At 46.4% G+C, this 144,179-nt stretch overlaps 2 protein-coding genes across 4 annotated transcripts; one reads left to right on the top strand and one right to left on the bottom strand.

The window, feature by feature from the left end:
- Positions 1–48,864: 48,864 nt before the first annotated feature.
- On the bottom strand, positions 48,865–73,032 carry DCUN1D4 (defective in cullin neddylation 1 domain containing 4). Of its 3 annotated transcripts, XM_061552224.1 has the most exons (12): positions 72,759–72,849; positions 70,833–70,892; positions 70,059–70,129; positions 68,906–68,948; positions 66,667–66,784; positions 62,464–62,552; positions 60,985–61,055; positions 56,346–56,437; positions 53,022–53,130; positions 52,048–52,152; positions 50,992–51,094; positions 48,865–50,039 (listed from the first exon to the last, which is right to left on the bottom strand). In XM_061552224.1, exons 5-12 carry the CDS (start codon positions 66,735–66,737, stop codon positions 49,984–49,986), a joined length of 696 nt encoding a protein of 231 aa, XP_061408208.1. In that variant the 5' UTR covers positions 66,738–66,784; positions 68,906–68,948; positions 70,059–70,129; positions 70,833–70,892; positions 72,759–72,849; the 3' UTR covers positions 48,865–49,983. The 3 variants fall into 3 exon arrangements, with proteins under 3 accessions (XP_061408208.1, XP_061408209.1, XP_061408210.1); XM_061552225.1 differs by lacking the exon at positions 70,833–70,892 and having other exon boundaries at positions 66,667–66,787; positions 72,759–73,032; XM_061552226.1 differs by lacking the exon at positions 70,833–70,892 and having other exon boundaries at positions 72,759–73,031.
- A 6,674-nt stretch (positions 73,033–79,706) lies between these two features.
- B3GLCT (beta 3-glucosyltransferase) lies at positions 79,707–131,811 on the top strand. The gene is given in 16 exon segments (XM_061552223.1): positions 79,707–80,019; positions 88,803–88,831; positions 90,028–90,070; positions 93,638–93,747; positions 94,666–94,742; positions 98,279–98,390; positions 99,184–99,320; positions 100,067–100,130; positions 101,192–101,323; positions 102,848–102,865; positions 102,867–102,918; positions 111,706–111,819; positions 113,925–114,027; positions 122,875–122,997; positions 127,756–127,900; positions 129,169–131,811. Coding segments are annotated over 16 exon segments (1,536 nt in total). The 5' UTR covers positions 79,707–79,904; the 3' UTR covers positions 129,331–131,811.
- Positions 131,812–144,179: the final 12,368 nt, after the last annotated feature.

Here is a 144,179-nt window from a genome sequence, read left to right as displayed (position 1 = left end):
CGCACGCACAGCCACAAGGTTCGTGAGTGGTCGCCGATTCGCCGGATTATCACCAGACGCTCCGGACAAGAAGACGCACCCCAAACAACCCGAGCCTGCCGTGTAGCCTTAACAGACTGTTGGGGCAAGTGCTGTTAGCGGGCACATGTGAAGGCCGGGACGGGCGTGGGTGGGTGGCAAGCACCACGCCCGAACGCCTTTGTCTCCCCAGTGACGATGTTTTTACACACTGCACCAGGTAAACATTTGAGGCTGAGTCGACCTAGGCGAGGGCCCAGGACCGGTGCAGATAATCGGCAGATGTTCGCGCTTGGACTCGGCATGCATCCATGATGTTGTGTGGATGCGCCGATGCCGGAACAGCGTGTTGGTAATTACAAGCCCATGGACTGCATAAAAATCTAGCAGCTGATTTGGCCCATGCCTTCCAATCACTCCAGACCAGGTGCTAGCATCATGACCAACTCGGGCATTGAAGTCACCCAACAAGATGACTCTATCCCGAGGGGCCACTTTAGCCAGCACCTGTGACAGGAGGTCGTAGAAGGCATCTGACTCATCAGCCTTGCCTGCATCCCTCCACGGATGTTCATCTTCGGTGGGGGCATAAGTAACCACGACCACCACTCCTCGCCTCTGGTTGATGGGAAGGCGAGCCCAAAGTAGTCTGGGGCTTACAGCTTCCCACACCTCACCGCCACACTCCCACGCCCCCTTCATTATTTTGTTCAGAAGAAGAGCCACTCCCTGTTATTTGGCAGTCTCCTGTCCCGAGTAGAGGACTCTCCACCCCTCATGGTGGCAGGAGCCAGAGCCGGTCCACCGGACCTCATAAATACCACGGAGATCCAGGCGGTACCGGTCCAGCTCCCGACAGAGGAGTGGTAGCCTCTACTCTGCAGGGAGCGTTCGAACATTCCACGTGGCCATCCGTAGTGGCCTTTTGTTGCTTCTGGAGGAGCCCCGGGGGTAAGGATTTAGTCTACTGGCTCCGCCAAATGGGGTTTGGCCAGGAGACGTCATAGCTGCCTGTCCCCCCGGGGCCTCCGGCACAAACTTAATATTTTTTTAAATCATAGATTGACGTAGTTAATTGAAGGTGGAGGGGTTACCAGCCTCTCGCACCCATCCAGAGCCCCCATTTGGCCGCTGTGGTGGTTACAAAGGCCATGGAGGGAAAGGCCAATCTAAATTGACACTCCCCCCACGACACTGCCCACCACAGCATTGCCGTCCGGCACCACGAGGAGGTAGGGGGTTGTTTTTGCACACACGCACACACACAGACACACGCACACACCTACCGGATTATAAGACGCACCTCCAATCTTCGCTTTAAAATCCAGGTGGACAAACTGCATTGTTTAATCCGGAGAATACGGTATGTGTGTGATTAGACAGAGGTAAGTTGGTCTCTGCGCAAAAATGACAGCGGATACGTTTTGTTAATTGCGATCCGTCAGCCGTGACCATTCTCGGGCTAATGTTTTACCGGCAGTTCAGGTGTGTGTTTGTATATTATTATTATTAATTCATGATGTAGACGTTATTCATTAAAACTCTGTCCAAGTCACGAGTGTGACCCCTGGTTTGTTGTGAATGCGATGGTTGCGGAATGAACTCTGCGGCGAGCATCTGGTGAATGCAGCTGCACGGCCAACCGATTGCAACCAAGATGTGAAAGAAGTTTTAATGAGCTCCCCCGATCTCTGGAATCTTCCACACTTGGAGTGTCTCTCTGTCTCTGTCTCTCTCTGTGTGTGTCTCTCTCTCTGTGTCTCTCTGTGTCTCTCTCTGTCTCTCTCTGTGTGTCTCTGTGTGTGTGTCTCTCTCTGTGTGTTTCTCTCTGTGTGTGTCTTTCTCTGTCTCTTTCTCTGTGTGTCTCTCTGTGTGTCTCTCTCTGTGTGTCTCTCTATCTGTCTGTCTCTCTCTGTGTGTGTCTCTCTCTGTGTCTCTCTATGTGTCTCTCTCTCTGTGTCTCTCTGTGTGTGTGTCTCTCTCTGTGTCTCTCTCTGTCTCTCTCTCTCTGTGTGTCTCTCTCTCTCTGTCTCTCTCTCTGTGTCTCTGTCTCTCTCTCTCTGTCTTTGTCTGCGAAGAGGAATTTTCCGCCCGATGCTGTGTGATTTCCGTTTGCTTTGGGCCGACAACACGGGAAGAAGACGTTTAACATTCTATCTTTAAAGGAAACAGTAAGTAGATATCCTTACGGAATAATTTTAGCCTTTAATATAAAATACGGTGGGTTTTTTTGTTGCTGTTGTTGTTAAAGGCTAGTTCACTCAAAAGTAAACATTGTCAGTCCAGCAAAACCAACACTCCGTGTCTGTTAGTCAAGCTAGAGACAGAAATCTCTTTATGCGAGGCAATGTTAGGTCAGCTGCTCTGTCTATTATCAATGCCCAGAACCTCGCGGTGTTGTATAGCGAGCGCTGTGGTCGTCTGCCATTGTGTTGTGTTTCAGACCACGTTGATTGCCATCTCAAACATGAAGGTTGTCAGAATGGGGCGGCTCGCCTGCTTAATAGTCAAACCCGCACGCGCCCAATCTGATCGTGTTGCCACTCGTCAAATGCGCCTCTGGTGTAGGAAATGAATCAAATGAGCGCACAAAGCCGCTGCATTAACATTCGCTCGTGCGTTCCCTGCTCGTGGGATGGTTCTTGGATCAGGGTTCTCCCTTCATCGAACAAAGGCGGCGGTCGCCGCGTCGCGCGGCGCTTTCAGACGCGCTCCTGCGGGCCGTCTGGAACGCTCTTCCTTCCGATACCAGGAAGCCACCGGAGCTGTCCAACTTTTAAATCTCAACTGAAAACTCAGCTCTCTAGAACTTATTTTTGTGTTTAGTTTGCTGGCCCTTCCCCCGCACCTCGTACGGCGCGAACGAAGTTCAACATGCATACATGCTGCCGGAGGTCAGGCAGTCCCTTCACTTTTCTCCCTTTTGTCTTTTCCCCGACATTCTACGAGAACTACTTCCTTCAGCTCTCCTCTTCCCCTCTGACAATTACTCTCGCTCCAGATATTCCCCACCACCCCCCTCTCTGAATTGTTCCGATTAGACTCCTTTCCCTTAAGGATGTCAATTACTCTGTGATGTTGTGCACCGGGGGAAAGAAGGACATTGCATTCCAGTGACTCGGCCAAATGTGTCTGGAATTGTGCCTTCGGTCGTTCAATTTGTCCGGTAAATAACTTGACCTCTACGCAATGCGTGCTGCATGATGCCGAACACGTGTGTCCTCGTAGGAAGAGATGAAAGTTTTCAGCAAGTCAAACTTTTAAATTTCGATTTAAAGCTTTCGTGACTGCATGGATTCATATTCTGGGTTCTTTCGGTAAAGTCACGTAGAAGGGAAATAATAAAATAATAAAAATAAAACGTAATAATAACATTCTCACGACGTTTCGGCCACAACGCAAGCAGCCGTCCTCAGGTGAAGAACAGGGCTGTCGGAAAGACAGCGTTCCTAATGAACACTGCTAAGCTGGGTCGGAGGAGCTTAAAATACGATGTCCAAGCTTAGCTGGTGTTCATTAGGACGCTGTCTCTCCGACAGACCTGTTCTTCACCTGAGGACGGCTGCTTGCGTTGTGGCCGAAACGGCGTGAGAATTTGATCTTATTATGTTGTATTTTTATTATTTTATTATTTCCCTTCTACGTGACTTTACCTAAAAAAACAAGAATAAGTCAAACGATATCATATTGCATTCATGTTTGATTGTGGCCCATTGACTTTGCGGGGAAATACTGTTGGCCACGAAATCTAATAACGGTGGTGTGCAGCTTTTATCTTTTAGAATTCTCTGAGATTTTTTGGTTTAATAAAAACTCTGCTTTCGGCATCGCACGAGTGAAGCAACGACTTCAGGCCAAGAAAAAAACTCCGTCCGACAGCCACGTGTGCGGCTGTAGAATAATTCACGAGTGACTCCGCATGCCTTCATCTGTTATTCCTCAATGGTCTATCTTGTGTAAAGTAGTAACTCGGCGGGAGACGTCTTCACGGGTAGCACACTCTTTATTTTCACCAACTTGTAGTTACACGGATGACTAACACCCACTTCGTTACACGGGTGACTAACACCCACTTAGCTACTCGGGTGACTCACACCCACTCAGCTACACGGGTGACTAACACCCACTTCGTTGCACAGGTGACTGACACCCACTTAGCTACTCGGGTGACTCACACCCACTCAGCTACACGGGTGACTAACACCCACTCAGCTACACGGGTGACAAACACCCACTCAGCTATACTAACACGGGCTCTTACGCCCCGTAGCCTTCCGGGACACACCCAGCCGGGGGTGCCCGTCTCGGCTCTGGGTACCACCGTCCCGACCCACACGGGCGTCGGACTACGGGTCCCCCAGTCTCGGCTCCGAGCCACACAGGGCCCCGGTCCTCACAAGGACGGCGGGACTAGGGGTCTCGGGCCACTACCTCCTCCACCCCGTCTTCGGTCTTCAACTGGTTAACACTGACCACGAGTGCTCTCGCGCGTCTCCCTTTATACCCCTCCTGCGGACGTCGCTGAGAGCACCCACTTATCTGACCAATCACTGCGCACTCGCTACGATCCTCTTTTCCCAGCTTGTGTGAGCGCGCCTTACCACCGGCGCGCGCGTCCATGCCACGCCCACATCGCGTGCCCAACCCCGCGCCCCGTGATCCATCACTGTCGGCGCACGTCAATACCACCACTACATCACCCCCTACCACATAGCTCGCAGCCGACCCGGCTGCTAATAAAATATACAACACCCCTTCACCCCTATGTGTGCCCCGTAACATAACAACAAAACCCTAACAACACAACATGAACACCGCAATCCGCAAAACCCAGCAACCGCCCCACCCACAACAAGAACAATATGCACAATCCGGCGAGTGGCAACGATACTGTGTATGCGGAAAGAATAACAATAAAAAAAATTTCTTTATTCATTTTCTCTTCTTTTCTCTCCGACTCATGCAGCGTCCCAATGTGTCCGAGCGTCCCTTGAACGGGACATTACCCCGGCAGAGGGGAAAGCCGGCAACGAGGTCGGGCTTTAACAAAAAAAGAATTTTTTTTTTTTTCATGAAAAGTGTTGCGTCCTTGCCCGAGTCCGCCTTGCCGGACCGTCGTACGGCACAGGACGCAGTTGGCCATCCGGCGGCGCCGGCAGTTCAGGAAGGCATGGGCCAGGCATCGGGGCTCCGCGTGAGCCGCGGGGTTCCGGTTCCCGACGGTCAACAGCCGTCAGGTCCGAGACAACTGGGGGTGGGTCAAGTGGAGACACGTGAGGATCAGCCTGCGACACATCCCTCCCCGAGTCGACGGTCACATCACACGCTCGGTCGTCACGGCACAGCCCGGGGTCACGCGGCGCCGCGTAGGGTTTCAGTCGGGAGGGGTGCACGTACCAACGGCGTTTTCCCCATTTAATCTGTATACTCTGGGGTCGTGCAACCCGCACAATTTCCACCGGTCCCCTCCATGGTCTCAACAGTTTGGGGGACGTAGCCAACGGTGCGTGTGGACAATGCAGCCAGGCCTTATCGCCCGGTTCCCAATTGTGCGTATGCACCTTCCGTTCATGCAATCGCTCGTTCGCGATCTGCCGAGAGCGTGAATTCAATCTCGCCGCCTCACGCGCCTCAGCCAATTTGGCGATGTTAAACTTAATATGGTCTGCCAATTTAGATTTTGCACGTGGCTGTGAAATCCCCAGTTGGACGTCCATGGCCGGATCAGCCTCCCGGCCATACATCAGAAAAAATGGAGAAAACCCTGTCGCCGCATGGGGTGCCATCCGATAGGCCGCTAGTACCCCCGGTACCTGTAAGTCCCAATCCACCTGGTCGTCGCATACCTGTTGGCACAGCATAGACGTAATCGTCCTGTTCAGACGTTCAACCATACCGTCAGTCTGCGGGTGGTACGGGGAGGTACGTACTTTCTTTGTACCCAACAGGTCGCACACCTCGCGCAACAAAACACTCAAAAAGTTTTTCCCCTGATCCGTCAGCAAGCGTTCGGGGGCGCCTTTGTCCAAAACGTAACCTTGGACAAAGGCGTCCGCCACTGCCGCAGCCGACTGGTTGGCGAGTGGCCACGCCATGGGCCAGCGGGTGAAGTACTCTACGCCAACCAGCAGGAACTTATTTCCCCGAGGTGTAGTGGGAAAGGGCCCCAAGATGTCTAGCGCGACCAATTCGTTCGTGCGCGAAACTTGAATGGATTGCAGCGGTGGATTAGCCGCTATTGGTGGCGGTTTTCTTTTAGCGCACCCTACACACCCCTTAAGAATGTTCGCCACGTCGTTGCCCATCCCCGGCCAATAGTAGTCTCGCTGAATGAGGGCGAGCGTTTTGTGAAACCCCAGATGCATGAGTCGTTCATGGGCAGCCAGGACGACCTTACCCCGTACAGCAACCGGCACCACAAGCATGTGACGCCGGGACATGGAGTCCCACTTCATCAAGAGGCCCTGTCTGCACACCCAGGAACCGACCCGCGTTTCCCCGCCCTCGGGAACGTCAACCTTCCGACGTAGCGCGAGTAGGGAGCTGTCGGCCATTTGCAGACGGCCCCACTCGATGAGAGGCAATGCTAACAGCGAGTCCCTCCCCGTGGGGGCGTCGACCCCCGTAGTATCCGTGGCGGCTAGCACCACTTCCGCGGGGACAGCGACAGAGGGTTTACATCGCGCCGATCCTAACTGACATGCGCATTCCGTACGCGTCGGCAACCGTGACAATGCATCCGCATTCGAGTGGCGCAACCCCTTGCGGTAAATCGTCGTGAATTGGTAGTCCTGAAGCACCTCCAACCATCGGGACAATTGGCCGGATGGCTGCGCCACCCGCATAGCGTATTGGAGAGCCGCATGGTCCGTGCGAACCGTAAAGTGACGGCCATACAGATACGGCCTGAATTGCTGTATAAAAAACACAATCGCCAGCAATTCACGCCGTGTCACGCAGTAGCGTTGTTCCGCGGGGGACAGAACCCTGCTACCGTAGGCGACCACCCGTTCGACCCCCCCGACCACCTGTGAGAGCACTCCCCCGATACCCGTGTTACTGGCATCCGTGTCGAGCACAAACGGTTGCGTGAAATCGGGGTAACACAAGGGGGGAGCCTGCACCAAGGCGTCACGAAGGGAGCAGAACGCGGCCTCCTCCTCCGGCCCCCAGTGAAACCGCACCCCTTTAGCCGTCAAAGCGTGCAGGGGCCTGGCTATGGTGGGAAACTGCTTGACAAAACGACGGTAATAGGAGGCAAATCCTATGAAGCTGCGGACTTCAGTAACAGAGGTCGGTGTTGGCCATGAGCCGACGCATTGCGTCTTAGCAGGGTCCGTCGAGATCCCCGAACGGCTAACGATATGGCCCAAATACCTGACCGATTCCCGAAGCAGAAAACATTTAGCCGGTTTAAACTTTAGCTTCGCGGAACGCATCCTGAGAAACACTGCTCTCAGTCGCTGGAGGTGCTCCTCAAAAGTTCGGCTGAAAACGATGATATCATCGAGGTAAATCAAACAGGTGTCCCATTGGAGGCCTGACAAAACCAATTCCATGAGCCTCTGGAACGTGGCAGGAGCGGAATGTAAACCCATGGGCAATCGGTTGAACTCAAATAGGCCTCCCGGTGTCCGGAAAGCGGTTTTTGGTTTTGATTCGTCATCGAGGGGCAATTGCCAAAATCCCGAAAGCAAATCGAGCGTCAAAAAAAACTGTGCTCCTGCCAAGGCATCCAGCGACTCATCCATCCTGGGGAGCGGATACGCATCGGCCATTGATATTTTGTTTAGGCGGCGGAAATCGACACAGAACCGCAGGGATCCATCCTGTTTTTTAACCAAGACGATAGGAGCACCCCACGGACTGGAAGAGGGCGCAATGATGTCGGCCGCCAACATGTCATTTACTGCCGACTGCACATGCTCCTTCTCGGCTGGACTGAGCCGGAAGGGATTCTGTCGAATAGGGGCCGCGTCCCCAGTCTCTATGTGGTGGCGCAACAGGTCTGTGCAGCCAATGTCGTACTTGTGCCTGCTAAACACGTCAGCGAACTCGAGCAGCAAGCCCCTCAATGCACCCAACTGCACACTGGACAAGGTACTGGACCCGGCACACAACGAGTCCAACCACTCCGTCCCCTCCTCACTTTGGGGATGCGTATCGACATTTGAATCGGCGTGAGCAACGAGCTGTTCCTCGACGGGTAGCGGCGCGGCGTGAGCCAGCACCGTTCCCTGCGTAATCACGGCCGGCCGCGACCCCGTATTCAGGACCACAACGAACGGCTCACTGTCCCCCCTCACCATGGTCTGGGCCACTGTTGTATATGTTGGGTTAAGAAAATTTGTTATGTTGTATGCGTGCGTGGGTGAAATTATTATGTTGTATATGTGGGTTATGAATATTCAGTGAAAATAATAATAATTAAATGAAATTTGGCCAAATGTGTAATTATCCGGAAATATGTTAATTTATGTAATTACGCACATTTTAATTATGCCAATTCGAGAGGTAATCGTATTAATTATGCGAGTGGGTGTAATTATGATAATGCAAGTCGTTATGATAACCAGACCCCGCCTCGGTGACGAGGGTGGGTTATCGATCGGAATAAGGCAATTAATCGTATGCAGTTATGCAGGTGTGGTGTAAGTATGCAAGATTAACTTAGATTAACTCGGCATCGTTGTCTAGGTTCGTCTCATTCTCGCTTTAACATTCCCAGAGTTTTTATTCGTGGTTATATTTTTAGGTCCCCGGTTCACCCCGTTATCGCTTTAACATTTACTGAGTATGTGTTAGTGTGTTTATTAAGGTCACCAAGTTCAAATCTCAACGCAGAAGCAGATCTTATGCATAGATTTCAGGAAAGAATCACACAACCACTTCTGTATTAATCAATTTATTACTAATTCAACCTTAACTATGATATAATATGCGAACTCTCAATCCCGGAACGTCAACACGGCATCAATACAGTATCATCAACGATTGTCTGATTTCACTTTGACAACTGCACATGGATCCCGCATAACGCGATGGTTGTTAGTGAGAGAGAGTCGTTAAAACACGCAAATACTATGCTAAGAAAACCTTAATGTTAATGAATGATTATACTCAATACTTGTTCATAACGCGATGGTTGTTAGTGAGAGAGAGAGTCGTTGAAATATGCAAATACTATGCTAAGAAAACCTTAATGTTAATGAATGATTATACTCAATATTGTTCATAACGCGATGGTTGTTAGTGAGAGAGAGAGTCGTTGAAATATGCAAATACTATGCTAAGAAAACCTTAACGCTAATGAATGATTATACTCAATATTGTTCACGCAGTACCACACTCCTTATTGACCATACGCAACCCTTATCACGTTGTTAACACCTTGGGTCACGGAACAGTTGAATATTCTGTAGAGGATGCGAGTACGTGCGGCGATTATGACTGAAAGATACTTGAAAGATTATACGGCGATAAAAAAAAAATACAATCAAAAACAGTTATTATTCTTAAAGGCACCAATCTCAACAGATACATCGGCAGGTTATCTGACAACAGAACGGCTCGGAGTAAGGGCCTGCGACGGTGCTCCTTTTCCGAAGCTCGTTATCTTATACCAAGTTTACTAATTGGGGACCAGATCACCTGATAAGGATCCGGTGGGCCACCACTCCCCACGTGAGCGTGGCTCGGCGGAAGGAGGTGCCAAGAATCAGTTCGTATTGATGGATCTGTTGGGAATTTATGCGATTAAGAGTACAGCCCACTAAATATTAAAGATAAAAATTAAGAATACTCTTATAAACGACGGAGGGCCATCCCTCGGTCTCGTTGTGATGCTTTCCAGCCACGGATGGCTTATGGGTTCGAGTGTTTTGAGTGGTAAGAGTTGTCTTGAATAGTCAGTGTTCGGAGTCGATTCTTTAGGTCAAACAGACGCCTGGTGGTCGTGTGGTGAGGGGGCGGTGCGCGTCATACGTATCAGTCGATCCCGTGGCGAATTGGTTCGGATGGCTGTTGATACGCTGTCGCAGTTCGGAACCCGGTCGGTAGGTGGCGCCCACAACTCGCTCGTAGCGTGCAGCTCTGGGTTGTCGCCGATCCGCGATGCTCACCACTCCGGTGGCAGCAGAGACCCCCGATTCGGCAGAGGTTGACGAGCTGAAGATGAGTCGAGCCGACCCGCTGGTCGCAGCTCGCTCCTGAGTCGACCCTCCCGGTCGAGCTCGCTCCTGGGTCGACCCGCTGGTCGCCCTCGCTCCTGAGTCGACCCTCTGGTCGCACTCCTGAGTGGACCCGCTGGTCGCACTCCTGAGTGGACCCACTCTGGTCGCACTCGTTCCTGAGTCGACCCTCCCGTCGCACTCCTGAGTGGACCCGCTGGTCGCACTCCTGAGTGGACCCACTCTGGTCGCACTCGTTCCTGAGTCGACCCTCCCGTCGCACTGGTTTCCAATGCTCAGGATCCTTTACTTTATGCCGAAAAATCCCCCTGGATCCCGCCCACAAGGCGGGACTTCTTTCGATTTTTTTTGTGTCAGGATCTGTCCGTAGGCAGGTGTGTCCATGTGTGTGTCCGTACGTCCGTGTGTCCTTGTGTGCATCACTGACGGTATATTCCGTTGTCACACTCCCTCCATAAAACCCACGAGCAAACAATCAGATGTTACAAATTGCCTCGAGGTCGTCTCTCTGTCTGGGCGCAACATTATCTCCTGTCTGGCCTTCCCCATGAACCCAAAACACAGACGTCACAAATGTCTCATAGGCGTCTTTGTTCGCACCACCTGGAGGGAGGGGCAACGCTCTCTCCGACCCGGCGCACAAAGAAATGGCCAAAAGTTTTAAGTTAACATTTGTCCCTTACTATTTCACAGCCATGATTCCGCATGTAACCCAAGGTCTGTCGTTTCCCATCGTGGTGCCCGACCCAAGTGGAGGCGTCTCCCCGAGCGTACACACACTCCCATCCCGCGCTGCGGGGATACAAAGACGGCCGGGATCTCCCTTTCTCTCCGACCCTGGGTTTAACATCGTTTTTTTATTATGTATTTATATCGACCTGGTGGTGATTCATCCCGTTATCCTGGCTTTTCATAAGTTTTACTTTTGTCTTTTCATGCATATGCTTCGGGTCGAGTTGTATAGAAAGCATTAAAGTATGGAAATAACATTTCATATTGACTTAATGATGGTGATGGTTCAGTAGGCGTACTTGTGACCTGGTTTAATTGGAGTGGGTGTGAATATCAAACTTTAGCCTACCCTGTTGTTAAATTCCGACTTTAACGTTACTTTAATAGCAATACAGAATAATTGAGCTTTTTGTCTTAACTAGGCGAACGCGAACTTCTGGTGACCCCCGCAGCCGTGTTATTTAGCTGGGTCTGCCCGCCTTGAGAGATATACAACACTTTTTTTAAATCAGCTCTCCCCTGTCCCTCCAACCTTCTGCTCTGGGAATGTTATTCTTAATTTCAGGTCCAAGGCCTCTTTGGGTTTATCTTTGTTTCCTCAGCTGCAGGAGAACAAGGCGTGCTTCTACCTCCCTTTCTGTGTGCACGTGTTCTAATTAGCTCGGAATCCCTAACACACAATCAGTGATGATTCCTGGCTTTCTGTGGTTATGACTTAGACAAAGGCGCCTCTGCTTCCTTTCACTGCCTTTGCCTTGAAGCAAGGTTGCAATTCTGTCATCCTAGCCCTCCTCTCGTTCATTACTTAACAACACCTGGTGTTTTGCAGTTTGGTGCGCTTTGGTGTGTTTCACTCATTAAAAAAACAAGTAAAAAGATAATATATAAAAATCATCAAATATTATTAATCTCAATTATGGAAGAAGGGTTAGGATACAACATTCCGCCCTTTTAAAAATGACCAGTGGTCAAATGGCCACGGGTTATTTTAAAAAAAATGTATACCCTTCTTCCATCATGAACCATCGATTGTCCTCAAGTTTTGCTGCTATTCCTTACAACGCGCGCGTACGTGTCACAACTTAACAGGTTATATGTGACAAGAGAGAGGAAAAAAAGAAAAAGAAAAACAATTCTAAAGGAAGGTAAAACGATAAGGGAGGGAAAAATTATTCTATTGACTACGTGTTATAGGAGATATCATTAAAAAGATAGTTTCTACGGTTACTCTTGGGTGGCATCATCAGGCCTTGGCTCCCTTCTAGCTTGGCAAGGTACGTTAGCAGGAGCGTGAGCAGGAGGGCTGCCATTCCCTGGAAAACATGTTACCTATTATTGTAGTGTGATAAGCCCATTAGTTTAGTTCCCCCCCCCCCTTTTTCCACCTTTATTCCTCATCTCGCTCCACCAGCACAGGGTATGGTTTGATTTGGTTGATGTGCACCCACTTGTATTGCTGCTCTCTTCCTGTCTTTGTGATTTTTAGCTGATATACGACTGGGGACATTTTGTCAACAACCTCGTGTGGTCCTGTCCAGGAAGGCAGGAATTTCCTGCACTTCTGTTTCCTTTTCTCGTAATTGAGGTACCACACCTGGTCTCCTAGCTGGTATTCTGCGTGGCTGGCTTTTTGGTCATAGTATGCTTTGCTCCCCTGAGCCTCTACTTGCAACTGGTCCCTGACCATAGCGAATGTGCTCTGTAGGTGACTATTGAGTCCCGTCAGGTATTCAGTTGGCGTCATTGCCGTCGGGGTCTCGTCCTCCGCTGGGACATATAACAGGTGTACTGGGAGGGTCATTAGCCTCCCTGTCATGATCTCGAAGGGTGTCCTGCCTGTAGCCCGGTTGGGTGTGGCTCGCATGGCCATCAAGACTAGGGGTAGTTTCGTATCCCAGTCGCGGCCCGTGGTAGACACATATTTCTTTAGGAGGCTCACGATGGTCCTGTTGGCTCTTTCCACCTGTCCTGAGGATTGTGGATGGTATGCGACATGTAATTGTCTTTTTACTCCCAACATCTTCCACACTTCTGTGATGACCTCGGCTGTGAAGTGGCTTCCTTTGTCTGAATCGATCGTTGACGGTAGGCCCCATCTACTGAATATTTGGTTAATCAGTAGTATAGCGGTTGTTTCCGCGGTGTTGTTGGGTGCTGGTAAACACTCTGTCCATTTAGAGAATGCACAGGTCACAGTTAGCATGTACTTGTTCCCTTTGGTTGATCGGTTGACAGGTCCTATCCAGTCGATTTGTAGGTTGGACCAAGGATAATCTGCTCCCCTCCTCTGTAGGGGTGCCCTATGCTGTGAGGTCGTTGGCTGGTACTTACAACACACGAGACAGTTGGACACATGTTTGTGTATGTCTTCCCCCATTTTTGGCCAGTAGGCCACCTGTCGCAGCATCTGTCCCGTATTCACCTCGCATCGGTGGCCGCTGCACGGTTCATTGTGGGCGTGTTGTAACATTATTTCTCGATATTGAGAGGGGACTACCCATCTAGGTCGACCGTCTTTTTCGTTTGTGTATACCAGTAGCCCTTTTCGCATTGAGAACCTTTTGATTTGGCTATGCATGATCTCGAGCTCTTTGTTGTCATTCAAGTTGTCAGTAGTGATTGGTTTTCCTGCTGGATCTTGGATATGATCGGCGAGTGTCTTTAGTGTTTCGTCCTCTTGTTGCATTCTGATCAGGTCTTCGGAAGGCTGGGCACTGTTCAATTGGGCTCTGGTTCCAGCTTCTGCCGGGTTCTTCCCACTTCTTGTGACCAGTCTTATCACGGCGATGTCTTGGTTCGTCGACTCTTGTTGTCCGTCTCTGTCGGTTTGGTCTTCTAGCTTCCACGGGGTGCCTTCCAGGCTTCCCACTTTTGCTATAGCATCTGCTTGGTCGTTCCCAGTTTTCTCTTGACCAGGTATCTTGGAGTGTCCTTTGACTTTCTTCCAAAATATCTTCATATCCTTGTTCTGAACCATCTTATCTATGGCCTCGAATAGTTCTCGATGGCGAATTGGTTTATTCCTATGGTTCTTCATCTCGTTTTTTTTCCATATGGGTAGGTGGTGCAGGAAGCTGTGCTGTACGTAGTTGGAATCAGTGCACACCACCATGGTCCGTATTTGGTTATCGGATGCCATCTGGACAGCGATGTGTACCCCGACCAACTCTGCATACTGGTTTGACTTTGGTCCCAGCTGAAATCCCTCTTGAATCCCTGCGAGTGGGCCAGTTTCCCAAATGACTCCTGACCCAGCGTGAAGCTTGTTCTCCTTCATCTTGGAGCATCCATCGATGTATACCACTGGTAGGTCGGCACATGTCTCCTTCCTGAAGGGCAGGTACCTGTTGTCCTCCGGAGGTATCTTTCCGTCCTCTGCTTCCTATGCTGTCAAAGGTACAATCATGTAAATCGGCAAGACCTTGGGCCATTGGACTTTTCTTGTTCTTTGCGTATTTCACTGTGATTGGTAGGCCTTGGAGTGTCAGTGCCCAGCTGGCTATTCGGCTGCTGGTTACGCGGCCCTCTCGAATCTTCTTACTGTTGAGGTATGCCAAGGATTCATGATTCGTTTCCAGGATGATCTTCTCTCCGTTCAACAAGTTCCGAAAATGTTGTATGGCCCAGATGTTTCCAAATATCGCCTTCTCACACTCGGAGAACTTCATCTCCACTCCCCGGAGGGCTTTGCTGGCATAGGCAATAACTCGTTTCTCTGCTTCCTGTCTCTGGTACAGTACCGAGCTGATACTATGATCTGAGTATGCGGTCTCCAGGTAGTATTCTTTCCCTTTCTCTGGGTATGCTAGGCAGGATGCCTCTGTGATCTGTCGTTTTAATTCTTTTTCTGCGGCTTCCTGTTCCTGTCCCCACTCCCATGGTTCGTCTTTTTGCAGTAGTTTGACTAAGGGTCGAACGATTCCTGCGTAGTCGTCCACGAACTGTCGAAGGTAGTTGCAAATCCCTAAGAAGCTCCGAAGGGTCGTGACTGTGGTGGGCGATTTGAGTGCGAGGAGGGCTTCAAGTCTTTTGGTTTGGGGTAACATTCCCTCAGTGCCGACCTGGAGCCCGAGGTAGTCCACCCTTTTGCGTGCCCACTGTCCTTTTTGTATTGAAATCTTTGCGCCTGCTTCCTTTAACTGCTCGAGGGTAGTGCTGGAGGCTCTCGAGGTGTTCTTCCCATGAGGAGTCCTTGACTAGTATGTCGTCGACGTAGACGATGGTGCCTCGCTCTTTTGCGTCGCCCATCGCCTTGTGGAGGAATATGTTGAAGTCTGCAGGGTGAGTTCGAGTATCCGAACGGGCAGCGATTCCAAGTATACTGTATTCCGTCGAAGGTGAAGGCCAACTTGTATTGATCGGTTTCTTTTACTGGCATGGTCCAGAAGCCATTTGCTAGGTCCATTGTGGTGAGTACCTTTGCGCCTTTTATTTGGTTGAGACCGTGGTCGATTTCTGCCATTGGCCATCGAGATAGGGGAACTGTTTTATTGAGTTGTCGGTAGTCAATCGTGAGTCTCCATTTTCCCGTGGGTTTTAGTACTGGCCAAATGGGTGAGTTGTAGGTCGAGTTGCATTCCCGGATTATGTTCTTCTTGAGTAGGTTCTCTAGGGTTTCTTGGATCGATTCATAGGCGGCCAGTGGAATCTTGTATTGTTTCACGTATACCGCTGGTGCTCCCTCCAGTGTGGGAATGGATACCACATGTAGGTCGGTTTTGCCACAATCATAGGAGTCTTTGGAGAACAGGGAGTTGTATTTTTGGAGCAGTTGTCGTAGCTCGTCTCGTTGAGTGTCGCTCTCTAGGGCGTCTGCTGCTTCAATTTGTTGTTCTATTTGTTCTTCTATTGTAAGGACTTTTTTCTCTTGGTTTGGATCTAGGGCCTTCGTGGTTTCGGGCGGCTCAGTTGAAAGTTCCTTTTGCGTTACTATCGGTTGAGTTGCCTTGGCTTCATCCGAGGGTAATACGCTCTTGCCCTTGTGTTCTCCTTCATCAGTTTGCAGTTCGTCGGTTTGGCCTCCAGGGGGCGGTATATACTCCATGAGGGGACGGTCATTTGGTGATACTGACTCTAAGTCGGCTTCCTTTCGGTCTTCTCTCAGTCTGTTAGTCATTAGCTGAGTGATTCGAATTCCTGCGGGGAGCTCGTCTTCGTTCCTGATTGTCGTTGATAGGTCGTCGAGCTCTTGTGTTATCACTTGGATTCCCGTGGAGTCTCTCATAACGTCTTCATCTTCTGAGTCCCTTTGTTGCTCCGGCATTGACTGTGCCCAAATTTGTCGGGATTCAAGGTTCATAATGGGTTTCAGGCGATTCAGTAGTTCGATCCCAATAATCAGTTCTTTTCCTGGGTATTGTACGACATATAGGGGATGGTTCATGTTGATTTTGTTGAACGTCAACTTCGTCATAACTTTGCCCAATGGTCGCATGTGGGTCCCTTCACATCCTGAGTAGGTAAGTTTACTTGGCATCACTTGTAGTGTTTCATTCTTCCTCTGGAGGGCAGTCTGGAGTTCGTCAAATAATTCTCTGGATATCATGGATATTTCTGCTCCAGTATCACAAAGGCCTTGGCTGGTCAGGGTGTCTTGCAGTATTACTTCCACGTGGACTCGTCCGACTGGTCCTACGGGAATCAATTCCCCCAGATGGTACCCTTTTCCCTCTGGTACCACTTCGGTGATTGCTTCGAGGCTTCTTGTCTTCTCTACGTTCACTTGGGCTACCTTTGCTCTGGGTGTGTCCTCCTCCTGTGTGGGTATAGTTGGTATTCTTCCCTTCGCTACTTGCATGGAAGTCTTCATACTCCCTAGGAGCTCTTTTTCCATCCTAATGTGGTGAGCATATCGATTCCTGTTAGCTAACGGTGGTCTATGCTCTATTGCTGGTGGAGGCGGCAGTAGGGGACGATATGGTGACTGGTTTGGTGGGCGTCGGCCTCCGCGGGGTAGGTGTGGCCCGTCACTCTCTCTTCCTCCTCCATAATTCCAGCCTCCGCCCTCTTCTGAATTCCATGGTGGTGGCGGCTGTGGGTGCCAAGTTCCTCTGGCCTCGTTCCTCCCCCCACGTGGAACGTTATTCAGCGTGTTGTGGACGGGTGTCGATTCTATTGGGTTAGGCGCCCTCTCCTGGGGGAATTCATGTCCACCCCGTGTGGCGCTAATATTATTCCTTGGAGATTCGCTTCCCTCCAGATCGAGGCATTCTTTATCTCTGGTGACGATGTGGGTTTTGGCTATGCCAGTGGTTTTCCGTCCGTTCACCCAGGCCGTGTGGGCCTTGCTTTCAATCTGGCGTAGGGAGGCAGTCTCGGGGTCCAACATCATTCCTACTATTCTCACTATTTCAGGTCTCAATGATTGGAAGAACATCACTTTTAAGACTGTCTTATCTCCCTGGGCATTGTCCACGTCCCCTGCGTAATATGCTTTCTTAAGGCGTAGGAGATAATCTCGTGGGTCTTCGTCTACACGCTGGGTCATCAACTTTGCCGCGTTCAATCCTTCAGATAGTGTGGAGTATTCCCCAAATCTCTTAACTACTGCTCGGCTCAATTGTTTAAAGTCACTCTTCACCCTGTTTGGCAGGGAGGCTACCCATGGTCTGGCGGGTTCATGTAGGCTCCTTGATAATAAACATGCCTTTTCTGATGATTTACCCAGACCCCGGATCTTAGCCTCCTGTTCTACTGTAGCTATGTGAGTGTGTATATCCCTGTTCCTGTTATGTGGATCGAAATAGGGAATTCTCACAAGTGCTTTGTCCATTAGTTTTAGTGTCTTACTGTTAAAAGTGTGTTGTTCGTCATCAGTGGTGTCGGTTCCTGAGGAGTGCTCCCTTGAGCTACCCTTGTCTCCACTATCACTGTTGTCATGTGTCCCGTGTCTGTGTCGTGATCTCCCTCTGTCCGAGGATTCGTATCTGTCCCGTTGCTTGTGTCTCTTGTTTTCCTTATGTGGGTCTTGTGATTCGTGCTTGTGGGTTGGTGTGCGTGATCTCCTTGAGCGGTGTCTATGTGGTGAGTGTTTTTGTCCTCGACCTTCATGCTGCCTACTACGTGAGTGGTGCCTGCTAGGTGAGGTGTTGAATTTATGTTTGTCTCGTGCTTCATGGTTATCGGGATTCCTGTCTCTGTGATTTTTGGTGCGGGTGGTTTTGCGTGGGTGATTTTTACATGTCATGCGTCCCTCTGGTGAGCTCTCTCTGGTACCCATGTCGTGTTGGTCATTGTCAGAGGAGTCAGTGTCAGATGAGCCGTCACCATCACGGTGGCTCTGCTTAACATAACTTTTGTAGTGCCTTTTGCACCTGTTACGTGGGTCAACTTGGCTCGGTGATTTCTGCTTATCCCATGGCTCATGCTTGTGTGATGTGCGTCTCTCTGGTGAGCTCTCTGTTACCCGTGTCGTGTTGGTCATTGTCAGAGGAGTCAGTGTCAGATGAGCCGTCACCATCACGGTGGCTCTGCTTAACATCACTTTTGTAGTGCCTTTTGCACCTGTTACGTGGGTCAACTTGGCTCGGTGATTTCTGCTTATCCCATGGCTCATGCTTGTGTGATGTGCGTCTCTCTGGTGAGCTCTGTTACCGTGTCGTGTTGGTCGTGTTTGTGCGAGGTGCGTTCTCTGGTGAGCTGTCTCTGTCATCTGCATCATGTCGGTCATACTTGCGTAGCGTGCGTCTGCCTGGTGTGCTGTTTATGTCATGTTTCCCGTCTTGCACCAGCTCCGCCCTTTCCCGCTCTATCATTACAGTGTATCCTGATGACTTAGGGTTAATTATTTGTCTCTCTCTAACGTTGGGGTGGTCGGCCTCATGTTTTCCCGTTTGTATTATTATTTCCTCTTCTCTCTCCTCGATTTGCGAGGGTGTTACTTTATCAAAATTGCTTTGCATAGTAGCCATACTCATTGTGGGATCTGGCCCTGGGCTACGTCCACGTGGCTCGGAGTGTGGTAAATTGTTACTCCCGTATGTGTTCTGTGTATCAACGTCTGGGTGTTTCACTGGTGCATTTAGTGCGGATTCTTTCTCTCTCACGAGGGCGTGCAGACGCTCTACCTGCACCATTAAGGACAGTTTCTCTTGTCTCTCCCTTTCAAATTTTTCCTCATTCCATAATCTTTCTCTGTCTGTCTGTGCGAGGAGATACGAGTCTACCCTCGCTATTTCTGCAATTTTTACGTCACGTTTGGCTTTGCCACATTTCATCACGTCCTTAAGTAGTTTCCTTCTATGGGCCTTAACATCTTCTGTATGGCTCCCCTCCCATATATCTCTCTGCTCCGTCTGCTGGCTAGCAGTCCGTCCAGTACGTTTTAACACAAATTCCCGATATTGTTTTTCCATAGATTCCATCTCCTCCTCAGAGGTCCACTCTGTATCAGTGTTATGCGTTGGTGTGTCAAACTCAGAATGTTGTGGATCCTGTGCCATCTCTATTATGTAGTGTGGTTAATAGACTTAAGAGTGTATCTTAATTCTAACATCTCATGTGCGTCGTGAGTTACTCTAGAATTCCCCTTCAGAGCACATATAAACAATTGTATCACAGGATGCGTCAGTTCAACTCGAGCAAATAATCTCAGCCCAGCTGTCTTTGTTATACTCTGCTACTCTGGTACCTCCCTTCAGAGCGCGTTTTGTTTGTATACCCCCGTTTACAATCACAAGGCAACGTTAGTTCACAACACTTTGATTAACACATCAGTGATTCGTTCCTGAATTCATGCATAACTGTCTGCGAGAGATCCCGGAAGACGAGCCCCCATTATGTTGTATATGTTGGGTTATGAAAATTTGTTATGTTGTATGCGTGCGTGGGTGAAATTATTATGTTGTATATGTGGGTTATGAATATTCAGTGAAAATAATAATAATTAAATGAAATTTGGCCAAATGTGTAATTATCCGGAAATATGTTAATTTATGTAATTACGCACATTTTAATTATGCCAATTCGAGAGGTAATCGTATTAATTATGCGAGTGGGTGTAATTATGATAATGCAAGTCGTTATGATAACCAGACCCCGCCTCGGTGACGAGGGTGGGTTATCGATCGGAATAAGGCAATTAATCGTATGCAGTTATGCAGGTGTGGTGTAAGTATGCAAGATTAACTTAGATTAACTCGGCATCGTTGTCTAGGTTCGTCTCATTCTCGCTTTAACATTCCCAGAGTTTTTATTCGTGGTTATATTTTTAGGTCCCCGGTTCACCCCGTTATCGCTTTAACATTTACTGAGTATGTGTTAGTGTGTTTATTAAGGTCACCAAGTTCAAATCTCAACGCAGAAGCAGATCTTATGCATAGATTTCAGGAAAGAATCACACAACCACTTCTGTATTAATCAATTTATTACTAATTCAACCTTAACTATGATATAATATGCGAACTCTCAATCCCGGAACGTCAACACGGCATCAATACAGTATCATCAACGATTGTCTGATTTCACTTTGACAACTGCACATGGATCCCGCATAACGCGATGGTTGTTAGTGAGAGAGAGTCGTTAAAACACGCAAATACTATGCTAAGAAAACCTTAATGTTAATGAATGATTATACTCAATACTGTTCATAACGCGATGGTTGTTAGTGAGAGAGAGAGTCGTTGAAATATGCAAATACTATGCTAAGAAAACCTTAATGTTAATGAATGATTATACTCAATATTGTTCATAACGCGATGGTTGTTAGTGAGAGAGAGAGTCGTTGAAATATGCAAATACTATGCTAAGAAAACCTTAACGCTAATGAATGATTATACTCAATATTGTTCACGCAGTACCACACTCCTTATTGACCATACGCAACCCTTATCACGTTGTTAACACCTTGGGTCACGGAACAGTTGAATATTCTGTAGAGGATGCGAGTACGTGCGGCGATTATGACTGAAAGATACTTGAAAGATTATACGGCGATAAAAAAAAAATACAATCAAAAACAGTTATTATTCTTAAAGGCACCAATCTCAACAGATACATCGGCAGGTTATCTGACAACAGAACGGCTCGGAGTAGGGGCCTGCGACGGTGCTCCTTTTCCGAAGCTCGTTATCTTATACCAAGTTTACTAATTGGGGACCAGATCACCTGATAAGGGTCCGGTGGGCCACCACTCCCCACGTGAACGTGGCTCGGCGGAAGGAGGTGCCAAGAATCAGTTCGTATTGATGGATCTGTTGGGAATTTATGCGATTAAGAGTACAGCCCACTAAATATTAAAGATAAAAATTAAGAATACTCTTATAAACGACGGAGGGCCATCCCTCGGTCTCGTTGTGATGCTTTCCAGCCACGGATGGCTTATGGGTTCGAGTGTTTTGAGTGGTAAGAGTTGTCTTGAATAGTCAGTGTTCGGAGTCGATTCTTTAGGTCAACAGACGCCTGGTGGTCGTGTGGTGAGGGGGCGGTGCGCGTCATACGTATCAGTTGATCCCCTGTCACCGTGGCGAACTTGGTTCGGATGCCTGTTGATACGCTGTCGCAGTTCGGAACCCGGTCGGTAGGTGGCGCCCACAACTCGCTCGTAGCGTGCAGCTCTGGGTTGTCGCCGAATCCGCGATGCTCACCACTCCGGTGGCAGCAGAGACCCCCGATTCGGCAGAGGTTGACGAGCTGAAGATGAGTCGAGCCGACCCGCTGGTCGCAGCTCGCTCCTGAGTCGACCCTCCCGGTCAAGCTCGCTCCTGGGTCGACCCGCTGGTCGCCCTCGCTCCTGAGTCGACTCTCTGGTCGCACTCCTGAGTGGACCCACTGGTCGCACTCCTCCTGAGCCGACTCCCCCGGTCGCGCTCCTGAGTGGACCCTCTCGTCACACTCGTTCCTGAGTCGACCCTCCCGGTCGAGCTTCTGAGTGGACCCTCCCGTCGCACTCCTGAGTGGACCCTCCCGTCGCACTCCTGAGTGGACCCTCCCGTCGCACTGGTTTCCAATGCTCAGGATCCTTTACTTTATGCCGAAAATTCCCCCTGGATCCCGCCCACAAGGCGGGACTTCTTTCGATTTTTGCTGTGTCAGGATCTGTCCGTAGGCAGGTGTGTCCATGTGTGTGTCCGTACGTCCGTATGTCCTTGTGTGCATTACTCACGGTATTCCGTTGTCACACTCCCTCCATAAACCCACGAGCAAACAATCAGATGTTACAAATTGCCTCGAGGTCGTCTCTGTCTGGGCGCAACATTATCTCCTGTCTGGCCTTCCCCATGAACCCAAAACACAGACGTCACAAATGTCTCATAGGCGTCTTTGTTCGCACCACCTGGAGGGAGGGGCAACGCTCTCTCCGACCCGGCGCACAAAGAAATGGCCAAAAGTTTTAAGTTAACATTTGTCCCTTACTATTTCACAGCCATGATTCTGTATGTAACCTAAGGTCCGTCGCCTCCCATCGTGGTGCTTGACCCAAGTGGAGGTGTCTCCCCGAGCGTACACACACTCCCCTCCCGCGCTGCGGGGATACAAAGACGGCCGGGATCTCCCTTTCTCTCCGACCCTGGGTTTAACATCGTTTTTTTTTTATGTATTTATATTCGACCTGGTGGTGATTCATCCCGTTATCCTGGCTTTTCATAAGTTTTACTTTTGTCTTTTCATGCATATGCTTCGGGTCGAGTTGCACAGAAAGCATTAAAGTATGGAAATAACATTTCATATTGACTTAATGATGGTGATGGTTCAGTAGGCGTACTTGTGACCTGGTTTAATTGGAGTGGGTGTGAATATCAAACTTTAGCCTACCCTGTTGTTAAATTCCGACTTTAACGTTACTTTAATAGCAATACAGAATAATTGAGCTTTTTGTCTTAACTAGGCGAACGCGAACTTCTGGTGACCCCCGCAGCCGTGTTATTTAGCTGGGTCTGCCCGCCTTGAGAGATATACAACACTTTTTTTAAATCAGCTCTCCCCTGTCCCTCCAACCTTCTGCTCTGGGAATGTTATTCTTAATTTCAGGTCCAAGGCCTCTTTGGGTTTATCTTTGTTTCCTCAGCTGCAGGAGAACAAGGCGTGCTTCTACCTCCCTTTCTGTGTGCACGTGTTCTAATTAGCTCGGAATCCCTAAACACACAATCAGTGATGATTCCTGGCTTTCTGTGGTTGTGACTTAGACAAAGGCGCCTCTGCTTCCTTTCACTGCCTTTGCCTTGAAGCAAGGTTGCAAATTCTGTCATCCTAGCCCTCCTCTCGTTCATTACTTAACAACACCTGGTGTTTTGCAGTTTGGTGCGCTTTGGTGTGTTTCACTCATTAAAAAAAACAAGTAAAAAGATAATATATAAAAATCATCAAATATTATTAATCTCAATTATGGAAGAAGGGTTAGGATACAACACCACCGCTAAGTCGAGGTCCCCTTTAGCCCTGTTAGACGGCCCCAATAGAACTCCCTGTGCCCCCGCATCCGCCCCAAGGGGTTTTCTCAACCGAAGGGGTACCAACATTTGCGATCCCGGGGGCACCTGTACAGTCCGGGTTGCCAGCGCCTGCACCGTCGCACAAGCCGTGCGTATCTTATTTGGACTCCCGCCGACCCGACGGGAGCTCAATGCAGGCCTGGTCTATGAGAATTTTGATGGGCATTTTAGACAGAAAGTCCGTGCCTAGTAAACAAGGAACGGCCAACGATGATGATACAAAAATAGGACCCGCCAATTTAATGTCGCCAATACAAATATTCGCCCGAATCTGGCCGATGATTCCCAAAGATCCCCCGTTCGCCGCGTAAAATGGTACGTCCACCGGCAGAAGGGGTCGACATTGGACGGGAAGAATATTATAAATAAGGTCCGAAATAATAGTGGCCGACGCACCCGTGTCCACGAGCACCCGGACCTCAACCGCGTCAATGTACCCCGTTACCACGGACGACCCGGCCGACGCAGCCACAATCCTGTGGGCCAATTCGGACCACTCGACTGCCTTCGGGCCGTACGCGGACCCCTCTCGCCGAACCGAACCCCCGGTGCCCATACACGGTCCCCCCACCGCTAAGCGGCGACCCGACTGTGCCGTGCGTGTGGACCGAACGTGTGAGGTGCCGCGACTTGCCGGGTTCAGCTGGGATGTCTTGAGGCCCTGGTCGTCGTCCGGACGTGGTCCCGCGGTGCGTTGACGTGGGGCCCGGCACCCGGACGCGACGTGGCCCCGAAGGCCGCAGTTGTAGCAGACGACGAGGGACGTCGTAGGTTTCGGTTGCTCCAGCTTGCGGGAGGAGCGTGTGGGCGAACGACCTCCCGTTCTCCACTCCCCCGGCCTTGAACCAGCGAAGGCCTCCTCCCGAGGCACAGCAGGCTGAGGGCCGACGATCGTGGCGGCCGGTGCCCCGTTCCCCACCGATGCGCAGACGACCGTCGGCTTTCGCTTTAGGACTTCGTAAGCGTGAATACTTGTGGCAATCCCCAGAGAGCAAATGTCCATCTCGTCCGCCGTATTAATGGGAACTCCCAATCCGTGAGCCAACGCCAACAGCTGCTCCGTCACCATGGCGTCCTTCCCCTCCTTGTCCATGCGGGGAAAAGCTGAGTCTGCCAGGGCGAGCAGCGCCGTGCGATAGGCGAGCGTTGTTTCTCCAACCACCTTCCGCCGATCGTAGAACTGGTGGCGACAGGTCGAGGGTGGCCCGAACACCTTGGCCATCAGGTGTAGCGCGGCCTGGAGCGTTGAGCGGGACGACCTCGGGGCCGATGTGAAGGCTGCAAGCGCGTCGTCGTCGAGCATCGCTGGCAGCGCGCGCAGGGCAGTGGTGTCGGACCACCCCGACATTTCTTGATGCGCGACGAACCGTCGCTGGAAGGCTCCCCAGTCGCCCCCGTCCGCCTTGAACACCGACAGCGCGGGCAATCGTTGCTGGAGGACTCGATCGCCGTCGTCGTCGTTGGAACGATTTTCCCGCGCGCCGCTGTGGTTGTAGAAGATGTCGGCTCCGTCTGCAGGCGCATAATGGAGATCTCCGGCGCGCGCCGATGACGCGGGCTGCGCTGTGTGGAGATCTCTGGCCACGTGGTGTCCGCGCTTCCCGCCAAGCGGTGGCGGGCCCTCAAAAATGGCGCCAACTCCAAAACTTTTGGCGCGAAACGCCGTCTGGCGGGATCCCTCCAGCCGCGCCGCCTCCTCCAACCCCGCAGCCGTCCCTCCGCCCGCTGGAACGGAGATTTCCGCCAAAATCGCAGCGGCGGCGAGCAGCAACTCCGCCAGGCAGGAGTGTGCGTCCTGCAGGCTGGTGTCGGAGGCAAGCGGAGCATCGGCCATTTCCGCGAAGTCCTGTATTGGCGGCAACTCCTCGTCCTCTCCTCCCGAGGTTGGTGTCTCCGGTACGCCGTCGTCTCCCCGATCTTGCACGTGGGTACGCGAAGTCTTCCTTGTGTCCATTTTTCTTGAAGACAGGTTTACTTCTGACGCCAGTTGTAAAGTAGTAACTCGGCGGGAGACGTCTTCACGGGTAGCACACTCTTTATTTTCACCAACTTGTAGTTACACGGATGACTAACACCCACTTCGTTACACGGGTGACTAACACCCACTTCGTTGCACGGGTGACTGACACCCACTTAGCTACTCGGGTGACTCACACCCACTCAGCTACACGGGTGACTAACACCCACTCAGCTACACGGGTGACAAACACCCACTCAGCTATACTAACACGGGCTCTTACGCCCCGTAGCCTTCCGGGACACACCCAGCCGGGGGTGCCCGTCTCGGCTCTGGGTACCACCGTCCCGACCCACACGGGCGTCGGACTACGGGTCCCCCAGTCTCGGCTCCGAGCCACACAGGGCCCCGGTCCTCACAAGGACGGCGGGACTAGGGGTCTCGGGCCACTACCTCCTCCACCCCGTCTTCGGTCTTCAACTGGTTAACACTGACCACGAGTGCTCTCGCGCGTCTCCCTTTATACCCCTCCTGCGGACGTCGCTGAGAGCACCCACTTATCTGACCAATCACTGCGCACTCGCTACGATCCTCTTTTCCCAGCTTGTGTGAGCGCGCCTTACCACCGGCGCGCGCGTCCATGCCACGCCCACATCGCGTGCCCAACCCCGCGCCCCGTGATCCATCACTGTCGGCGCACGTCAATACCACCACTACACTTGCATTATCACTCGGCTACGCTCTCTTGAGCAGTACACAAGTAAAGTGATTTATCTGTGTCCAAAGAGCCCTGACATATGAATTGACCAAACTGGCTATGAAGTTAAATTGTATTCAACAAGATTATATTTTGGAGTGATGCTGTGGTGCATTGCTTGAAGCACAAACCTCGTTGTGAATAAACTCGGCTGATCGTTATTAAGCTCAATAAACAAGACAAGGCCCACTTTGTTGTAATCACCTGCAGTTGCAGGATTCAAAGACAAGCTCCTGTCATTGAAACGTGGATTTTTGTTTTTGTTTTTACCATCTGCTCACGGCCACCCACAGAGATGGGCACTGCCCCACTACTCGTCTGAGCAAGGAAACGCTCAAGCTTCATATGATTGTGACCCACGGGATCGTGATGGAATCAAGCTCTCGGCGATGCTGCCTCAGTGTTTCAAAACTGGCAACGTTAAGTCCCTGAGCCACCCGGCAAACCCCTCCGTGAGGGCACCGATTTCAAGGGCCAATATTTGGTTTCCCTCCGGTGACCTCTGACCTGGCAAGGTGTGCGCGGGATACATCCTGGCTTAGTCCTTCCGCCGACATGAATATGGGCCACTGTTGTTGGCGACGTCACACCTCCGCGAGCCAAAACCACGGGCATCCACCTAGGCGTGTTTGCTCTGGCTCCACTGGGAGCCTCCCTTTCATTTTGGGGGGCACAACCGCGGGTCAGAGGGCATGTGCCACAATGCACCTCTGTGGCCCCCACCTGCTGTGAGCTGGGCAGGCGACTTCAAAAGAAAACGCGAGTTGCTCGATGGACTGCCCGCTGATAGCGATCGCCCCCTGTTCAAGCAGAGCAAATGTGGCTGACTTTACCGACACGAGGTGTGGTGGGTGGGTGGTTGGGTGGAGAATAACTATAAACTAAACTATCAAACAATTTTTTATTTTTTCCATGTATGTTGAATTTCTTTCGCGCCGTACGTAGCCAACCGTGCGCTACGTAGTTGGAGGTGCGGGGGAAGGACAACAAACTAAACACAAAAAGCAGTTCTAAATAAACGAGTTTCAATCTAGAATTAAAAGTGCATAGCTTCAGTGGCTTCCCAATATCGGAAGGAAGATCGTTCCAGACGGCCGCAGAAGCGCGTCAGCAAGCACGTGATGTGGTGACCGTCTTTGTTAGTTGGTGAGCCAAAAGCTGCTGCTGCGAGGATGACCGGAGTTCGCTTGACGAGATCAGAAAGGTGTTGTGGTGGTTCATTTGTGGTAAGTAATTTGTGTGTATTTTCATCTCTTTTCAGAAACGACCTGGCGATTTGCAACACAAGCAATCGTCATCAGGTGGGACAACCACAGCAAGAAAAAACTGCTGAAGTAGGCGGGTTTTTTGCTGTGGTTGTCCCACCTGATAACGGTTGCTCGTGTTGCGATCGAAACGTCGTGATCTATTGTTTTTCTACCTATGTGACTTCACCGAAAGAACCAAAGAGGATGGATTCCTGCGGTTACGAAAGCTTCAAATCTAGATTCCAGCCAATATATTCGTACAAAGGCGTCCTTCCGATGGGATCCAATTACGTGACCCATACAATGAGACATCCTCACACCCAAGAGATGGCACACACACACAAGGCAATTTGAGCACAGCGCTTCCATGAGCGACCAGCCAGCCCACCGCACGCGCTTTGCAGCGTGGACATCACCTCCATGCGGTCAACCACTTCTCGACAAACCTCACCAATTGCGCTCCAAAAACAGTGCACCGTCAAAAAATGATCGCTCCAAGTGTCTCTCCGTCTCTCTGCCCCACCGAGACTCACTCTGGTTAATGCTTTCCACATGCCGCATTCGGCACAATACTGTGGATTCAGCTCTCACTTGCACTGCTCGGCAATGTTTTCCCGGGGGGGGGGGGGGCACGACTGAAATTTGAACTGTGACCCCCCCCCCTCCTTAATGCATAAAAGTGTCACGTGTTCTCCACACACGCAGCTCTCCTTTTCTCGCACTGAGAATCTCTCCCCAGCCTCCCCCGCCAGCATTCATTCTGTCGACACCGCCAGTCAACTTCCCAACAGGAGGTTGCTCCTTCTCTTCTGCTGACCCCCACGGTCTGCAACTTCCTTCCCCTGGACGTCAACGCCGCTGACTCCATCCCCCCCCCTGTTCGGAACGGGCACGAACTCCCAACAAACACCTGATCAGCAAACCCACCACCACCACCACGCTGCTCAGCTTCCGCAACACGCAGCTCATCAGCGAACCCACCACCACCACACTGCCCGGATTCCACAACACACAGCTAATCAGCGAACCCACCACCACCACACTGCTCAGCTTCCACACCACGAAGCTCATCAGCGAACCCACCACCACCACACTGCCCGGATTCCACAACACGCAGCTAATCAGTGAAACTACCACCACCACACTGCTCAGCTTCCGTAACACGCAGCTCATCAGCGAACCCACCACCACCACACTGCTCAGCTTCCACGCCACGAAGCTCATCAGCGAACCCACCACCACACTGCTCAGCTTCCGTAACACACAGCTCATCAGCAAACCCACCACCACCACACTGCCAGGATTCCACAACACAGCCCATCAGCGAACCCATTCACCACAACCACACTTATCAGCAGCCAAAGTAAAGTAAAGTGCCCTGCGTACTGCCCCCAATTATACATGTGAAGGCCGGGTCGGTGTACCTGCAAATCGCCGGTCTCAGATCAAGCGACTGAATGGTGAATCACTTAGAATCACTGAGAATTGAATGTCGAAGCGTTGCTCTTCATTGGCCATGCAGAATCATCATCATCGTCACTCCATCTCCCCTGTTCAAGATCCGTGGATGGTCCCGTAAAATACGTCCCTTCGTCATTACAGACACAATCCATTAAAGACAATAGCCATTGAATACAATAGACAAGTCATTAAAGCAAGGCCGTAGCCATGGAGTCAACATTGGGGGGGGGGACCAAATCTTCCAGGGGGTCTGGAGGTCTCCCCTCATAAAAAATAAAATCTAAATTTGAAAAAAAAATTCCTGCCATTTCCTGCCTAAAATATAAAAAAATTCACTAACACATAGGATGGACTTTTTTTGTTTTACAATAATGTCTAATAGTGTATTGTATTACACTGCTCTGTTTTTGTCTTTTTTACCTTTTCTTGTTTCATTGTATGTAATGGCAGAGATTAGGGATTAATAAAGTACAACCATAGCCACAGTCATATAAACAGCAATCTATTTTATAGCAATATATTGGGGGGGGACATTTTGAGCATATTTGAATATCACGGCCTTGCATTAAAGACAATCGTCAATAAAAACAATAGTCATTAAAGACAATAGTCATTAAAGACAATAGACATAACGAAGAAAAGTTCACCCAACTTCTTAAACGATCTTTCGTCTCTCACACCGCTGACTTCCCTTCTTGTTAGAATCTCATTTCCTGGCGAACTTCGTTGTGGTGTTGTTTGAACCCCTTTGCCGCTACCACCAAACGATGGGCAAAGCCTCAGAAACTCACGAGTCAACCGACCTACGAAGGCTGACAATGCTGCCCTTGTCTCCCCACCGCACTCATTTGCGGCTGAGCCGACCTAGGGGAGACCCAGGACCGGTTCAGATAGATCATCGTCACCGGCGCTGGCCGTGAGCACGAATCGAACTCGGCTCCCCAAGTGCCACTGCCGCTCGACACAGTCTTTGATGCTAATAAGTAATATTTAAAATACTTTTTTTAAACACGCTTTAATGAAATGTACCGTACGAGTAATGGCAGAACTCCACGACTCCAGGAAGTGGCCCCGAGGCTTGCCATAAAGTAAAGGGGCCTTGGTCATTTACAGCCAACGTGAGTTGAGCGTGGACAATTAGACCCAAGCCGAAACATAACAGAAAAAAAATAATGTTTAAAAATATATATTTTTAAATTTTAATGATAGAATATAGTATTGTCATCAGTATGACATAAGTATACCAAGTTTGCAGTCGATAGCACATTTGGAAGTGGCTTTAAATTGAGTTGCAAGATTTGAAGACACGATAACAGAGTTGAGGACACGACAACAGACAGAGTGAGTTAAATCAAAGCGTGTAAATAGTAAAAATAAAATTAAATGGGAGATCTTTGCCACTCGCAAATGTTCCCCGAGACTGTCGCTTCAACGGACTGCTGGGGAAAGTTGCTGGCCACGAACCCGCTTCGTGTGCCATGCACGACTTCATCGGTGCTACTCGCTAACAAACATCATTCACACTCACACACACAGACAAAGATCCCCCGTGTAGCCTCAACAGACTGTTGAGGCAAGTTGCTGTTAGCGAGCACCTATGAAGGCCGGAGAGGTACACGAGGGGGTGGGTGGCCAGCACCACGCCCGGCCGCCTTTGTCTTCCCAGTGGCGATGTTTACACACCGCACCACGTACTCATTTGTTAGGCTGAGTCGATCTAGGGGAGACCCAGGACCGGTTCAAATAATCGTCACCGGTGTTGGCCGTGAGCGGGAATCGAACCCCGGGTCGCCGGGTTCGTAGCGCAGCGCGCTAACCGCTGCACCACCACTCCTCGCGTACACTCACTCGCACACACGCACACACCACGCGCACACACACACGCACACACACACACGCACACACACGCACACACGCACACACACGCGCACACACACACACTCACACACACGCACACACACACACGCACACACTCACGCACACACACGCACACACGCACACACGCACACACACGCACACACGCACATACACACACACTCACACACACGCACACACACACACCCACGCACACACGCACACACACGCACACACACACACTCACACACACGCACACACGCACACACACGCGCACACACACGCACGCACACGCACACACACACGCACACACACACCCACGCACACACGCACACACACGCACACACACACACGCACACACACACCCACGCACACACGCACACACACGCACACACGCGCACACACACGCACACACACGCACACACACGCGCACACAAACGCACGAACACAATCGCACCCTCCAAACTGGCTTCTCGCACAGTGAACTCCGTCCACAGCCATCGCCCCAACCACGCGGCACCATCTGGTCGGGCGAAGTTCAATGTCCCACTTTGGGGCCGTCCATAAATGACGTCACGCAACCAGGGGGGGTGGGGGGGTCAGACATTTGTGACGATGTGTGACGAGGGGGGGGGGGTTAGAAAAGTGACGTCACATCCAAATGTGCAACTTTAAATAAATATAGACAACACGTTCTACTGAATTTAATAGACTTTTTAATAAATGTTTTCTCCTACAAAATCAGAGTGCAGCGCCACATTAAATAGGCACTACAATGACAATAGTTTAAAGCGATTTGAAGCATGTTTTGTATTTTTTTGAGGGGGGGGGGCAGAGCTTTGTGACGTCATATTTGAGGGGGGGTCTGACTTTTTGTGACGCCGTGTGACGAAGGGGGGGGGGGTCAAAAATCGTCCAAAATCGCGTGACGTCATTTATGGACGGCCCCCTTAGGGTACCGACTCCACCCCGGTATCCCTGTGGGGAATCTACAAGAGGAGACGCCACTGTGAGAGGTCTACGGCGATCATCCTCGGGCCAGACTCGGCCCCCGCCATGGGAATGTGGAATGTTTTCACCGCATGGCTCGCTTGATCACGGAGAGAGCGAAATAAAAAATGTTGCAAAAAAATAAATGGCAACTTCTAAAATCCCTATTACGTGACTTTACCGAAAAAACCAAAGAGTATGGATTCTTGCAGTCACGAAAGCTTCAAATCAAGATTTTCCCTATTAATAAATAATTTATAAAGAATTAAACGGCCGTCAATGGAAGCTGGACTTGATGGACGATTCTGCGGCTGGGTGGAACCTGTGGGCACAGCCGATGAGTCTCATTCGGAAGGTTGCGAGCTAAACTCCCGGTCGGCGGTCAAAGAATGTGATGCATAGCGTGGGATATTTAAACAGCAATGCGCAAAAATAACACATCCCCCATATAACCTTAACAAACTTTTGGGGCAAGTGCTGTTACCTAGCACCTATGAAGGCCGGCACGGTACACACGAGGGGGTGGGTGGCCAGCACCACGCCCGACCGCCTTTGTCTCCCCAGTGGCGATGTTTACTACACACCGCACCAGGTACTCATTTGAGCTCGAGTCAACCAAGGGGAGGCCCAGGACCGGTTCAGATAATCGTCACTGTGGTGTTGGCCGTGAGCGGGAATCGAACTCGGGTGGTCGGGTTCGTAGCGCAGCGTAGCGCTGACCACTGCGCCACCGCTCCCCTGCTACGAAGACCAACATCCCCCACATCGCCTTTACCATAATATTCGGGCAAGTGCTGTTAGCGAGCACCGATGACACACGCACACGAAGGCAGCAAGCCAGTATGTCAGCGTGAGTGGTGAATGTTGTTTCACGAGGGGGGGGGGGTAGCCTATCAAGCGATATTTTAAAACGTTGGAGGGGAAAAAAAGTGCACGGTCAAGGCAGGCTTCCTCTCCACGCCCGGCACGTGTTTATAGATCGCGTGGGCGCGCTTTGAAGGCAGAGCGGGGCAAGGCGGGAGGGGGGGGTCCCTCCGCTGCAAGTTGAGCTTCTTTCGCGCCTCCGATCAGGACGGTCGGCTACGTACGGTGCACAAGAAGTTCACCACAGTGCACGTGCGGAGCTAGCCGTGCTAATCGGAGGTGCGGGGGGAGCATGACACACGGGACACAACGAGGAGTTCTAAAGAAATCGGTCTTTCATCGAGATGTAAACGTGGTTCGCTCTCAGTGGCTTCCAGGAATATCAGAAGAGCGTTCCAGACGGCCGCAGAAGCGCGTCTGAGAGTGCGCGCGACGCGGTGACCAGCGTTTTCGTTCGACGGTCAGCCAAAAGCCGCCGCCGCCGATGCGATGATGATGACGACGATGACGAGCCGAGTTCGCGTGATGATGGTTCATTCTCCGAGACGGGATCAGCAAAAGGTGTCGTGGTTCATTTGTGGCAAGCGCGCTGCGTGTGCGGTGAGTGCGACCGCTCTACGGTTCCACGGGTGACTTCCAGCACCCGCTGTGGGTGGGTGGGTGGGCGGTGGGGGTGGATCTCTCTTCAGGGGCTGGTGATCCGTGCAATCGGTCGAGTGACACGGAGTTGGATTTCATTCTCAGACTCCCACAGTTCCAATTCATTTAATTACCTCCTCAACCGACTGCGGTCTCCCATGCAAAGGCGACTTCACCCGAAATGGCGATGATCACAATGCGTGCGTGTGTGCGTATCGAGTGCGTGGGGAGCGGTGGTGTAGGGGTTAGCGCGCCGCGCGCTACAAACCCGGCCACCCAGCCACCCGGCCACACGAGTTCGATTCCCGCTCGCGGTCAACACCGGTGACGATTATCTGACCCGGTCCTGGGCCCTCGCCTAGGTCGGCTCAGCCTCAGGTGAGTACCTGGTGCGGTGTCTAAAAACATCGCCACTTGGGACCCAAAAGCGGTCGGGTGTGGTGCTGTGACCACCCACCCCCCTCGTGCGCCGTGCCGGCATTCACAGCTGCTACTCGCTAGCAGCACTTGCCCCTAAGTCTGTTAGGTCTATGCGGGGGATCTTTGGTGCTGTACACGCGGCAATCACCAGTGGCTGCTTCCTCTGAGCAAAGGAGAATTCCCTCAGCAGTATTCACAGCACACGGAGAGCGGTAAAATGCTGGCACATTCATATTTTTTTCTTGGACTCGCAAGCAATGTATGGCCATGGCGAGGTGTGTGTGTGTGAATTCACGTGCCTTCACTTCCTTAAAGTGCATTCATGCAGCATCGAGCATGCTTGTCACATGTGTCAATTCTTATCGGATTATGCGCGATGAAATCAGCTCGTCTGCCGCAGCGAGATGGATTGTTGCATTGCGAGGCTGTGAGAGATGGTGACCTCTTTGAGTTCACTTCATCCAGCCGTGGCTTTCAGATGCGCTTCTGCAGCCGTCTGGAACGCTCTTCCTTCCGATATTAGGAAAGCAACAGGAGCTATGATGCACTTTTAAATCTAGATTGAAAACACATTAACTAAGAACTGCTTTTTGCGTTTCGTTTCTTGTCCTTCCACCCCCGCCCGCACCTCCGATAAGCAGGGTTGACTACGTACAACATCCATACATCACGGCTGATGACGATCGAGGTGATTGGTGGACAAGTGGCGAGAGAGCTTTGCCCGCTCAACATGCACGACGCCGACGGGGTCTGCAGAGCCAACGATTATAACCCCAAGTAGCGTCTGCCGGGAATGACCTTCAGCTCTGCCGTGAGTTCACCACCGTGGGAAATCGTCGTAAGTGCAAAGTCCAGTTCGAGAATGAGGTCGAAACCTTAACTCTAGAAAAAAACACATTCCTGCGGAGGGAGCTGGTAGGAACTTTGGGTTGCTCGGTCAATGGCCAGAGTCAACGGCGGCGTGGTGTATTCCGCAAATATGGCCGACTGTGAGGGCGGGCACAAGCCGGCGTGAGAAGGTTAAACGTTGAGTTTTATAAGGGCACCACGGGGTGACCAGCCCCTCCCCACCCTCCCCACCCAGCGCCTCCCCACCCTCCCCTCTCCACCCAGCCCCACCCCTCCCATTTTTGGATGTACGACGGACGGACACAATAATCCCCTGTGGGCTGGTGGATCCAGGTGGTTCCTACCAGTAATAAAATGTTTTACGTTATGAAAGTCCGGCATGGTCATGAACGGTGACGGAGCGTGGTTGGTGTGGGCCCTCGTAAGCTGAATTAAATTAAATGCCCCCCCCCACCACCCACCACCCATCCTCAGTGTCTCCCCTCTTTGTGTTGCCCAGTGAGAGGACCCCTCCAGTTGGGGAGATGTTAACTACCTCGCCTGATATACAGGAGGTCGTACGTTCGATCCCAACCCTGACGCCTGCTGTATATTGGTAGTTTTTCGTGTCTCTCTCTCCATGACTTTTTTTTTTCGGACCCTCCGGTTTTTTTTCCTCCACATTTAGAAACGCGCGTTTAGAGTATTTGGCCGCTGTACATTTTCACACGATGAGCTGTTTGGTTGAGCCATTATTTGTGATGGGCAGGGCGCTTTTGAAAAAATAGCTATAGAGCTCAGTGGGCCTTACGTGGTGGAATAATAAAAAAAAAGTTTAAATCGTTCATAGACCCTTGGGGCCCAGTGTAGTTACACTGCCTGCACACCGGATAGCCACACCACTGGTCATTCAGGAAAGAGATCATTGATCCTCAGCGACGGGCAACATCCTGATGAAATTTCGTCGAAATGTGTCAGAGATTACACCGCACAATTTGTGTTTAATGAGCCCCAAAACGAGGAGAGAACCTCACACGCGGTCGGCCAGCAGCGATGACTTATTTGGCCCGCGTGTGGGAGCATTGAATTGTATCGCTTCCCAGACAAAAGACAAACATCCCCCGTATAGCCTGTAACAGACTGTTGGGGGAAGTGTTGTCAGCGAGCACCTATGAAGACCGACACGGCACACGAGGAGATGGGTGGCCAGCACCACGCCAGACCGCCTTTGTCTCCCGAGTGGCGATGTTTACACACCGCACCAAATACTCATTTGAGGCTGAGTCGGCCTAGGGGAGGCCCTAAACCGATTCAGCGCGCTAACCACTACACAACCGCTCCCCACTTCGCTTCCCAGACTCACAACAAACAAGACAAAGGTCCCCCGTGTAGCCTTAGCAGCCTGTGGTAGGCAAGTGCTGTTAGCGAGCACGTACACACACCACGCCTCGTTGAACCTCATCTTCAACCAACACACAGATGGCGACCCTAACACTCCTAAGCCCTTTTTTAATATCCCCAAGCCCACATCTCAGCTTTCCAAAGAAAACCTAATTGTACTCCACCAAGTCCCCAGTTGATTGTATCTGCAAAAATTTTGCTGAGGTTTGTGGAGTGATGGTGGTGGGGGCGGTGGTGCCGTACGTGCAATCTGGACACACGGGGGCTGCACATGAACATTCCCAGCCCAAGGTTTATTTAAGCGGCTGCCGGAAATCGCTGATAAATACAGAAAATCCTCGCGAGCCGCCGCTGACCTGCGCCGAACGGCAATAAAACTCGCTCGTCATGTTGCGGAGACAAAGGCTCGACATAGCACCACCAGTGCATGGGTTAACACAGAAATAACACGATCAGTCCACGAGTTAACACAGGAATAACACCACCAGTCTATGGGTTAACACAGAATAACACGATCAGTCCACGAGTTAACACAAAAATAACACCACCAGTCTATGAGTTAACACAGAAATAACACCACCAGTCTATGAGTTAACACAGAAATAACACGACCAGTCCACGAGTTAACACAGAATAACACCACCAGTCTATGAGTTAACACATAAATAACACCACCAGTCCATGAGTTAACACAGGAATAACACCACCAGTCCATGAGTTAACACAGGAATAACACCACCAGTCTGTGAGTTAATACAACAGAAATAACACCACCAGTCTATGAGTTAACACAGAAATAACACCACCAGTCTATGAGTTAACACAGGAATAACACCACCAGTCCATGAGTTAACACAGGAATAACACCACCAGTCCACGAGTTAACACAGGAATAACACCACCAGTCCATGAGTTAACACAGGAATAACACCACCAGTCTATGAGTTAACACAGAAATAACACCACCAGTCTATGAGTTAACACAGGAATAACACCACCAGTCTATGAGTTAACACAGAAATAACACCACCAGTCTATGAGTTAACACAGGAATAACACCACCAGTCCATGAGTTAACACAGGAATAACACCACCAGTCTATGAGTTAACACAGGAATAACACCACCAGTCCACGAGTTAACACAGAAATAACACCACCAGTCTGTGAGTTAACACAGAAATAACACCACCAGTACATGAGTTAACACAGAACTAACACCACCAGTCTATGAGTTAACACAGAAATAACACCACCAGTCTACGAGTTAACACAGAAATAACACCACCAGTCTATGAGTTAACACATAAATAACACCACCAGTCCATTAGTTAACACAGAAATAACCCAATCAGTCCACGAGTTAACACAGAAATAACACCACCAGTCCATGAGTTAACACAGAAATAACACGATCAGTCCACGGGTTAACACAGAAATAACACCACCAGTCTATGAGTTAACACAGAAATAACACCACCAGTCTATGAGTTAACACAGAAATAACACCACCAGTCCAAGAGTTAACACAAAAATAACACCACCAGTCCATGAGTTAACACAGAAATAACACCACCTGTCCACGGGTTAACACAGAAATAACACGACCAGTCCATGGGTTCCATAGTAATGCCTCAACGAGTCTCAAGGCTCATTTGCAGAATATTTTTGTTCTTGGAAAGTACGAACCGATTTAGAGTTTTTTTTGGTGAATGAAAACAGCGCTGCAATTTTACCCAGTTATCGGCAGCACGGTATAACGCTGGTTCACGATCATCCATGCGGTGGCTGTTGTGAAAGTGTTCCGCTTGTGATGACACGGGTGGTATCGACGCCTTCCCACACGAGCGTGCGCGGGCTGAGGATTTGGCCAAACAGAAAGCACAGGACCCTCCTGGAAAGGGGTCTTGAGTCTCGGTGAGGCTTTTTTTTGGGTGGGGGATAATACTTATTTGGGTACGTGAGTCAACAAAATAGTGTCTATTTTTGAGTTTTCCCAATTAGCATTGGGCTGTTACTTCACACGCACCGCACAAGGCTTGAGAACTGCACATTCAAACAACCTATAAATCAGGGGCGGTTTCTTCATTAGGGCGATTGGGCGACGCACCACCAATGTCATTGAACCACAGAGTCACGCTAGCCGTCACTGTGCCTCTGGATATAGTCCAATCAGCGTCATGGTACGTTCTGTGGAGTACTGCCTCTTTTTGGGCGATTTCCCTCCAGCTGAGAATCGCCCCGAGTGGCCCCATAGACTTACATTCAAAGATGTTTTTTTTAGAACGGGGGGCGCTGCAATGCATTCTCTATGGCTTCCGGGAGGGCTCGCCCTAACGTGCTTACGTCATCATACGTGCTTACGTCATCATACGTAAGCACGTTTCATCCAACAATATAATTTGTGGCCACCTAGTGGAATCTTTAAAAGAAACTTGAGTGGTTTGTTTTAATAGTGAGTATAGAAACAAACAAGATGTATTGTAAGAGTCACTTTATTTTTCATTAATATTAAAAAAGTGAAGTTGCCTTTACATGCTTAAGCTGTTAATTTATCCATTGCATGGGTGGACCTTATTCTTATCAATCATCCAGACATTTGCCCCCCCTGAGAGATTTTGCAGGAGCCGCCACTGCTATAAATATAGTACTGCATAATTGGCATTCTGTACCCATTTGTCCCCTCAAGGTCAACAAGATCTGGGGATGCAGATCTTCTCTGCATTCCCAGGTTGATGTTTCTGTCTATGGGTGACCGAGATTTTCCCGTGTAGCCCCCGGGCTATGGAACGCTCTTCCACGATATATCAAAGTATCTCTGAGTGTGTGGACATTTAAATTGCGCTTTATAACGTATTTATACTTTGTCCGTTTGTTAAACTTTTAGTTAATTTTTTTAATGATTCTTGAAATGTATTTATAATTTTATTTTTATGCTGAGTGTCTGCTGCAGCCGTGTCCGGTACAGCGCTATATCAATCTTGATTTAAAGGATAGTAACATCTCATCCTGTGTTCTTGGAATCTAAACTTGATTTAAAAGCTTTCGCGATTTCAGGAATTCATACTCTTTGGTTCTTTAGGTAAAAGTCACGTAGGTGGAAAAAATAATAGATCACGACGTTTCTATCGCCACACAAGTAATCGTCTCCCACCCGAAGACGATTGCGACTTTACCGAAAGAACCAAAGAGTATGTAGAAGTAAAATTGTCATGTGGAAATTAGCAATAAAGCAGTGCTCATCTCTACAGGGAAGTGCAATTCCGATAGGGAATTGCACTTCTGTATAGGATGGGAGTGGAGCGGTGGCGCTGTGGACAGCGAATCGCGTGATCAACCGGACGATGAAATAGGTTCGACTCCCGACCAGGGCGAGCAAACGTCAGTGGCGAGCGACACCTGAACCGGTCCTGGGCACCGGCTTCACCAACCCACGCTGACCAGCGTGGTGAAGTATGTTGAAGCAACTCACGTGATCAACACGGCGTGGGGAGGCCCTCATCCAGCAGTGGATTTGCAAAAGACTCTTAAGTAAAAAGATCGATTCCCTGAAGGGTAATCTCAAATCATCAACTTGCCTTCATACACCAATGATAGGGCTTACACGCGCTTCGGGTGCCATCAGCTTCACACAATAAAACAAAAACCAAGATCTTCTCAAAGGTAAGAACGGGACGACGCTGCCATCACGTGGAGGAGTTGGTGAATGTCATGCGACCGCGCACAAATGTTGCAGCAAACGCAATGGAATGCACCGAGTTGACCCGTGGCCATCACCTTACACCAGCGGTCGGGAACCTATGGCTCGCGAGCCATATATGGCTCTTCAGTGACGGCATATGGCTCCCAGACAATTTTGAGTTGAAAAAAATAAATCAGTTTGGAACTGATTTTAAAATACTTGTGATATTGTTTAATAATACTGTGTCATTTTAAAGTAAACAGAAATTAGTTTTGAAGATAAATTTCACGGGTCACGCCTGCATGAAGCTCAACCTCACCACGTATGAACCAGACTACAAGGCCATCAGCAAAACCATATAGCACCAGAAGTCGCATTAAAAGTGATACATATTTAATTTATTATACGTTAAAAATACTATATGGCTCTCAATGAAATATATTTAGACATATTTGGCTTTTATGGCTCTCCCAGTCAAAAAGGTTCCCGACCCCTGCCTTACACCAACAGGGGAGTTCAAGGCTCCCAGCCCTTCCTTTGTAGGCTCCGACTCCGTTATGCCCCACCCCATGACTTAGCCCCCAACCCTTTCCGGTTTAGGCCCCACCCTTTCCGGTTTACGCCCCTTTTCTTTATGCCACGCCCCTTCGTCTTTAGGCCCCGCCCATTTCTGTTTAGGCCCCGCCCCTCCTGATCACAGGACTGCTGGTCGGGGTGGCCAGGGAATGTAATGGTGGGACACATTCACAACCACCATAGTCGCTGTCTGAGCCATAGCATGAGAGGTATAACCCACACATACACCGCATTGTAGATGTGTCTCAGACGCACAGCATTCAGCCACCGGTTCCCAATTCGTGAAGTACTGCATTGAACGCCTAAATAATGGCGCTATGATTGGGAAAGTTGCAACATATGCTTTTGAGACCAGCTCCGGGACATTGTCTCAGCACGTGTTCCTTGACCTGGGTCTCGTGTAGCCCTGGTCCGGGGACTTTTAAGGACTTGGCTCGTATTCGAAACTTGGTCAAGTATAATTTCTCGTGATAATAATTTTCATAAAATGTGTAGATATTGACCGATTGCTCAGGTGAATGTAAAACGTATTTATTTTCAAGATGGTGAGGTTAATTAGAGCTCACTTCATAGTTTGTTTAATTTTGTTTGGTAGTTTCCGTTCTGTAACGTGAACTCTGCTAGCTCGCGCTAGTCGCAGTAGTTCTTCACCTGTGTCCGGACTACTGGTGGTGCGCAAAGCTGCAGGCAGTTGTAGTACGATACAAGCGGACACTGGTGGTATGGCGCCACACGTGGTGAGATGTTAACTACCTCGTCTGGTATACAGGAGGTCGTGGGTTCGATCCCGACCCTCAACGCCTGCTGTATATTTAGAGTTTGCGTGTCTCTCGCCCTGTGGTCGCGTGGATTTTTCTCCAGGTCCTCTGGTTTTTCCCTCCACATTTAGAAACGTGCGTTGAAAGCAATTTGGCAACTGTCAATTACCACGTGAAAAGCCACTTTGTTGAACTATCATTTGTGGCCAGGCCGCTTCTGAAAAAATAGCTATATAGCTATATAGCTCAGCAGGCCTGATGTGGTAAAATAAAACATAGTTTATAGAAGTGGTCCACAGAACTCTTGCGGGTACAACAATTTAAAATAATTTAAATGTTGAAACAAATTATTGGTGCATAGTGGTGGTGCGTGATCAATGTTGGGAGGGTTGAGTGTCACCTGGGTCCAGAAATATCGGGGATCCTTGGCCTTGTGGCTCTGGCATCAACCTTACTCTTAACCTTGAGGGTCCCAGCCTTGAACCCAAGAATGGAGAGTTCAGAGCTCACTTGCTTCATAAACGCACCTTGCCTTTGGACATCCGCCAGTAAAACGCTACAAAGGCGACAATGACACAACCCAAGGTTATGTCAAACACACGAATGATTAAGCTTACGATTTTCTTTGCGTGCAATTTTGTTTTGATTTCTATGCACCCTGTTGTCTCTATGGGCCCATTCCGAGTTGGACAAGTTCCAACTGAGGTCCTTCTGTCGATGCATTCATCCCCACACCGCCTTGGCAAAGCCACACGTGCACAAGCCCTGACTAAATCCCCAGCCACCTGGTATAATAACTGCACCGTGGGAACTGCTGATGGCCACAAAAACGTTTATTTTTATTTTTGCACACACGGTCTTGCCAAGCAAGGGATTCCAAGACATTATTACAACTGCACACTTTGCCAGCTGCATGGAGGTAACATTGTAAGCGACTGGAACGCCATGTATTGGTGTACACCATTGGTAACGTCTCCCAAGCAGGACTTCAGAAAATGATGTTCGAGACCCCGTTGAGAATACTTTCTTGGGTTCTATCGGAAGTCAGAGACGTGAACCAGACTCCCCACGTCGACGAATATTCCTCATCTTTTTTTGTTAGGGCTTTCAAATTTACAAGTGTCGATGCCTCCTCCGTTACCAATAAATGGATCAACGTTACTGAAATGGGGCGTCTCGGCCTTCCCATCGTGGTCTCCTCCGTGTGTCACGCCTGCGGTGTGGAATGTTTGCAACTGTTGGCAGGGGGGGGGGAGCAGGCTCTGAGCCGGTGGTGGCAATTCCATCGCAGAGGACTCACTCACTTCGTTAACCCTGAAGGGATGACGAGCTGAGCAAGTTTGAGCCAAGACAAGGCTTAGAAGGGTTGACCCCCCCCCCCCACACAGGCTTGTCATAAGGCTGCGGGGTCACATCATTGGCAGCCGAGGGCAGTGCGGGCATGAGCCGTTGTTGTATTGTACTTATATGCTCTCCGTGACCAACTCGCACTGACCAGCCGGCGTGGTCAACTAACACCTATGGAACTCGTCATCAGTAGGTTGACCCAAGGCCGTAGCCATGGAGTCAACATTGGGGGGGACCACATCTTCTAGGGTGTCTGGGGGTCCCAACCCAGAAACATATTTAAATTTAAAAACTCATTTCCTGCCTAAGATATAAAAACAAAAATCACCAACACATTGGATGGACTTTTTAAATTTTTTTTACAATAATGTCTTATAGTGTATTGTATTAGATTGCTCTGTTTTTACTTTTTTTTACCATTTATTGTTTCATTGTATGTAATGGCAGAGATTATGGATTAATAAAGTACAACCATAACCACAATCATATAAACAGAAATCTATGCATTGATTTATATGAAGACAAGTCCAGTACTTTGTGGCAAAGGTTTAGCAAATTTTTTATTTTATTTACATAGAATAGATCTTTTTTTAATATCAATATATTGGGGGGGTCAATTTGAGCATATTTGAATATTGTGGGGGGGGGGGGGATGTGTGTGTCCCCCAATATATGTTATGATTACGGCCTTGGGTTGACCGAAGGGCGGAACATGTACACAAGAGACGATGGGCTGAGCTGAATGACCACCGTGTTTAGGACATCTTCTCGAGTACAAGTCAAAGTCTGCAACCACAGCGCCACCTAGCCAGACCTGAGTTAACAAAGCACTATTATTGCTTACATTGACGCTTCAATATCAACTTCCCTTTCAAAAAATGATGTAAACACATTTTATTAGCTGTGCAAAAGTACAGTGAACACAGAATGTGACAGGCTCAAGTATTTGTTGTGTATAAATACATCGCACACATACATCGTATTGTGTACTCAAGTGTTACCTAATGTGGAATATGGTGGACTATTGTGTTAAGGGGAATGCGTAATCATCAGGCACATAACTGGCTTGAATGGTCAAAGGATTACTGAAATTGCACAGCTATCAGCAATGTACAACACTAGGACATGTGAAAATAAGCTTCATAGCTCATCGGATTCCTTAAGTCTAAATATTCTGACAAAACCTTCAAGTACCACATATAAAGATTTGCAACAATTTAGTACAGGGGTCCTCAAACTTTTTAAACAGGGGGCCAGTTCACTGTCCCTCAGACCGTTGGAGGGCCGGACTATAGTTAAAAAAACTATGAACAAATTCCTATGCACACTGCATATATCTTATTTTGAAGTGAAGAAACAAAACGGGAACAAATACAATATTTAAAATGAAGAACAAGTAAAGTTAAATCAACAAACTTTCCAGTATTTCAATGGGAACTATGGGCCTGCTTTTGGCTAATGAGATGGTCAATGTCCGGTTCCATATTTGTCACTGCTAGTCGTAACAAGTGATGCAAGTGTGTATCCGTTAGTCTAGATCTGGTTGGAGATTTCAAATGTTTCATTCTGGTACAAGTCTGTTCACAGACATAAGTGCTGCCAAAGATGGTTGCCATTTTGAGTGCATGGTTCCTGAGATGAGGATATGTCTCAGAGGGGAGAGATGCATAGAAATTATGAAGGCTGCTTGACTTGAATGCGTCTTTCAGAGAGTCACAATTCTGCAGTTCAGCCAGTTCCATTTGGTAAATTGTATCCACATTTTCAATGTCAATAGAAAATGGGTTACAGAAAAGCTATATGTCCTGTTCATGGAGATGAAGCTCTTTAAATCTAAATTGGAACTCCTTTTGCAATTTTTCCAATGAATCCACACATGTTTTGTTTGGGAATGCAACCAATGGTTTTTCTGCTAACAGATTTTGAGTTGTGGGGAGATGGCAGAAGTTTTCCTCCTTCACTTGTTTGATGAGGAGGCCTAATTTTACTTCAAATGCTTTGACATGTGATTGCATATCACAGATGAGCTTCCCCTTTTCTTGAAGTTGCACATTGAAACTGTTGAGTAGCTCTGTTACATCTGTCATAAAGGCAAGGTGCCATTTCCATTCTGCATCATTGAGCTCTGGTACTTCTTTGTTTTTTGAAAGCAGAAAAGCTGTAATCTGTGGAAGTAAGTCATAGAAAGGTTTCAAAACTCTCCCTCGACTCAGCCAACGGACTTCTGTGTGGTACAGAACATCTTCATAGTCAACATTTAGCTCAGACAGAAATTCCTGAAATTGTCTGTGGTTTAGTGCATGAGCTCTAATGAAGTTAACACAAGATACCACAATTTTCATAACAGAGTCCCACTTCAGTGATTTACTACACAGCGCTTGTTGGTGGATGAGGCAGTGTATGGCTATTGGATGAGAATGGTTATGTTTGTCCATCTCTTGGTTAATGCGAGCAATTACTCCTTTCTTAGACCCCACCATGCTAGGAGCACCATCAGTTGTCACACTGGCTAGTTTAGCCCAGTTCAGCTCCAAACCATTCACAGTTTGGCAAACCTTTTCATAGATATCCTCTCCTGTAGTTGTTCCTTTGATGCTTTGCAGTGCAGCAAGCTCTTCTGTGACTTCGAAATAGTCATTCGTCCCACGAATAAAAATTAAAAGTTGTGCAGAATCACGAACATCATTGCTTTCGTCGAGTGCCAACGAAAAATAGGAAAGTTTTTTTGTGGAGTTTTGCAAATGCTGATGCAAATTGTCTCCCATTTCTTCAATCCTCCGTGTAATTGTAGGTCCTGAAAGACTCACTGTACTAAATAAATCGGCCTTCTCTGGACACATCTCTTTGGCAACAGAAAGAAGGCATTCTTTAACAAATTCTCCCTCCACGAATGGTCTGCCAGTGCACGCTATTAGCTTGGCAACTTGAAAACTTGCTCGCAGTGATGAAATATTTAGCTGCTTCTGCTTCACAAAAGTATTTTGCTGAGTTGTTAATGTATTTTATCTTTTCTCACTTCTCCGACCAAACAATCATATTTATCTTTATGTTGAGTTTCATAGTGTCGACGTAAATTGTATTCTTTGAACACAGACACTATATTCTGGCATATCAGACACACAGCTCTTTCCTTGTACTGCATGAAAAAGTAATCATAAGTCCACTGTTCTTTGAATATCCTACACTCCGAGTGCATTTTTCTCTTTCTTGACATCATTGTTTCCTAGGGAGTCAAAATTGATATTAGTAAAATACCAATATATATACAGCGCTACAAAAACAATATACCAGCAATAACTTTGCCCGCACAGAGACATACTGTACAGACTGTACTGCCCATCAATGCAGTCTGATTGGGGGGAACTCCGCCCCCTCTCACTCTTCCACCAATGACCGTCCTTCTCATGCAGAAAAAAAGTAACAGACAGGCAGCGGCGGCAAAAACACCCGGCGGGCCGGATAAATGTCCTCGGCGGGCCGCATGTGGCCCGCGGGCCGTAGTTTGAGGACCCCTGATTTAGTAGCTTACAGTAACACACTGCACTTTTTAACCCTGTCCAATTCTGACCAGACTTTGGTTAATTCGGCAATGGAGTGAGCCTTTGCTTTGTGCAAGTGTGCAGGGGAAGCTGCTCTTTGTTGCACGGCCAATTTGGCAAGCACCATCCATATGCTAACAAGTGCATACTAACGATGCCGAGACCCGTTTGGATGTTAAGTGGAGGTCTAATTTAGGAAGAATAATTTTAAATCTTAAGCAATGCCGGCTTGCACGCAGATTTCCCAAAAAATGTGTTGACATTTTAATGCTAAACAAAATGTGGAGCAGAACTGTATTCACACACACACACACCAGTAATTTAACATTTTACAGATTTGCACAAAATGTTGAATGAAAAAGAGAAAAGAAAAAAAAAACATGCAAACGTACAAATCACGCCCGGGCAAACGTTCGCTGAATGTTGTCCGTTTTTATTGTTTAAAAAAAGAAAAGAAAATTTTTAACAAAAATAGTAACTTTCCACAGATAAATGACAAGTGCTAAGCTTCCGAAAAACCACAACCGTCAGCATTGTATGGACGTCGACGTGAATTTTGTGTTTGTACGACCTTCATTCATAACTTCTTTCAGCTGTCATCGCTCGCTCGCGTTCCGAATTGTCTCGACGACGCCAGGCGCCTTGAACCCTTCAGCCGTTCGCCTACAAGGTCACGGCCAAACGGTGGGGGGGCCCACACGCTGGGGTCGATAAAACGCTTACCACTTTGTGGAAAATTAAGTGGTTGCCCGATGGAGATAGCTGCCCCCCCGAACCCACCATGGGAATATGGAGTTTACACAACTGGCTCAGGGCAGCAAGCGGTAGATGCACTGTCCCGTATTCATTTGAGCAAAGGGCCACTCGTCACAACAAATTGGGCGAGTCAATGGGTAGATGCTGCCACTGGTGGTGCGTCGCACCGACTATAAAACCAATGCAGTAATATGGGGAATATCGCAGCGGACAAGGGTACGGATGAAAGAAGCAATATCTGGGAAAGCCTAGTGAATTAATGAATTGAGTCAATAAATCGAGTCAATTAATTGAGACTTTTTTGTTTGTACATCAGAACAGAAAATTGGATGCGATTTGACGAATCGTCACAATTCAGGATCAGATTCAGAATGTTTTTCCTTTTGGGTGCAAAGTAGCATCTGGATTGATATAGCGATCGATAAACTATGAACATACCGCATGAATAAAACTATTATTTTTACACACAATACCAGATTTGAGTACGACGTTAAATCTAGTTTTCAAAAGTGGTCACCGACACGGTCCGAACGTGGGCATTAGAACACCATTCCAGTTGCCAGGGAACTCGGCTAATGCATGTTTTATTTACCTGTATTTGCATTAATTTAGAATACACATCGATGCCCCACTCGCTCTGGCAAAAGTCCACTGGACTGGGTGGTTCAGAATCAAAATCTTTAATCCTGGAGGAATCTGATGAGCTATGAAAACTTTTTTTTGCATTTACGGAGGGTTTCGAGCTCATGTCTCTGCATGCGAGGGCTGCCCTTCTGGTCCTCCTGATCGGTCTCCGTCCACTGCAGACGTCTCTCACCCCTCATGGGTTGTTGCCCCCCCCCTCCCCCACTGTGTGGGGTGTTTATCACATGGGCACATCTCACCGGTCTCACTTGACGGCTCTGGTCCGTCTTTATCTCTCCCATGATTCAGCAGTTCAGCGTCTCGTCACCACCAGGGCCAACTGGGTCAACCCCAGGTTTTTTTTTGGTGTAATTTACCTTTCCAATAACTTTGCACTCCTATCGTGTTTTTTGTTGCAACTTACTGACCCGCCCCTACTGGACATGTGAAAAAGAGCTTCATAGCTCATCGGATTCCTCCAGTCTAGATACAAGATTTCGATTTTCACCCGCACTGCGGTGCGCCGCTCACACCGGGGTGTCCATCCAAGTACAAGGGCCAAGAGCTCATCCCGGGGACCTCCATTGGAGAGCCCCCTTTTTAGACTCGGGGGGGACTACTTGAAGTGCCATGGATCCCTTCGGAACCGTACGTCGAGTCCCCAACTGACCATCACATCCTGCAGCCTCTTTCAACCGCCATACATCCACTCTGTGCGCTCTCTCTTCTCGGTCAGCAGTGACCAAGGCGCTGCGGCGACCACACGCCCCTCCACCCTATGATAGTGGGCTACCACACTCCCCTCCGCCCTATGATAGTGGCCTAAGCAGTGGAAGCCAAAACGCCTTAAGACCACAATATGCAGCTTGCGATTCACACTTTGCGAACCTCCGCGCACTCGCCGTCATTACCCACGTCACTGTTAGTGAAATCTTTGTCATGCCCCTCAAAACTTTTACGAACAAAATGCATCCGCTGAGCGCAAAAACGACATAGCTACCTTCCCAACGTACTTTCACACCACCCGCTCGATTTGAATGTTTGAACTTCTGTCGCACCGTACGTAGCCAACCGTGCTAATCGGAGGTGCGGGGGAAGGACAACAAACGAAAACACAAGCAGCCAAGAGCTGGATCGCGAAAAACTCGCGGGCTAGAGCCACCAACTTCGCTGACTCGACTCAAAAGAAATTGTCACATCGAGCAGGGAACTTGAAAACACTTTGGAAATCGGCCACGTGGAGGCCATGTGGGTTGGGGGTGGAAGGGAGCCCCCCTACGCCTAAATGTACATTTTGTATTAATGCATATGCAACACAAATCATGAGCAGAGTTCCGAGCGCCGGGCACTGGAGTGGTGTTCTAACGTCCACGTTCTGAGCGTGTCGGTGACCACTGCATGAAAAATCAGTGCGTGTATTGTAAGTGTAAGAATCAAATTTTAATCAATGATTAGTTACATCCTTGGTATATACTCTGTTACACGTTGGCAATTTTTTTTTTAGAAAGCAGAATATGTAACGTGGAAAAAGCAACACAGAGTCCTTGCAGGTAAAAGAGGGCTTGGATAGAGTTAACATGCAAACACATCCTTTACAAAAACTTTCCATCAGTGTTTTCACGAAAGATTATGGTGGGGTTTTTATTTACACCACTCTTTAATAGTATTTTTAAAAAAAGTATTAACACTGTTGTTAATGTTTTGTTGCTCATGAACAAATATACAACACGACTTTAGAGAATGGCTCATATCTAGAGTTCAGTACCGGTGAACATAAACACATCCAATAACAGAGCACATTTTATACAATTTATTTATTTCTTGATGTTAGAGATTGCCAACGTTGTGGTTTACAAAGCCTTGGCAACTTTGCCATCGAGCCTATGAACACGAAACTGTCTAAAGTATTGAAGAAAAGTGTCACATTCTCCCACATTTGCACTTTTAAACATTTTTTTGGCTAAACATATATAAACAAGAGGAACACTGCAGACTTGAGGAACTTGTCAAAGAATAAAAATGTTATTTTGCGTCAACAGTCGACAAACGGCCACAAGTAAATCCGTGGACATAATCTGTACAAGACGTTTTAAGCATGGCTCCAAACACCAACGTAACCCACCCCCCCTCCCAAAATCACTAATAAACACGAATTTCAAAAAAATGCGATGAAAAATGATTTTTTTCTTGCAATGCCATTTTCTTAAAAAAAAAGAGGCATTTATTTTTTCTCTTCTTCAAGTTCTGATGAAGTATTTAACACGTAGCTTTAATAATAATCCACAAACCTAAAATCCTCAAGTTTTGTGTGCTCCTCTCAACAATTAGTCATTGCATTAATTCATAATTGTCCATACAGCACTAAAGTGTGTTCAATGTCAATACTGTACTGCTAAATAATGGTTCAGGATGAATGAAAAACAAATACGCTGCAAAAAGCATGTTGCCAGTCATTAATTACTACTGTTTTATTATCATTTCGAAAATGTTTTCTTTTGTCACAGGTATACAGCCGTTTTGTGAGTTGCTTGCAAATGATAAAACATTTGCCAGACTCCAGTACAAAACAAACCGGTCATATATACAAGCAATGCTCAGGGTCTGTTGAAATGCATACAATGCTGAAATACAATACAATGTGTACTGCACAAGGCGATCACAACAGTGTGTGCGTACGCGAGTGGGTGGGTCAGCAGGAGGCGGATGTAAGGACTAAATAGCGATCACTCACGTTGAATTTTCAAGTCTCTGAGCTCTGTATAACTTGTGTGTGTGCTCCGCATGCGTTAAACAAACTGCTGAGGTGTATGGCTGAAGTATTTCCATTTAAGTGACGCGTTTGGCTCCTGGAGGTGGGGGACGCCGATGTTGGGAGAAGGAGCTGGGGACGAGGCTGCGATTGGCTTCACGCTGCCTACGAAGGCTGCTTTCGCTTCTGCCAATCTACAAACTCGTCCAGGAGAACTGGCCCTGATCATCACAGCAGAGAGGCAGCGTCGTAAACGCGGTCAGGTCACAGTCCACGCGTCGCTCTCTCCGGTTCAAGCAAAGCAGAACTCATTTAAATTGGCCGTGCAGCTGAACCCTGACCCTAGATTTAGGTCTGCAACCTTCTGATATTTGAGACAGATGCTCTAACCTCAGTGTCAATCAATTTAAAAATAAAACAGTCAAATGCCCAATTTGATACTAGTACAAAAGTACACAGCACCATGTCTGGATGCCTTTGTATCCCTGTTGCTAATATTGACCACATCAAACAAGGTATTAATCTAGGCCGAGTGAACCTGGCGGAAACCCAGGCCAGGTCCGGGTCAGGTGAATCCTGACTAGGTATTAAGTATGAGTGGCTAGGATCAGTAATGACACGCACATATACATTGTATCGTACTTATGTTGATCACAATACACAAGGCACTTTTACAATATATCTGCTAAGATCAGTGATTACATAGACATATAGTACTTAAACTGCATACATTCAATGCAATCTTTTGACACTCCCGGCTCTGAATGAGTCTGTGGCTTCAGCTCATCTCCTGTGTGGCCATCCAAATCCAAATGATGAAAATCCCATCATTCTATACTGGGGGGGGGGGGGGGGGGGGGAGCGGTTTCTACATCGTGACCACTGTTGAGTTAGAACAAAGGTGTACTAATTTAATTGTGCCCAGAGGGTTGACGGGCTGAGCCGACCACTAATAATTCTCAATTGGGCTTCACCAGTTAAATTAGAGGCCAAGTTAGTAAACTACTACCATGCATAGGAGAAAACATGGTTTAGTTCCTTTAACTCCCAATTCTTTTGAAATAATCCCAAGGAAAAATAATGTCATCTGGCTATATGCTGAATGGAACAAGACTGTGTTTGGCTCTAATCTTTCTCTTGTAAGGTTTGTGTATGAATGGCAGGAACACTCACATGCGCCGTCTTCATCATAGTTTCCGAGGTCTGCATTAATAGTCCGGCTGAACTCCAGGACATTGCACCATTGATCCTTGTTGATCACTTTGTATTTGGATTGCTGGAAACAAAAACAAATTTAAACTTCATGTAACGAGGCCATGTACTGTGTAAAGAAAAAAAGTGATTCCTTGTTTAAACGATTGTGTGGTACTGCTTGTGTGTTTACAGTCCTAACAAAGTGGTGGACATTTCCGAGGATGGAGGGCCAGTCTTTGCCCATGACGACCAAAGGATACATCCCACGGTGATACTAATTTTATTGACTCCAGAGAGATGAGGGGCAGAATCAACCTCTGACCAGGACTTAAATGACAACATTCTCTTTCGTATGTTCAAACCAGAGCTTCATTGCTAGCGATTAGCACGGCTGGCTCTGCACAGTTCGAAAGAACATGTCACGTAACATGCCATGTGTATATACCATGGGGTTGTGATGTTTAATCTGCATCGCTTGTCCCCAGTTCTCTCATTTCTGTTGTTTATCTCACTTTAGTCTTGCTAATCTGTATCGATGTCACAGAGAGCCCTCTCTTGGTGGGCCAAAGCTCGGCAGGCCACTCCAATACTCTTGGTAGGTCAGATGTGGCTCATGGGGCTGAAAGTTTAACAAACCTGGTAGCATATATCAAACTTCAAGTGTGCCCATGCTTCCCCAAGCTAGAGGTGAGAATTCCACATTTACATGCAAGATCCCCATTTGTCCATAACACAATTTCTGTTGCCTTCTTACCAAGTATAGCAGCCTCTCCACTTGATGGTCACGTACGGTGCGAAAGAAGTTCAACACGCATACATTTGACCAACCCCAGAGGAATTATGGCAATGGGCCGAGTTATCCCTAGCCAGAATTCAAATTACGATAGGCCTTCTGCTTTACCAACCGAACTATAAATTGCAATGCCTGGTAACCAACACTTGAAGAAAAACCATTCACGATGAAGCCACCAATCGTCCTTTAATCGAAGAGGCCCAACTTCCCCCTATGGGATGTGCCACCAGGGAGATGATCACCTCCAGGAACTGATGGAAAGAGGAGAAGAGAGGCCAAATTCTGCCCAGCAGCAGGGCCAACATGGACTTGGCTGTGTCAATGTCCAAACTTCGCTGATCTTTGTCCTGTAGGAAACATCACAATAAATGACTTCAAGTATTATACAATCACAGGACTATTTATTTGCAAAGTTGTTGTGGGAGAAGAGGCAGAATGTACTGATGTTATATCCTTCTGGAAATCCCTACAGAAGTTATAACCTCATGTAATGTTGGGGAAAGCCCCCGGATGAGCCATCAAACTAATTCCAGTGTCAAAGACCTTCTTTTAAGCTAAGAATGGTGGCACTTTACCATGTCACAGAGTGGTTTGCCACGTGCCTCGTCTTTTGATGCATTTAATAAATGTATCCCTCAAAGAATGGCTGGGCCAAATCATGAAAGGACATTATTACATATTTAAAATAACTAAATATATATTGATTGGACCATAATCATCATCTCACTATTCTGGAGGATTTATTTTTATTTTGTCCAGTTGAATGGAATTTGAAACCAAGGTCTTATAAACATTAGCTCAATACTCTAACAGGAGCATAACCCAAATCAAATCCCTTGGGACGACGCAGCCAAATTTACCACTGGGAGGTACCTTCGTATGTGCCTCAGTGTAAACCCACAGGAACCTTAATTCAATATTTAATTTCCAATTGCCCTTATTTTCATAGGTCATGACTACCTTGCTCAATGATACAAGTGATAATCAACTCTCTAATCTCTCCTTAATATTGGTCATGCTTTCCGAAATAAAATACAGGCAACACGGAAACTTCGAAAGACTAATTATCGTTTTTCGCATGCGAAAGATTCCAATGGCTGAAATAATTCAACAACAGGGTCGTCTCCCTTTTGACAATATTCCTTTCAAAGGGGCTGCCATCATCAGTGCCTCCGCTACACTATCACGACGAGGGAGCGCATGGGACAAGACAAACCCTAGCGAAGTCGAAGGCATATCTGTAGATCTGCTTGAAGGACACGGGATCATTGAGAAGTGAGCGCAGGTACTCAAACTTTCCCTGCAGCTTTTCTGAGCTGTCACACCTAAGGGAAGGCAAAGGCACATTGCGGCAACAACCAATGACCACCAATAACGTGAACAAACAAGTGAGTTTCACAACCAAATAATTAACTGAAATTATACGTTTTCCACAAGCGTGTGTTTCAGCAGGCAAACCCAAAGCCAGTTTTTATTTTTTTGTCTCATTAACAGGGTGTACAAAGACCAGAGATGTAATTATATATATATATTTTACCTCGGTACCATTGTGGAATTACAATATTTGTGAATGCATAGAGTTAACAAACTTGTAGGAATATAAACAAGGCCTTTCCACCTCAGCGTCTAATTTCAGGTACAATCATCGTAACATTATGCAATAAATGTATAACGACACATAACTGGGCTCTCACTCAACACCTACTGGCCATTATCGCCACGTTTTTCTCCATCAAGACTGTGTATAGTTACCAGTATATCAAGGGGTAGAGTACAAGACTTGTCAAAGTATTTTTTTTGCTCAAAACAATGAATGAATGGTCTTTCTACAATGCCGCTGTACCCAGAAGGAAACTCTTGTGTTGCCGATACACAATGGAACACTTAAAGTCCTTCGATTTGGACACACACACGAGCCAAAACTAAAGACGCAAATGCATTAAAAGCCTCTGATAGCAGACAAAGCGCGATAGACCTAACGCCACACAATGAGTCTAGCGTACTGTCACTATTGAGCACAAGTCACATCTTCTCATGCATCGCATGTCAACAGTGTTTGTAGCCACGATAGATTTTTTTCCTTCCCATCTGCCATCGGAACGTAAACAACTGTACGAGTTGGATGACAACAAGCAAAACACAAACCAACTGGTTGTTCTTGGAAAGCGCTCGGCTTTGTCTGACTTATGACCTGCACCAAACGGAAACTAAATCCCTGCACATTCAGCAAATTATCATTCATTTCCACTGTTCCTGACATGCAATAGGATGTCTACAGCAGACAGAAAGAGGGCTTTGCAGCATCAATTTGCATTGTATCTTCCTATTATGGCTGTGGAAATGTTTTTAAGCTGGTATTGCTTATACAAAAATGGAAGCATGTGCTCCACTTAGAGCTGTGATCTTCACATTTAATAATTTGAATATTCTAGATGTACTTACAAATTATAAATGACTCAAACCCAATTCCTGACCATGATGTACAACACCCAACATTATTTGCACCTGTACTGGTTTCTTCGAGGTTGTCCTTAAGCTCGTGATGTCACCAACATCAATGGGGATACAACATGTGCCCAGATGTAGCAGTCCTAGCCCTACAACTTCTCTTCATTTACCATGCTGGCCCTAATAGCTGTTTGCTAAGAGCACTTGCCCGCTAGTCCATGTGTAAATGTGGGGTCGAGCGGAAGACGTGTATTGCCAGCGGTGGCCAACTGGCGTCTCCCCGAGCCGCATGCGGTTCTTTAATCCACCACATGCGGCTCTAAAGCGGCATAATGTAGAACACGCCATCACAGGAGCAAAGAAAAATGAATGTGTCCCGTGCTGCGCAGAAAACTATAAAAAAATATATAAACATTTATATATATATACCCTTGGCTCTTTGCAGAACTCACGGGAACGTGTTGGCTGTTAGTTACACAGGTTGGCCATCCCTGATGTATGCACTCACGCATAAATGCTCGCCTACAATTTGAACACCCTTAGAAGTGCCTCCACAGCAGTTAACTTATTTCGGTAGATAAACATAGTAGTTGTATGGGACGTAGCCAACGTGACTGTGCATCGCGACGGTGCTCATGCCACAAAAGCAGGCAGTGTTCCCGACGTGTGTGTAATACAATCCACTCACGCTGTAACATTTTGTGTTCCCAGCCATGAGTAGATACCATTTATCATGTCTTGACCACTTAACTTTACTCCCTTACCCACCAGGTTCAACCTCGCACTGTCGGCCATTTATTACTATTATTAAGGAATCTTAAGCAATGCCTTATTCAGACGTATTGGTAAGAGGACTTCCATTACAAAACATCCAAGCATTTACAAAGAGGCCAAATTGTTGCAATTACTATCATTATAATATTGTCTTACAAAGAGAGCTTGTTCCAGATGTTAGGCACATACATTCAATTGTGTGTCATGTCTATACTCTACTCTTGGTAACTGTAGCCATAAAGGGGAGCCTAATAATTTTTTTAAATAATTTGGTTATGGTTAAATTTCAACTTCACAATTTATGCATAACTCAAACACAACTGCCTACACTTGCACGTTTTGACATGTGGTCTTTAAGGTCAACTTACAAAACGACCTTACTGACTCACTGGTGAAACACCTTAACAGACTGCTGGGGCAAGTGCTGTTAGCGAGCCCCTATGAAGGCCGGCACGGCACATGAGGGGATGGGTGGCGAGCACCATGCCCGACCGCCTTTATCTCCTCAGTTGTGATGTTTACACACCACACCATGTATTCATTTGAGGCGGAGTCGACCTAGGGGAGGCACATCACTGATTCAGATAATCGTCACTGGTATTGGCCGTGAGCGGGATTCAAACCAGGGTCGCCAGGTTCGTAGCGCAGCGTAGCGCTAACCGCTACACTACCGGGTCACCAGATTCGTAGCGCAGTGCGCGGACCACTACACTACCGCTCCTCACAGAACAGAGGTGGCCAGGCCACCTGGGCTGTATGCTACAGTGTTGGGAGAGGTATTGCTGGGGTTATTGTATTATATTACAATTTGAGCAACGTGGATTTGATTATTGCGCGTCAACATAAATGTCCGTTAGTATCTGAAGCACTAAGAATGGTGTATCAATATCAAAGTTGCAAAGGCATATGTGACAAGGTTAAACATGACGATGTCCACACAACAGCAAATTGTACGATGCGCTAACCTTAACAGCCGCCCACTAAAACCACTCGTGTATGCCACCACATAGTGGGATGTTAACATTAGCGCCATTTAAGAGATTTCCCCCTGCCATGTGAATGTGGAATTTCCACCACCCGGGCTGAGTGCCGCCAAATGAGATGAGCACCACCCCAGGAGAGACACTCTCCCTTTTCCTAAACGGCAATTGCTCTAAAAGTTAATGAAGGATCTCTGCATGTGCGTTGAATTTATTTCGCGCCGTACGTAGCCAACCGTGCTAATCGGAGGTGCGGGGGGGGGTAAGGACAACAAACTAAACACAAAAAGCAGTTCTAAAGAAATGTGTGCGATTAGTCCATTGTGCATATAACTCACTGCAGGGCGGTCATGCCTTTCAGCCACTCCTGCCGGGTGAAGAAACCCATGTTCTGAGCCTCCAGCTTCCATGCCAACACAAGCATGATTATCTGCACGAACGGAAGTAGCAATTAGTACAGCGAACCCTTAATATTCACGCGGGGGGGGGGGGGGGGGGGGGGGGGGATAGGGTCCTGGAGAGCTGCGCGAATATTAAATCCGCGAGTACTTATACTTAAATCTCATTAGGAAAATCAGGTTAGGGGGCATAACCGTATATTAAGTTTAAACATATCCTCTGTATGTACATAGTAACTTATACATATATAGTACAGCATTGTGAAATTAAACGTACCTTTACTAATGACCATAATTATATTTAAATGTGCAAATGTCAACGGATAAATAGGTGGGCGTTGCATGGGGTGCAATTCCAAAAAAAATAGTAAAACCTTGGATTGCGAGCATAATTCGTTCCGGAAACGTGTTTGGAATCCAAAGCACTCGTATATCAGTTGTGATCACGTGACGCTCGGCAGACAAAGCGTATACACGTACAACTCGTATTGCAAGACCTCGTTCGTTTATCAAATTAATATTTACTTAAAATTTTTGCTCGTCTTGCTAAACACTCGCAGACCAAGTTACTCGCAATCCAAGGTTTTACTGTAGTACAAGGAAAGCTCCTCGCGTATAAATAGGCGTGGCGGACAGATGCGGATTGAGAGGGGGAGCGGCGTCGCGTGGGGGGCAACTCTCTCGAACCACACCACCCCCCCCCCCCCGGCCTCACCACCTCTTGTCGCGTAGGCAGTAGCGTGGTATGGCCACAAGTATTTAAAATACAACCCAGCAAATTTGAAATGGGCGAGACAATAAATTCGATGCGAATACGCACAAGCGCGATGAAAAAACCCACAGATATTAAGGGTTGACTGTATATGCAATGCAAACATTGTGTATCCATCTGTACATGAATGTATAGGTATACAGATGGCTATGAAGTATCCTCTGTCATAGAGATGTAATCTCAATTAGCTCTAAATTGTTTAATTAAGTTACAAAGCATGCATTTGAAAGCAATGGTAGAAAGCGCATAGTATTGCCCAAGGGTTACAAATGTTATAGAGAGTTTTTGATGTCATGAACTAAGGGCTGAAGGCCATGCTGCACCACTGAATTAATATTTTCGTGTCTTAAAGTATGTGGAACGTGTACGTAGCCAACCGTACTAATCGGAGGCATATGAAGGCTAAATAGTCAAGACAGTGATGAACAACATACAATCTCACGTTTTGTTATGGAAAGAAACATTTGGTCAAGTCAGCTGTCATATTGCAAAAGTATAAAACCAAGGCCCAGTATTTACAAGTTTGCTATTTTGTCAATTTACTCATGTGGTGTAGTTTAAGACAACGAGCAAATCGCACGTAATTTGGAAGTGACCGTCCATCCCAGCCAGCCAGCAAACTTCTAATCTTATACAGAGTCCTGTTTCTCTCCACCTTTATGTTGCCTTCTGTGTTGTATATCCATTTTTGTCGATTTCCCACTGTCTGCTTCTGTCTGTTTCTCTATTTCTCTGTCCACCCTCCTCCACCTCTCCCTCCCTCTACATTACTCTTCTCCAACAGTCGCCATTTACCACTAAGTGGCGGTGACATCACCAGTGCTTGTGCCAAGCTACGTGCACTTCGAGGCCAGGTTAAATGTCAAAGGCTCGCTGACTGGAGGTCAGTTCACGGGACACACCGACATGTCAGATGACTGACAGATGCACCACCTGTGCTTCCTACTGTGCCAACTTGCTGGATTTTATCCACCCGGTGCTCCTTTCATTGTTGTGAGCATCGCTCCTCTGCTCTCCATTGTGTGTTGTTGGAGGACGATTTCCTCCAACTTCCCAGCAGTGTCCTTCACGAGTCTCCTCCACAGAGGCCGATCTTGACACCACTGGTATCAGTCATCGGCAAGTCCACTCAGCTCCACATCCTCCTGTACCACAGCAGCCTATCTCTTCTCTAGCCTGGGCTATGCCTGTTTAGTCCTCTCTATCTACTCAAACAGAGGTTGCTTGGGCATGCAAGATACATAACCCAACCAACGTAGCCTCACCTGCCAGGGAAGCTCACCGATGGGACAGTGTCCAGATCTTTCAAGGATCTGCGAGTTCCTCATACAATCTAAACTGATTAAACCCAGGATCGATCGTAGGCAGGGCAGGCCGAATGTTTAAAACTAGCACAGATGTTGACTGGCAAAACCCTCACCTCCTCGGTGGTTGCCAGTTGTTTACACTGTGTGCTGTGAGCAATGCCATTGGGGGAGAGGCTGATAGCAATCAGCTGTGCCCCTCATGCCCTGCTAGCAGCTGCCACAATGGCTAACGGGGGCTCTGGATGGGTGCAAGGGGCTGATGACCCCTCCAACTTCAATAAAAATAGAAAAAGCTCTCCCTCCCTTCACTGTATCTTACCCAAACTAGATTCGAAGCTTTCGTGACTACAGGAATTACTCTTTGGTTCTTTCGGTCAAGTCACGTAGAATAAAATAAAATAATAATAGAATACGACGTTTCGATTGCAACACAAGCAACCATCATCAGGTACAAATGAATGAGAAAACAAACATAGTAAACTTGGAAATAAATTGCAATACAACACAGAGAGTCGGCCAACACAACAGTCAACACCCCCCACCTGGTTGATTACGTTCTTCCAAAGATTGCTAAATTTGAGAGACAAAACATAGACACGGAGACACAGACAGACACACAAGCAGAGACTCACACAGAGAGACACACATAGGCACACAGAAAGACAACGTCTCTGTGTCGAGGCCTTTGTCTATCTGTGAGTCTCTCTGCTTGTGTGTCTGTCTGTGTGTCTCCGTGTATAGGTTTTGTCTCTCTCTAAAATTTAGCAATCTTTGGAAGAACGTAATCAACCAGGTGGGGTGTTGACTGTTGTGTTGGCAGACTCTGTTGTATTGCATTATATTTCCAAATTTACTGTTTGTTTTCTCATTCATTTGTACACGATGGTGGTTGCTTGTGTTGCAATCTAAACGTCATATTCAATTATTATGTATCTTACCCACTTGTTTTTCTCACCTCTCATCCTCACTCTGCTTATTCCCACGTCTCCCTTTCCTCATCTCAATCTCTCTTGCCTCTCCCTGATCCTCCCTCTCGCTGCTCGTCACTTTCCTTTGCGCTCTTTCCATTTTGCTCTCTTCGTTTCACGCCCTTTCCACTCTCTCCCCGCCCCTCCTCTTCATCTCTTCCTGCCTCTCATCCCTCCTATTGATCATATCTGGTTTCAAATTAATGACGTCCATTTCACCGATACGACCATATTAGCTGTGTTTAAGATAACACGAAAATAGCTAACAGACGGGCAGCGAGAAGGCAGCGGTAAAAGATAGTGGAACGCGGACGTCCAGAACAAACATATCCTTTGAGACCCAAACATCGCACCTCCTTACTTTGCCATTCCTCCTTGAACGCACTGGTCATCAGTGTCAGAACATCAACAGGTCGCTGCTCACATCTACTTCATAAATGAAAAATGTAAGACGAGCCAGTGCTACTGTGGCCAAAAACCACTGTAGTCTGCGCTTGTTCAAAGGTAAATGGATAAATTTATACAAACTCTCTTCTGAAGCCCTCTCGTGTTAAGCATGCCTCGACATTGGCATTTAGCTCCTGAACATATTGCCATTGTATGCAAAAATAGAATAGAACCTCCCGCCTTGATCTCCTCTATAGTATCTTCTTGGTTCTTTCGGTAAAGTCACGTAGAAGGGAAGTAATAAAATAATAAAAATAAAACATAATAAAATAATTCTCACGGCGTTTCGGCCACAACGCAAGCAGCCGTCCTCAGGTGAAAACCAGGTCTGTCGAGGCGACAGCGGACGGCTGCTTGCGTTGTGGCCGAAACGTCGTGAGAATTATTTTATTATGTTTTATTTTTATTATTTTATTACTTCCCTTCTACGTGACTTTACCGAAAGAACCAAGAAGATGAATCCCTGCAGTCACGAAAGCTTTAAATCGAAACTCCTCTATAGTAGTTGCACGGGATACATGGCTGGGGTAGAGGGTGGGTGAAAGGGGCGGGCATGCCATTAGTGCCGCACACGAACCCACAAACTCTGCTCAAAGCTGTGGGATGCGGGTGACGTCACCACGCAGATATGCGAGGTGACGTCACCACATCGCACTTGGACATACGCCAGGCAGGCAGACATAAGTCCAATTAAGATTCCAGCCAGTAAACTTTTTTCTAAAAGTAGTACAAATGAACAGTAATAAATGTATATGTGCTGCCTACAGCAGAGTATATACATAAAGACAAGCCTAAAACATTCGTGAAAATCTCATTATAAATCATTGACAGGCAGAACTGCTTATGAAATGTACTGGTCAAATTATAAATAGATTATATGTCCAAATAATGTTGGTTAAGTGCCAACCATTGAAAGACAGAATTATATGTTTTGGAAATATAGCAACGTGCCCTGAAATCGGTAGAATTATTACCAAATGTGCACTAAATCCTTCAATGAATGTGCACAGCTACGTATAAATAAACATTCGTAATGATTTATAATATATTTTGATAAATAATGAAAATTTATATGACTGGCATACATTTTCAGGTTCCACGCCAATGTCTTCACAGAACTTCTCCATTCCTTCTGGACCAATAACATCATCATTTCCTGCAAAACAGAAATCACAGGCCATCGCTTACCTCCATTCATATTCACACCCGTACAAAATGTAACACATATGGCTCTAAAAAAATATATAAAAAAAACCTCAAGCTAGATAATCCACAGCACATGCCAATACAAAGTAAAATAAATGAAAACGTAACAATATTACGTTGACAAGAATATGGCGATGATGTCAACTATGTCATGAAGTTCTGCAGACATTTTACAGTGGGGGAAGCCAAAAGACAGCAGGGCTGATGCCTAATGAATGCCATTCACGGCCAATAGTACATTATGGATGATTGATGGTTTAAAACTAGATGAAACGCCAAAAAGTAAATGCATCATATCTTGGAGACAGATCTGGGCTGACTACCATGTGTGTGAAAATGTACTCGTGAGAAATAAGACTAAAATCATGGTCAGGGTGCATCTTTGTGGCACTATAGTAATGTTAGGATGCAGTCACTCCAATATGTTACATGTCATTGCAGTAACGTCATTAGAGCACACTATGGCAGCATGCATGACCATAATTTAAAAGTCGGTTCTCAGAAATGAGGCTTCAACCTTGTGTTGGGACAACCATAGCTAAATACCCCTGGGTACTTTATTACAAGAGTTATTTATATTTTAGAGCTCCCCTTCTTTTAAAAGACAGTGTTCGTTCTAGTGAGGCATGGCTGTCGCTGCTTGCTACAATCACTGTACACGCTCAAACCATTGATCCTCGTGATACATGGTAGGAAATTCCATCTAAGGTGCACACCATTTTATCCACAAGATGGCCACTACTGACTGTCCACAAAGCATTATTCATCGAATTGTCTTAAGAGGCAACTTGCAACTCTTCCAAATCTAAGACGGGTACTGTAACCACCGCACACAACCTGGCCCTGGGTGTTAAGATAAAAAAAATATTTTAAAAACATGAAATACATCTTCTTGGTTGTTTCGGTAAAGTCACGTAGAAGTGAAATAATAAAATAATACAAAAAATAAACGTAATAAAATACAATTCTCACGACGTTTCGGCCACAACGCAAGCAGCCGTCCTCAGGTGAAGAACAGGTCTGTCGGAAAGACAGACCTGTTCTTCACCTGAGGACGGAAAGACAGACCTGTTCTTCACCTGAGGACGGCTGCTTGCGTTGTGGCCGAAACGTCGTGAGAATTGTATTTTATTATGTTTTATTTTTATTATTTTATTATTTCCCTTCTACGTGGCTTTACCGAAAGAACCATGAAGATGAATCCCTGCAGTCACAAAAGCTTTAAATCGAAACATTAAATACATATCAAACCTAACACCATTAACAACATCTGAAGGAAGTTTCCAGTGACCAGTGTTGTATATTTTCACACATTTTCCCACCATCAGTTGCTAAAATGTATTCCCATGAGCACTCACCTGTGTATTCACTAAACCAGGTTAAACACCTTTTGTTGGTGAAGGAGTCTTCGTTTTTCATAGTACTGCAAGGCTGTACCCTCACGGAGCTGGAGTGCAAACACACAGGCACAATCGATGCTAAATGGCACGCAAATATCACTTTTTCACAACATGGCTTGTTATCCCAACGCATGCTAGCTTTAGCCGATGATGTGCGCAATAGCTGATGTAACGAGAGACCGCTGAACACCGAGCCAAAGGAACCAGCTAGCATACACTTGGATTGCCTATTCATGGGAGTACGCGAGTATATATAGCGCAGGAGAGAGAGTACTATGCTTGAACCATGTCCCTTGGATTGCACCTGGCTCCTATCCATCAGGCCATAATTTGGAACGGGCACTTGAAATTCCTGCTTCTGTGTTCTTGTCTTCATTCCTAAAAGCGAGCGGTGAGCGTCCTCTCTGTTTATAAGCCTCAAAGAAAGCACGATTGGTAACTCCATGTGCAATTCGTGTGGCGTAATAAAAATTATGTTGACAGTTGTCAAGGGTTAAATTCTTCAGTCTGAGGAATACTAAGTAAGGCTGGTGCTGTTAATATGATTGCTTTCAATAGGCGGCTTCTTATCTCATTTGGTTAAGTGCCAGGCCAAAGGACAAGAATACTTTAAAGATTGTTTTAGGCTTGGATTAAGCGCCAGATACTGTTACATTAGAGATAAATCCTTTAAGATTTAGCATACGACTTATGACGAGGTCTCGGTTTCATTCAGGTTAAGGAAAATGTGCCAGCTATAATAATGTTAACTTCATAGTCGAGGCATTGAGGGAACACATTTGGATCATGTTTAACTTTAATGAAGGTGTACTGTTAATTTAAATTTAGTTCACAATGTTAACAGACTAATAATACACAGTATTTATGCTAAGGATAGGTTAGAGTACATTTTACACTTCACAGTTTCAGCCTAGATGGATTGAATGATTCAGACCAGACCAAGATTTCTGACTCAATTCATGTAGTAACTTTTGATCTCATTCATCCACTTTAAGGCAGAACAATGTCTTTTTAAAAATGTTTTGTGCAAAACTAGGGAAAGTTGTTCAAACTTAGAACATTTTTGCAATTCAAGTGCAGCTGATTCCACGTGACGAAAAATGCACCCAAACCTGTGGAATGGCCAAAAGTGGGCGCAGCCCAATGACAGCGAAAAGTTTCCACAACGATGCAAAATGAAATCGCGTTAAACACCATTCGGAGGCGTGGATTGTGTGGGAAAGTGAAGGTACGGCGCCATTCCTCAAAAATGTACGCGCCTGTTTGGTGCCTCAATTCTACAAATCATTTGTATATTTGTACATTTTTCCAATCGTGCGGTAAAGATAAATCTGACAGGCACGTGAAGATTAACCGAGATAAAAAATATGATTGACGATAATAAAGTCAATGACGAAAATCAATACTGACAATTTCAACTATAAAAACTATTTTTTTTATTTTACCAGGTAAGGCCCAATGAGCTATATAGTTATATTTCAGAAACCTAGCCACAAATGATAGTTTAAAAAAGTGGCTTATCACGTGGAAGTTTATCGCAGCCAAATACTCTGAACGCATGATGTTGATTCCAAATGTGGAGGGTAAAACCAGAGGACCCGGACAAAAATCCACACGGCCATGGGGAGATCATGCAAACTCCAAACAAATGTAGAAAATTAAGGCAATGATGTTGCTTTGACCATTACAGTACTGCTGAGTTTGCTTCTGCTGCTGATAACGACTATGACCAATATGAAGAGGATGCAAAGGCAGTGTTCCCGGGAAGTGACAATAACTGTGAAGACTCACTGTCAACAATAATTGTCATGTGGGAGAAAACTGGAGTGATCATCATCAAGATCCATGGGCAGAAAGCCCGTAGGTGTCCACTGGATATTTCATAATTTGTTTCCGCTTTCATGTTTTGTGCCAATATGCTCAATTAGTGCACGTCTTTCTGGCACCATACACATATGTCGTCAACCCATTCTCTGTTAGGTCTTCATTTGTTTCCAATTCTTTCCATTTTTCTGAACAACACACTTTTAATTTTCCTGTTATCCATCCCTAATGTGTCCGAATAATGCCAGTTTCCTTCTCATCACTGCCTGTATCAGGTCTTATTGTGTGCAACCGTTTTCATGCTTCTACATTGGTCACTCTTTGAGTCCAGCTAAGATACAGTATCCTTTTGTAGCAATACATTTCTAGTGCCAATGTCTTATCTCTGTCAGTCTTTTTCAATGTCCAAATCGAGAAGGCACACAAAGCTGTACTGAACACGCATGTTTGGTCTTGTAGCCGATTTGCCTGCTTCTCCAGATGTGATCGAATCCTACCATTACTCACTTTGCTTTTGCGATCCTCGCTACTTATATCTTTCGTGTAGTCGTTGTCCCATGTCAGTAGACTTTCCAAGTATGCAAATTCCTTTAAATTCACAATGTTGCTTTCTATTATTACTTCTCTCTCAATGTCATCCCTTTCGAACACCGTCTTTGTCTTGTCCACATTCATCCTCAGTCCTGCATCCATTTCTGACTTATTCAGCGTATGAACACTTCCCTGCAGTACTACGCAACTTGCTTCCATTAGATCTATGTCGTACGTGAATCTCAGGTTATTTATTCTTTCTCCTTGCACAGATATTCCTGTGCCGTTGTCCTGAATGGCATCCATCACTCTTTCCAAGTATGTGACAAAGTTGCTTGGTGATAGTGAATCTCTGGTCTCATACCGATATGTTAAAGGGAGCCACTTCTCTTTCCTGTCAAAACTTTACTGCTGACTTTGACCTTTCACCTATATCCTGCAGAATATGTGTCAATCTTATTCCTACTCCATATGATCTTAATATTGGCAAATTTATATATTGCTTAGTCGAATCAAATGCTTTCTGGAAATCTATTAAACAGTTGTAAACCAGCCAATGATTTCGCTTTGCTTTCTCTGCTATAAACCTTAAAATCAAGACATGCTGTTCTGTGTTCCTATCTTTCCTAAAGCCTACCTGTTCATGTGGCAAATAATCCTCAGTCTGCGCTTTTCATAGATTTAATAGTATTAGCATTAGTATCTTCCCCATGTGCCTCATGAGTGCAATGGTTCTGTAATGTTTACTATTGGTCAGATTTCTGCAAACTGGAGTACCCAGATTAAACAGATATTACAATGGGATACCACCCAAATGACTAAACAGGTTGATTCAATAATCCATTTCTGTACTACATTTTCCTAGAAATAGTCAGGTTTGGTAACTTAATAAATCTCAACATAAACCACCAACCCATGCCTCCAGAGTGAAATATTGCAGGTGTCATGCGAAACTCCCATTAAGCCTAGGAGACACTCAAAACAGGTTCCAAATCCGATCGCCACTGATGTTACGTCATGGTTGGTAATCAAACTTAAGTTGCTGGGTGGTTCGGAGCGCAGCGCATAAATGACTGCTCCTCTATTATCACCATCAACATCACTATCGCCTTCCACGTCATCATCATTGCTCCTTTGTAGCGATACGCTATGCCTTAAAGCTACATTCAGAGCGTTTGTGTGTATTCATGCTTGTGATAGACGGTTCCTGATTGGTCATCTTGGTCCATCAGTGGGCTAAGTGTGCTGATGTCAGCATGAAACAAAGCTGCTTCCCATTGGCACTCCCCTGGCTACTCGATCGCTATGGATTTTTTGTGGAATGGGGTTTGTATGTTGAACATCTTTGGCACCGTACTTAGCCAACCATGCTAATTTGAGGTGCGGGGAAGGACATCTAAACACGAAAAGCAGTTATAATGAAATTAGTTTTCAATCTAGATTTAAAAGTGCATAGCTCCAGTGGCTTCCTAATATTGGAAGGAAGAGCGTTCCAGACGGCCACAGAAGCGCATCTGAAAGCGCGCGATGCAGTGACCGTCTTTGTTCGATGGCAAGCCAAAAGCCGCTGCGAAGATGACCGGAGTTCGCATGATGGCTTATGCTCCTTGGAAAATCTAATTAAAAAAACTGCTTGATGAAAGAGGGAGAAATCCCTTTACTGGAACTTTCAGCTCACGGCAGAATTTTTGAAAAATGTGAAAACTCTACAAGGAATTGGGCTCATGAAGATATCATTGCAGGTATGCCTACGGCTAGGGTTAATAACTTCGAGGCAAGTTACATTGCTAAAAACTTTGCACGCACCCGTCTCTCTTAGAGCGCTTGATTGTGACCTCCTCAGAGCAAGGGGACCTCCTCTTCTTCTTGACGGGCATGTTGTGAGTACAGTGGCAGGACGCACAGCCGCAGGACACCTCCGCAACTGCGTTCCACACGGGTGCCAACAGAACTTCACAGGGAATTCAGACAAACCTGGAGGCATAACCCTATCATTGTTAACTAGACAGAACGTCACGGGGAATACAGATGAAAGGGTAAAAACCTATTACTATATTTTGCTACTGGTAAAGGAGGTATCAGTGTAAATGCTTACCCCGAGCTCTCAATACTCTGATAGTGCGCTGTTTTTGAGTTGTACGCCTTTTGGCGTCATCTGGTCCAACACCAATGGAGACTAGGCTCTAAGAAAAGCTGTCTCCAGGTGTGGACCAATCAACTTCAAGGACAGTGCATATCATTATCAGAGTTGTTTCTTTTTGTTTGCATTTTGACTGCTTGTGTTGTGGTTATTGCAAACATGACCCCTTGTATAAAGGTGTCAGTTTTTGTACCAGATGAAAGGGTAAAAACCTATTACTACAAAGGTCATTCTATTAACTTGCGAACCAAAATTTTATCTTGCCAAGTCAAATGCCTCCCGACTAAAATCAGAGCAATGCTCAAATCAAAGGGGTAATGTTCCTTTGATGATTCTAAATCTGTGGTGGAGATTCCACATTCTCCATGCCAGGTGAGTTTGCATGGCTTAAGGATGAGCTGTTGACTTCCCAAAAAGTTTATCTATAGTTATTAACCGCAGAGAGATTATGGGCTAAGTTAACCATTGCTGGGGATTTAAACTCATAACTTTAAAATTGTGTTTTAGTGCCCTAACCAGTGTCACCTTGCTAGATAATTTTTTTTAAATACGTAATACACTTATGAAAGTACGCAGTCGTTTTAATACGAGACGCTTACCTATATTGTATCCAAGGCCTTTACAGTGATGTGGCATGACACTGGTACTTTGTGCAATATTTTTTTCTCTCCAGATTTTGATAGATGAATCGTGTAAACCAAGATGGTGGTGGCCTTATACAACTGCAGATTAGAACAGCAGCATGCTGTCATTTGTATATGACCTGAAAGAATAAGCGAAATGTAGCAAAAAATAATGGCACCATTTACATATGGGTTGCGAGTGTGACTGTAGGGTGGCAACAATGTTAAAATCATACCCATACCTGTCAACCCCTTATCAGTGCCTACCTTATTACAGACCAATTCAGACCTTATTGGTCACCTCGTGCCCTTATATATATCAACGTTCATCCTACAAAGTCCCATCACAAGGGCGTAACACAAACAATAGACAAAACATGTTTTATCCCGTATTGAATTGCTGTATGCCATATGGACCTGAAAACTCAATTTCCCTGTACAAAAATACGGGTAAACCGTATGGGTTGACAGGTATGCATACCATGAAATAAAGGATTCACATTTGTTGTGCTTTATTGGCCATTTTTCTAATGTAAGGCCAAACATGTCTCAATGTGCAGCCATAACACCATTTGCAAACGATGCCACGATTCGTGCAGCCGTCGCACCATGTTGCAGCTTCATTCTTCAATACATTTGAAACGTCTTTACACGCTCAACAGACAAAAAAAAGGAAAAAAAGGAAAAAAAGATTGTTGTCCTTCCAATGTGCAGTCGCGCAAGGGCACCACTAGCTATCTGCCATCTAGTGGCAAAAAAACGGAGAGAAAAAAAAAGCTCTTGCACGTGATTACCATCGTCATTCTCCATTTAGTGTCATTTTTTAAAAATAATAAATGAATGTTACAGAATGCCTCGTTTTTTTCCTGTTTGTAACACTCGCAAAAAAAAACACATGGGTAGTAACGCGAGGCAGAAACAAGTGGCTTACAATAGGGTGGAGAGATCAAATCCTGGTCAAGGGTCAACTCAGCCCCCAATCTCTCTGAGATGAACAAAACGAGTAATACGTTGTGGGAAGTCAGTAATGGAGAGGACCTTATAGACTGCTCCCTGTCACTGTGACACTTGATTTCCACCAATGGCTGAGGAATGCCAACAGGGTCAGTGAGTAAATAACTTAACAATTCTACAGTATTACCAAAGGATCCACGACTTTATAATTGCTTTTATAGCCGTGAAATGTTTAAGTGTGTGGACCTAATAAAGGCACGTTTTTGAAATCCCATTAATACGAATATTCATAACTATGAATTCATGATAAGAAGATGGAAAAACTTACTTATGGAACTATCGCTTTGCCCATCAAGGTCTTCACGTAAATTCTGTTAAGGAATCCAAAAGGTTAATTCGTTACAAATATCCTGCAGACACATGTCATTGACATTATTCAATGTTCCTACTCACGGTTAAGGTCTGTGACACAATAACTTACTTTATTATTTGCAATAAAATACCTACTAACTCGTGCACCTGTCATTGACAACACACCAAAAGTTCAATGTTTAACATGGAAACATCATAAACGGTGCATTTTAGATTACAGTTTTATTTACCCTTTGGTAAGATGCTTAAATAATGATGGTAATTCCTCTCAAGGTTCAACTGGTAAAGGTACAAATGCAACATTTTCTGTTCTAATACACTGCATCCTTAATTATTTACACGTACATTATTGGTTAAATTATGCTATGTTGTTTGTCTTAAACATTTTAGATTTGCCTGTTCCGTGTTCCCACTGTGTGTACACCGGTTTCAGTGTCATTTATGGGGACATTTACATTCGTACAAGTTTTATGCCCTTTACTTCACCATTTCCATTTTCCAAGTTATGTTTCTTTTCCTTGAAAAAACAATGGCTATATGATTCACATCGTGGTCAATTAGGTTTTATGCACGACGATGTGAAATGTGCAATTTGTGCAATTATAAATGAATGTCAAAGTTTGTAATGTCCAGTTTATAGCAGACTCTTGGCTCTGGTAATGTCCCAAATAATGCATTAGGCATCTGCCTCTGTACAAGCTGACAAAGGTGAACATACTGACCACTCTGGTATTCAGACGAACAACTACATTTATATTGTTGTGATTTATAGTAAGAAATATTCCCCTAAACTCAAAAGCACTTTTTCGATTAGTAAAATGTGGGAGAAATAGTATCATTGCTATTATAAGAGGTCAATGATTTATCTTAATATTGATGTTTATTTTCGGGTACTGACAGCAGCTGCAGTATGCATTTTCAGTGACCTGATACACTTGTATGTTGAACTTGTCTCGCACCGCACGTAGCCAACCATGCTAATCGAATTCAAGAAACTGCTTGGTTTCGTTAAATGCTTATGGGTATAACAATGACACTGAACATGAACTGCAGTGCCAAGTTCTTCACACAACACTAAGTGAATGTGTGCGCGCGCACGGAATGGTCACCAGTCGATTGAAGGTCCTGTATATTCTATGAATATTCTCCAGAATGACCAAGGCAAGGACCCACCAGTGGCCTAGAAAAAAAGACACACAGCATCCAAGAGATTAACCAACGGCATATTATTGTAAAAGACAGTCACGTGTATGCATTATGATTAAAGAGAAGACAAGCAAGGCTTGTAAACAATATTTACAGTGTGTTTAGGCACATTCATTCCTCACTGCTTTTAATAGCAACAGAAAATGATGCAAAGGCTTTATATCAACCCAGGGCCACATTACATAATGCATAACCTCATTACAAACCGTAAAGCTCACATTTCGACTGCAATTAAATGACCACTCAAACAAACACGCGGACATTTGCACCTCAACAGAGCGTCCGTCAATAACATGCAATTGCCACACCATTAACAACCTCCATCACGATCACCACCACAATACAAAGGGTCAACAACGCTTCATGTGACGCAGGTAGATCATCTCCATCGGCAGCTGCATAACACGCCAAGTGGCACGGCTGAAAAAGTAGCCACACGTCACCCCGACCTCTTCGGCTCTTGCTTGGTCCTTTTTGGACGCTTGCCCCTTTGTTTGAGAAAACCGTGAAAACCCAAACGTCAGCACCAGTATCACCACAGATCTTATGCCACCCCCAACCCCTTATGTGGCAAAGTAAGAGTGACAGTGGACGTGTTTAACTGAAACGGTCTTGGGCATAGCCGTAGCGTGGCAAGTACTGTGAATTAGTCAAGTGGCGCTGTGGTTAGAACTCACAATTCGGAAGGTTGTCAAGTTCAAATCCCCATCTGGGGATTGACCGAGCCCATCATCCCCCTGGTTAAAAACAAAACATGCGTAACCGCGTTGTCAGAGGGGTCAATAGTAGCCTTCCAAATGACCCGCTGGCTCCCGCCATGGGAACGTGGAGTTTCCACCGATGGACGGTGGAAACGATGGACCATGGAGAAAAGCACCGTCCCAAGCTCACTTTAGCAGGAAGGCGTTTTAGGTTCCATACACACAGTACTGTAAGCATGTGTGCAGCAATGCTGCGTGATAAACATTCTTTTAAATGCGCTCCCCCCCTCCAGCGTCTTGTATGCCTCCAATTTTAAAACATTACCAAAATATACTATTGTTCAGTCACCTTACGTTAGGTTGGGTCCTTGGCAGTACACACACACATTTACAAACGTCAACGCAGAGGCTGTGTGCCAGGCTAGGTGCACTCTGGCGCCGCCACGCAGAGGGCCGAAGGCTCGGAGGCAAATCACAGAAAAGGCCATCGGGGCAGACAGATACAGCACAAAGATCTCCCGTGTAGCCTTAACATACTGTAGGAGCAAGTGCTGTTTGCGAATAGCACCTATGAAGGCCAGCAGGGCACACAAGGTGGGTGGGGTGGCCACGCCCGACCGCCTTTGTCTCTCCCAGTGACGATGTTTTACACACCGCACTCATTGAAGGCTAAGTCGACCTAGGGGAGGGCCCAGGACCGGTGCAGATAATCGTCATTGGGTGATGGTGGCCGTGAGCGTGAATCGAAGTGCGCTGACCGCTGCACCACCGCTCCTTGGCAGTATAAAGACAAAGATCCCCCGTACAGCCTAACAGACTGTAGGGGCAAGTGCTGTTAGCAAGCACCTATGAAGGCCGGCACGGTACACGAGGGGGTGGGTGGCCAACACCACGCCCGACCGCCTTTGTCTCCCTAGTGGCGATGTTAACATACCTCACCAGGTACTCATCTAAGGCTGAGTCGACCTAGGGAGGAGGCCCATAATCGTCACTGGATGTTTGACCGTGAACGGGAATCGAACCAGGTTCGTAGCGCTGACCACTACACTACCGCTGCTTGGCAGTACACACACGTGTACACAGGCGGCGGTGATGTCAACGTGGAGACTGTGCCAGGCTAGGTGCACTCCGGCGCCATCTGTAAGCCATCGGGGCTTATAGACACACGCAGATACAAGCATACGGCAACATGCGTACAGTATAAAACATACACACCAACATACGCACGCATACCTACCTACACCCAAGCTGTAAATACACGACAAAAACCACACTGTACACACGTTAAAATACACTGTTACGAGATCTTTGTTAATTCTATTGAAAGGAAGGAAGGGGGGGGGGTCGTTTGACCATACTTCACCACGCCGTGTCGCTCATGACGGGGACACATTTCACTCGCGCGTCAACCCAAATAAATCCGTACAACACACATCATCATTATACAACAGCTATGACACACAATGAACACATACGGTACACTGTACAAAGACAAAGATCCCCCGTATAGCCTTAACAGACTGTAGAGGCAAGTGCTGTTAGCGAGCACCTATGAAGGTACACGAGGGGGGTGGGTGGCCAGCACCACGCCCGACCGCCTTTGTCTCCCCCAGTGGTCGATGTTTACTACACACCGCACCAGGTACTCATTTAAGGCTGAGTCGACCTACAAGGCTGAGTCGACCTACAAAGAAACACACGCCGATTTGTAACAGCACACGGGAGGGCGCGCGTGTTGTCAAGCTCGGCTGTGGTTCTGCCTTTGCTAGTTCCGCGGGCCCTGCTCTGCTGGGGCCTCAGGGGGGGCTGCACTGCGTCACCATTTCAAAGCGGCGTTCAGTTCGGCCTCTCGAATCTCAACAGCGGGCCCCCCCCCCCCCCGTTTTCCTCGGCGATACTCACTCAAAAAACACCCCCACGCTACTCGGGCAGGACGCGGGCCCCCCTTTGCGATATAACGACGGCGACAATCGTCTCTGTTGCTGCTGCTGCGATGTTTCACAACGAAGGTGCTGGTGGTGGTGGTGGGGGGTGAGGGAGGCCTTTTTTTCCTCTTCGGCGGCGGCGGCCGCGGCTTCTTCCCCGCTGCTGCTGCTGCGCCTCCTCTCACTGCTGCTGCGACTCCCCCCAGCGACACACGAAGCCTCGTATCCACCCACCCCCCCCTACGCCACCACCCCCCACACCGCACATTTCCCAGCGCGGATACGCAATTCCAGCCACGCGATTGGACGGTCGCGCCGCGTGCTCGGGGGGACTGGTGGGGGGGGGGGGCGGCGGCGGTTGCGAGGCTGTTCGTGATTGGATGGCTGAGGGGGGGAGGGCGGGGCTAGTCGCGATGGGCACCAATGAGCTGCGTTAAAAGCGCTGACGCCACGCCCCCTCGATTGCGGCTTATCCGGTGTGGGAAATGTAATCGCCTGAAAACCCCGCCCCCTAGCACGCCTATGACTCCGCCCCCCGGATAGCGGCTTATCCCATGTAGAAAATACAATCGCTTTTAAAGCCCCGCCTTCTCCGTCGCGGCTTATCCGATGTGGGAAATTCAAACGCGTACAAACCCCGCCCCCCTCCGCCGCCACCGTTGCTAGCTCTGCCGGCGGCGTCAGGCGCGCTCTGATTGGCTGTTTGCGACGGGACGACGGGTCCAATCGGCGCTGCGGTTGTTGCCGCGCTGCCGCGCAATCGTCGCGCGCGCGGCGCGAGGCGGGACGACGTCATCACCGCGCGCCGTGGGGGAAGCGCGCGGGGTTTAAACTCAGACCGCGAGGTCTGGCCCCCCTCACCGCGGGGTCCGGGCCCCCCCCCCCCTCACCGCATGGCTAGGCCCCCCCCCCTCACCGCATGGCTAGGCCCCCCCCCTCACCGCATGGCTAGGCCCCCCCCTCAGCGCGTGGTCCAGACCCCCCCCCCTCACCGCATGGCTAGGCCCCCCCCCTCACCGCGTGGTCCAGACCCCCCCCCCCCCTCACCGCGTAGCCAGGCCCCTCCCCCCTCACCGCGTGGCCAGGCCCCCCCCCCCTCACCGCGTGGCCAGGGCCCCCCCCTCACCGCGTGGCCAGGGCCCCCCCTCACCGCACGGCCAGTGCCCCCCCCCCTCACCGCGTGGTCAGGGCCCCCCCCCTCACCGCACGGCCAGTGCCCCCCCTCTCACCGCGTGGCCAGGGCCCCCCCCCCTCACCGCGTGGCCAGGGCCCCCCCTCACCGCACGGCCAGTGCCCCCCCCCCCTCACCGCGTGGTCAGGGCCCCCCCTCACCGCACGGCCAGTGCCCCCCCCCTCACTGCGTGGCCAGGGCCCCCCCTCACCGCACGGCCAGTGCCCCCCCCCTCACCACAATGCCAGGCTCCCCCCCCCCCATTACCGCACGGCCAGGGCCCCCCCCCTCACCGCGTGGCCAGGGCCCCCCCTCACCGCACGGCCAGTGCCCCCCCCCTCACCGCGTGGTCAGGGCCCCCCCCCCTCACCGCGTGGCCAGGGCCCCCCCCCATTACCGCACGGCCAGGGCCCCCCCCCCCTCACCGCGTGGTCAGGCCCCCCCCCCATCACTGCACGGCCAAGCCCCCCCCCCCCTCACCGCACGGCCAGTGCCCCCCCTCACCACAATGCCAGGCCCCCCCCCCCCATTACCGCACGGCCAGGGCCCCCCCCCTCACCGTGTGGTCAGGGCCCCCCCCATCAACGCATGGCCAGTGCCCCCCCTCACAACAATGCCAGGCTCCCCCCCCCTCACCGCACGGCCAGGGCCCCCCCCTCACCGCATGGCCAGGCCCCCCCCCTCACCGCATGGCCAGCCCCCCCCCCTCAACGCATGGCCAGGCCCCCCCCCTCACCGCACGGTAAGGGCCCCCCCCCTCACCGCGTGGTCCGGGCCCCCCTCAACGCGTGGTCAGGCCCCCCCCCCCGCACTGCCAATACACGATGGGCTCCCTCACGGTTCGAAACGAATGTGAATGTTTGATGACTGAAAATATAAAATAACTGCCCCAAATCTATCTTATTGGACTGATGTTCCACAGAGACACGGGATAGATTTATTTTAAAAGGCAATTGAGATCAATAAAAATAATACTCTTGGTACATGAGCCTGCTGAATCTATGTTTTTCACGTACAATACATTGTGAGAAACAGCAGACGGGTCCAATTGGTGATCTAAAATGGTCATTTGGGGCTCCTGAGCCAAAGTCTTCCACGTGCAATGCTAATTAAGACGCATACTTCTTGACGTAAGATAAAATGTTGGTCCATCAGTCGAAAGCCATCATCTGGACCAACATTCCCAGTAGAATCCAGAAACATGCGTTTAGAGTATTTGGCTGATGTAAATATCCACACGACGAGGCTCTTCTTTGAGCTTTCATTTGTGGCCAGGTCGATTCTGAAAAAATTAACCAGTAAAAAAAAGTTTTTCACTATAAATCCTTTATATGCGTGGCGGCTAGAGTCCGCTCGTCCTCTGGCTTGAGATGGCTGCCACCTATGGGTCAGATGATTGCCACCATTAAGCAATTGGTAATTAAATATTTAAAAAATATTCCCTAAAAAGTGTAAAATTTTGAAAAAAATTTTCACGAAAATTAATTGTCACGCACAACGAGTCTGTGTGGAAAACGTCAGCTCGATTGGATCACGGGAAGTGGGTTAAAAAACGACCGAGAGATTTGCACGGTCGCAAGCGCGCAAGCAAGCACGCAAGCGAACTTAAAATAAAGGATAAAATAAAAAAAGAGCTATAAGCTCAGCGGGCTTTTACCTGGGGGCCGTCCATAAATGACGTCACGCAACTAGGGGAGGGGGGGGTCACACATTTGTGACGATGTGTAACGAGGGGGGGGGGTTTGAGAAATGTGACGTCACATCAAAATGGGCAACTTTAAATAAATATAGACGCCACGTTCTACTTAATTAAATAGACTTTTTAATAAATGTTTTCTCCGACAACATCAGAGTGCAGCGGCACATTAAATACGCACAACAATGTCAATAGTTTAAAGCGATTTGAAGCATGTTTTATTTTGGGGGCGGGGGCAGAGCTTTGTGACGTCATATTTGAGGGGGGGGGTCAAAAATCGTCCAAAATCGCGTGACGTCATTTATGGACGGCCCTCTGGTTTAAACATTTACATTCGGGACCAGTTTCAGGTTTATGAGCCTCGTCAAGCAGGGATTGGCCTGGGCGGCAGGCCTAAGTGTAATTCCCTTTCTCTGTGTAGTTTCTTATGCATGGGTTTCCCATTAAAAAAACCCATACAATTTAACCAAATATTCCAATGCAAATAAACCCCTGCGAATTACTCAATTGTGTTTTCGCATAGCATCATCGCCTCCTGCTGCATACACCTTAAAATAGTCGAGCCTCAGTGAGGGACTAGTAAAAACATCACAATGTAGAACTCTCCTGAAAAAAGAGAGTTGTGTCGTATGAAGACACTCCTGGATAAACTAAATTATTTCACTATTAAACCAGAGCTTACGAGTTGGCAGATGCCCTTTATGAGACTGGCCGGCAGGGGGCGTGAGGTTGGCCATTCTTTGCAAGAGGGATTATCATTTATTAAACACATTCCTGCGGAGGGAGCTGGTAGGAACGTCGGGTTGCTCGGTCAATGGCCAGGGTCAACGGCGGCGTGGTGTATTCCGCAAATATGTCCGACTGTGAGGGCGGGCACAAGCCGGCGTGAGTAGGTTAAACGTTGAGTTTTATAAGGGCACCACGGGGTGACCAGCCCCTCCCCACCCAACCCCACCCCACCCAGCCCCTCCCCACCCTCCCCACCCAGCCCCTCCCTTCACGACGGACGGACACAATAATCCCCTGTGGGCTGGTGTAACCAGGAGGTTCCTACCAGTAACAGAAGCCAGCTGGAATAGGCGAGTGCTCCATCATTTGAGCAAACGTCAGCCAGTGTCGACTGGTGTCATCACTGAAGTTCAAAAATGCTCAAATATATGCAGTTTTATTGAATGGGTTTAATTACATATTATGTAATTTATCAGGACAAATGCAATGAAAGGTTCCTATATAGTTCTAAGCAAATACAACATTCATAAAATGAGACGTTAAATTGTGTGCTCTGGTAGCCAGAAATATATGTAAGATTGGCTGGAAGTAAGTCATGTTTTATATGAGGTGGCTGGGTGGTTCATATGGTTCATAATACCGCACACATTGATTTGAAGCTTTTATTACTACAGGAATCCATAGTCTTTGGTTCTTTCGGTAAAGTCACGGAGGTAGAAATAAAATAAAACAAATCACGACGTTTCGAACGCTACACAAGAGTCTGTCTTCAGGTGAAAATCGCGACAGCTGCGATGTCAGCAGCAGACATCAGCGATTTTCACCTGAATTCTGGCGCTTGTGACTTTACCGAAAGAACCAAAGAGTATACAGTACACATGTTGGGACACTGAACCAGATCCCAAACCATCCTGGGTCAGAATCCAAACATCCACATCTGATTAAACTGGGTTAGCCAGTGTAGCTAATTGCTGAATTTATTAGGATTGTTTGTCAACTTAGCAGTGAGCTGAAACAGTCATAATTAGCTCGTTAAACGTTTGTAAACGTGACATTTTTGTATGGATGTGTCGGATGTTGGAGGGTGCTGGACGAAACAGATTTATTCAAATAATTTCAAGGCCTCACCCAAAAATATATTATTAATCCTAATATTGGCTGTGAAAACTTGCGTAATAAGTGAAAATTATTATCTATAGGGCCTTAAATGGATTAATGAAATTGTTGTGTGGTGACACTTTACAGAGCACGATGGAGCCACTTAAACTGCAGAAGAAACTTGCATAATTATAACTGACACGTACTGACTGACATGCAATGATTTGTACACGTGACTTTCACACAGAGCACCAGATACAAATACATAAATATATATCCCGTATATGACAATATAAGTGACACCAATAGAAGCAGTGCATTGGCATAATCTTCCTGGGCCATTCTTTGAGATGTCTTTACTACAAGTTTGTGTTTTTTTATTTAATTTTTTTTATATCCAATGACAACACTCATTGTTATTGACAGTGCTTGGTACTTTGTGATTCAGGTGCTAATGCAAGTATTTCAAATGTGTTGTGCAGTAGGTAGTTGAATTCGAGGTAATAATCAACATCATCATCAGACTTTGTCAATCCACTGTTGAAGACCTCTCCAATCTGCTGCCACCTCTGCTGATTCTGCTGTTTCATCACTTATATATAAACAAACATTATCGTTCGTTATTCTCTGGGTCTTCTGAATCAGTGTTTTTCATTTGCATTTGTCTACTGTATTAGGCACACCCTGGACTGGATAATATTGTTTTGGGTCTCATCAGCAGAGTACGGCCTAAATTTCGATTTAAAGCTTTCGTGACTGCAGGGATTCATCTTCTTGGCTCTTTCCCTTCTACATGATTTTACCGAAAGAACCAAGAAGAAGAGTACGGCCTGTTGAACAAATCATGGTTTTCAGAAAGAGCTCTCACTGAACACAATGGGATCCGTTCACGGCAGGACAATATTAAATTCCAGATATCTATGGGACCCTTTTTGGCAGTATCAATATGATGACAAAAAGAAAAGGCTTTTCATTTTCCTGCAAGAATACAGGTGTTAAGATGACCAATCACCAAATAGACACCTATAATAAGGCATTAACCACACATGATTGTGGCAAAACATGCAAACAGACATGCTTTGGTAATGTGTGCATTGTCCTTGAAAGCTATTGGCTTACACCAGAGACAGCCTCTTTCATTACCTTGTCGCAACAATTTTAGACCAAAGAATGGCACCGTTTAAGTCACCACATTAAGCTCCATTCGCTCCTCCGTCACCCTGCTGCTGGAGAGGGGGAGGGTATTGTAATTATATAATAGATTGGTAATCATTAAATTGTTATTAATTAGTATTTGTTTCCCCTATAAGGAATTGTAATTGTAATATATATTATTTAATAATACGCTTCCAGGCCGCACTAAGCCTGTAGCTGTCAGATCGATTAAAGTTATTTGTATTTCTCTCAATTTCTCCCTTGAGATGGAACTTTGTATTGATGAACTTTGAGATTTACAAGGGCACGGGGTGACCAATAAGGTATGAATTGGTCTGTAATAAGGTAGGGCACTGACACACACGGGGTTGACAGGCTTTAGTACAGACAAAAAACTACATATGCATTACAAAAACTATTTTGTGTGTATTTGTGTTTCTCCCTTGTGATGATGGAACTTTGTAGGATGAACGTTGAGATTTTCAAGGGGGCACGGGGTGACCAGCAAGGTCTGAATTTCTCTGTAATAAGGCAGAGAGCACTGACACACAAGGCATTTCCAGGCTTTAGTACAGACAAAAAACTACATATGCATTACAAAAATTGTTTGTGTTTCTCCCTTGTGATGATGGGACTTTAAAGGATGAACATTGGGATGTACAAGGGGGCACGGGGTGACCAGCAAGGTCTGAATTTCTCTGTAACAAGGCAGAGAGCACTGACAAATGGGGTTGACAGGCTTTAGTACAGACAAAAAAACTACATATGCATTACAAAAATTGTTTGTGTTTCTCCCTTGTGATGATGGGACTTTGCAGGATGAACATTGGGATGTACAAGGGGCCACGGGGTGACCAGCAAAGTCTGAATTTCTCTGTAACAAGACAGAGAGCACTGACACAATGAATTGCCAGGCTTTAGTACAGAAAAAAACTACATATTCATTACAAATTTTTTTTTTGTGTTTCTCCCTTGTGATGATGTGACTTTGCAGGATGAACATTGGGATGTACAAGTGGCACGGGTTGACCAGCAAGGTCTGAATTACTCTGTAACAAGGCAGAGAGAGAGCCCTGCCTGACTGACACAAGGGGCTGTGGGTTTGGGGTGGCCCACGATGGCTGTGAGCGAGCCAGGAAGGTGCCACCTCGACCCGGCCACGCCGCGGCGCAGGATTTAAGCGGGCGGCTTCCTCCGCTCTGAGCGTTCACTGTGTGATCCCCCCCACACACACACAAGGCACTGATAGGCACTATTGTTATTAATAACAACAGATGCGTTCTTCTTGGTGTGGTGAGAGCGAGCGTGACGCTTGCGGCCAACACGATCCGGTGATGTCGGCTTCTGCTCGGGCCGCGCTCAGCTGCGCGTTGGTGGCGATCGCTCTGGGTGAGTATCACACACACACACGTGTAGTACTACTGTAAGTACCACACACACACGTGTACTACTGCGAGTACCACACACACACACACACGTGTAGTACTACTGTATCACACACACACACGTTTACTACTGCGAGTACCACACACACACATGTGCACTACTGCGAGTACCACACACACACACGTGTAGTACTACTGTATCACACACACACGTGTAGTACTACTGTGAGTACCACACACACACACGTGTAGTACTACTGTATCACACACACACGTGTAGTACTACTGCGAGTATCACATACACGTGTAGTACTACTGTGAGTATCACACACGTGTAGTACTACTGTGAGTATCACACACACACGTGTAGTACTACTGTAAGTACCACACACACACGTGTACTACTGCGAGTACCACACACACACACGTGCACTACTGCGAGTACCACACACACGTGTAGTACTACTGTGAGTATCACACACGTGTAGTACTACTGTGAGTACCACACACACACGTGTAGTGCTACTGTGAGTACCACACACACACACGTGTAGTACTACTGTGAGTACCACACACACACACGTGTAGTGCTACTGTGAGTACCACACACACACACGTGGAGTGCTACTGTGAGTACCACACACACACACGTGTAGTACTACTGTGAGTACCACACACACACACACGTGTAGTACTACTGTGAGTATTACACACACACACGTGTAGTACTACTGTGAGTACCACACACGTGTAGCACTACTGTGAGTACCACACACACGTGTAGTACTACTGTGAGTACCACACGTGTAGCACTACTGTGAGTATCACACACACACACACGTGTAGTACTACTGCGAGTATCACACACACACACGTGTAGTACTACTGCGAGTATCACACACACGTGTAGTACTACTGTGAGTATCACACACACACGTGTAGTACTACTGCGAGTATCACACACACACACGTGTAGTACTACTGTATCACACACACACGTGTAGTACTACTGTGAGTATCACACACACACGTGTAGTACTACTGCGAGTATCACACACACACACACGTGTAGTACTACTGTATCACACACACACGTGTAGTACTACTGTGAGTATCACACACACACACACACACGTGTAGTACTACTGTATCACACACACACGTGTAGTACTACTGTATCACACACACACGTGTAGTACTACTGTATCACACACACACGTGTAGTACTACTGTGAGTACCACACACACACGTGTAGTACTACTGTGAGTACCACACACACACACACGTGTAGTACTACTGTGAGTATCACACACACACGTGTAGTGCTACTGTGAGTATCACACACACACACGTGTAGTACTACTGTGAGTATCACACACACGTGTAGTGCTACTGTGAGTATCACACACACACACGTGTAGTACTACTGTGAGTATCACACACACACGTGTAGTACTACTGTGAGTACCACACACACACACACGTGTAGTACTACTGTGAGTACCACATACACACACACGTGTAGTACTACTGTGAGTATCACACACACACACACGTGTAGTACTACTGTATCACACACACACGTGTAGTACTACTGTGAGTATCACACACACACACGTGTAGTACTACTGCGAGTATCACACACACACACACGTGTAGTACTACTGTGAGTATCACACACACACACACACGTGTAATACTACTGTGAGTATCACACACACACACACACGTGTAGTACTACTGTGAGTATCACACACACACACGTGTAGTACTACTGTGAGTATCACACACACACACGTGTAATACTACTGTATCACACACACACGTGTAATACTACTGTATCACACACACACGTGTAGTGCTACTGCGAGTATCACACACACACACGTGTAGTACTACTGTGAGTATCACACACACACACACACGTGTAGTACTACTGCGAGTACCACACACACACACGTGTAGGACTACTGCGAGTATCACACACACACACACGTGTAGTACTACTGTATCACACACACACACACGTGTAGTACTACTGCGAGTACCACACACACACACGTGTAGTGCTACTGTGAGTATCACACACACCAGTACTACTGTGAGTACCACACACACACGTGTAGTACTACTGTGAGTACCACACACACACACGTGTAGTGCTACTGTGAGTACCACACACACACACACACGTGTAGTGCTACTGTGAGTACCACACACACACACACGTGTAGTGCTAGTGTGAGTATCACACACACACACGTGTAGTACTACTGTGAGTATCACACACACACACGTGTAGTACTACTGCGAGTATCACACACACACACGTGTAGTACTACTGTGAGTATCACACACACACACACGTGTAGTGCTACTGTGAGTACCACACACACACACACACGTGGAGTACTACTGTGAGTACCACACACACACACACACGTGTAGTGCTACTGTGAGTACCACACACACACACACACGTGTAGTACTACTGTGAGTACCACACACACACGTGGAGTACTACTGTATCACACACACACACGTGTAGTGCTACTGTGAGTACCACACACACACGTGTAGTACTACTGTGAGTACCTCACACACACACGTGTAGTGCTACTGTGAGTATCACACACACACGTGTAGTACTACTGTGAGTATCACACACACACACGTGTAATACTACTGTATCACACACACACACGTGTAGTACTACTGTGAGTATCACACACGTGTAGTACTACTGTATCACACACACGTGTAGTACTACTGTGAGTATCACACACGTGTAGTACTACTGTATCACACACACGTGTAGTACTACTGTACCACACACACACGTGTAGTACTACTGCGAGTATCACACACACACGTGTAGTGCTACTGTGAGTATCACACACACACACACACGTGCAATACTACTGTATCACACACACACACGTGTAGTACTACTGTGAGTATCACACACACACGTGTAGTACTACTGCGAGTACCACACACACACACGTGTAGTGCTACTGTGAGTATCACACACACACACGTGTAGTGCTACTGTGAGTATCACACACACACACGTGTAGTACTACTGTGAGTATCACACACACACACGTGTAGTGCTACTGTGAGTATCACACACACACACACGTGCAATACTACTGTATCACACACACACACGTGTAGTACTACTGTGAGTATCACACACACACGTGTAGTACTACTGCGAGTACCACACACACACACGTGTAGTGCTACTGTGAGTATCACACACACACACGTGTAGTGCTACTGTGAGTATCACACACACACACGTGTAGTACTACTGTGAGTATCACACACACACGTGTAGTGCTACTGTGAGTATCACACACACACACGTGTAGTGTGTGAGTACCACACACACACGTGTAGTACTACTGTGAGTATCACACACACACACGTGTAGTGCTACTGTGAGTACCACACACACACACGTGTAGTACTACTGTGAGTACCACACCACACACACACGTGTAGTACTACTGTAAGTACCACACACACACACACGTGTAGTACTGCTGTAAGTATCACACACACACACACACGTGTAGTACTACTGTGAGTACCACACACACACACACGTGTAGTGCTACTGTGAGTATCACACACACACACGTGTAGTGTGTGAGTACCACACACACACACGTGTAGTGCTACTGTACCACACACACACGTGTAGTACTACTGTGAGTATCACACACACACACGTGTAGTACTACTGTACCACACACACACGTGTAGTGTGTGAGTACCACACACACACACGTGTAGTGCTACTGTGAGTACCACACACACACACGTGTAGTACTACTGTGAGTACCACACACACACGTGTAGTGCTACTGTGAGTATCACACACACACACGTGTAGTGTGTGAGTACCACACACACACGTGTAGTGCTACTGTGAGTATCACACACACACGTGTAGTACTACTGTATCACACACACACGTGTAGTACTACTGTAAGTACCACACACACACACGTGTAGTACTACTGTATCACACACACATGTAGTACTACTGTATCACACACACACGTGTAGTGCTACTGTGAGTATCACACACACACGTGCACTACTGTATCACACACACACACGTGTAGTACTACTGTATCACACACACACGTGTAGTACTACTGTGAGTACCACACACACGTGTAGTACTACTGTATCACACACACACACGTGTAGTACTACTGTATCACACACACACACGTGTAGTACTACTGTATCACACACACACACGTGTAGTACTACTGTGAGTACCACACACACACACGTGTAGTACTACTTTGAGTACCACACACACACGTGTAGTACTACTGTGAGTACCACACACACGTGTAGTACTACTGTGAGTACCACACACACACGTGTAGTACTACTTTGAGTACCACACACACACGTGTAGTACTACTTTGAGTACCACACACACACGTGTAGTACTACTGTGAGTACCACACACACACGTGTAGTACTACTGTGAGTACCACACACACACACGTGTAGTACTACTGTGAGTACCACACACACACGTGTAGTACTACTGTGAGTACCACACACACACGTGTAGTACTACTGTGAGTACCACACACACACGTGTAGTACTACTTTGAGTACCACACACACACGTGTAGTACTACTGTGAGTACCACACACACACGTGTAGTACTACTTTGAGTACCACACACACACGTTTAGTACTACTGTGAGTACCACACACACACGTGTAGTGCTACTGTGAGTACCACACACACACGTGTAGTACTACTTTGAGTACCACACACACACGTGTAGTACTACTGTGAGTACCACACACACACGTGTAGTACTACTTTGAGTACCACACACACACACACGTGTAGTGCTACTGTGAGTATCACACACACACACGTGTAGTACTACTGTGAGTATCATACACACACACACACGTGTAGTACTACACGTGTGTGTGTGTGTGAGTATCACACACACGTGTAGTACTACTGTATCACACACACACACACGTGTAGTACTACTGTGAATACCACACACACACACACGTGTAGTACGCAGTAGTACTACACGTGTACTGCGAGTTCTGTACGTACTGCGAGTACCACACGTACTGCGAGAGCTACACGTACTGTGAGTACTACATGTGTATACTGCGAGTACCACACGTACTGCGAGTACCACACGTACTGCGAGGGCTACACGTACTGTGAGTACTACACGTGTATACTGCGAGTACCACACGTACTGCGAGTACCACACGTGTATACTGCGAGTACCACACGTACTGCGAGTACCACACGTGTATACTGCGAGTACCACACGTACTGCGAGTACCACACGTGTATACTGCGATAGCCACACGTGTGTACTGTACGAGAGTACTGCGTGAGAATACTACACGTGCATGGTGTGTGTCGACTGTGTGAGTACACGTGTGATGCACTGAGTACACGTGTGATGCACTGAGTACACGTGTGATGCGCTGAGTACACGTGTGATGCGCTGAGTACACGTGTGTGTGTGTGAGAGTGTGTGACTCGTGCCGTGTGAGTTCCACACGCGTGCCACGTGTAGTGTGTGTCACCTTGTGTGAGTATAGTACAGGCGAGTAATGTGAGTACATGCGTGTGTGTGTTGTGTACATCACGTGTGTACTGTGTTCTTTGTTAGTACACGGAGGTACCTTGAGTCAGTACACATGTGTACTGTGTGAGTTCCACACACGTGCCACGTGTAGTGTGTGTCACCTTGTGTGAGTATAGTACAGGCGAGTAATGCGAGTACATGCGTGTGTGTTGTGTACATCACGTGTGTCCTGTAGGTATTATAATGTACGTGATGTTTGATTACAACGTGTATACCATGTGAATAAGTAGAATGTGGTGATTTTGTGATTCTCCAATTGCTACGTGAATCGTCAAACTTAACTGCAGTAATGTAGAGGCAATAAAAACAAAAATACCAGTGGTTTTAATGATCACTATAATAACATCCGCCCATGTTAACAATAGTGAAAACAATTATGTACGTGGGCCTTTACGACCAGTAAAATTGATAATTAGTTGATTTGGGTTAGGTCATCTTTTACCTATAACCCTCCACCACCCAACAGAGCTAATCCTATCCAGTCGTCACTTGATCAATATGCCAATTGACGTAGATTTTCAGTAAACCCGAATGTTGAGCGTCAATGTGAATATCTTTAATAATACCCAGTTCATTGCTGATTGATGGGTGGTGATTGGCAGATTAGAAAGGTAAAATAAGGTGAATAAAGTGGTTGGTCAAAATATACGTTCGTTATCAGCAGTGAAACCAGATAAGCTTCATATCCACGTAATAACCAATTGAGTGTCTACATGAAGTGATGTCTGGGATTGACTAAGTATAACAAAACAATGCACACGTCCAATAATCGTGTGTAAATAATGCAGAATATACCATTTAAAACGGTGCAAAACGTTCCGATGGATACCCTTTAAATCAGATAAGAGTCCCTTTGAGTACAGAACATCTCTTCAAAGGGAGACCTGTCTTAATAGACCAATGCGATACAGTTTGTATTGCTAGAAGCTAAAACAAAGCCTGCCTTTTCAGGGCCAGAATATAAAAAATATTCAGCAAAAAAAATCGAGCGGCAGTACATGTGTGTAGAGTAGTGAAATACGCGGTGCGCACCGTTCACCGAAGGGCAAACAGGCACGCGTGAGGTTTGCACGGATGAAATGCAGGTTGTAAGGGGGCAAAGCAGGTGCAAATGGGGTTGACCGGTTGTGCATGTGCTGCTACCGGTAGTTGCTGTCAACGAGGTTTATTGATGGGCCAAAAGACACCAGCCTGGCGAGAACCTAAAGAGACACACGGGAGGTCTCGGATAATTAGCAAAGTGATATAAGCTGGAGTGTGTGTCAGCGGAGGGGAGTTGTTGCCGGGAACCAAGAGTGAAGACATCTCGCCGTTGTCGCCGCTCCAGGGGCAGCGGTGGAGATGGAGAGATGCTGTGTGCGGAGTCGCTGTGTGTGGAGACGCTGAGAGCGGAGACGCTGTGTGTGGAGACGCTGAGGGCAGAGCTGCTGAGTGCAGGATAAGGGAGGTGAAAGGTAGATAAGAGTGGGGAGAGATTAAATATAAGTGACCGTAAAGATAGTTAAAGGAGTGCGTACATCTGGTGCAAGAATAGGTGAATAAGGTGTAAGGTGACTTGTTATGAGTAATTTTTGAAGACACTACACAAGTAAAACATGTAACTCACGATTTTAAGTAAGTTGCATTATAGAATGCTGTATAAAGTATGACAGGATTTAATTCCATTAATAGTTTATTTCATGAAATGTATACAATGTTATACATTAAATACAATAATGTATGTACATTTTAATAACATACTAACGTGCCTAAATTGTTTCTTATTTTACTTTTAAAACATTCACATTTTTCATTACCAAATACTGTAGTAGCTGACCAAATTGTAACATGCATGAAATGGAATCCCATGTAGTGGCTCTTTATTGGTCTTTTTCTGATCATCTAAGTTCACGTCCATAACCAATGTCCTCTTATTATCCTCAGCCTCTGAAATGTCATCCAAAACCTTTACCAACCAGCCAGCTCCACTCTCAACTCTTAGCAGTCTACTTCTCTGAAACAAACCCAAAACATTCCAAAAAATAAAATTCCTCTGTTCAGATTATCTGATGATGCACGTCCTTCTATGTACACAACATATATTGGCCACATGAGATGCTTTTTATATCTATATTGTGGCATATTGTAATTCTTGGTCAGAAATTAAGTAGTACAGGGTGGTCCAGATGTTATGTGAATCCCATTTAATCATCAAAAATGTATTTTTTGCATAGCAATTGCTGTGAAAACGGATACAAATAAGCAAAGGAAAAACATGTTAGGGGTCAATTAATTGGGGGGGGGGGAGGGGTTACAAGACATCTGGACCACTCTGTACATACTGGTGGCCATTATCTGATGTATCATATTGTGTAATGTCATGCTCAGAGTTAGTTTTAGTAGTACGTGCTCGTGGCCACGTTGTGTTTATGTCGCAAACCTTACTCATTGGCTGTGTCGGGTGGTGGCGGGTTTAACGATGCATTTATATTTACGCGATCTAACCCCGAAAAAACATATTATGGATGGTATTCGTCGCGAAAGTCTAAGTGTTAAACTAGACACGAGGTGTCTGGGTGGCAGTCCTCCACCTTTACCGAGCTCGGCTTCATGCCTCAGAATTGCATCTTCAGTTCGCAACATTGCGCGCGTCATAAATTGTATTATTATTACCATACAGAGCTGAAATTAAACATCTCACAGTGAAGACTGGTGTTCACGTACACATGCAAATATGTTTATTCCATCCATTTCTAAGTAATCTAGGACGTTGCAGCTGAGGAAAGCTGTGGCAGTGTGGCAAATATGAAAGCTCGTTTTGTGACCGTGCACACAGGGTGGCATTCAGCTGCTTGACATTTCGTTTTATTGGTAATGAATTCAGTGATCGGTAAAATGCCAAAACTCTGTTACTATAGAGAAAAAGTCAGGCCAGGGTGTTTTTTTCTCTCCCACTTCATAGAACACTTTTCATGGATTAAAATATGTAGAATATCTTAGTAATTCATTTCCTTACCGTTCACAGTTGATCTAGGTATTCTGAAAAACCCCCAAAACATTTAGAAAAAAGTGTAATAATTATAATCACAAATTTATATTGTATTTGTTTCTTCTTGTTCTTTCAGGGCTCTGTGTATGCAGTGAAGCAACTCAAGTAAGTGTATTGGCATTTTGATGAAGAGGTGATACTAATGTTTTTCTAGGTGTTGAATGCATTCCGAACGTGTCTCATGTTTTTACGTGTTGAGTATTCGATAGTGCCTGCACATGGGAGCCAACCTTGTTGCAACATGGACCACTTACATTCAAATGTTTGTAATAGTTTTGGAAAGGACCATATTGACATGCCTTGCATTTCACAGCACATCAACCACAACATCTGTATATTCAAAATCCTTCAACCAATCATATTTTCTATTTGAATCTCATCAGAGGCTGATCTAGAAACTTCCCAAGGGGGGCCTCAAAGTTTTAAGCTTTTTAAATAGGGCCCTTTAATAAACAAAATGCAATATATTTTCCCTGATACATATAAATAACATACTGATTTTCTGGGATCTCCTCCACTGAATCCCATGCCTATTCTCATCCACTCTTGCAAAAACTGCTCATAAATGTCTGCTTTCAATTTTCTAACTTATTGGTGTGTGTGGTGGTAATTTATTTTCTTTTGTGGTGGGATGTTAACTATCTCACCTAGTATGCAGGAGATCGTGAGTTCGATCCCGACTTGATGCTTGTATATTTGGAGTTTGCATGTTCTTCCCTTGGTTGTGTAGATTGATCTCCAAGTCCACTGGTTTTTCCTTCCACTTTTAGAATCAACATGTGTTTAGAGTATTTGGCTGCTATACATTTCCACATGATAAGCCACTTTATTGAGCTATCATTTATGGCCAGGTCGCTTCTGAAAAATAGTGATATTGCTCAGTGGGCCTTACCTGGTAAAATAAAAATAGTTTATAGTTTAGTTTGCAGTTCATCCCAGCTGTACCTCCTGCAATGTCTCATTGATGAGAATTGCGTTAAAAGTAAAACACTTGCGTTTCAGAATGAACAGCAGGGTTGGTGGACTATGTCCATAAGTGTTTTTTCATGCCAATGTGGGTTCTTTGACCATATTTCACCTTGCTGGTCAGTGGGAGTAGGTAATGGGGTATAAAACAAAACTTTCTTAGGCTGCACTGGCCTTTACTGCCCTAAAACAACCTCTTTTATGCAAGGTGGTTGCCCATCACAGAACCCATCCAGGCTCAAACCTGCTTAGCGTCTGAGGTCTGACATGATCAGGACTATTCTGGGTGATTTGGTCGATGGTAATTTTAATACAGATTGAATGTGTGCTTCCAGAATGATGCTTCATCAAGTAAAGTTTCCACTGGCCAAGCCACAGGTGAGAGTGTGCCACCAAAGGATCGTAACCTTATTGTGGTGGTGGGGTTTGTGTGTTCCAATGACCCTCAGAGCTATGTCGACTCGAGTCTTGTACTCTTGGTAGGGTCTCCCTTGGCGAACAGCTCTGGGGGGAGGTTCCAGACAAATAACGGTCCAAAAAAAGTTCCTCATGATTGGTTAAACAATACAAAAATCAGAGAACCTTGCCCAGACAAGGGATACAGCAACACACCCCTGGAGCCAGGCCTGGGGTGGTGTTTACTGGCAAGCGCCTGGTGGCCAGGTGACCCCACGTAACCCGGTCGGGCCCAGCCCGAAATGACTATGTGGCGCTGTCCTGTGGGCCCACCATTTGCAGGATGAAGGGTGAGGGGCGGGTGTAATGCCGGTATGGCAGGGAGAGTGATGGTCTCAGACGGACTGGACCTTGGCAATGGAAACTAGCTGTTTGGACATGGAATGTCACATCACTGGGGGGGAAGGAATCAGAGCTGGTGGAGGAGGTGGAAAGGTACTGACTAGGTATGGCCGGTCTCACCTCCACGCACAGCATTGGCACTGCAACCAAACTTCTCAATCGGGGTAGTCTCTCTCCTATTTCGGAGTTACCCCTGGTGAGAGGCCCCGGGTGGGTGTGGGGATACTCACAAGCCCCTGGCTGGTTACTATTCAGTTGGAGTTTGTCCGAGTGGATGAGATGGTCGCCTCAATGAGACTTCGGGTCTCAGAAAGGAATACTCTAACTGTTGTCTGTACTTATGCACAAAATAGCAGTTCAGAGTATTCGACCTTCTTGGAGACAGTGGGTGGAATGCTCTACAGAGTGCCACCTGCCGACTCCATAGTGGACACAAGTGGTGAGGGAAGCTGTCAAGTTGAAGATGGAGGCTTTCTGAGCAATGCTCGGGAAAATGTTTCCCGACTCGATTGAGAGGTACCGGCTTGCCAAGAGGGCGGTAGCTGCAGCAGTTGCTGAATCAAAAGTTGTGGGAGGAGTTTGAAGAGGTCATGGAAAGGGACTACCTGGCAGCCTCAAAGATCTTCTGCAAAAACCATCCGACGCCTTAGGAGGGGTTGACGGGACGTAGCTCGGGCTGTTTTCGGTAAGGGCGGCGAAACATTGACCTCAACTCGGGAGATAGTCGAGAGGTGGAAGGAACACTTTGAGGAGCTCCTCAACCTGGTGGACATGCCATCCTCTCAGGAGGCAGCCCTGGAAACAGCTGAGGGGGGGGGGGTCGGATCCATCATGGCTGCTGAAGTTCCTGTAGCGGTCGAGAGCCTAAGGTGGACGAGATTCGTGCAGACTTGTTGAAAGCGCAGGACAGTGTAGGAGTGTCGTGGTTCACACGCCTCTTCAATGTTGCATTAAAAGCGGGTACAGTACCTCTGGATTGGCAAACTGGGGTCGTGGTTCCCAATTAAAGAAAAGGGGACCAGAGGATGTGCTCCAACTACAGAGGGATCACACTCCTCAGCGTCCCAGGTAAAGCTGATGCCAGAGTGCTGGAGAGGAGGCTCCGCCCGGTGGTTGAGCCTCAGATTCAGGAGGAACAATGTGGATTCTGTCATGGTCGTGGAACAATGGATCAGTCCTTTTCCCTCTCACAGATATTTGAGGGGTCATGGGAGTAGGCTTCTCCAGTCTAACTCTGCTTTTTAGACTTGGAGAGAGCATATGACCGTGTTGCCTGGAATGTCTTGAGGAAGGTGCTGTGGGAGTATGATGTACCCATGCCGCTTTTGTGTGCTATCCAGTCCCTCTATTCCCGGAGTTAGAGCTGTGTCCGTATTCTTGGTGTTAAATCAAAGTCGTTCACTGTGGGTGTTGGACTTTGCCAAGGGTGCGTCTTGCCTCCACTCCCGTTTGTGATTTTCATGGACAGGATATCAATGCGCAGCCGAGGTATGGAGAGTATCCAGTACGGGGGCATGGAGGTGGGGTCGCTGCTTTTTGCAGACAACATTGTTTGCCTCGTCAGTTTGATCTCCAGCGTGCACTTGGACAGGTTGATGCCGAGTGTGAAGCGGCTGGGATGACGATCAGCACCTCCAAATCTGAGGTCATGGTTCACTCCCGGGAGATGGTGGATTGTTCCCTCCAGGTGAGAGAGGAACAGCTGCCCTTAGTGGTGAAGTTTAAGTACCTCGAGGTCTATTTTGCGTAAGTGGAAGCGGTAGATTGGCCGGTGGATCGGTGTGTCGTCCGCAGTGTTGCAAGCACCGTACCGTTCCATGGTAGTGAAGTGGGAGCAGAGTTCTCGAACAAAGCTTTCGGTTTACAGATCTATCTACATTCCCACCCTCGCCTACGATCATGAGCTTTGGGTAATGACCGAAAGAACGAGATCGTGGGTACAAGACGCCGAAATTTGGTTATTCTGAAGGGTTACCAGACTCAGTCTCCGTGATCGGGTGAGGAGCTCAGTAATCTGGGAGAGCCTCAGAGTCGAGCCACTGCTCCTCCGGAACGAGAGGTGGTTCGGGCACCTGATAAGGATGCCCCCCGGGAGACTCCCTCTGGAATTCTACCGGGTACGTTCCACTGGGCAAAGACCCCGAGTCCGGCCCAGGACACGCTGCCGGGACCATGTCGCTCGGCTGGCCTGGGATCGCCTGGGAATTCCCCAGGAAGAGCTCGAGGACTGGACCGCCGTACTCAACATGCTGCCGCCGCGACCCTCATCAGGACAGGCGGACTGAGAAACGAACGAACGAACGTGTGTTATGACATCCTGAAAAGCAAATACATTTTAATACCCATACAATTATTATTCAACCTGGAAGGTCACACTGAGTCTCTTAAACAAAAAAAAATTTTGACTTGTCAGATTGGCTAAATTTCATATTGGAGAGTGTTGTGGTATGAAACAATGGTGCGAGGCAGGCTAAAGTAGAATATGCCCAAGTCCACACAGATAGGTTGACGTCCTACTTGCTGTACTGCCTCCTACAGGCACTACCTCACCACTCTGCAGGTGGGTGAATCACCCACACGTTCCCTGTGTGAGCCACCAACCCCTTATCTAAGTTGCTCCATGACAGGCATGTGCCACCACGCCCAGACAATGTTATAAATCTTCGGTGTTATACAATGTCAGGACCTCCGGTGTCAATTAATATGCATCTTCGGTGCTTTCATAATTTGTGCGCATCAATCACATTGTAGAATACTACTTGGCCTTCTCATTGCACCATTTAGCGTGAATGTAAGTTCTTGTGCTAATCGGAGGTGCGGGATTATACAAGTTTACAGCCCTTAGTCAATCCACATGCCATGCCGATAATGGGGATTGTTTAACCATACTTCACCATGTCACTGATGTTGACTGTGGCCGGGAATCAAATTCAGATTCCAAAGAACACAGGATGAGATGTTACTATCCTTTGTGCAAGCACTTCCAAGAGTTCATGAACAGTGAGCCTGGTGAAATTTGGGTTATTAGGTTTATAGTGCAACCATTGCACCGCCACTGTATCTGCCGTTTCTCAGGCAGGTCTTTAGATTCCACATTGACTGCTGAGTTGTATGTATTTTTGCGTGTGTGTGCGTGTGCGTACGCAGACTTGCGGAACATTGTGATAGTTATCCACAGTCAAAGTAGCCATTACAATGCGCTGGCCGCTGGAAGACTCGAAGAGGACTTCTTACAGCAAGCGCAAAAACTTCAACAGGTTTGAAATTCAATCGTCTCCACGCTGAGGTTAATGACGGGGCATACTTACTAGCAGTCAGTGCAGTAGGTGTAATGAAGCTACAAAGTATTCCATTCATGCCATTCACAGTTTCCACTGTGCTCAAAATACGTGTTGGGGCCGTGTTTTGATCATTCATAACCGATTTTTTGAAATTACACTTCGCCATGTTGGGAACCTGTTTTGTCTTTCAACGACCAATGTTTATTTCTCACCAAGGGGTACAGCTTATTCAGCTGGTGGTCATTGTACTGATGATGACAATAATCGAAAGAAATATGTCAAGGGTGCCCACAGACTTGCCTACATATCCCAGCCATATGGTACAATTGCGCTAATATAGATATGTCAAAATACTCAGCCTGAAATTGCTTAAATATACCGAGCAGTAGCAGCCTATCTTGAGATAAAAATGGTTCAGTATGAACTCAGCCCACCACCTCCCATAGGCCAATTAAATGCCAATTAAACTGTCCTTCAATCAATCAAACTTTATTTCTGTCGCACTGTTTGTGCAAAAAATGCAAAAAATAGTGCTTTACAGGCATGAACAATAAAAGTGAAATTGTAGACAAAATAAAATCACGTTGTTACAAATTTCTAGCAAAGACATAATAAAAATAACACATGAAGAAAATCCTAATTGAAAGCAAGTTTAAAAAGTAAGTGTTTCGATTTATTTTAAAAGTTCTTCATGATTCTGAAGCCCTTGGAAGCTATAGGAATGTTGAGGTTGTTTATGGATGTCTTACAGAGAAACTGTGCCCCACCATAGAAAATTAGATTTTTTATCGCTGGTTCAGGGCTGCCATTTTCAGATACTCCAATGCGTAATGGAGCAGGGAAACATTTGCTTATTTGTGTTATCTGTACTCCCAATGTGTGATGTGTTGACAGGTTCCCCCTACCATTGTTCTGCTGCACAAAGTGGATGAGGTGGCAGGAGCTTGGACCATTTTCCCAGCACTTCCCAGGTACTAAGTGACAACGTATGAGTTTCTAAACTTACGCAGCAAACTTTTTTTGCATAGCGAACCTTTTAATAGTGGACACGGAGCTATTGTATGTATGTATGTTGAACTTCTTTCGCACCATACGTAGCCAATCGGAGGTGCAGGGGAAGGACAAACAAATAAACGCAAAAAGTTGTTGTTAAGAAATGAGTTTTCAATCGAGATTTCAAAGTGCATAGCTCCAGTGGCTTCCTAATATCGGAAGGAAGAGCGTTCAAGACGGCCGCAGAAGCGCGTCTGAAAGCGCGAGATGCACTGACCGTCTTTGTTTGATGGCCAAGCCAGCAGCCGCTGCGAGGATGACCGGAGTTCGGATGATGCTTTATGCTCCTTGCCTGAGACGACTACCTACAGCGAATCGAATGAGGTGTGTAAAGTACAGTGTGCTTTCATTGACGGCCAACTCGAGTCGACTGGAGTGCACTCGACTTGGCCTGATTTCTCCCAATACTTGAGCTGATGTGATGGTTCAAGTTGTTAAAAAAAAATAGATTTTCCGAGTTATCACGTGAGTCGGACACCTTGGATGTAAAGTTAAATGTGTCCGCCACCCTGTGACATGATTGCATTTTTTTGTTATGCAATTCCGTCTCCGTCCAATCCGTGACAGAGAATTGAGCCCAGCCCGTGATGCAACAAAATGATCCAAGAGAATTCGAACAAATTGACAGGCAGCTCACATTGTCTAAAAGCATGGAAAGGCAGTGTTGGTGGCGGAGAAGTTCAAGTACGTCCTTGAGTTATGTGCTTCATGGATACGGGTGCAGGAGGCAGTTCAAGATGTGGTTTTCAGATCTCGCATGCAGAGTGTGGCTGCTGTCCACCCTCCCCCCCCAACCCCCCATCTGCTTGCCCCTCGTTTATGTTCAGGCACGCCAGCTTTTCCCACACACGAGAAAACTGGTGAAGGAATAGAGCAGCTGTTTCCTACTGTTAGGCTTTTTGGAATTAATAATGAACTATTATATAAATATGGTAAACCAAATACCGGCTAGCATTCACTTTAGAGTATATATGTATGTTGAAATTATTTCGCACCTTACATAGCCAACCATGCTAATCGGAGGTGCGGGAAAAAGACATCAAACTAAACACAAAAAACAGTTCGATTGGAGGTCCTTTTGTCAGTAGTGGCATCAAGCAATTGCAGGGCAATGCCTTTATTTACTTAATATAATGATAATTGCATAAATAAAAAATCCTCAGTAATTACTGCAGGTTCACATCTATGTATTGTGTTTTATTCTTTTGTCTCACAATATTTAATTGTTCAGTGATAACTCCTAGAACAGCGAGTACTAACACATTGCATCGTGTCAGAGAACGACTCCAAAAGTCAAAATCACAGAACTTTCTTTGAAGTCCATTCATAGGCCTCTTGTCCACACCAGTAGTAGGTCTTTTACAGTTCCTGCAAACATGGTTTCTTGTAGAGGCCGACCGAAATTCGGTTTCGGCGCAGAAAGTTGTCAAATGGACACTTGTGGCATACTTTCGGTTTCGGCCGAGTCAATGTTTAACTTTCGGTCTGGATTCGGTTTCGGCCGAATCCAGAAATTAAGTTTCGGTCGGCCTCTAGTTTCTTGTATCACAATGATCTACATTTAAAAGTGCTAGAGAAAAGATGATTTTGGTGCAAAACCAAATTTACTTGGATAATTTTGTGCGGTCTTCAGTCACTGGGCTGAGACCATTACACTTGAGAAACCATTTACTCATGGGTGACTTTCCTGGATTCATAACCAAGATATATATAAGTGCCAGGACAGTGTCCTGCTATGGTATTAGCCTCATGAGCCACCCAGCCACCGCAATTTATGGTATTCATTGCATATTGTGTGCATTGAATGCAATATTTCTTTCCTTCGATCTACGTTTTTGAATAGAGTGATAGTTAAAGTCCATGCAAGAGCCTAAATTCAGAGCAGTTCTCTTCATAAGACTTCCACTCTTTACTTGCTAGAGTGTTACTGCAAGTCAACTCCTATGACTAATTGGGAATGGGACGCAAGCGTAGGATTGATCACCCTGTCGCTGGCCGCCTTTGGGGAGGGTGTATAGTATGAAAGGCCGAAACACCCTAGGAACCAAAGGGTCACTACTGACGATGCGCTCCCCAAATTTCACCAGGCTCACTGTTCATGAACTCTTGGAAGTGCTTGCACAAAGGTTAGTAACATCTCATCCTGTGTTCTTTGGAATCTGAATATGCACATAATTTCTCCACCCTCAATTGGGAATTGACCTTTTAACCTGTTGTGTTGGCGCACAAACCAGTGCCACTTATCTGAGTGTTATATAGGTATTGTTCTAAACAACAGTATTATATTACAGGAATAAATACTGCACAGCGTAGTATTTGTAGTTGTATAATATCAGAACGTAGGTTTGTTTGTCACTGTTGCATTCCATTGTATAACCAACAGAGGGCGCCTTTACGCTGCAGTAAGTCCTCGTTTCACGCGGTGGATTTATTCCTGAAAAGTGTCGCATGAAGCTGTAACAATTTCCCCCATAAATGATGTAACGATAGCATTTCGCGAGATACGATGTATGCACACGTACTAAGATCGCGGGACGAATAACTTGTGGTACGCCGCTGTCCGTGTTACCGTAACATTCCGTGTTCTGTGTCATACCGCTAAGTCGCGCAGCTCAGGAAAGTAGTTTGTCGTTGACTGCTCAGAAACTGCAATATAACGGTGAGTCTGCGTTATAACGGCACGCGCTCCGTGTTATAATGGCACGCGCTCCGTGTTATAATGGCACGCGCTCCGTGTTATAACGGCACGCATTCTACGTTATGTAACGGTGCGCGTTCCGTAATGTGTGTAAAGTGTTCCCTAATGGAAGAACCGTGTTATCGCGTTGTGTGAAGATCACACGTTAAGCGAGGACTTAACGTGTGCAGTGTTGTGTCTCTGGCCAGGCAACCCTGAACAGCTATAATTCACTTACAGGGGGAAGGGCATCGCATTCCAGTGATTCAACGATTTATCGAATCGTCATGAATTGGGTTTGCGATTAGTCATGAATCGGGTTTCTGATTCGATGAAAAATATCAAATGTTGATTTTCTAAAATAACATTTAGTTGAATTTAGCGACCACTAGTGACCATATGGATGACATGAAACCATTATATACAGATACAAACATACATTCTAACACGTGATTCATGCATCATAAATTGAAAACTAATATCTATAGAACTGCTCATTGTGCTTAGTTCGTTGTCCTTCCCGTGCACCTCCGATTAGCGCGGTTGGCTACGTATGGTGCGAAAGAAGTTCAACATACATACGTACAGATACATTTTCAATTCGTAGTGGTAATTTTAAAGAGTGCTATTCATGATTGCCACCTGTACACAATTATGTTACCATGTTCCCATTGCTATGACTACTTGGTTAATAGCAGGAATCACAATTCCGACTCCATGTGCACAGGCTGACGTGAACCAATAGCTTCACCTAAAGCAACGAGTGTGTCTCTCCAGGCTCCTGTCCACACACGGAGGCTCAGCGACCTGGTGGTTCTTCTGCGAAGAAGAGACGAGGGTGGACTTGGAGAGGCTAAGACGGTTGTTGGGTCGCTATGACCACAGCAAGGTACAGTCTGTTCTCCTATAACGCGGTAATCGTGATATAAAATATAATGTAGGGTAAAGCACAGTCCGTGATAACGTGTGAGATGCGTAACGCAGGCCGAACAAAGACTGAGGCGCGTGGGTAGCATCCAGAAGCATCCAACAGAATCCTGCCTTGTGTGACGCTACGTCGAGGCTGCCGTATCACCGCTCGTTCCTACTCACACGATGTAGTTCCATTCATTCAATCACGTTATAAATCCAATTCACCATCCGCTTTATAAAAAAATGTGTTTCCTAATACATTCATTGTGTTATATCCAATTTACGTTATGAACGCGCAGTACAGTTTGGCTTTCAATAGCTGTCCGGACAAAGGTTTAACATGTAGGCTTTTGCGACCAATATTATCCACTAGATCATGTAACTATAAGTATAAATTTGTCGTTAAACCCGCCACCACCCAACACAGCCAATTAGTAAGGTTTGTTGTGTCAACAAAACGTGCCCAATTAGTTACTACTTCAGCACACCGGTGTGTTGGAGAGTAAATCCACAACATTTACAATTTGAGTACGACGTATCACTGGTAATTACAACTAGCATCATCAGGGGAATTGTGCCGCAATTATGTTACGTTAAAGGTGTAGCTCTGACACGTGTACGGTGAATGTATTGCCACGTGCATCTCGTAGGCAGTCATAGGACACGTGACTGGGATAACACTGACAAGGCTGACAATTCAAATAGGCTGCAGGGAGAGATGCACGCGGTGTTGTTTGTAGTGGTGCTTTGTGTTTCGTCTGCTTTCCCAGCCGTGGTTCCTGGGCCGTGCCTTGCATGACGTGAGCGCCACCATAATCCACAATTTCGCGTTTCACGAGGACCCCACGTCCTTCCACTACCCACTCTTCTCGTCCGGATGGGCTCTCAGCCAGCCTCTCCTCGCAAGGTGGTACACCCTTGGCCGTAGCATCTTGCGCGCAAGCAGGGCAGGTCCAGTGTAGATGAGAGCACGTGACCTGACCTGAATCCAGATGCAGCACGTGAGGGTTAAAGAGGAGTCTTTGGAGCCTGTTTCGGTGCATTCCAGAGTTTAATAACTATGGTTGCGAAGATCTTTTTTTGTATATGACCAGTAACCGGAAGAGAATAATTGGTAAGAAAAAATGTTTACCGGTTTGCCGCACATTTATAAATGTCCGTACATTTTTTTATGCTCATAATATTGGGGAAATGCACCGTTGCACCTCTACTGGGGGGTAATAATTATCTCGGTTTTTATATCGGTTTATATGATTTTAAATTGAGTATTTAGGCTACGACAGTGGCAGACTGACATTTTTTTTTGAATGATGTAACAATGTCTTTGATGTCCACTTTGTGGAAAATGCTATGGTAATGGCCTGCAAATCTACCATTTGGTTACGCATGGAATTCAAACCAAGGCTTCCTTGTGCACAGGCATAGTGGAGACCATGCCGCCCAATAGGCTGTTCATGACCATTATTCCTTGAAACCACCCTCCCTGAAAGATTACCCCACCGCCTTCACAAATAGATGAAGGTCAATCCGCCCTCTTCCTTTGGGCAGAATCGCATTGTTTGGTTCAGCTATTGTAGTTTATTGAAGGACATTGCTTGATGGTTTCATTGAATTCAGCCGCTCCCCTCCCCCTCCCTCCTGTTGTGCGTGTAGCATCGTGCAGAGGTGGACGCGGGAGTCACGCAGAGCGGATTTCACCATTGACCTCAAACATGAAGCAAGTTACATCACCCACCGGGTTTCCAATTGTTGCTTTTTGCTCGCCGTTTATCCCATTTTAAAATATTTGGCAAATCAAGAGGAGAAATAAACATGCAAATGTTACCCATCAGCCAAACGTGTTCTACACACAACCACGATAGAGATGAGGAAATTGTATTTGTATTTTAGTTAAATAAATACATATATATGGTGCAAAGAAAGAGATGGAGAAATAATGTACATTCAACACGTAGGCTTTCGCGACCAATATTATTCATAATAAAGGTTTTTTTGGGTTAGATCGCGTAAGTTTAAATTGCCCAGATGCTGGATGCAATGACCAGCGAAACGTCGTATTTAAATTGTAAATGTTGTGGATTTACTCTCCAACACACCGGTGGGCACGCTGTTTACGTGACAAACCTTGCTGGCTGTCGGGTAGTGGATGGGTACGACACATTAATAACTACGCGATCTAACCCAACAACCTTTATTATTAATCTACATGTGACTAATTCCATCTGTCGCACAGCTCTCATCAGGACGGTACTGTGAAATTAATAATATATTCGGCACAAGACAACAACGCAAATGGCCTCTTATTGAGCAAACATTGTCTTTTGGAACAGGGGGAAATTACTCGGTATGTATGAACACGATTGGGGCAGATTTGATTTGGAGTGTTATGTCTCCGACTGCATAAGTGGTTATTTCAAAACCTCATGCAGCATATAGTCAGAATTAAATGAATTCAATTACAATTACAAAGCTACAATTTATTAGTTTCCCTTGATAGACATGGACATTTATTTGAATTTAGATTCAGCTTTAAAGTTCCATTTGTGGCCAGCTAATTTAATTCTTTTAGAAATCAAGGGAATATTTCATTTCAATTTTGACATGCATCTAATCTATGAGTTTGACACAGACACTTGTATAGGCAGGATATATTTTTTAAGCTCCTGGTAAAATTATCGCATAGTGGTCTCAGAATAACATCATCCTGGAAGCTCACTAATGCTGTTTATCTTTTTTTGATCGTGGAAAACTGCCCTGCACGATCTAAACTGTATCCAGATTGCCTTGTACATCTGGAATAAAGGACAAGGGACCAAGCTGACCCCCACCCCAGAATTTTGCATCCGTGACGCCGAGGCCCAGTCAGGAGGCACGTGTGCCACCACTGTCTACACGGACCCTCCGCAATGCGTGAGTGTTGTTTAAAGTTTAAAACATTGGAGCCGAAGTGAGTATGAATGTGTGTATGCGTGCCGAACTTTTTTGCGCACCGTACGTAGCCAACCGTCCCGATCGGATATGCGAGGGAAGGAGTACAAACTATTCTTTGGTTCTTTCGGTTAAGTCACGTCTAAAGATAAAATAATTATTTTAATTTATTATTAAGTCACGTCTAAAGATGAAATAGTTATTTTAATTTATTATTTTATCTTTAGACGTGACTTAACCGAAAGAACCAAAGAATAATTCCTGCAGTCACGAAAGCTCCAAAATTAAGATTGAGTACAAACTAAGCACATAAAGCAGTTTTAAAGAAATTCGTTTTCAATCTAGTTTTTAAAGTGCATAGCTCCAGTGGCTTCTCAATAAGAGTACAGTAAAACCTCGTTCTTTCAGTATTTGCTAATTCTAATTTGGGGATAATTTGGCATGGCTGCGCTTTCGGCATATATTCAGTATTAGAATTTCGCCATGAGCCGAATTGCCGTACCGAATGGTCCAATTTCGGCATGCACGTGGAGCGACGCTGCGCGCCACGAACAAAACAATGACTCAGTCCGGTGGCGGTGTGCGTGGTGAGCGTTAGTGCAGACCTGTTGCTTTGGGCTTTACCTTGCTTATGCACTCTGTGCAAGCCAACCCTCTCAGGAATGTCGTCTACACCTTCATAAAGAAGTAATGGAAAGCGACAGAAGTATAAATCCGTTAGTCTGCGAGACAAATCCAATTTTTTTGCCTGCAGTGCTGGTTACTGATGGTAAGTGTTATTTTTTTTGGAAAAAACTTTTTGGAAATGTTACTTCATTGGGGCAGGAGCCACTGGGGAATACCATTGTACATAATTCTGAATAGGGGATAATTCGGCAAGGCCAGAGCCCCATATGTGTCCAATTAACAAGAGTTTACTGTAACTGGCATTCTGAGCATCAGTGATGGGAATGAAAGAGCACCCGCAGTCGCGGCTGTCCCTGTGGGCACAAGGTGACCCAGCAACTGGCCTACACACAATAACGCCGGCGCACAATTGCCTAGTCATTTCAAACGATGTCGGGGGATCCCGAGCATCCACTGTAAAACAGACGGCGTGCATTTTTTTTACGGTTAATTCACCCGCAGCATTAACCAGGGCGGCCGCCGGGTTCGAACCGCGAACCTCTGCAATGGGCAGCGAATGCTCTACTGTTGAGCCATTTCACCGCCGTTGATAGACGCTTAGTTGTATGATATTTAGATGACATTCCACGAAGGCAAAACTCGCGACATCTTTCAAACTCTAGTACGGCGCATATAGAGTTATTTTATCTTAAAAGCTAAACGTTTACGAATATTTAGTTACAGTAAAATAGATTTGAAGCTTTTGTGACTGCAGGAATCCATACTCATTGGTTATGTCCTTGCAGCTATCTTTTACTATGTCATCAATGCTTCTTTCCAACTGAATGTTTGGTTTCAATGTACGACATGAAGCACACATCACGTTGTTTTCTTCTGTAGGGGGAGCCAGTGGAAGACTGACAAGATTTTCTTTGCTATCAAGACTTGTCACAAGTTTTACATTGACAGAGGTAAGCTGTGCACAACTGTGTTGTTAGCATAACCATAACCATGACACGTATATATATTTTTTCTCTCATGATAGTCTTCTTTTTTGTTTTTCCAAGGGTCAAAATTAATTAAAGTTTAATTTATTTTTGTTAATTACTAAAATATGTATTAACATCCAGTGGTGTAAAATATTGTTCATCGTTCGTGAGTAACTGAAGATGCCGCAGTGGCGAGATGTTAATTGCCTCGCCTGGTATGAAGGAGGTTGTCGGTTCGACCCCGACCCTGATATCTGTTGTATATTTGGAGTTTGCATGTTTTGCCATCCATTACGACCTGTCCCCGTTTATGTGCACAACACAGAGGAGCTGGACGTTGGTTTTTTTCTTAATTTTTCTGACCACTCTTTCTCATATGATGTTGCATGTGGACATTGTTATGCCAGCGGTTAGTGACATTTCTCCAATTTGTAATCAGCTCACTTTCTCCACCTATTTTAACGCCGCTTGACGGTACGTATAATGTCCTCGGCTCAGCGATGTACGTCATGAATACTGGGGGATTCGGAGTTGGCGAGATGTTAACTTCCCTCGCTGGTATGCAGGATGGTTGTGGGTTCGATCCCGACCCTGATTTCTGTTGTATATTTGGAGTTTGCATGTGCTCTCTCTCTCTCTCTCCTTGTGGCCGCATGTATTTTACTCTGGGTCCTCTGGGTTTTCCCTTCACATTTTGAAACATATGTTTCGAGTTTTTTCCTCTAGTAACATTTCCATATGATAAGCCACTTTGTTGAGCCATCATTTATTTCCAGGTCGTTTCTTAAAAAGAGTCCTATTCCTCAGTGGGTCTTACCTAGTAAAAGAAACATAGTTTATAGTTTAGTTTAACTTCAATAAACACTAACAACCTGCCTATGCCTATCCCAGTCAGAATGATTGTGTCCCAGTTGTGAATGGCTGTGGGGCAGCGGTCCCTTCCATTGGCAGCCCTGAGCGTGTGGAGGAAATTCCTTATTCACGTGGTGAGTGCCAGTCTCTCCATGGGATTACTATTATACTGGTAGGAACCTCCTGGTTACACCAGCCCACAGGGGATTATTGTGTCCGTCCGTCGTGCATCCAAAAATGGGAGGGGTGGGGCTGGGTGGGGAGGGGAGGGTGGGGAGGGGAAGGTGGGGAAGGGCTGGGTGGGGAAGGTGGGGCTGGGTGGGGGGTGGGAGGGGTGGGGCTGGGTGAGAGGGGCTGGTCACCCCGTGGTGCCCTTATAAAACTCAACGTTTAACCTACTCACGCCGGCTTGTGCCCGCTCTCACAGTCGGCCATATTTGCGGAATACACCACGCCGCCATTGACCCTGGCCATTGACCTAGCAACCCAACATTCCTACTAGCTCCCTCCGCAGGAATGTGTTTGACTTCCCACAAGTGTTGACAATGGTGTCAAGATGTCCCCATTTTGTCACAGACTCGATGGTTTTAGGCGAGCAGTCACATGCACGTGCCCTTGTACAACACTTACCCAGATGCCAACATGTACAATATGCTTATTATATCGCTACAGCGCTGGGTAACAAGAGGTATTTTTTGTTTTTTACTTTTTAAATAGCTGTATGTGATCGAGAAACTATCTGCGGAAGTGGGCAGCGGGCTGGGACGCCCATCTTTAGCAGCAGGGCAGTCAACGAGTGATCCTGGCGTACGGCCGTAGATGTTGAAATGCAAACTCAAAACGGCTAACCAACCCACGGGCGTAGAGCGGCCGTGCTGTCGCCTTGCTTTTGCAGCGTCGTTTGCTCCCCGGATCTGCACCAAGTTTTTGGCCAACTCCCGTCGCCTCGCTGCGCCAAAGAGGGGTAGGATTGATGGCTTTCCTGAAACGAGCTCATTATCGCTGCACGGTCAAAGGCACCTCCGATTATCACAGTTGGCTACGTACGTTGCAAAAGAAGTTATATATACATACAAGGCACCGTCATTGTGTTGTGTATCTCCATACGTCAATGTGGGGTTTCCCGCTCTGGACCGGGTTAGCGGACACTGCTATTTTGAGTGTGGAAATCTGCGGGAGTGCACCTGGGGACACTCATTGACGATTCTGCTGGTATGGGCATGAGAATCGTCAACGAGTGTCTGGCCTGCTCTAGCTTCCGTAGATGTTTTATCTCTGAAATAAATATATTTTTTATTTGTCTCATTACCCATCACTCCCACTATATAATAAGCATATTCTCCTTAATTTGGTGTGTATATTAGTATAATACACTCTCCAACTAATTCTGATATACAGCATGGTCGTTTACAAAGAACAATGTTACACAATTAATAGATTTGCAGAGAATACATTTGGATTAGCATGGTTGGCTACGTATGGTGCGAAAGAAATTCAACATACATACCGATCATGTACAAAGCTTCCCGTGTAGAAATGTTGTAAAATGTGCTTGTTCCGTAAACTTGGAAACTGAATGCACTATTTGTCACTGAAAAATAAAATGGGTTCTTCATGTAATTTCATGAACTGCATTCAGGCATTGAAAATATAATATGTAATCTAACACATTACTCAGAGACCTGATTGTGAAATTATCTTTTCACCTTGTGTCGTACAGTGTCATTATCAAGAGTAAAACATTGTGCGGTCAAGCTTAAACATAATCTGTTGGTTGATGTAATTTGGATGTTTAATCCTAGATACGTTTTTCATTTTGAACCACAAGTATTCAGTGTTACTGGGTTTTTTTCCCCTTATGTAACACCAAATCAATCTGGCCATGCTCGATTTTCGGGGGCCTTTGTAAACCCCCATTTCTTGGTGGTTGTCGGCTGAAAATTTAACATTGCTCCCTAAGGGGGCAAGCTTAAGAGATGGAGCCTCTGGCTTCAGTGCCCAGCAATATTGCTCTCCGTTTTTTTTTCCCCACCCTTGGTTGCCTCTTTAATACCGTGGTAACCGTTCAAGGCTGTATACACATATATTTAAAGCTTCTTGGCTGAAAATGTACTTGTACTTTCCAGCAATGGCATGATACTTTTGTCTTTGCCGTTCGTTCAATATGTTGAGACAGCAATCCATGTGATTTGTTTTCAGAATAAAACTGCAACGTGTGCATTTTAGTTCGTCTTGCAGGGGAGGTATTAATACTGTAGTGGTGTTTGTGGGTCTACGGTGTATATGGTATTTGTATTTTCAAAAGCTTCCGTGGTTGGAGTGCTTGACTGTCAATCAGAATGTTGCGAGTTCAAACCTTGGTCACGGTTTGATTTAGCCTGTTATCAACAACATACGCACCACTTTGTGACATTTCAATGGTGGTCAGCGAAAAACATGGCATTGGAGGACGATTCCGCGATCGGTTCCTGAATTGGGCTACCATGGGCCTCGTCCCCAAGCATTCTGCACCGCATCCATGCGAGGTGACCCTGACCGCTGAAACCATGCGTGACACAATGTCACTTGACTCGCTGAGCCACCAGCTAGATTTAATTGCAAACTACGCCGTATTAATTTATGTAAAAATGAGACTGATTTTAAAATTAGGCTAGCCTAACCCACGGCTACATTTAAAACGACTTAAAAAACATTTGATTTACATTTTCCCCCCAATTATATTCCAGTATTTATATCATTGGCATGATACAGGAGTTAATTCGATTTACGTTTGGAGCAATTGTTCTTGATTGGCCGGATTTAACCCAGGATCCTCAGCGTTGCGAGCACGGTGTTCTGAACATGTTCTTGGTTCTTTCGGTAAAGTCACGTAGAAGGGAAGTAATAAAACAATAAAAATAAAACATAATAAAATAATTCTCACGAAGTTTCGGCCACAACGCAAGCAGCCGTCCTCAGGTGAAGAATGCGAAACGTCGTGAGAATTATTTTATTATGTTTTATTTTTATTATTTTATTACTTCCCTTCTACGTGACTTTACCGAAAGAACCAAGAAGATGAATCCCTGCAGTCACGAAAGCTTTAAATAGAAAGTTCTGAACATGGTTTGAGTATCTCTCCAAGCCACATGGGCCACCTGCTAAAACTATTGTTTTTAACGTTGCATCTTACCTGCCACTACTTGGATGCAGAGTGGAAAAAAACGATTGGCGAGCTGGCCGGAGAGGAGCTTGAGAGACCACATCTTAATATTTTATCCAGCTTGGGAGCTGAGGGCCGTGTACGGGGAGGGCAATCATGGACTTCTTCTGGGCTGGCCCTAGGCCGGGTCTCTTTCCAAGTACTCATCGAATCGAGGCATTAGACTGCGTTTGTGGTTCACTGTATCAGCCATCGCATTCTTAAAAAAAATTGTGCTGTGCTGATCCGCTGTTGTTGCTGGTGGATTGAGTGGTAAATGTAGTGTGCAGAATTGCGACATTTTCCATTAATGCAGTTTTTTTCTTTATTTAGCCGGCGCTAATTGAACGTGTACATTTTTTTTTACTGGATGTGTGACATCTGTAACCCTATGAATGAAAATGTTCTCTCTCCCCATTGTGAATACACCTAATAATTAAATACTATGGTAATAGTTTTTTCCCATTTTTTGGCAACAAAACAGGTGTTCAGATTTGTATTTAAAGCTTTTGTGACTGCAGGGATTCATATTCTTGGTTCTTTCGGTAAAGTCACGTAAAAGGGAAATAATAAAATAATACAAATATAAAACAATAAAAATTCTCACGACGTTTCGACTGCAACACAAACAATCATCACGTTAAGAAAAAACTGCCACTTTTTTCAAATTTTCTTGCTGTGGATTTCACACCTGATGATGATTGCTTGTGTTGCAGTCGAAACGTCGTGAGAATTTTTATTGTAAATTTTTATTATTATTTTATTATTTCCCTTCTACGTGACTTTACCGAAAGAGCCAAGAATATAGGTGTTAAGATGTTAAAACACCAAACTGAAACCTTTTACAAGGAATCATGTCTGCATTAACCACAATGCTTGTGGTCAGAATGCAAAAAAAAACATACTCTGATAATATATGCATTGTCCTTGAAACTGATTGGTCCACACCAGAGACAGCTTTCTTTTGAGCCTCGTCTCAAACGGTGTTAGACCAGAGGACGCCAAAAGGCAATGCATATATTTATCAGAGTATGTTTTTTGTTTGCATTCTGACCACAAACATTGTGGTTAATGCAGACATGATTCCTTGTAAAAGGTTTCAGTTTGGTGTTTTAACATCTTATCACCTGTTTTGTTGCCAGAAAAAAAGGGGAAAAACCTATTATCATATTTTGTTACTGGCAAAGGAGGTCCCATGAATTAAATACTAATCTCTATTCTTTCACCAGTTCCTAAAATATTCGATAAAAAAATATACTTCAATCACAAATAAACTGCTCCATAAAGTGTCACATTCTCCTGCACAGTAAACACATTCCTGCGGAGGGAGCTGGTAGGAACGTTGGGTTGCTCGGTCAATGGCCAGGGTCAACGGTGGCGTGGTGTATTCCACAAATATGGCCGACTGTGAGGGCGGGCACAAGCCGGCGTGAGTAGGTTAAACGTTGAGTTTTATAAGGGCACCACGGGGTGACCAGCCCCTCCCTACCCAGCCCCACCCCTCCCACCCCCCACCCAGCCCCACCCCTTCCACCCCCCACCCCTTCCACCCCTCCCACCCAGCCCCACCCCTCCCACCCAGCCCCTCCCCACCCAGCCCCACCCCTCCCACCCCCCTCCCACCCCCCCACCCAGCCCCACCCCTCCCACCCAGCCCCACCCCACCCAGCCCCTCCCCACCCAGCCCCACCCCTCCCACCCTCCCCACCCTCCCCTTTCCACCCAGCCCCACCCCTCCCATTTTTGGATGCACGACGGACGGACAGAATAATCCCCTGTGGGCTGGTGGAACCAGGAGGTTCCTACCAGTAAATACTCTGTTTGTGAGAGGATTACCTCACCACCACAGAAACGATGGATGTATTAACATTTTTCTTCATTAACCTGGATAAAGGCCACTACTGATGAGCAATTGTCCTCAGGTGAAGAACAGGTCAGACCTGTTCTTCACCTGAGGACGGTCAGACCTGTTCTTCACCTGAGGACGGCTGCTTGCGTTGTGGCCGAAACGTCGTGAGAATTGTATTTTATTATGTTTTATTTTTATTATTTTATTATTTCCTTTCTACGTGACTTTACCGAAAGAACCAAGAAGAAGTTCAAGTTCATTCAATTTTCATTTATTAGGTATAGCCCTGTGAGCCATTCGGCTCTTGAGTCGGGTGCAACCGCAACAAACAAAAAACAAAAACATGAACACAAGGATCCATGCTGGGTTCAATTCTGTTCTTATATTTAAACAATCTTGGACTAAACTTAAATCACTCGAAATTAAATATCTTTGCTGATGACACTGTTATGCTCGTATAGGGTAAATCTCCAAATGAAGTGAAACGTAGTCTCCAACACGATTTCTACTTAAAAAAAAAAAAAAATCCAGTTTCATTCTTTTCACCTATTATGGATATTTGAAACAAAATCATTGAACAAACGGAGTGCTTCAAATACTTTGGTTTACTGATTGATTCAAAACTTACATTCCAAGCCCATATTGATCACATCTCGAAGAAAATCGAATACAAATATGGTATTTATACAGAAACAAACTTTGTTTCCCTATTTGATTGCGCCTGCAAATTATTGAAGCTATTGTATCACTTTTTGACTACTGTGACGCTGCTTAGAGATCAGCTACTAATGAATCACGAAACAGACTAAACCTTTTCATCCATAAAATTCTAATTAGCTAATGTGCACTATGATTAGCTAATTCATGAATCCTATTGTCAAAACCAAGACGTCTATTTAATTACTCTTTGCTGCTTTTAAATATCCCAAGAACAAGAATTGGAATAGGTGACAAAGCCTTTGCCGTTGCAGCACCAACGTTTTGGAACAACAACAACCTTGTTTCCTCCCTTAACATTGTAAATCTTCCTTCAAAAAATATTCGGAAAAGCAGAAGGTTAGTGCTGGATCCAACCAAATTTGCAAATGTGATTTGTAACTGTGATCCCCTTAGCCATGTGTAGTGACTGACTCAGAGACGCAGAGTAACTACAGCTCCCAGTCAGGACAGCTGGCAGACTGCCTGACTGATGACGCCGTGCAGATGAAGACGTAGATGGTGGCGAAGACTCCAGCAGCACGACGGCATCCCACTCCAACGACAGCCCCGAGCTCTTGCTCGGGGTCCCCTTTTATCCTCCCAGTGTGGTCTCGCTCCGCCCCAGAATCTACTAGCGGGTTCCTGGGCTTCTCTCACTTGCCCTCTCTGTCACCTTTCCCCTACATCCCTCTCTCTGACTTATCACGTTACCTGCTGTCAGTCAGGGCTGCTGCAACTGCAGATCCCCTTCTCTGCCAGCAACCAGCGCTATGCTACGTAGTGACCCATTCTATGTCACTACACATGTATCGATAGTTTAATTTTAATGTGTACTTTTATTGAGGGACTGTGTGTTGTCTTGGTGTGGTATGGGACTGTTTTTGTTTTGCTGTTGTTGCCCAAGATTTAATTTGGTGTTGAAACATCGGCAGGAATTTATTTATACTTTCTAGTTTATTTATGTGTATTCATATTTTGTGACTTGCTTAGCTTGCTTATACTTTGAACTCCTGTTTTTTATTGTTTGTCGTAACTTTCTGACCTGCCCTTACTGGACATCTGTGAAAGAGCTTTATAGCTCTTCGAATTCCTCCAGTAGAATACATATTCTGATTTTGATACATGTATTGTTATTGTAAGTAATCCATGCACAAGTTGTTTCTTATGTCATAAGAACTAAAAATAAATTATATTTAAAAATTACTTATAAGAAACAATGTATTTAAATTATCTATTTTATTTAACAATACTATCAAAGCTTTACATTATTAAACTGTCTCATAAAGCCTCCATTTTAAACGTAAAAATTCACTTAGAAACAGTGCAGAATAACTGCGCCATGTATTAAGTAGGGCAGGAATTAAGACAATTATCAATATCAACATCAAGCAATGGATATCTAAACTAGTATTAGTTACAGCCCAGAGGCCATTCCGGAGAACGACTGCTGTTGGAAGTTCTCCCACAGACTCGTTCTCATTGTATGTCACGTGAGGAAGGAACAGAGGATATGTCAACTTTAAACTAAGATTTGAAATAGCAACCTTCCAAATGTAAGTTGAGCAGTCTAATCACTCTGCACCGTCCAACTGTCACCAGAGATCAGTGTCGCGCCCCTATGCTGGTTTAAACTTTTAGACACTTTGGCGTTGACTTGACTGTGCCCTGCAACGAGGGATACCCTGCTTCTCGTCAAGCACAGGTGTTCCATCGCAGGATAGGGTAAGCCACTTGGAATGTGGCAAGAAAGCATTGTAGATTTAGTGGAACATACAAGGCGTTATGGGGTCTTGCATGCAACTGAGGTCTCCTAAGCGCACAGGCATCAAATACAAGAGTATTGATTTGTTTGCACGGCAATTCGCGTGCCTGCCGTTTCGTCCCAGGAATATAATGTGGCAAGAAGGATGTTAGATGTCACCAGGAAGAAGGGGTTGTGATGGGTGGGGGGGGGGGGGTTGTGATGGGTGGGCGGGGGGGTGAGGGTGTTGGGGGGGCATGTGTGCGAGTGTGCGAGAGATGGAGGGAGGGAGGCTAAAGAAACGGACATCGGAGTGGCACCCAGAGGTCGGCAATGGAGGGTGAAACTTTTTATGCCACACGGCGGGGATGCTTCTAGGAACAGACTCCCCTGAGCGGATCGACGCGTGGCGTGCGGTCGGTTGCGTTGCGTGTCCGTGTGTTGCAGTGCCAGTGTTGAAGAGGACCTGGGGGACTTGGGCGTCTCGTCTCACGTTTTACAGCGACACGCTCGACGCAGACATCCCCACCGTCGACTTAGGGGTGCCCAACACTGAGAGGGGTGAGCCTGTGCACACAAACAACGCTTATTGTTAACAGACTCGCTGCAATGCCTGGGTGGCTCCATTAAGATAATGCTCGGCCTGTTCGAGTCCCCTGAGCCAGCATCATTGGTTATCCTGGGATCCCAACCAAAGTTTAAACATTTCCTCATGTGCGCGCATTTGAGAGCCTACAGCCCAGCCACTAAAGACTGTCTGAAATGCAAGTATGGTTTTTGGATATGTTTCGGAGGCGTGCATTGATTCACTGTCGAAGTTGTTGGATGAACTGTAAGGATTTTGGGGTCAGGATTCGATTCTAGGATCAATTCTTCGTCTCATTGGTCACATCAGCCTCAACCGTATTATCGATCTTGTATGTTTTTTTCTTGTATTTCTTTTTGCCACATTTGTGCTGTCTATCTCATTGGTTCCATCATATTAATGTACTTATCCTACAGGTGACACCATGTCATTTTCATGAATTATAAATAAGTGATTCTTAAACTGAAGTTCGCGTTACTCGCATCAATGTCGTCTGTCTTGCCCCATCTAACGTATTCCTGCGGAGGGAGCTGGTAGGAACGTTGGGTTGCTCGGTCAATGGCCAGGGTCAACGGCGGCATGGTGTATTCCGCAAATATGGCCGACTGTGAGGGCGGGCACAAGCCGGCGTGAGTAGGTTAAACGTTGAGTATTATAAGGGCACCACGGGGTGACCAGCCCCTCCCCACCCAGCCCCACCCCTCCCACCCTCCCACCCCCACCCAGCCCCACCCTCCCCACCCAGCCCCTCCCCACCCTCCTCTCCCCTCCCCACCCAGCCCCACCCTCTCCACCCAGCCCCTCCCCATCCTCCCCTCCCCACCCAGCCCCACCCTCCCCACCCAACCCCTCCCTGCACGACGGACACAATAATCCCCTGTGGGCTGGTGTAACCAGGAGGTTCCTACCAGTAAAGCAGGGGGAGCAACCCTGGGAGAACAAGTTGCATTCGTGTCGGCAACACCGAGCGACATTGTTCTTACGGCCAATGCAATGTTTTCTTGTTGCAGAGTAACATGTGCTTTGATTGTCTGGATGGCGGAATGAGGTCCTCATGATGAATCTGATTCAAAATGGCAGAATAATTTCATGCTTAGGAGACTACTTAGGAGGTGTTTTGATCATTAAAGTGGACTAAGCTCCGTGTCTTTACCAAGGGCAAATAATATTCAAACGTTTGTCACATTCTTATATTTTCCTCATGTTACTTTTCTAAAAAGCCTGAATATTTCGTTTAATTCTTTGGCCAAGCAGAAACGCATATTTTCCTAGATCCTCTGCTGGAATGTAGCCAACTGACACTTAGAAAAAAACATTTCACGTGATGTATGAGATCAGCTCACGTGCGGGGGCGAGTTGGATTTTTACATCACGAGGTCATGAAGGATGGTCACGACTTTGAAAGGCCTTCACCCAGCAGCAGATGCAGCATGGATGATAATGTTTAAAATTTGTATGCAGCCATTGGTGACACATCTTTCATTGCAAGGCAGTGTGGCGTTAATGACCATGGTGGTAAAATACATGCAGCTTGTGAACAGCCAGAGTCTAGACCCACACCTTGGCTGGGTCGGGTCAGGTAGCCTCCCCTAGGGTAATCGTAGCCGGAGGACCCGAGAGCGTAGCCAGTGTCAGGCACGCTAGGAGTAGGCTGTGTCCCTAGGCTGTAACAGTGTATCAGGACTGTTGGAGTGTTGTATTGTAATAAAGAAGTTACCTCTACAAGTGTCTTTGGAACCCATTACACTAGTAACGAATTGGCATGTTTCGTTGAAGTGACCAACCTTACTGATTAGCTGTGTCGGGTAGTGGTGGATTTAACGACACATTTATACTTACGCGATCGAACCCAAAAAAACAACCTCTATTAAGAATGCTTCACCTTTTCCATGAATCTGAATAGTATGGTTAGGATAATCATTGTTCAATTAAATGGCAAAAAAACAAGGGGGCAATGACTAAAGAGGACTCACAGAGTGGAATATTTGCACACTGCCCCAGCCAATGTACCTGACCCTGGTCGCCAAACTTCATCTCACCTGCTTGCCTGGGTGGTGGTGGTGGTGTTGATGAGACGCAGGTCATTGCGCCAAGACGTTTGCGATTTTGGAGAGATTCAACTCCGATCCGACGTTTGAGCGCACGCCATGGCTTGTGATTGCCGATGACGACAGCCTCCTCAGGTAAGCTCGGCGCGTGTTGCAGCAACGCGACATTGAAATCAATTTAACAGTTCCCCACAATTTTAAAAATCTGTGCTAGCCCATTATGCCACAGTGTCCCTTGCAAGGGAGGTCTGGGTTACTGTCAAGAAAAGACCGTGCTTTTTAAATCCTTTATATTAAGTTCGCATGCTTGCTTGCTTGCTTGCGTGCTTGCTTGCTTGCGTGCTTGCGTGCTTGCTTGCTTACGACCGTGCAAATCTTTCGGTCGTTTTTTAACCCACTTCCCGTGATCCAATCGAGCTGACATTTTCCACACAGACTCGTTGTGCCAGACAATTAATGTTCGTGAAAAAAAATTCTAAAAATTTTACACTTTTTAGGCAAAAAAAAAATATTTTACATATATTCCAAAGAACTCATTCTTGGCTTTGGCTGAACGTCACAGTATAAGAGCCCAGAGCGTAACCCCTCCACAGGCCGTGGCGGAGTAGCGCAGTTGGTAGCGCCCTCGCTTCCCATGCCAAAGGTCGCGGGATCGATCCCCGCGTCCTCCACAGGCGAATATATTTTTTAATCCTTTATATTAAGTTCGCTGCCACGCATATAAAGGATTTATAGTGAAAAACTTTGTTTTTACGGGTTATACTTATTAGGAACTCGGTTTGTAAGAATCTGGGCCAGTATTGAAAACAGGCTGAATCAAATCCCGACCACGGTTTGATCTCACAACCTTCTGGTTGACAGCAACCACCCATTAAAATGGAGATATCTGAAGAAAAACAAAACACGGCCAGCATTAAAGCAACACATGATATTCACGTGAAAAAAAAACTGCTACAAAAAGCACGTGATGGTCTGCATGGTGTACGAATACCAGCCGTTTGCGATATACGACTTAAAAAACCCCCGTCATTCAACTGCATGTGTGCTGCTAACGGCATTATCATGCACCCAGTGTTTTCTCGTCTTAAGAACTCCGAAAGCCACCTGGAGTCTTGGCTGTTTTTTTTCAGTTGGACATCATGGCTATGAGAGGGAAACCGGTCAATGTGAGCCAGGGTGTGACTTCAAAGGAAATTGACTTTGGTTAGCAGTTGAAAGATCACATTCTGCTGGCGTAGTTGCATTAGCTTGTGTGCACTTAGCAAGATAGGGGTGGGGGGGGGTCGGATAAGCATCGCACTTTGATTCTCAGGGCATTTGGCTAGAATGTCTCCACATGTTTGTGTGTGTGTGTATATATAATCAGTGCGTGTGAGCGACTGGTAACCCCTCCACCTGGCACTTTCTCTACAAAGCACCACGGTGGAAACACCGAAATAAGCTCGTGCTAGAGACCAGGTTGCACCTGCCATGGCACGTGCGCCACGGTGACGTCACCGTCACTTAGTGGCGAATGGCAGGTATTGATATATATATGTGTGTGTGTGTGTTGTGGCGCTGTGGTTAAGTGCCCACGGAAATTGTAAGGTTGATATTTCGAATCGCAGTCGGAGGGGTTAACTTGGCATTTGGTCAATAAAATGAAAGTCATCTTGTGATAAGTCAACAGTGGTTGTCCTACGCAGAGACTGGTGAATTAATCATTAAACACTTACTTGATCTCAAGGAAAGTAAGGTGCCGTGCTAGGTATAGTATTGTATGAAAGAGTGTGCAGTGTGGAGTAATGTTTAAAGTGGAAGCTTTATAGATTAAAGCACATGTCCCTTCATGACCCTGATTGGTCACAAACCATGCATCTGCCACTTGTCACACTGTGCACTCAATAGATCCACAGTGTTCATTTGGGAATGCAGACTTTTTCACAATTGCCACGTAATTGCTAAAGTGCATATCTCTGGTGCAAATAACTGCACATTTTGTATATTTATAAATAGGATAATGTACAGGCTCTATATGGCTCGATATAGATTGTCATTATCATCATCATCACCGCATAGTAAGGTTGTCTCGCATCTGTGGGAAGTCACCTGAGGTTTTGGGATGGAGAGAGTGGTCCCTAACAAAACCGTAGAATTTCTGCTCATAACTCCGTACCAGGTTCCATAAAACATCTCAACCATTTTCTGCAATCATAGCACTTTAAATAAAACGTTTGCTTACCTCGCGGCGTTTGTTGTTTTTGTGGAAGAGAAAGCTGTTAACACGTCAGCAGCCTTAACTCTGTTGTGCCTCGTGAGCAGAGCCGTACGATGCGTTATGCGGGTCAGCTACCCAGAAGAATCCGATGCGCTCCGAAGCTCTTTTTCACAGATGTCCAGGAGTTTCACAGATGTCCAGTGGATGGTCCAGTACCCAGTTGTTTCATAAGCAGCTACGCCCGAGCAATAATACCGCAGCTAGGACCTGGCAGGCATTTGAGCACGTCGATGTGGTGGCATGGCAACAGCGTTGGTGATGGATGCAGGTCTGGACATTGGGGCAGACCCAGCGGCTGTTGTTTTGCAGGTCCCTATGGCAGATAAATTTCAAGCTATGGGGAGCCATGAGGACTGCCTTCTCCCAGAATTCGCTGGGTTTTTTTTGGGGGGGGGGGCTGAGGGGATGGGGGGGGGAGTGGCACCCCTAGGAGAATTTGGAAAAGCAGAATAGAGTCCAAGACTTCTTAGAGGGATAGTGGCAGACACATTCTGCCATTTTTTGTTGTTGCTCGAGGAGCCATTATCTGAGAATGAATCCACAGCGATGATCTCCTGGCAATGTTTCCGAATCGCACCTTTTAACTAAAACTCTTTAAACTATTGTTATTTTACCAGGTAAGGCCCGCTGAGCTATATAGCTCTTTTTCAGAAGCGACCTGGCCACAAATGCGAGCTTAACGAAGTGGCTTATCATGTGGAAATGTACAGCAGCCAAATACTCTAAATGCATGTTAATTCTAAATGTGGAGGGCAAAACTAGAGGACCTGGAGAAAAATCCACACGACCACGGGGAGAGAGACATGCCAACTCCAAATATATAGGAGTCATGGTCGGGATCGAACCCACGACCTCCTGTATACCAGGCAGTCATTTGGCACTGTGTAAACAGTGAAGAAGCTGAATAACCTGGCTGTGATGTGGACACTGCTCTTGTATTTACAGCCCATAAAACACGTATTTGTGCTGGACTAGTCTGTAAGGAACACGCTGACGGCTGCCTACAGAAACCAGGTTTAAGGAATGAGCGTACTTTTCCTTGCTACTTTTTGTTATATCCTTTCACGAGACTACATTTGGGGGCTGATTCATGAAAGTGATTTACAGTATAATCGTAAATCTCGAAAAATTACTCGCTTCTAAATCTTTTGTAGTCATTTTTGTATTACTTTAGTATAAATAAATGTTAATTTAGATTAATGGTTTTTTTCTGACTTTATGTGAACGAAAAGACACAAATTTGCCCGTTTTCTCATTGAAAATAGATACATTTCAAAATATCACCTTCCCGGTTACAAAAGCAAAGTTTGTGGGGAATAATAGCCATTTTGTATATTTTTTAGGCATAAGCAATTCCGAAATAACACTTACTAGCCAGGAACAAAAATTGTGTTACATAGTATTATAGTAGGTATGAGTCATTGCATTGCAAAAAGGCAGGGAAATAAGGTGTGTTCATTTGAGTTATTAATACATCAAAGCAGAGGGTTGTTCTTATATTCAAACAAAAATATATTTTAAAAACCTTTGCGATGAAGGCTTTGGCGTCGAAGGCACCATGTCTGTACGCGCAAGAGGGTGAGCGAGTGCATCTTGTGCATTCAAAATCTTGGCATCTTGCACAAAAGGCGAATCTACTGCTATTTGCGTCGTGCTTTAAGGAGATAAATCCTTCGTCCTCTTTTGAGTAATGGAATGTCATTTTGACGAATGGAATTTAGTAATAACACGTGCACGCATACACACATGTACGCATTGTGTGGTGTTTGTGCTATAAAAACAGACACATACAGTATCAGCGGCACCCAGAATGTTCAAAGGCTTTTGTATATATCCGTGAGTGACCGATCTAATATTAGGCTTTTTCTGAAGCCCTGCTGTTATCCCTATCTTCATCTGACTGGGGGGGGGGGGCTCTTTCAATCGCAGTTGAAAGGATTTGAGTTCAAATCTCAATGCAAGGTCGACACATCCCATCATCCCTCGACGGCGGATAAGATGAGCACCACTATAGTGGGAAGTGAACAATGGTTATCCCCATCAACAGAGATGAGAGCCAGCTCCTTGCTCATTTAAGCTGTGAGATGTGTTGATTTTCTTTGTTATCTTTGTGAACTCGTACAAAAAATATTGTTATATGAGGGGTTGGATTGAGCGCACTAAGAACCCCGTGGCAAGTGATATCTGATGTCAGTCACGGCTAACATCTGTGGCAAGTGATATCTGAACTAACCCTGGGCTCCCCTCTCCTTGACCAACCAACACTCACGTGACCAACCAACACTCACGTGATCTTACCCATGGTTGGGTAAGATCACGTGAACCACTATGACATACAGAACATTGGGAGGTCTTCATCCAGCCGTGAATTATTATTCTTTAGGAAGCCAAAGTAGATGATTGTTTCCGAAGTATTTGGAGCAAGTGGAGGGGTGTCGCTGCTATTTGCTCCGTAGGGAATGAACCAAACCCATGTCTCTATCCCCACAGCTCGCATTTCTGTCGTCTAGCAGATGTACATTTATTTTTTGCATACGTCTGGAATGTAATCCGAGCCACGTTTGTGCATAAAACAAAATACTCCAATCGATGTCAACGAGTAATTAACAGGTCCCTCCATTTATCCAGAATGTTGTCATTGATTGTCAAGTCTTTTGGCAAGACATTGGAATGTTTGGCCAGCCATTTTCTAACGAGTGTTTTGCATATTGTGAGAGGAATCCGGAATTGTATCTGCAAGAAACTACACCAAATAAGAGAGTTGGATAATTTTTCAAAGGCCATACGGATCATGAACTCACTTGAAGCATAGGCGGTTGTGTGCATCACAGGTACGTACATATGTACGTAGCCAGCCGTGCCATACTCTTTGGTTCTTTCGGTAAAGTCACGGAGGTATAAAAAATTAAATGAATGTAATCACGACGTTTCGGGCGCAACACAAGCGTCCGTTATCAGGTGGGACAACCACAGCAAGAAACAATTGCTGAAGTGGGCAAAAGGGCTGCTGTAACAAGAGGCTATATAGGCAAGAGAGGGGGGAGGAGCCAAGGAGGAGAGATAGAGCGAGGGGGGTAGGGGGAGGGGATTAGGAAACGCGCAAGGGAATGCTGGGGGGGGGGGGGGAAGGATGAAGAAACTGGAGATGCGGTTATTAGCAGCCGTGCTAATCCAGGGTGCGGGGGAAATGCGGAAGTTATGATTCGGCCACCCTTCCTGTAACCCTTATCACTGGATCACAAGCACGCGGCCCCCACGCTCAGCAAGCCGCATCGTGACGTAGCATCGACACCGCGGCGTACCGTGGGTGATGCTTGCCAAGCTGCCCGTGGTTTTTCTTCGTAGTTATTAATCACTTGTTTCCCATTTTGTTGACTCCAATAGTTCAAGTTCATTTATTAGGTATAGCCCTGTGAGCCATTCGGCTCTTAAATCGGGTGCAACCGCAACAAACAAAAACCAAAAACATGAACAAGAAAACATCTTAAAGTGAATATGTGACTAAGTGCAAACAGAAAATCCAAGAAAAGACAGCAAAATATTGCAGAAAAACACCGTACACCAACGCTGTGTGCAAAAATCCCAGTGGGATGCAAGTCAAACAACAACAACCACAAGCCAACTTAGATTAAGGCCATTAGTCTTACTCCGTATTACAACAAACAAACATGGCTAAACGAATAAACTTTTCGAAATCACCAAAATAAAGCCATGAAATAACACCGGGGTCAAAGTGTTCACTGTGGTGGAACATGAAGATGGATCACGAGCTGGAGAGTCCGCTCGCTTTTCTCTTCATCTTGCCTACTGATGGCCAGTGCCTTATGCATCTTGATTGTACGACGATGCGTTCTCGAATAATGACCATCAAGCTGGTCAAAACCAGCACATTCAGTGAGCTTTATGGAAAAAAAATCAATACTTAATTTTACAAACCCAACTTCAATTTGAACACTGTGTTTCTTTTAAGTAATCACTGCAAGCAGGTGTATTGTATTATACATTATTTATGGACCATTGCTGGGAATATGATACTTCTGACAACAAGTTGGAGCACCACAAGATTTTATTTTACGGTTCAGATGTTTTTGACCTGTAGTAAGGCTATCGGTCATCTTCAGCCTGAAATTCCTCACCAACCAGAATCAATAATAATTATTGTAAATAAGTAATCGGCAGCCATTTGTCAATGAACTGCAGAACGAAGGCCACAGCTTGCCCTGTTGGTCTTGGGGGATGTTTGTGAACGGAAGGGGACCAGGAATGGTTCATACGTTACTTACCACTGCTGTTAGTCTTGAGCAGAGAATCAATTTTGGCGCCTGGGTTTGCAGCAGAGTGCGCGCACTGCAGCACCACCTTCACAGGCTTAGGCGAGCCGATATTCCTCTGTGGGTAGCTGGTTGTGCGAGCAGGTGATTGGAAAAGACAGCATTGAATCATCTGCAGATAGGAATCTGTATAAGGTTGGATTGGATTGTATATTGAGCTGTAACTAGCTGTAGCTTCTCCACCCTGTTTGCCCCCCCCCCCCCCCCCCCCCCCCCCCCCACTGTTACATTTCCACAGATCCTTGTAATCCACCAGCCTCTCACTTTCTGGATTATAGGTGTGCACTGTCCCACACACAGATACGTAATCCTTTGCAATGGATAAACATGATACTGAGCCCGTAGCCACATTCACGCCATGGCTTTTCTCAACGCGTAATCTTTCGCAGCTGAGATGAATCAAAATCGACGTTTGACCTAACTCAAAAAATCAATTAGGAATCATGAATGGCTCTTACTATGAAGTCAAAGTAACCGGCCCGAGTGTTTTAACTCGCTACAATGGGGAGCCAGGTGCAAGCGCCAGGAGGTGAAACTCACCATGACGTGGGTCATAATGAGGCCACTTGGCTGCGACTTTCTGTTCAGCTGTTGATTAAAACTTTTTTGAAGGCTAAGCATAGCTGGTGAAAAAGCAGACCGTATTGAGCATGTATGTGCATATGTTGAACTTCTGTCACACCGTACGTCGCCAACAATGCAAATCGGAGGTACGGGGGAAAGACAACAAGCTAAACACAAAAAGCAGTTCTCTGGAGATTAGTTTTCAATCCAGATGATTTAAAAGTGCATAGCTCCAGTGGCTTCCTAATATCGGAAGGAAGAGCATTCCAGATGGCCGCGGAAGTGCATCTGGAAGTGCATCTGAAAGCGCGCGATGCGGTAACCGTTTTTGTTCGATGGTGAGCAAAAGCCTCTGCGAGCATGACCAGAGTTTGCGTGATGGTTTATCCTCCTTGACGAGATCACCAAAAATGTGTGATCTCCCCCCAACTTTATCTTGATTGCTACGTCGCCGTCACGAGACAAAGTGTCCTTTCAGAATCCTCGCAGGGGTGTGCGACCCTGTGCGTAGGGAGATTGGCTCTCGGAAGTCGATGTCACCAGAGCTTCCTTTTGAGATACCTTCGAGTGACCCCTCCGATCCACACACAGTGGAGGGCAGCACCCAGAGTCCACCCGGCCACCACCTCCATCCTTGAACATGGTCCCTTGCATCATTACGATTCATTACCGGTGGTGACACGCGGCCCGCTCGATTGTCACCTCACTGAAATGGCGGTCGAGACTGCTCATCGTGAGTCACGGCTGGTTTAAATAGAAGCAAGGCATCTTTTGAGCACAAAACCCAAAGGGAGGTCAGTGTTTTTTTTTTTTTAAGCAAAAGGCACCACTTGCGTCGGCTGCATATCTAGTCATGGTTTTGGTTAACAAAGTGTTCCCGGATTATTCAACACTATGAAGCAATGCAAGGAAACATGAGTGTGTTGATTTAAGCAATGGAATTATATTAGTGACCATAATAAAAGCAATTTACAGCCCATTATCAATCCACTTCTGGATGAAGACCTTCCCTTATGATGTACCAGATTATCAGTATTTCACTCATTGTAAGACAACTACTTATCCTATATTACACCTGCATACCAATGACATACTTTCTTTGACATTTTACAATGTGTGTACATCTCTGTTATGTCATTTGTTGTAATTGCACGTATGTGTGAAGTGGTGTTGGAGAGACTAGGCAGGAGGGGTGGTGCTATGGTTAGCACGCTGCAACCACAAATGTGGCGACCCGAGTTAGATTCCCGCTCATGGCCAACACCAGTGACGATTTATTTGAATCGGTCCTGGGCCTCCCCTAGTTCGACTCGGCCTCGAATTAGTACCTGCTGCTTTGATTAGCACAGTTGGCTACGTACGGTGCGAAATAATTTTAGCTTTCTACATGGTGTGGAGTGTAAACATTGCCACTGGGGAGACAAAGACGACCGAGTGTGGTGTTGGCCACCCACCCCCTCGTGTGCCGTGTCGGCCCTTAATAGGTGCTTCTCGCTAACAGCACTTGCCCCAACAGTCTGTTAAGGCTATACGATGATCTTTATCTCTCTCTTTGTAGAAACTAGAACTGCATCATAAGACGAGCAACCAGGGTTTGAATCATGGACCATTCAAACAATAAGCAGCAGTTTGTAGCCGAATCTGGCTTGAGTCTCCCCGAGATGAATTCAGCTTAAATGCTGTTTTTTGACGGCTCTGTGCCAACAGTTTCATTTAATTGCCTGCACAACTTCAAGACCTAAATATTCTTTGATGGCCTCTTGTCGGAGGTGGATATTTCGCATTTACTCTGTGATGCTAAATGTGTGTCGCTGTCGGTTTCCCTGCCAGTGTGCCCAGATTGCAGAAGCTGCTCAGCTGCTATGATCCAACTGAGCCCGTGTACCTGGGGGAGCGCTACGGCTATGGGCTACTGACTGGTGGTGGCTACAGCTACATAACTGGCGGTGGCGGGTCAGTATTTTTCTTTCACATTTGCGTATGCGTGTGCATGTGCGTGTGCATGTGCGTGTGTGTCTTTGCCTTTGTTATGTGTGTGTATAGGGAGCGGTGGTGCAGCAGTTAACGCGCCCTGCTATGAACCCGCTGAACCCTGTTCGATTTCGGCTCGCGTCCAACACCAGTGACGATTATCTGAGCTCGTCCTGGGCCTACCCTAAGTCGACTCAGCCTCAAATGAGTACCTAGTCCGATGTGTAAATATCGCCCCTCGGGAGACAAAGGTGGCCGGGCATGGTGTTGACAACCCCCTCGTGTGACGATTATAATTATCTGAGGTCGTCCCTGGGACTCCCCTAAGTCGATTCAGCCTCAAATGAGTACCTAGTCTGATGTGTAAATATCGCCACTAGGGAGACAAAGGTGGCCGGGCGTGGTGTTGGCGACCCCCTCATGTGCTGTACTGGCTAACAGGACTTGCCCCAACAGTTTGTTAAGGCTATACGGGGGGGAAGGGATTTTTGTTTTGCATGGGGAGCAGTAGCGTGGTTATTAGCACACGGTGCTACAAACCTGGCAACCAGAATTTGATGCCAGGCCACGGTTAACAGCAGTGGTGATTGTTACCTGGTGCAGTGTTTAAACATTACCACTGAGAAGACAAACGCACCGGACGTGTTGTATGCATGTTTGAACATCAATCTAGGTTTAAAAGTGCATCGCCAAGCCTGGCCCTTATAATAGATACTCGCAAACAGCACTTGCAGGCAACAGCCCATTTTGGGCTAAATTTTACAAATGGGGCTATTGGGAATGGTGATTTAGACAGCACACTGTGCTACAATCTTAATGACCTGAGTTCCATTCCAGGTCATGGCAGACATCAGTAGCAAGTGATACCAGAACTTGTTCAGGGCCTCCCCTAGGTCAACCAATGGCCTACTCTTGCGAATGACATCACACGGTCTTTAAAGTCCACTGTGAAGCCAAACGGAGTGTGTTATAATAGTTAGTGCTCACTGCAGTAATTACCGGGGCGGCCGCTGGATTCGAACTGTGAACCTTTGCAGCAAGCGGTACCACTAGGCCAGGGGTCGGCAACCAAAATAACAAGAAGAGCCATTTCTTTCCAATTCGGTACAAAATTCAGTATTTCAAGAGCCGCAATGCATCTGAGTACATACTGTACATACGTACTCATCGTCAAGAAGCAGCCCGTAAAGAGCCGCATGCGGCTCCGGAGCCGTAGGTTGCCGACCCCTGCACTAGGCCATGTCACCCACCGGGTTCTGGCAACCGAACGGTTTAACGACACATTGATATTTATGCAATCTAACCCCAGAAAACCCCTTTATTATGGATACAATTTTATACATATTGGATCATCTTTAAAAGAGTTAAAATAATACAAATCAAACATATAATAAGATAAAATTCTCACGAAGTTTTCGGCCACAGCGCACGAACAGCCTGTCGGAAAGACAGAGTCCTAATGGGGACGCTGTCTTTCCGACAGCCCTGTTCTTCACCTGAGGGACGGCTGCTTGCGTTGTAGCTGAAACGTCGTGAGAATTTTATCTTATTATGTTTTATAATTATTATTTTATTATTTCATTATTTCCCTTCTACGTGACTTTACCGAAAGAAGCAAGAATATGAATCCCTGCAGTCACGAAAGCTTTTAATCGCAATTTAAAAGCGTTGTTCTATGATAGAGACAGGCAGATGGACAGAGTGAATACATAAAACGTTTGCATCCCAAGGAAATGTATTACACAAGGAAAAGCTCCTGGACCATATGCAATAGCCGTGGATATCACCAAAGAAGTTGAGAATAGCTGTTGGACTAAAAATAATCTCACCTATTTACTAATTAGCGCATTGAGATGAAATGGCTAAATTATGGAATGTCTCAGTCATTGTTCTGTTCAAAAATTGAGACAAAACTCACTTGCAAATTAACTGAGCCATTGACACTATGTGAAATGTAGGTGAATCGTGCGTGCATATAATTGGGAAGAGAATTGGCAACTGAAGAGGCCAGGCAGTCACGCGAGCAAGATATTGGAAGGTATTTTGTCATCATCGACCACGTACAATCAAGACGATACTGAAAGAAAACAATTGAATATCAGAGATCTTTATTACGAGCCTTTGTAGACCATGGCAAGGAATAGAATTCAATAGAAATTGATGCAGTCATCCAAAGCTCTCAAAAGCAAGGGCTGTATTTTATTAACACAAATATTTGCAAGGATAGTAACAAAATGTTCACGATGTTTTATGAAAATGTGGTTATTACAGAGCAGGATAATTCCAGATTATGTTGGCTTTGGAGAGGCTTTCAACCAGCAGCGAGTTGATGATAGCTAATACTGTAGTGATGAGTTGGTATGTACTGTACTGTCTTTAGTATTGCATCACGGATTATAGTTATAGGCACGACATGTTCTTTACTCTTTGGTTCTTTCGGTAAAGTCACGTAGGTATAAAATAAAATAAATCACGACAATTCTGGTGCAGCAAAAGCGTCCGTCATCACATTAACATCATGCTAATCTCTCACATTAACATAGCCACTTCCGTGCCTTCTAATGTCTCACATTAACATCATGCTAATCTCTCACATTAACATAGCCACTTCCGTGCCTTCTAATGTCTCACATTAACATCATGCTAATCTCTCACATTAACATAGCCATTTCCGTGTCTTCTAATTTCTCACATTAACATCATGCTAATCTCTGACATTAACATAGCCACTTCCGTGCCTTTTAATTTCTCACAATTAACATCATGCTAATCTCTCACATTAACATAGCCACTTCCGTGCCCTCGTCGAGGAGGCCGCTTTCCTTCTTTTCTACAGTTACATGCTAATTTCTCACATTAACATCACTAGCCCCGGCCACTTCTTTATGACCCTTGGGCTACACCCATTTCACACCTTTTGAAACAGTCTGCCTCAGCAGCAGACCATGCTTTCCCACCTGATGACGGATGCTTGTGTTGCGCCCGAAACGTCTTGATTTATTTTATTTTCTACCTACGTGACTTTACCGAAAGAACCAAAGAGTATGGATTCCTGCAGTCACGAAAGCTTCAAATTAAGATTACGGCATATTCCTGTTCATCTCCTCATCCAAAATTATTGGCCACATACCACTAATAGTGCTCCTGAAAATGTGTCAGGATTTAGTGGAGCTTTCCGGCTGAATAAGAGGCAATTATTGTGATTGATTATTCGCATTATTCATGTTATTTTATAGCGTTTAAAAATATGGCAAAACATTAAAAGATTCAGAGCCACATAAGATCTTGAGGAAGCAGCTTAAACCCATTCACTTGGACAATTTGCCCTGTTGTTGGTAATGGGAACACGAGTGCTTTTCCTCCAAATAGCCCACAGAAACGAACATTTTACACAACACAATGAGGCCCTGTGTGACTTTCTGTGGCTGTGCGCATTCTGCAGGGAGGCGCATCAACTTGTGAGCACGTTCATAGGCCTGCATTGACATTTCGGCACAACAGGACGTGTTTATCTGCACACTAACCAATGCCACACCTGCATAATGATCTGGCAGCTGACATCTGCCCTTCTTGTGAGAGAATCATTCGGGGGGGCTGCAGCTTCCAGTTGCTTATCGATTTCCATCTGTGCTGTGCGAGGGAGTGTCTCGGAGTCGCACATCACGGACAGTCTTTTCAGCCGCTTGCGTTAGCTCACGGTGCAGCAGGTTGTACAAGTTGCAAACCTCCCCCCTTCGCGCAAAGCCCGTGAGCTTGCTTGGGAATTGTAGGTCAGGATTGTGTGGCATTCGTGATGCGCAAGTGGGCGTTGTGACCGAGGAGTTGAAAAGCCGTCGTACGGAAGGGAACGGCAGAAACTTCAGTGGATGTTCGAGAATGAGCGTTTGATTGGTTAAGATGTGACACATTTTATGAGACGTACTATGAATATATGAATACCAAACACGCTTTGTCCAGGAAAACTGCACGTAGCCTAAGCTATTTAAACTATTCAACTAAACTTTTTTTTATTTTACCAGGTAAGACTCACTGAGCTATATAGCTCTTTTTTCAGAAGTGACATGGCCACAAATGATAGCTCAACGAGTGGCTTATCACGTGGACATTTATAGCAGCAGCCAAATACTCCATGAACGCTTCAAGTTGATTCTAAATGTGGAGAGGAAAAACCGGAGCACCCGGAGAATAATACACTGCGACCACGGGGAGACCTCCTGCATACCAGGCGAGGTAGTCAACATCTCGCCACCGTGGTGTCCCCAAGCACATTTTCAGAAGGGTCCTGCATTGGCATGTTTGTCCAATTCCATTAATGAGTATTCGGCATGCAGAAGGGAACTGTAGTACCCAGATAGGACCGACACATAAGGGGGCACCACACATACAGGGAGGTAACATGCGTAGGTATATTCAATAATCCTTTGCTGTACTTATATCTCTTGGCCTCTTAACATACCAATCCTGGTTACCCCTTGCAGTCTCCCATCCCAAAGGATTTTAAAACAAACAAATCTGTCAGCGTTTCTGAACAAATCCCCAATTCCATGACGAGAAAAGGAACTATTTGGATTTTTGTGTTTAGTTTTTTGTCCTTCCCTCGCACCTCCAATTAGCACGGTTGGGCTACGTACGGTGCGAAAGAAGTTCAACATACATGCATTCGGGCTCAACTCTACTTCCAACATGAACGGGTGCATTGAGGGTGAATTGATGGTGCAGTCGCATCTCTTTCTGTTGCAGAATGGTGTTCAGCCGCGAAGCAGTGAAAAAGCTGATGGGCGGTGGCTGCAAGTGCTACAGCGATGATGCTCCGGATGACATGGTGCTGGGCATGTGCTTCAAGAGCCTGGCAATTCCTGCCACTCACAGCCCACAGTTCCACCAGGTGCGCTCACTGCACTGTCACGAAACCACAAATGTTTTTACACGCTTTTATTTAACTCACTCTGTCTGTTGTATCCTGCCAAAAAAAATATTGTAACTCAAATTTTACCCACTTCCCAATGTGCTATCGACTGCAGACTTGGTATACGTATGTCATACCGATGACAAGACTATATTCTATCATAAAAAAAATCCATAAACATTTATTTTTAAACATTTTACATGCTTTTATTTAACTTACTGTGTGTTGTCGTATCCTTAAATCTTGTAACTCAATTTCAACCGTATTCCCAATGTCGTTATCGACTGCAAACTTGGTATAGGTGTGTCATACTGATGACAATACTATATTCTATCATTAAAAATAAAAAAAAGATATTTTAAAACAATCTTTTTTTATGGCTTTAATTGTCCACGTTTACGGCTCTAACTGTCGACGCTCAACTCACGTTGCCTGTAGATCACCACGTGGTCCCTTACGTCACGGCAAGCCTCGGGGACCCACGCCGAGGGGCGGGGGAAGTGGAAGGAGGGGAGGGGCGATGGGGGAAGGGGGCAGGGGGAGGGGCAGCTCGAACAGTACATTTCATTAAAGCGTGTTTTTAAAAAGTATTTTTAAATATTTTATTTTGATAACTGTGCAGTTATTGAGTAACCATGTTTTATCGACGTGTTGGTTTATATTGCTAACGGTGGCTGAGCGCTAAACTCGAACAGTTGGAAAGTTGAAAACAAACATTATGGTCGAGAAAACGAGTACCGCTTTGCGCTGCATCAACACACATTGACAGAAAACTAGGGCACTTTGCGTCTCCCTGCTCAAACAACTTGCGGTGGCAAGGCACCCGTCACCCATCACTATTGGCTCTTCCAATATTAGGAAGCGACGAGAGCTATGCACTTTTTGTTGTCCTTCCCCCGCACCTCCGATTGCCACGGTTGGCTATGTACGGTATGAAAGAAGTTCAACATACAGATATTGGCGAACCTGAGCCAGTGATGGAACTTTCACATTTCCATCGACAACCGTTGCCGACGACTTCCCACAAAGCAGTTCAAAATTTTAGCAGCCGCAGAGGAATGCTCGGCTAATTCAAGACCCAAACATGAGTTTAACTTGTCACACGCACCACTCACATGGCAAAACCAAAGCACGTTGGATAGTGAAATGAAGGCACAGCGCATTTCCTTCGTGAGCTGACGCAGGCTATTCGAGTTTCTTCCGTTCATTGTCCCGGACCTTAACGAAGCGTGCGTTTGTGTTTGCAGGCACGGCCGGAGGACTATCCGCTCGACTATCTCACAAGCCATTCCCCAGTCTCCTTCCACAAGCATTGGAACACGGATCCCTACCACATTTACGAGCGCTGGCTGGCCGGGGATGATCGCACAAGCAGCGAAGGCCGCGTCATCGGGCACAGAGAACTGTAGTGGCCGGTCACAGCCTACACTGAGAAGGCAACAGGGCTCCATCTCGCCCATTCACCAGATTTCGTGGAAAAAAAAGTCCGAGAGTCTTTCGCACCTCCGATGAGCACGGTTGGCTACGTACGGAAGAAGCTCAACATACGTACTTGCAAGAGTGAAGGTGTCTTGATGCTAATATCTTTGTTGGTGGCCTTGCTATTTGTGGCAATTCCACATTCTTACGTTGGTGGCCAGTAGATGCATAAGAGGTGAAATAGGATCTGTGTCGACTGCCTACAAAGTGGTGCATAATTTATTGACCTCGAAGGCATGGTGTTAGTGACTAGTGTACTTGTTATAAATGTGTTATTAATCATTGTTTCGTACGTAGTTAACTGACATCAAGTGAGTGCTGAATCTATTGTAATTCATGAAACAATATGAATGGACCTAGTGGGCAAGCCTGTTCCATGGACAACTCCCCTCCCCAATGGCTTGTATGATTTTCATGGGTTCGAGTCACATCCTGGGCTATTATCAAAAATGGAAAAGTGGATGAGCAGCACCGGCGACTTACAAGCTTAGTTATCGAGTCGTGGGTTAACATTGCTCGAGATTTTGTGCTTGTTCACATAAACCGCTTAACATTAGGATGCAGCTGAAACTTGCTGAAGCAGTCTCGGAAGACTTATCTGGACATGGGTACACAAACAAAGATAAATACCATCAAAAACGTAAATACCATGGATAGATTTGCCTCTTTTATATATGGGCATCTATGTAGGTGTGTTATCACAGTTGATTGCTTGTTCTATGAAAAGTTATGTTATTAAGTTTTTCTTGGATTCGTGTACGGTAACCTACACATTGAAACAATGCACACAGCAGACCTGGAGTCAATTGCAAATACAATTGCATCAGCAGAGCTAATACTCGATTTGAAGCTTTCGTGACTGCAGGAATCCATACTCTTTGGTTCTTTCGGTAAAGTCAGTGCTGGCTGGCCATGTGGCCAGAAGCAGTACTTAACTCAGCTCACTTGGTTTCTCTAATCGAAGACATTTCACTGTCTCCAGATGATTTGCTTGTCAGCTTCGATGTAGTCTCTCTGTTCACCAAGGTACCTGTACCTGACACCATAGCAATCATTGAAAACTTTGTCCAATAGAGACTGGATCTTGATGTACCAAATTTGGTGAGGCACTGCCTTACCAACACTTCATCTGGAATGGTACATTCTACAAACAAAATGAAGGTACCCCTATGGGTTCTCTCTTATCACCAGTGGTAGCAAATGTGTTCATGGAGAAATTTGAAACAGATGCCATCCAGACATCCACCCTACGTCCTTCCCTGTGGAAGAGGTACGGAGATGATACTTTCGTCATCTGGCCACATGGCCAGCCAGCACTGAACCAATTTTTTCAACCACATCAATTCCATACATCCATCTATCAAATTCACCATGGAAGTGGAAAATGATGGCAAGCTACCATTCCTGGATGATTTGATCGAGAAGAGGCCTCAAGGCTCGTTGGGATATTCTTCCTGGTTCAGCAGTTCCACTGCTGGATTATTTTTTCCGCCCGAGAACGACCGCTTGTGTTGCGATCAAAACGGAGTGATGTATTATTTTTTATTTTGTTTAATTTTTCTACCTACGTGACTTTACCGAAAGAACCAAATAATAGAGATAATACTATTCACTTTGGCGGTTTGGATTTAGACTTAAAATCTAAACAATTGCAACGGATTACAATTGACCCCAGGTCTGCCAGAGAAAACAAATGATGGTCAATACACGTTTTGTGATGTTAACGAAAATGAAAAGAAAGGTTACATCCTGGTGAGATGAATACATATCTCACCAGGATGATATCAGGAAAAACGGAACAAATAAACGGTATCCATGATTTGTGCAAAACGAGCCGTGGCAGTTAGAGATCCACTGAAGGCACTGAGGACCATTCCTGGCGTCTTTTTTTCTAGAATTTATGTTGGAGCATGACCGTAGTTAATGGTGGAAAAACCTTTACAAACACCGTCTTGCTGTTGGTGGGCCGCTGAATGACCCATTATTCGTTGTCTGTGATCTTCGTGAGCAGTTTATGTGCGTGTGACAAAATGGATAACCGGTCCGTGATTTTTCAAATAAATGTTTCGTCTCTTTCGTTCAAAAGATTGAGACGTCATTGGACGATTGAGTTTTTTTTTGTGTAGACATTAAACTGACGCTTTTTTTCTTCTTTTATGAAGTTTGTTATTCCATTTCCACCAGGAGCTCTGCTTCTTTGCCCACTGCAGATAGCAGTGGTCACCTCCCAAAGGGCCACATCTGGAACATCGTTCTCATGTAAATGCTAAATCATGTAAACTTTTCATATTCACATTGACACCAGGATATACTTATTTGATACCTTGTTTCATGTATGTATATCTCTTACCTTTGTTTTTTTTCCACTGTTTTCTTCTTTTGGGGGTTTAAAAATAAAATCGTCAATTACATCTCTTTTTCTATGCACGTATGTTGAACTTTTACGCGCTATCATGACCGTGACTGGATCCCGTAGTGGGCAAAGGATCGTGTCACTGTTCGAGGGAAAACTGAGCATGGCTCATTGATGCAACTCTCGTCGCACGCGCTCCAGAAAGACGTCACCTCACCCTCCAGCGTTACTTTTGCGAGCGCACGTGGGATCCGAGATCTTATGCAGTAAGATCTGTTTCAAAATCTAACTTTTATGAAAATGTGACTTAAACCTCGAGGCTCCGGACTTGAAGATATGAGTTTTGTCTCAAGATTAAGTTATTAATATAGTGATTTTTGTAGTCTCACATTGGTCAATGAATACAAACAATGCACATGTTTAATCTAGCCCTGTAGACAAGGGATAGATGAGGTATCAGCTCATTGGGACGGCGTTGCGAGGGCAGTTTACATGCCGCTTGTTGATTTTACTCAACCAAAGACATCTCTTGGCAGGCGCTGTGACACATTCTCTCAGGTCATCATTGGACATTACGTGCAAAATGTAATTGCCTGCTGTAGCGCGGCACTCGGCCAATCAACGTCCAGCCCCTTTGCCCCCAGCGTGGTCCCTTCCCTGACGTACGGCAGACGAACTGGCGCAGGTTTGACAGCAGCCGCCTCCGAAGCCACGCAATTTAGTTTGACAGCCATCGAGACGGGAATCCGTTTTGTGGCGGTGCTTGGAAAGTGCAACGGCGTGGGTCCACAGCCTCGTCCTTCCCCCGCACCTCCAATTAGCATGGTTGGCTACGTACTGTGTAAAAGAAGTTCAACATATATGCATACAAAGGCGGCCAGGTGTGATGCTGGGAACACCAGCCCCTCAAATGCCGAGATGGTCTGATTATCTGCTCAATGCCAGTCTGTAAAAGGTTATCCAGTTGTGGATTCAACTGAGTCGCAGACGTACTCGTTGGAGGCAACACATTTATTGATACCAACACACGGGATAACTGCCCCTTTACCAGATCACAATCTGTGGTGGTGGACCCCCAGGCTAACTACACTAATCACACTGGGAGTAGCTACAACGAACAGGACCCCAGCTTGGGTCCAGGTCCACGTGTTGGTGACTCTTCTCAGACGTAGAACGTAGAACTTCAGGATAACAACAGCAACACTGAACCCCGGACCCAGCTTACATCCTCACTGGTCGTGGCTGGCCCCGCCCTTGGCCACGACCACCTTCTCGAATCCTCTTGCAGGATCTCGCCCCGACACGTGACCACCCCTAGCCCCCCACTTGGGGCACCTGTGTAGACTTTACCCGTCACGTGCCTTCCAGGGTGAACCAGAGTGCCATGGCCTACATTCACCCCATTCATGGCCGGCACTCTCACACCCCCTCCTCCTATAGGGGACAGCACTGCACGCCGAGCGTGGTGCCACTCAGCGCTCTATATCAGCCACGTGTGCGGGGTGTCCGCGATGTCAATACTTCGCACGCCGTGTCTCTCTGGGGCGGGCACCACACAGCAGAGGTCGCAATCGGGTACCCGATACCCGTACCCTACCCGATACCCGGCTACCCGTACCCGGCCGGATACGGGTACCCGTTTGCGACCCTGGTGCGGCCGGGTACGGGTACGGGTAAGCCGTGAGTCACTGGTGAGTCACCGTTTGTCACTCATTTCGGGTAGGGTACGGGTACCCTACCCTGGTGCGGCCGGGTACGGGTACGGGTAGGGAACGGGTACCCGTACCCGACCGGGTATGGGTACCGATTTGCGACCCTGGTGCGGCCGGGTACGGGTAATGAATCAAAACCCGTTTGCGACCTCTGCCACACAGTGACGTCCGCGATGTCACTGCACAGGTCCACATGTCTCCGTAAATGTGTATGCGCGTGTGTGCATGTGTTGTGGGGAGCAGTGGTATAGCGGTTAGTGCGCTGCGCTACGAACCTGGCGGACCTGAGTTCGATTCCTGCTCATGGCGAATATCAGTGACGATTATCTGATCCGGTCCTGGGTATCACCTAGGTCGATTCAGCCACAAATGAGTAGCTGGTTCGGTGCTTAAAAACATCGCCACTGAAGAGACAAAGTTCGGCCGGGTGTGGTGCTGGCCACCCACCCCCTCGTGTGCCGTTCTGGCCTTCATAGGTGCTCGCTAACAGCACTTGCCCCAATAGTCTGTTCAGGCTATACAGGGGATCTTTTTTTGTATGTATCGTACTGGTTTGGGGAACGGTAGTATAGCGGTGAGCGCACTGCACGATGATCCCGGCAACCCGGGTTCGATTCCTGCGTGTGGTCAACACCGGTTCAACGGACATACACAGAGCCCCACGTGTTCCCTGGTGGAGTGTTACAGCATCCGCAAAAGCCCCAATGTTCCCGCTGAAGGAACTTTACTAACGACCTTGTTCCACTGCCAGAGTGCATGCCGGCCACATATAGAAACAGCAAAAGTTGCAGCTCTGCCTCTCCCAATTATAGTTGTCAAAAAAGTTTTATAACGCCTGGCTAGTTAAAAAATAATAATTTCTGATTTGGCATTGAGCGCACACCGTGAAAGAGTATAGAGCGACTTTCTGTTTGTCTATAATGCATTCTGATATCATCTCCCATGCCTTGTGAGTTGGCTCAGTGATTATGTGTGTCTACCGGTGCCTGCACACGTGTTTGTTACAGTACTGCAGTGTTCGTCTCACGTGAATCAAATGAAATGTTTACGTCTCAGAGCCGGGGTAAAATCAAAACAAAGGAATTGAAACAGCCTCGTTTGATATGATTATTTTGTTGTGGTCGTTGGTGACTGGACTTGAGGACACTAATTCTGTTCACTTAGGGAATCCACATATATCTCGATCGGTTTCCTGCATTTGGTGATGCGTCGTGGCATCGTCATGATGCCACATCACATTGGTCCGAGTCAGCTGGGTCGCTGACACTGATAGGTTGGAGGCAATCTGTTACAGGTAAACTGTTTATACTGGTAGGAACCGCCAGGTTACACCAGCCCACAGGGGATTCTTGTGTCCGTCCGTCGTGCATCCAAAAATGGGAGGGGTGGGGCTGGGTGGAGAGGGGAGAGTGGGGAGGGGCTGGGTGGGGAGGGAGGGGCTGGGTGGGGAGGGTGAGGAGGGGCTGGTCACCCCATGGTGCCCTTATAAAACTCAACGTTTAACCTACTCACGCCGGCTTGTGCCCGCCCTCACAGTCGGCCATATTTGCGGAATACACCACGCTGCCGTTGACCCTGGGCATTGACCGAGCAACCCAACGTTCCTACCAGCTTCCTCCGCAGGAATGTGTTTATTGTGTGAATGCCCATGCTCGCCTGGGGTCGAATAATTATCAGGCGTCAGTTGGTGCAGTTAGCGAATACAAAATGATTAGTAAGTAACGAGTCCATGCTGATAACCCAGAGGTTATTGAATGGCTGAAGTCAATTTGTCTTTCAGTTGTTTGCAGCTTATTTTGTTCGCCGTGCGCAAATGCAATCATGTACACGATGTGCAAGCAACGTAGGGAATTACTTGGATTATATATGCATTACATTCCTTTTTGTTATATATTTCCATCATATATTTGTTGTGATAACTTTTTTGTTCGTGATTTTAGTTTGTTTTGGGGCAATTTATTAATTTGTTTATTCTTACTTTTTAAATTATTTTTCTTGGTTGTATTAGGGTTTTCACTTGCTTGGTAGTGGCCGTATATGGGATTTAGTCCTTATACAGTATATAATTAGCATTTTGCCCTTCCAAGGACGGGTGTATTGCAGTAAATATGAAACTTGCAAGCGCAAAGCAGACCACGACGTGATATATTCATTGCATCCATTCGTGTGCAAATTGTAAGGGCGCGGTGACACAGACTCATTTCATTTAAAGGTTATAATCCATTGTTCATCATGACGTCCTTTTTACTTCTATGTCTCAACAGCGTGACGGAGATCGCGTGACGTGAGGGTTCTGCCTTTGTCGTGAGGGTTGTGAGTTGACGCCGAGGAGGGGGGAGGAGGCGCCTCGCCCCCCCCCCCCATGTAGAGTGACGTCACCCGATAATTATTATTAATGGAGGGGGGGGGTGTCCATTTGGAGGACGTCACCTGTTCATGATTATAATTAATGAGGGGGGTTGTTAAATGTGGAGTGACGTTACCCGCTCATGATTATTAATGAGGGGGGGGGTCCATGTGGAGGACGTAATCTGTTCAGGATTATTAATGAGGGGGGCTGGTCGACGTGGAGTAACGTCACGCGTGGGACACACAGACATTCTTGGCTCATTATGGTAGTTAATTAATGTACAGCGTTCTGGGATGCTATTAGCTTAAATGACGCGACATAAAATGAAAGTACGATTATTGTTATTATTGTTCAGTCTTCGGATCACATTAGCGGCACGGCTAACTTCACCGAGTGACGGCGCTTGGCTGCGAGGTGGCCTGGAAGATGGCAGTGTTGAGTGACATCCACTGTTCACCTGGGTTTTCAAAAATATTGGAAAATTCGAACAATGACCCCGGCACACAATATCTTACGAATTACATCACAAAATCTTGATCATCCACCTTTGAAGCAGACGGCACGTACATGCATAGTTATGGTCGGCCGCAGGAATGAACAGGGAGGCCGTCGGGGTTGAACCGTGAACCAACGAGTGGCAAACGGCGCTGCTACCGGCCCACGGTCACCGCCAAATTGCTGCTGCTTGCAATCCGATGCCGCTTCCGCAACCGTCAATGCTGCTTCGGTTACTGTTGCTGGCGATTGTGACGCTTCTGAAATCGCTGCTATTGGAATCGACAATCGTGATGCTGCTGGTGGCGCCGCGGTGGCTAGGAGATGTTAACTACCTCGCCTGGTATGCAGGAGCTCGTGGGTTCGATCCCGACCCCGACGCCTGCTATATATTTGAGGGTTTGCAGTGTCTCTCTCCCCGTGGCCATGTGGATTTTTCTCCGGGTCCTCGGGGTTTTCCCCCCACATTTTGAATCAACATCACGCGTTTAGAGTGTTTGGCTGCTGTACATTTCCACGTGATAAGTTACTTCGTTGAACTATCATTTGTAGACACGTCGCTGCTGAAAAAGAGCAATATAGCTCAGTGGGCCTTACCTGGTTAAATTAAATAAATGGTGTACTTTAATGCACTTCCTGAGTTAGCATCTCTGTTTCAGTTATTTGTTTCGTTCAAAAGTGTGTTTACTATGTGTTTGCAATGTCCTTACAGTAAAAAGTGAATGTGAGATTGTTTATACATGCAGATATGAAGCTTAAACTAAATGAAACATTTTTAACCAGCTAAGGCCCATTGAGCTATCAGTTCTTTCTCAGAAGCGACCTGGCTATCACAAATGATAGCTCAACGAAGTGGCTGATCACGTGGAAATGCACAGCAGCCAAATAGATCTCTAAACGCACGTTTCTAAATGTGGAGGAAAAAACCGGAGGACCCGGACTAAAATCCACGCGACCACAAGGAGAAAAAGAGAACACGCAAACACGGGATCGAATCCACGCCCTCCTGCATACCAGGTGAGGTAGTTAACATCTCGCCAACTCTGAATGCCCCAGCCTCCATGGCGTACGTCACTGAGCCGAGGAAATTATCCGTACCGTCAAGCGGCGTTGAAGTCGGTGGTGCGAGTCAGTTGAACGCAAATCGGAGAAATGTCACTAACCGCTGGCATAATAATGTCCACATGCAACATCATGTGAGAAAGAGTCGTCGGAACATTTTAAGAAGAAAACAACGTCCAGATCCTCTGCGTTGTGCACATTAAATGGGGACGGGTCGTAATTGATGGCAATTTTTCCAGCCGTGTCGTAGAACAATTCGAAACTTCTGTGCACAGTGAGACAGCTCGCATTTCTCATTTTAACGATCAAATAAAAGATACATTAGCAATCCTTAATGCGCCGTGCACACTGCTACTTATTGTATATAAAAAATATCGCTTTATCAAGTAATGGCTTGCGTTTTTATCTGTTTTTTTATTACCTATCCTTGACATAAAATCGTAATCTTTTTTGTAAAGGTTGTTAAAATACTGCTGAGACCTTAAGCCTTTAAGCCAATTTTTTACAACATTTGTACCTTGATACAACTGCCCGTCTCTGTACGCAATGCCGTTGTGCAGCAGTTTTTCCTCGTGGGTAATCTTAATGAGCTTTCGAGAGCCCCTCGAGGTGATATTTTAGCCATCTCCTCCAGGTCCAGATGTATTGGAAGGCGCGGGGAGTAACCGCACTTAACCTCACCGCACGCAACCTGCCGGTCGTCTTAACTGTGGCGTGTGCCCATCTATTTATACTGCTGGATGGACAGAGATGGTGGGATCCAATAAACCTGCCCATTACTTCAACCGCCACACCGGAAGATTGAACTGGCGACCTCTGTGTGCTCATCCGTACACCGCAGCAGCGTCCCACCACCGTGGAAACTTCCAGAACAACCCTCAAGGAAGATCAACACGAGCATTTCCGGTGCAACAGATTGGGTTCTGTTTGCTGCATCCTCTAGCCGTGGTACCGTTATGACAGGTGGACCGTAGGATTGTTTTTCTTGAAAACCATTAGTGCTGGACTTTGGACAAGAGAAATAAATGGAGGAGGCCTTTTTAAGCGATTCAGTGTGTGGGGGGGGGAAACAAAAAAAATGAGGAAAATTCCTCATCTGATTCATATTTAATGTAAAAAAAGCAATATTTATTATTAACAACCTGTCCCCACTAAGCCGATTGTATTGCTCATACTGCATATACACATTTATATGCACCGTATTACAAACTGTGTCCTATAATGTTGTCACTATTCTTAATATTTTTTTAAAGGGCAGCGTCTTTCTGTTCACACAGGCGTTGGAGCAGCCCTCCCATCTTTGCAACCGTTGGTCTCTGGTGGAAATTCCACCTTCCCATGGCAAGGTCTGTAGAATGACAAGAAAAATGTATAATTGACAAGAGAATGAAGTTAATGTGATACTTTTTTGAATGTAGAATATAAAATAAGTATGTCTAAAAAAGTAGCATACCTAAACTCAACGCATAGATCCGATTCCTTATACATATTGTGTGAGTATTATTGCGTGGAAGTTCTGAACTCTGGATTGTGGAGGCTGGGTAGCTTAACCATTTCAGTGCGAATTACCAAATTACCCCACCAGCTACAGAGAAATATTTTAAGTTAAAGCTTCTGATATTGTGTCTGCCAGTAATGGTGGCTCACACCTGTGGTGTTGTTGACTTAAAATTTTGGGTTGGTAGATTGTAAAAAAAAATGTGGACATTGCATATCGAAAACTCCGAGTAGAGCTTTAAAGTGCCCATGTGGGACAGGAGAGCAAATAGGTTTCTGAATGGTTTACATTAGTGTTTTTTACTGTGGGGTTTCTTCCGGCACTCCGTTTTTACTCCCACATGAAACAAAACTGCTGCAAGAAGGAACAGGCCAATGTCCTAGGTGGAAGTTTGGCGCAGGTTGTTAACACTCGTGCCGCACATCAATAAGTTCCTGGGTTCGGTTCCCGACCCGGGCGCCTTTCTGTGTGGAGTCTCTCTGGGCTCTTCCCCCTGTCCGACACGAGGTTCCAGTTTCCTCCGGTAAGTATTTTTTTTTTATGTAACTGGCTTTGTCAAAACATCCCAAATGCTTACTAATTACTCAATTGGGAGCACACTCGCATCATCTGGTCCAACACCATGTGAGACTAGGCTCTAAGGAAAGCTGTCTCGTGTGTGGACCAATCAACTTCAAGGACAGTGCATACATTATCAGAGTTATGTTTTTTGTTTGCATTATGACTGCATGTATTGTGGTCTATGAAAACATGACTCCTTGTAAAAAAAAAGGTGTCAGTTTTGTTGCCAGATAAAAGGGTAAAAAAACAATTATCATATTTTTTACTGGCAAATGAGGTTCCAATGATAGGATCACACTCCTTAAACAAAGATTAATGAGGCTTTCCTGGGTAAACAACAATAAATATAGTAATCAAAATCCCAAAGCAAGATTCTTGAGACTCAGACTTGCCGAGTTCCTGCGTAAATAATTAACAGATGAAAGATTTTCAAAAAAATAAAACAGGCATTTGGGTGCCTATGCTATAGCCTCAACTCAATATTTGAAATGTTTCTGCCAGAAACACAATTACAGTATTTTATATAATCAGGCACACCTGCTTTAAAAAAAAAACTTATTGGTTTGTTTAATAAGCCCTTATCTTGACTGATTATTGAAATTGTAACCGATTGAAGAAGAGAAAAAAAGATTTCCCCCACAATACCTACGCCCAGTGGGATATCTTGGAGTTGAATGCTCTGGTGTGAAAACAAAAGAACGATGTACACTGATTATTACCGCCAAAATGAAGCCATGTGTGTCCTTGGGAAGTTTACAAAACTAAGTAGGTCACTTCTTTTCCCTGAACCAGATTGGGATATTATATTGGCCTTGACCCGAGCAGCAAGTGCCCCCATAATGTTTGGACTGATAAATTGCTATGACCTGAATTATACCAAAAATTGGGGTCCGCGTTGTCTGAAAACCATTTTTGTCACCAATATAAGTCTAGGGTTAAACTTTTGGATCCGGTTATTCATCGTGGCACATAATGGTCAGGCTTTGTGAATGGCTTCGTCAATGATATCAAGGTGACTTTAACATGTTCCTCAGAGCAGACTGCGATTTTGTAAATCATCGCGGATATTGAGGGGGTTTGAACTCTGTTGAGTGACTGGAAACTTGACTGGGGGCGAGTATTCTCACAACTCAATTCAACAGTGAAAAAGCCCCCCCCCCCCCCCCCCCCTGTTCAAATGAGCAATGGAGCATTGCACATCTCCATTGGTGGCAATTCCACAATCCCATGGTGTTGGCCAGTTACCAATAGGATGGCTTCTGCTGTCTTCCCACAGAGTAGTAATGATTTTATCAACCCAGGGCGGATTATGAATCCACCACTGACCAAGATTTGAACTCACATTCTAGCAACTATGAGTTGAGCACGATACCATATGTACACCCAATTGAACATCGTAGATTTATAACAATAACATACGCAGACCAATAAGGGACAGTTTAACACGTAAGTTTTCGCGACCAATATCATCCATAATAGAGGTTTTTTGGGTTAGATCGCGTAAATATATATAAATCTGGCTGTCACCTGATGAAGCTAGTTGTAATTACTGGTGAAACGTCGTACTCAGATTGTAAATGTTGTGGCTTGGCTTTCCAACACACCGGTGTGCTGTACTGGTGACGAATTGGCCACGTTCTGTTTACGTGACAACCCTTACTAGTTGGCTGTGTCGGGTGGTGGCGGGTTTTAACCACACATTTATATATTTACGCGATCTAACCCAAAAAACCTCTCGTAAGGGACAGCTTGTTCGGGCCAATCAAAGAAAAATCTGTGCCCATGTTACACAACATTGCTAATGCCATTCTCATGATTACAGTTACGCCATTGTAACATAACCCACATAGAGAAAATGGTAATTATAGGTTCATAATCGTTTCCCTGATTTAATGTTTTCATTGTCAGTTCGAACATTAGCTTAAGTCGAAACATGATGCAGTATGGTGACCCATTTTAGATGGGCATTTTGGAAAGTTAGAATAAAATATAATTATATCTAACCTATTCCTTTCGAACTAATCAGGAAACAATAATTACATATAAAAAATCCAGGAACATACTCCGTAATTAGTAAGGCTTTATTATTATTAAGTTTAAAAATCTTGAATTGAAGCTTTCGTGACTGCAGGAATCCATACGCTTTGGTTCTTTCGGTAAAGTCGCGTAGGTAGAAAATAAAATAAATCACGACGTTTCGGGCGCAACACAAGCGTCTGTCATCCCACCTGATGACGGACACCTGATGATGGACGCTTGTGTTGCGCCAGAAACGTCGTGATTTATTTTATTTTATACCTACGTGACTTTAACGAAAGAACCAAAGAGTAAGTTTATAAATGTTTAAGCAATTCATGCAATATAATAGACAACCTTGTTCCTAATCGCGAGCAATGTTTTTTATTGTGTATATTAGGACACTCACAGACATGTGCTTGTGTGTGTGTGAGAGAGAGAGAGAGTTACTGCAATAGGGCTAAAACGCAATTAACCAAAGTTTGATCCCTGGCTATGCACAACACCTGTGGCAATTGCCATCTGAACCTGTCCTGGGCCCTCCATGAGTTGACTCATCCTTACATGTGTAGTGAGTAGCAGGGAGGCGGACGCCGGAGGTGAGGCACACTCTTTTTATTAAACCAGGGACAGACACAATAGTTGAAGGGGTAACGGCCCCTTCACCCGTACTATCTGGGAAACCACCCTAGTACTACGCCCTCTGTCCTGCTCCCCAGTCCTCCTCTACTGGGCTACGGGAGGCTATCTTGATCTGACCCTGGTAAGCACAGATCTCGGCACCAGCTAAGCCGGCCCTGCCCTTACAAGGGCAGAGGTCCGGGAGCTCTTGGGCCGCGCCGCTGGCTTTCCCAGCTCGGCCCTGACAAGGGCAGCGAGACCGGGGAGTCCCAGAGCCTAATCTCTGACTCTTCAGTCTTCACTGATCAGCTTCGTGTCGAACTGGCCCCGAGCTCTCTGATTCCCCGCCTTTTATAGCGATCCCCTCGGAGGGGCGGGGTTATGGGGGATCCCAGTGGTTAATGAGTGCGGACGTCGGTGTGGCCACCCGTGTGTGCGGGTACCGACACCACTGTGTTTCTTGTCCGCCGTTTCTCCCGTAAAAACCCCTACATCACCCCCCCCCCCCCCCCCGTACAGCTCGCAGCCGTCCCGGCTGCACCAATTCCTTAAAACCCCAGAATAAAGAAGTAACACAGTCAACACACGTGTGCCTCGTAACAACAACGATAACAAGAACAAGCGTAACAACAACCGACGGTCCCCTATAAATACCCACTGCCCCCAACGCAACATATGTACAGAACGTTGTTCCCCATCCCCACGCACAAAGAATTATACACACACACAAAAAAATGAGCGAGTCCTCCAGCAGCGGAACACGCGCGGAAAGCAACTTATAACAACCGGCGCGTCTTGCCGCGTGTCCGTGCAGCGGGCCCGTCACAAAGGCCCGACCCGGTAGAGTCGGCGGCAGGTGTCGAATGTGCAGGTGCACGGTCGTCCGGCTTCCCGGACGAGCCAGCGCCGCCCGCCTCGGGGGAAGCTGGCAGCCGAGAGGGCGTCAGTCCTTGGGCCCCTGAAGACGGAACAGTTAGTAGCGGATCAGAGGCTGACGGCGACCCCGCCCTCCAGGAGTCAGTGGACCCCCACATGTTCGGCCATAGTCATGAGAGGAAGCGTGCGGAGCAAAGAACGGCTTCAACCGTGAAGGGTGCACGAACCACCGACGCTTCCCCCATTTAATGCGCACACATTGAGGCCGCGTAACCTGCACAATTTCCACGGGGCCCCTCCATGGTCGCAACAACTTAGACGAGGTGGCCAATGGCGCCTGGGGGCAGTGCAGCCACGCTCTGTTGCCCGGGTGACTCTCGTGCGTGTGTGACCGGCGCGATCGCAATCTCTCATTCTGCTTCTGGCGAGAGTCAGAGTTTTGCATGGCCGCCTGCCGTGCCTCAGTCAACCGGAGGATGTTAAACTTAACATGGTCTGCCAGTTTGGATTTAGCGTGAGGTGCGGCAATTGTCAGCTGAGTCGCGACAGGCGGGTCAACTTCGCGGCCATACATTAAAAAAAATGGCGAGAATCCGGTCGCCGCGTGAGGAGCCATCCTGTATGCTGCCACGACTCCCGGGATCTGTAGATCCCAATTGGTTTGGGACTCAGATACCTGGTGGGATAGCATGGACGTAAGAGTTCTATGCAGGCGTTCAACCATCCCATCCGTTTGTGGGTGGTACGGCGAGGTACGAATTTTTTTCGTACCCAGAAGCCCGCACACCTCGTGTAAAAGGGCACTAATGAAATTCTTTCCCTGATCAGTCAACAACCGTTCCGGAGCGCCCTTGTCAAGGACATAGCCCTGAACAAAAGCCTCCGCAACGGCTGCTGCGGACTGGTTGGCGAGGGGCCAAGCCATAGGCCATCGCGTGAAATATTCCACGCCAACCAGCAGGTACTTATTACCCCTCGGCGTGGAAGGAAACGGTCCCAAAATATCAAGGGCGACAAGCTCATTAACCCGGGTGACCGAAATAGACTGGAGCGGTGGGCTGGCTCCCTTCGCTGGCGGCTTCCGTTGTGCACACTGGGTACAAGACTGCAACAGATCGTCCACATCCCTTGCCATGCCCGGCCAAAAGTAATTAAGCTGGAGCATGGCAAGGGTTTGGAGGGTACCCAGATGCAGGAGCCGCTCATGAGCGGCCCATACAGCCCTACCCCTCAAT

The sequence above is a fragment of the Lethenteron reissneri genome, chromosome 16 (genome assembly GCF_015708825.2).
Source record: "Lethenteron reissneri isolate LAM-NWPU_2019-01 chromosome 16, ASM1570882v1, whole genome shotgun sequence".
Lineage (NCBI taxonomy): Eukaryota > Metazoa > Chordata > Hyperoartia > Petromyzontiformes > Petromyzontidae > Lethenteron > Lethenteron reissneri.
This window is presented reverse-complemented; position numbering and strand designations above follow the sequence as displayed.

What these genes read in the sequence shown, in the direction of transcription:
- DCUN1D4 (XM_061552225.1), bottom strand. Translation starts at nt 66,737, where the DNA reads ATGCCCGTCAAGAAGAAGAGGAGGTCCCCTTGCTCTGAGGAGGTCACA. An exon ending in AAGCGCTCTAAGAGAGACGG is followed by an intron (nt 62,553 to 66,666) that starts GTGCGTGCAAAG and finishes TTTGCACTCCAG; the next exon opens with CTCCGTGAGGGTACAGCCTT. An exon ending in TTGGCGTGGAACCTGAAAAT is followed by an intron (nt 56,438 to 60,984) that starts GTATGCCAGTCA and finishes CCGTTCGTGCAG; the next exon opens with ATAATCATGCTTGTGTTGGC.